At 42.3% G+C, this 144,179-nt stretch overlaps 1 protein-coding gene and 5 long non-coding RNA genes across 8 annotated transcripts in view; 4 read left to right on the forward strand and 2 right to left on the reverse strand.

Moving 5' to 3' along the window:
• The first annotated feature begins 774 nt into the window (after positions 1–774).
• LOC121694578 lies at positions 775–5,881 on the forward strand. The gene is made up of 5 exons (XR_006025823.1): positions 775–786; positions 977–988; positions 2,561–2,572; positions 2,758–2,817; positions 5,751–5,881. It is a non-coding gene; the product is annotated as an uncharacterized LOC121694578 (long non-coding RNA).
• Positions 5,882–7,112: 1,231 nt separating this feature from the next.
• Positions 7,113–56,734, reverse strand: LOC121694484. The gene is made up of 2 exons (XR_006025773.1): positions 56,485–56,734; positions 7,113–7,890 (listed from the first exon to the last, which is right to left on the reverse strand). It is a non-coding gene; the product is annotated as an uncharacterized LOC121694484 (long non-coding RNA).
• A 27,686-nt stretch (positions 56,735–84,420) lies between these two features.
• Positions 84,421–87,072, reverse strand: LOC121694509. Its single transcript, XR_006025785.1, has 5 exons — positions 86,970–87,072; positions 85,457–85,573; positions 85,233–85,333; positions 84,847–84,914; positions 84,421–84,726 (listed from the first exon to the last, which is right to left on the reverse strand). It is a non-coding gene; the product is annotated as an uncharacterized LOC121694509 (long non-coding RNA).
• Positions 87,073–105,455: 18,383 nt separating this feature from the next.
• LOC121693708 (transcription termination factor 2-like) lies at positions 105,456–120,153 on the forward strand. Of its 2 annotated transcripts, XM_042073342.1 has the most exons (24): positions 105,456–105,546; positions 106,157–106,268; positions 106,692–106,781; positions 106,987–107,056; positions 107,968–108,202; positions 108,365–109,140; positions 109,740–109,860; positions 110,211–110,396; positions 110,784–110,941; positions 111,107–111,188; positions 111,323–111,433; positions 111,731–111,881; positions 112,312–112,417; positions 112,679–112,863; positions 114,402–114,555; positions 114,737–114,828; positions 115,148–115,227; positions 115,625–115,767; positions 116,724–116,903; positions 117,302–117,354; positions 117,645–117,798; positions 118,022–118,104; positions 118,381–118,455; positions 118,939–120,153. In XM_042073342.1, the coding sequence occupies exons 1-24, from the start codon at positions 105,519–105,521 to the stop codon at positions 119,081–119,083; spliced, it is 3,570 nt and encodes a 1,189-aa protein (XP_041929276.1). In that variant the 5' UTR covers positions 105,456–105,518; the 3' UTR covers positions 119,084–120,153. The 2 variants fall into 2 exon arrangements, with proteins under 2 accessions (XP_041929276.1, XP_041929268.1); XM_042073334.1 differs by having other exon boundaries at positions 107,968–109,140.
• A 20,472-nt stretch (positions 120,154–140,625) lies between these two features.
• Positions 140,626–142,864, forward strand: LOC121694561. Of its 2 annotated transcripts, none has more exons than XR_006025812.1 (3): positions 140,626–141,034; positions 141,562–141,697; positions 142,608–142,864. It is a non-coding gene; the product is annotated as an uncharacterized LOC121694561 (long non-coding RNA). The 2 variants fall into 2 exon arrangements; XR_006025813.1 differs by having other exon boundaries at positions 141,664–141,697; positions 142,608–142,862.
• Positions 142,865–143,341: 477 nt separating this feature from the next.
• Positions 143,342–144,179, forward strand: part of LOC121694585 — a 5,081-nt gene continuing 4,243 nt past the window's right edge. The window contains exons 1-2 of the long non-coding RNA XR_006025830.1: positions 143,342–143,353; positions 143,487–143,498. This is a non-coding gene — a long non-coding RNA (uncharacterized LOC121694585). The remainder of the gene's footprint in view (positions 143,354–143,486; positions 143,499–144,179) is intronic.

The raw sequence follows: 144,179 nt of genomic DNA on the forward strand, positions 1-144,179 counted from the left end.
ACAAACAACTCTCTTGATCTTCTGTTCGCCAACAGATTTTAAACTGGTCATCCCTGATGATATTGTGGAGTTTTCTCCTGGCCAGGATGTCACTCTGCGCTGTTACCTCTCTCCTGCAACCAGTGCTGTTGCCATGGAGATCAGGTGGTTCAAGAAAACAGAGTGTATTTACCTATATAAGAATGGTGACATAACAGTACGGGAGGGTTATGAGGGCAGAGTGAGTGTGGACACTCAGAACCTGCAGAGAGGAGACGTGTCCCTGAGACTGAAAGAGGGCAGAAGAATAGATGAAGAAGTGTACACATGCCAGGTCATCAATGGAGGAAGAGAAGAAGGAAGAGTCGGGCTGTGGGTTAGAGGTAAGTCTCCTGTTTCTCTGATATCAAGCACTATACCAATTGTCTGCCTGGCTAGTTGGTAAGCAATGTGTTGTGCTGACTGGCTTTTCAGAAAGGCTGTATAAAAGGGCCAAAATTTGTACTCGTAACTTGAGTCTTGTACAGTATCTTCTGTGTCGCAAGCGTCTAACTTCATTATTGCACATGATAGTAGGAAGGGAGGAAATGTGTATGGATTTGCAAATCATATTACAAAACATTTTACCACAAAAACTGTACCACACATTTTGTTTACAATTTAAATCATATGTCTGAGCAGTGTTCAAGCTTAAGTTTAGGAGAAGTTATATGTCAGATATTTTGATGTAGTGTGTATGTAATGTGAAAATTATTCTAACCTGACTAATGATCCTGTCTTGTCTTTTTTTTTTAGATCGGCGTTTATGTAAGTATACAGTGGAACTGACTTGAATGAAGTCTTTCTTTGGACACACACACACACACACACACACACACACACACACATATACAGGGAAATGAGAGACGGTATGATTAGTACTTATATTGTATATCTTCATGTAATTAAGTGAAGTGAACTGTATTTCTACTGATTTTTTCTGTGCTTTTTTTTTTAGGTCGGTCAGTGGGTAAGTACCAGCATGTGTTACTGATAGTATGCAGTTGATTCTGTAAAATAAATTGTGTATTTTTTGAAAAATGAAATCACACATTCTAGATTAAATACACACACAAATGCACAAAAAGGTTAAAAAGACACAAAATCAAGTAATCTTCTTGCTAGAGTGCTTTCCCACATTTTTTGTCTTTCACCAAGCCAGCCACATACTTGAGATTCAAAATGCATACTGCACACACACACACACACTCGGGGATTAAAAATATTATTATTTTAGGGTGAGGATATTTGCACCCCTTGTACAATTAGCAGTGTATTTTAATGTGCAGTTAGAAGTCAATGCTATTCATACCCCGGTGCACACAGCAATGTGTTCTATTATTACCCCATCTGGTACAAATATCAATGTCAAAATATCAAACGTATTGTGAGTTGTAAGTGGTTCTCTTTTCTAAAACGAAATGCGTCACAATGTTTGGGCCCACTCACCGCATTGCAGCAGCCCGAAAAAAAAAAAAAAAACGAGCAACGTGTTTTTGTTGTTACGTTAATGTGAATAGCTCAGCTATGTGGCCTATGCTATTCGTACCAGAGATGCAAATATACACTCTGAATAAGGTATGCTGTTTTCATTACTGTTTAATTAGAATTGGATGCTATTCGTATCCTGGTGTATATAGTAATGTGTGCTATTTACACCATGGTGCGTGAAGTAGTAAATTGTTGCAATCAAAACTTCCGTTGGAGAACTGATTTCTTCTTCAAATTGTGGGCCTTCTCTGCAGAGACGTTGGGACAAATATGCACTTGCACTTCTACTTTTCTGTGCCAAAATGCTTTACAAGGGAATCAAACCCCGGTCTCCCACATATGAAACCATGATACTAACCACTGAACTATCTACTTCCACGCCCAGATGAGAGTTTGCAGGCACGCTTATAGTAGGCCTGAGCGTCATAATCACAAAATTTCTGTTAACTAACAAAATGACGGTTGTATGTCACTGAACAAAGATTATGAAAATAAAACACAACTTAATTTTAAGAGATATTAGTACTGAAACCTTTCAGAATTCTTCACTTTCTGCTGATGAAAAAACAAATGTCCACCATGTTTTTTGTCCATGTGCATGTTTTTGTTGTTACAGTACGTCACAGGGTGTGAATAGGTCAGCTGTGGGGTGCAAATAGACACTCCCAATTCTTTTCATATCAGGGGTGCAAATAGACACTCCCAATTCTTTTCATTTTGGTTTGTCCTAAGCAGAAACTTTATTTTTACATTCCCGTTCCCGTGTTCCAAAGTCTCTTCTCTAAATAGTAACCTTTTAGCCTTGGCACAGTAGCGTACAGTATACTTTTTTCACCCCTAAAATTCCTTAAAAATGATATGACCAGGACCTAAGTCTCATAGTACATACACACACACACAAACACACACACACACACACACACACACACACACACACACGGCTGTATAATCAGTATTTCTGCTTGCAATGTGTGATTGAAGATCATCTTAGTGTGAGTTTTTCTTCATTGGTACTCATTAATGATTTAATCTTTGCTTATGGTTCCTTTAGGTCTGCATTTTGGTAAGTACTAGAGAGAGAGAGAGAGAGAGAGAGAGAGAGAGAGAGAGAGAGAGAGAGAGAGAGAGACAGAAAGAGAGAGTGCTTGCATGTGTGCATGCATGATACTGTGACTTGTACTTCAGATATGTTTATGTCTGCTGATCTCCTGTTTCAAAAAAGCTCATCTCTTTTCTCTGATATTACAGGTAAAACTGAGATACGTGCTGAAGAGAGGAGAGAAATGGAGGAATCTTTCCAGTCTCTGGGTGAGTGTGAGAGTCGATTGATGGGGTTGGGTGAATGCTGAGAGAGAGGATGGAGGATAGTTTGGATGTGTTTCTAGAAAGGGTAGTTGTTAGCTAACCTGTCACAACCTTTAGAGTATAGAGCTATATTTGTCTCAATAATATTTGTATATGCACAACCAAAAATTTCATTTGTGAAATGTGATTCTGCATTTGTGGATCACCAGCACACGCATTCTTCGCAGTTATGTGTTTTTGAGATGTTCTTCGCATAAAAGTCGCACAAATCCACACGTGAAAAAATCATATTTGTAACTTGTAAATTCATTTTCACAATTGTAGTTGTGTATTTGTAAATTAAATGGCATTTGTAAAACTGAAAATTGCCTTTGTGAAATCTAATTTTGCATTGAAGAACGTCTCAAAAACACGTAACTTTGGAAAGCGAAGAATGCGTGTGCTGGTGATCCACAAATGCAGAATCACATTTCACAAATGGAACTTTCAAATGGCATTTTATTTACAAATGCACATCTATATTTGTAAAAATCAATATATGAGTTACAAATATTTTTTTTATTTGTAGGTATCAAAACACACATGCAAATCAAGAAATATTTGTGGATCCCCCCTCTGTGCTATACAAATATTATTGAGACAAATTTAGCTCTATATTGGAGTTAGTGCTGTCATTCATACCTGAAGACCCTACACTGGGAATTTCACTTATCATAACGTTTTAAAGTTACATTCCTCGATCTTAAGTGCAGGGGTGAAACGGCAGAGGTTGCCATGCTGGGTCCACAACATCCACTCATTCACGCCTGCGCGTAAGCAGAGGATGCAATTAAGACAAATTGGAACAAAACAGAAATATTTTCTTCCACTAATTATAAGTTGGTTGTTCATTCTCAATCATTTCTATATATGATGTAGCTCTATAGATGCTCTAGCAAATGTGCAGTATCAATTTATAGCCTGCCCTGTGGACAATGGTTTGAACTATGGAACTTGCTATTTTCGACCAAACATCACAACTTTCTAGACATAGGTGGTACAGTACATCCGTCGTTGTTTCTGTGAAAGTTATGTCTTATCAGTCGGTGGTTTAGCAACAACGCAGAACTTTTCTAGAAATGCACCCCACATGACTGATGAATGAGGAGCAGAGATGATTGGTTGAGATCTGATGACTGATTAATGAGGAGCAGAGACGATTAGTTTTTATCAGAGGACTGATGAATGAGGAGCAGAGATGATATGTTGAGAGGAAAGCAATCCAATAGAGTAAACCCATCTTAAGACTATACAGACAGGTGGACTGAGATAGATGCAGATAAAGTGATTTGTCCAAGTTGTAAAACTAACCAAATAAACCACTTAGTTGTATGCCATTTTATTTAGCATTTGGTCAAATTAAACTTTAATAACTATACTGCCAATGTATTTTACTGCAGAAACTAAATATTATGGGTTTAATTGTTGCCACTCTCAGGCTGAATAACATACTGTAATCTATGTGAAGAGCTCTTCTATTGCAGTGTGTGTGTGTGTGTGTGTGTGTGTGCAGGGCCGGAGTGGGGCCACTTTTCAGCCCGGGAGTTTCAGGCCCAAGACCGGTCCACTTTTTCCATGGTGGTGGAAATTGGATAAATGAAGCAACATTTCAGCTCTTACTATCCTGTAGTTTTTATTAGTACCATGGTTCAACAAATCTGTAAAGGTTATATAATAATTCACTTCTACTGAGAAGTTAACAAAAAATATTCCACTATTCCACAAGTTAACAAAAAATATTCCACTATTCCACAAGTTAACAAAGACAGAAAGAAAGAAAGCCTTTGAAATGTAGCCTATCCCACGCTTCCACAAAGAGGCATATTGAACTAATGTTTAGGCTACATGTTTTTTGCATGGGTAGGCTATATTGTTGTTTGGTGATTTAGCCTACTCCTTTACTACACCCTCTTCTAAGCAAACAAGGCATATAAGTTCATCATGTAGCATAAATATTTTGCTCTTTCTTGCATTAAATAACTTATCCTCTCTATTTGTCCCTGTAGTCATGGCCTCCTCATCAATAATTTCGAGCTCATCATTTTCAGTGGTCGACTGGTTGATCTGCTCCTCAGAAGCTACAATTTTTAGTGCATAGGCCTACACAGATCAAACTTCAGTTTTGTTATTAATATTTGCATACTGCAAAGTCTATGAATCGGATACAAAAGGCTAATATTTTAAGTAATTTAATATGTTACTTGCAAATAGCTTGACAACGCTGCAAACGTCCAATATTAGCCCAATAACTGCTAATAATCATTGCCTATAGGCTATCTCTCTTTACCAGTTGCCACTTTTGTCTAGAAGCTTGGCACATTTAGCAGCATCTACCTGGCCGTTTCAGTCCCTCAGTCCCTCCTGGCCTCTTTCTACCATCCATCTTTCCTGACGTTTATGGCTACTGAAGGGCTGGCCAGGCTATCCGTATCTGAGAAAACTTTTTGGAAAAGACGGGCTACAGTATATGGACCCAACCAACTCTTTTTGGGAGGGGAGAACTCCCTCACACGGTAGGCTACAACCCATGCAGAGGCACCGGTGCCATGCACAGAATGCGGAACGTGTATAGTCTACTTTAAGAGAAGTTAGACTAACGTGACAAATGTCAATATTTTTTTCCTCGACCGGCCCAAAAGTGAAGCGGCCCACCAGGAATTCTCCTGATTCTCCCGATTACCCACCCCGGGCCTGTGTGTGTGTGTGTGTGTGTGTGTGTGTGCTTTTCTACTACACCACTGTGTACTAAGTACAAAATAAGGCAGAAATAATATAATTTATTAGCTGCAAATTGCAAATGGACTGTACACTGTATTTTTACCAGATAACAAAATGGTCTTCTCATTAATAGTCAATACTACACAATTAAAAAAGTATTACAATATGCCTCTTCCCAGTTTCCCCTGCATTTGAGATTGAGTTAATGGAGGAACTTAAACAACAAGATGACAACAAGCAGGCAAAGGAGATGCAGATTAAAGATGGCAAAAGGAACCTCAAGGAGAAGGTAAAACTTTTGGAAGAGAGCAAAGAGAGACTCATGGAGATGGAGAAGCTAGGGGAGAAGACCAAAGAGATGGAGAAGATGACAGAACAATTAGAGCAGAAGAACAAAGTTATAGAGAAGATAATAGAACAACTGGAGAAGAAGATAAAACAGGTGGAGAAGATGAACCAGAAACTAGAGGAGGGAAATAAACTCCTCCAGCAAAAAGAGACAGAATTAATGGACATGACTAAACGAGAGATGGAGAGAGAGGGACTACTGGAGAAGATGAACAGAGAGGTGGAGACCAATAAAAGCCAGGTGCAGTCACTGGAAATGGAACTGCAGGAAAGGAACAGACAACTACAGGACCTGAGAACCCAACTGCAGGAAAAGGAGGGGGAGCTGGAGGAGAAAAACCAACAGCAGGAAGTAGAGGAAAGACATGGAGAAGGTGAGGATCAGATAAGACCATTTTAATTTTGCATCCCGAGAAAATTTTAACATTATAGCTGAGGAGACCTAGATGTGATCTCACTGTTGGTTTTATATCAATTTCCTAAAATTCCATAGCAGAACTAGTGTAGATAGTGTAGAGCAACTACATAGAAAGGTAGTTAAATGACAACTCAGTTTTCTTACAGTGATTTCATTGCTATAATTTATATACAGCTCTGGAAAAATTAATGAGTGGTTCCAATGAATTTGCAGTGGTCTCAAAATTAAGAGACCACTGCAAATTTGAAAATGACTGTCAACTCGTTCGAATGTCACTCAGCAACCATATGAAGACAACAGAAAAATGTCCAGTGGCCTTTTTTTCCAGAGCTGTATATAGCTGGGGTCTCCAAATACTTTCCCCTAATGGCCAAATGACGCCATGCATGCCAAGCCAATGGGCCAAAGCATCCAGGAATAAAATCTAGAAAATAATCATCCTAACACTCACACAAAATGTATGTAATGAAACACATTTTTATTTACTCTAAATGAGACCACACATGAGCAAAATTATGACTTCGATACCTGCCCAAAATATATTGATACTGATACTGAAATGATAGTATAGGACAAAAATAGTTTGTTTGGTTGCAGTAGATTCTACATTAAATTCTGCAATTCACCACATTGCTTGAGCCAAATAAAATTGTATAATTTACCTTGTTAAACTCTGATGGCAAATTTGTCATGCAGAGAGGTGCACACACACATACTGAACATTGACACAAGTGATAGGAAAATAAACAAAAAGACCACCTTAAACACAGTTTGCTTGGAGTGATATGATTGTTATAGTTCATTGTCTATATAGTGTGTATTGTGTTTGGGAGAAAGTAATCATCTGTGACTGAACTATGACTGCGTTTGCAGTGGAAGAAAACTGTCCTGATCCAGAATCTCCACAGCCTCCTGCTGGGTCTGAGTTGAGACTGGTGCTGATCGGGGGGAGTGCAGCTGAGAAGAAGGCAGCAGCAAACACCATCCTGGGCACATCCACACTTACAGAGACCCAGCACAGTGAGTGCAGATGGGGGGAGGTGGCTGGGAGATGGGTGACCCTGGTGGAGACTGCAGACTTGTTCTGCAGTGGACTCTCTGAGAAGGACATGAGACAGGATGTGAAGCTTTGTGTTCAACTGTCTGCTCCGGGACCTCATGCTTTCCTCCTGGTGATTCCAGAGGAGCTGTCTGAAAGGGCAGCGAGAGAAATGCTAGAGAAAATGGAGGATATTTTTGGGGAGGGCTGTTGGAGACACACACTGCTCCTCTTCACCAATACTAAGGGGTTGAGAGAGATGGGTATGGAGGAGTTGCTCCAGAAAGGGAGCCGGGAGCTTCAGCAGCTGGTAGAGAAATGTGGGAACAGGTATCACCTTCTCAATGTCAAAGACAGGCCTGATTACATTAGCATTGCACAACTGCTAGAAAAGATAGAGGAGATGTCAAGAAACAAAGTGAGATTCTACAGCATTGACACCTACCAGGAGCCCGAGAGCCTCAGAGAGGAGGAGATGTCAAGAGCTCAGCTTGATAAAAGTGGCCAGGAATTCCTGAAAAAGATGGAGGAAGAGATCAAGCAAAAGTATATTGAAAAATTGCACAAGAAAATACAAGAACTGGAGAGCAAAATAGGCATAGAGAACGATGAGAAAAAGAAACAAGAGATGGAGAGAAATTTGGAAAGGATACGAGAGGAGAGAGATAAAGAGAGGAAGGAGATGGAAGAGAAACATAGAGACGAGATGTGGGAGATGAGAGTGAGCTATGAGAGCAAGACCAGGGCTGAATCAGAGAGAAACCTCATAAAGGTCATCCTGGCTGAACAACAGAGAAAGATGGAGGCAGAGTTGAATAGGCAGAAAGAGGAAAATAAAAGAAAGACAGAGAGGAAGGAAAAAGAGATGGAAACACTGAAACAGAGTGTTCAGAATCTACAGGCCACTTTGGCAGAGCAGAGAGAGAAACAGAGACAGGGGACGTTTGTTCAGTACGCTCTTCTTGGAGTCGTCGTGTGTATGATGATTTATGCAACAGGTAGTTTAAAAATTCACTAAGAGACAGGGGACGTATGTTCAGTACGCTCTTCTTGGAGTCGTCGTGTGTATGATGATTTATGCAACAGGTAGTTTAAAAATTCACTAAGAGACAGGGGACGTTTGTTCAGTACGCTCTTCTTGGAGTCGTCGTGTGTATGATGATTTATGCAACAGGTAGTTTAAAAATTCACTAAGAGACAGGGGACGTTTGTTCAGTACGCTCTTCTTGGAGTCGTCGTGTGTATGATGATTTATGCAACAGGTAGTTTAAAAATTCACTAAGAGACAGGGGACGTTTGTTCAGTACGCTCTAATTGGAGTCGTCGTGTGTATGATTATTTATGCAACAGGTAGTTTAAAAATTCACTAAGAGACAGGGGACGTTTGTTCAGTACGCTCTTCTTGGAGTCGTCGTGTGTATGATGATTTATGCAACAGGTAGTTTAAAAATTCACTAAGAGGCATTCAACCTCATACAACCATAAGCTCTTCGCTCTTCCGCTAGTATCTCTGTGTTTGATAGACTGAGGCAATACTTAGGAATTATCAGCCCCACTAACAATCATCACATATTGTTTAAGTCTATTCTTCTCACTTGTATTGATCTTGTTGAAACTGTGTGAATAAAGGTGTGCTTGCATTTGGACTGGAGTATTTGAGGATTTCTGTTTTTCCTGACTGGTTAGTTGATTAGTTCCACTGTACAATAAGGCATGTTGTATGACATTTTTTGTTTATTTTCCTTTATTATTTTGTAAATTAGTTGTAACCCACAGCCGGTGAGAAGCATATTTGAAAGAAAAATGTTTGAGAATAACTAAATGAAACTGATTTTTCCCTCTAACTGACAAACCATATTTGTGCTGAAATGTGTTGCAGTGCTGTTGTAGTGCTGTTATATTTAGTGGAAATACAGTATTTAAAATCATTGTAATAGGTGTTTTTATATTGTTATGACCACCAAATCTCTTTGACTTACAAACACCTTATTTCTGTTTTTTAACCGCTGAGCTCAAAGTTGAGATTTGAATGTGTGCTGGATGGCTTTATCAAGGAAAAAATGTGTGATACAAGCAGGGATGGAATACTGCACGGGCCTACCGGGCCTAGGCCCAGGGGCCCAAGAGGTCAGGGGGCCCTGAAGCCCAAGCCTTTGCATGGAATCACTGCCTCAATATCAACAAATCAGGATGTAGGCTATGAATCTGATTGAATTTAGTATTGGCCATCCCCAAAATGCACCAGAATACAGGAAATCACATCAAACAAATTAAAAAAATTCTGGGGGAGGACCCCCAAACCCCCCATCCCACATATACGACAATAAGTGGGGGGCCCTTAATACATCTGGGCCCAGGGGCCCGAAAGTTCATAATCCGCCCATGTCAAAACCTATATACATCATTCAGAATTGATTGTGCTTTGCCAAATGTGCAAGGTGCCCATGCTGTAGGCACTAATGCTCCTCCACACGGTCATAGATGTTGGATTTCGAACTGAGCACTAAAACAAGTTGGACACTTGGATAAGCCCTCTCCTCTTGATGAGTTCATGATTTCCATTAAGGTCCATTTCAAACAAGCTCAGGCCCAGATAGGAGGGTGGTATTTTATGTATCATATCTCAATGCAATTTTAGCTGTTACAATTTTAGCTGCAGTTTTTGAATTGAGTATCAAACTGTGCACATAGACAATGTTTATCAGAGGTTTTCCTGAGCCCATACAATGACACGTCTAAACAGGTCTGGTATTGATGCAGTGCCATTTGAGGTCCAAAAGACCACGGACATCCAATTTGCTTTTCAGCTCTTTCCCTTGTTTGCAAAGATTTCTCAGGATTCTCTGAATGTTTTAATACTATTATGTCCTATAGATGATTAACTCCCCAAATATGTCATAATTTCATGTTAAGACGCCTTAAAATTACATTGTTTCATCATTTGTGCGCACAAGTTTACACATAGTGATGAATACCCCTACATATTTACTTCTAAGAGACCCTGCCTCTCTGGGATGCTCTTTTTCATACCCAATTGTACCCTAATTAGTTGTGAAAAAATCTTCCTTTTGTTTTCTTTATCATTACACAACTTTTCCAGCATTTTGTTACCCCGCCCCAACTTTTTTTGAAACATGTTGCGGGTATCAAATTCGAAATTGACATATATTTTCCATGAAATAGTCAAATTTTTCATTTGATATGTTGTCTATGTCCTTTTTGCAACTAAATAATAAAAAGAGTTTAAGAGATTTGCAGATTATTACATTCTGTTTTTATTCACATTTCACACAATGTCCCAACTTTTTCTGTTTTGGGGTTGTACAAAAAGAGTACGAACAAGAGGCAAAAATATTTGAAAGGACAGTTCACATCCTGACTGTGGAAAGTTCGAAGACCTCAAACTGAGCAGGCGTCAGGTCAGGCAGACGTCTCTGTTCTCACAGGGCTAAAATAGGAGTTTCTTTCCTTAAGCCATCCACACCTTGAATACATATAAAACACTCTAAAAACTTTTTACCCCCTTGTCTCTCAATCTACAGTATTTTTTTCCTATTTTTTTCTAAATCTTTCTTCTTTATTATTAAAAATAATTATTACACGGCTCTTCACAAGGCAAGTAGAACGCTCCATTGGCTTGAATGGGATTTCCCAAAGTTCTACGGTAAAATATTTTCATGTATGGGTTTTGTGCTTCTGATTCGTCTTTCATATCACTACGCAAGGACTGGAACTTCATTCAACAGTGAAAGCAGACGGTTGATCAGCTGTGTTATAAAGAATGTTTGATTCAAGTTCAGCGTGTGTTGTTGCGAACTATTTGTTTCTCAGCAAATGCCACGATGAACGGTAACAAATAGGCTAGGCTATGTAGGCTAAAGTCATATCGTGGGGAGTTTATTATTTAGTTTTGGCAAGTAGCCGTGTAATAAGCGGGATAATGTATAGAACGCGGGTCATTATTGGGAAAATAAGTCCCTTCAGGGCGGAGCAAGATCTGGTTCGCCCTGTCGATCTGGTTCGCCCTGTCGGGACTTATTATGATATAGGTTTAGTCAGATTTTTTTTTTCTTTTTTCTTTTTCGCATGGCCAATTTTCCGTCAAGGATTCCCGGGACACTGAAAGACCGGGGTACACGAAACTTGGTGGGCATGTAGCCCCACATGAATAGCATGGAACCATCGTTTTTCTTTTTGATCTGTAACCCCCCCGCTGGACTGGACCCCCCGAAAGGGTCATACAATAAATTAATTTATGTTACTGTACACCAACTGGCCTGTAGGTGGCCGGACACAGTTTTCTGTGAATATCTCGAGAACCATAGGGCCTAGCAGGACCACCTTTTTTTTGTATATTGGTCTTAAGGGGCCATGTCAACCCATCCCATTACCACTTATTTCTTGAATAGTACCACCTAGTTAAAAATTAAAAAGCAAAAAATTAAGTGTTGTAATCACATGGTCGATTAGGTGTTGCACAAAATTAAAAGTGTAGGATCATTATGACACCCTCCGAATGCATGCCAAGTTTTGTGGACTTTCGTTCATGAGGGGCCATACAATAAATTAATTTATGTGTACGTTTAGTAACCGTACACCAACAGAGTTTTCTGTGAATATCTTGAGAACTGTAGGGCCTAGGATGACCAATTTTTTGCGTATGTTTGCCTCCAGGGGTCATGTTAACCCATTCCATATGCACACATGTGCATAAACAGATATTCACACACACACACATACATTTGGTACTTGTTGTCTAGCAGATACCAGTGAGAATTGAGTGTGCATAATGCAATTCAGTGAGACAGTTAGAATCATATATGCCTTTCACCTTTTGTTTTTAGCCGGCAGCCAGACCAGCAGAGACCCTAACTTTGCTGAATTACTGAAGCTAAACAGGCTTAGTTAGTACTTGGATAAGAAACCTCCTTAGAAGAGTAGGTTCCTGCTGGAAGCGGTGTTGGTGGCTGGCCAATAGGTGGCACTCTTCCCTGTGGCCAAAAGCCACCAAACAAATATCAATCCCAATGTCCTATTGCAGTGACAGTGACACTGTACTGCAGGAGATGTTTTCCTTTGCATGAATGTTAAATTGAGGTCCTGACTCACCATGGTTGTTAAAGATCCCATGGCACTTATTGCAAAGAGTAGGTGGTTCCCTGATTCGCTTTATTTATGTACACATACATAAAGACACACACACATGCGCACACACACACACATACACAAAAACACACACACACGACACGCACAAACACGCACACAAACACACACACACATACCAGGGCTCTAGAACCGGTGCGACCAGCTATTCGAGAGAGGAAAAAGTGTCCGCATTGAAACTCATTTACAGACACATATTTGGCCAATATCGTGGTTTAAACAAATCACAGATAGTGAAGGACCTCCCCTCTGATTGGCCGTGGCCCAGTGCCTGTGTGTAAATTTGAAAATGCGTGTGCTGCAGAGAGAGAGAGAGAGAGAGAGAGATAGGTCAGAGACCCGTCAGATAAACAGAGTGGATGTACATGTAGTTGCATTACAATGTGGTCACATAGGCCGAGATAAATGTCCCCTCTCCCCACTGCCTTTCAGCGGCTGGCAGCAGCAAACCGATCAGACGAGCCCGAGATGATGATTAAGTTTATCGTTGCCTACGATAGGCCTAGTGAAACTTCCCTTCACCAAGTTCAGTCCGAAATAATTATTCACCAGAAAAATAGTTTGAACTTAAACGCGACGTACAGGAATGCCACTTGCGCCAAATTTATAGGAGTCATTGCAGATGGAAAAGACGTCTTAAAATTGCGAACAATGCATACAAGGCCTTCCTGAATGACAGAGATACAGATATCGCCGAAAAGGAGTGCGTCATTGACCGCAGTTACATGCAGGGAGTAACCCGGTTTTCAACAGCAATATTCGTTTTGCACACGAGTTGTCGCTCGAATATCGCTGCTACATAAAGCCCGAATATTCCCTGCATGTATAACTGTGATCATTGTGTACGGTGAATTGAATGGACACATTTAGATCGAGCATGGCAAGTCATTGCAACAGCCTATAATAATAGGCCTACCATTTCGTTACTGCATTAACCATAGTGATGTTCTTATTGAAAATTTTTAATAACTGATTTTAAAATACTAAAATTAAAAAGTAAATTGCATTGTGGGGCTGTCAAATGATTAGTGCAATCATCATTGCAAAATCACATAAAAATCTCCCAGGCTACTTGGAACATCTCTTTAAATTGTGCTCAAATACATTTCTATGGAAGATGCTAGCATGGCGAGCTGGTTTAGCCAAGGCCTAAAGATCATGAAGGATAGTCTATAAGACATTGAGCCATGAGGTGTGCAGTTTGAAGCCCTTAAAAGATGTGCACTGTTAATTTACTCACTGTTATTTTTATTTAATTCATCTTGAGATGTTTTAAGTTTAAATTTCAGCAGTGAAGCACTTAAAGCACCAACACTTCATTAAGTTACTTTTCTTGTAAATCATAAGTCATAGGACAACCTACAGTGGGGAAAATAAGTATTGAACACGTCAACATTTTTTTCAGTAAGTATACTTCCAATGAGGCTATTTGCATGAAATTTTCACCAGACATTAGTATTAACTCAGATAATCCACCCATATAAAAAAATCCAAACATTAAAGTCCATAGGTAGAGTTATGTGCAATAAAGTGGAATGACACAGGAAAAAAGTATTGAACACGCCTGCTGAAATTTCTTAAATACTTCGTGGAAAAGCCTTTATTCGTAATGACAGCTTCAAGGTATTTCCTGTATGATGAAACTAATCAGTCACAGTATTCTGGAGTGAGTTTGGCCCATTCTTTTAAACAGATAGTCCTTTAATATTGAAGATCTGTTTCGACCTCACTCTGACCGTCACTACAGTCTAAAAAAGGAATGATCACCTTCGTTCTGCCTATCACCGAGACCATATGTCAACAAAGTCATGCCCATGACCTCCGGAAGCAGAACGACTCGAGCTTGTAAATAGCGGAGATTGCTCCCGGTTCAGTCTCTCACCTTGATCGCCTCATCTGAGACCTGTGATACGTGAGTACGTACTTTCACTGCTTTCTTGCTTTGACTGTGTTTGTTAGTCTGCATGTGGCAGTAACCTGTGTTTTTTTCAGGAAACTTCGTTTAACTTTGTTTAACTTTGTTTAACTTTGTTTAACTTGTTGACGACTTTCCTGAGTTCACCCCATACCGCACGGCGGAGGGGCTATTGTGAGCCTGCTGCCTGCGTTCGCGCACTGCTGCGGGCCGCCATTTCAGTGTTATTTTCCTTTTGTGTGTGCCAGGTTTCCGGGTTGTTGTTTGTTAACTACTGTGTACCTTATCTGGCTGTTCGCGGCTAGTTGGGCTTGGTGTGAGCCTGCTGGGTGCGTTCGCGCACCGGCGTGGGCCACCGTTATTATTTCTGTTTACTGCTCTGGCAGCCGGAACCTGTGTGGGCCTGATCAGCGCGTATGTGCTCGGCTGCTTAGGCGCTAATGTTACTGTGTGCTTCTTGTTAGCTTTGTTGTTGTGTGCTAGGCTACTTGCAAAAGGTAAGTTTAGCTGTTTGTGTCTGCTAGGTGCAGTCTTGCACGAGGTGCGGGCTGCTGTGTGTCTTTTCTCCAGTTGTCCACTGGTGTACTTCGGCGCGTGCGTTCGCGCACTGGTGGCCGCCTTCTTTGTGTATCTGTTGTGTACCCCCGTCGCTGCTGTCCGCAGCTAGCTGGGCCAGTGTGAGCCTGCTAAGCGTGTCCGCACGCTGCTTCAGGCCACCCGTGTACTGTATTACACCACTGCTGTATCTCTTTACGGGCTGCTGCTTGCAGACCCAGTGCGTTGTACGGCCAAGGTAAGTGCCTTATTGTATTGTATTGCATTGTGTTTTTCTGTGGTAGGCTATGGCGGCACACTACTGCAGAGTCTGTAGGGCCACGATGGCCCCCAATGACGGGCATAGAGAGTGTCCCGCTTGCCTTGGGGCCGCCCACCTCCTGGAGGATGTCGACAGCCCCTGCAGCGCAGCCTGTGACCTTCCTAGGGAGGAACGGCTCCGCCGGGCTGACCAGGCATGTGGCCACGTGCGTGGATGGGACAGGCGGCGCTCACCCGACCGACCATCCCACTCTCATAGGCATGGCCGTAAGCATACGCACAAGCGTAAACGGCAACATGAGTCCCCTTCCAGGCATGATCAGGTGGAGGTCCCTGGACCTGCTAAGCGCTCGGCTCCAGCTGCCGTGACCGAGGGTAATGGCACGGAGTCGCTTCAGATTCTCTCAGCTCTCCAGGCTCTGGCTAGGAGGATGTCATCCCCTTCTCTGCCCCATGGCCAGGAAGGTCTCTCCCCATCCAGGCCTGAGAGCCATGGTGCGGATGTTGATCTGGGTGATGTGGATGTGCTGTCACTCCATGCCCCTCGTTCTACGATCGATGACGTAAGCGGGGACGGCCTCCTGGATGAGCTACATTCAGACATGCTGGAGCCAACTGATGAATCCACAGTGCCAGGGGAGGTCCCCGTCGGCTCCTTGATGTCACGGGTGTTGAGTGCCTCCAAGATCCTGGGTCTTCAGGCCCCTATGCCAGACATGGCTTCCCTTGGGGGCGTCTGGGAAGGCGTCTCGCACAGCAGCCCACCACCCTGTATACCCGTGGCAGTGGATTACACGAAGGTGCTGCGGACCACTTGTCCTTACATGGGGTAAGTCGCTACAGCGCCCCCAATTCAATCCAGGTTGCCGTCAGCTGGCAAAGGCTGCCTATCCGGCCGACTCAGGGCTAGGGGATATGCCACCGGTCGAGCAGTCCATCACCGCCTGGACTTCCCTGGGGCCTGCCAATGCATCTCCCAATCCACACTGCCCGTGTAAGGAGTGTGCCAAGACGGACCGTCTCATCAGTCACTGCTTTGACTCATCAGCACGGGCAGCCCGTATGGGCAACGCCCTGGCTATCACTCTGACGGCTCTGCGAAAAACGATGAGCCCGGAGGACCATGATGCAAGGGCCCTGGTGGATGCCGCACTGTCAGCCCACTCCCAGCTGACGCGTGATGTGGGGAGTGCTATGGCCTCTGCGGTGCTGTGCCGTAGACAGGTGTGGCTTGCCCAAACCTCTCTCCCTGATGCCATCAGGACAGACCTGTTAGGTTTCCCCGTGGTGCCTGGGCATGTGTTCCATCCAGACTCCCAGGGGGTGCTGGACAGAGTGGAACAGGCTGGCGCTTCTAGAGAAACTGGTCAGCGTGTGTGCCACAGGCGGGCTCCGGTTCCCCACAGGGCAGCATCAGGTAAGTATGGGTGGTGGCAGCCCGCCCGAACACCACAGGTAAGTATCAACTAGGCTGCCCCACGGGACCGGCGCTTTCGTGCACCAGACCAGAGCTCAGCCCCAACTCCCTGGCCCAGAGGACAGCAAAGACCTCGACGGGGCGCAGGCAGAGGTGCAGGCCGCGGTGGCGGTCCTGCCTAGGGATCCGGGGCTGCCCGTCGATTGCCCTTCATAGCTGTCCAGGACCTCCTGGGAAGGGATTGTGCCAGACTCTTGGGGTGTGGCTACGGTGACTCACGGTTACCGCCTACAGTTTCGACGGCGGCCCCCTACGTTTTCAGGGGTCAAGATGACGTCTGTGAAAGACCCCCTTTTAAATTCCGTGCTTGTCAAGGAGGTCCAGGAGTTGCTTCTGAAAGGGGCCATGTCAGAAGTACCGCTGCACGCACGGCACACTGGGTTTTATTCCAAATATTTTATTGTGCCCAAAAAAGACGGAGGTTACCGGCCGGTCCTCGACCTCAGGCCCTTGAACCAGTACCTCAAGGTGCTGCCATTCAAAATGGTCCACTTTGGAATAGTGATTCGTTCCATCCAGGAAGGGGAGTGGTTTACGTCTCTGGATCTAAAAGACGCGTACTTCCACGTCCCTATCTGCCCAGCACACAGGTCCTTCCTCCGCTTCACCTTCCAAGGCAGGGTGTTCCAGTTTCAGGTCCTCCCATTTGGCCTTTCACTGGCCCCCAGAATTTTTACTCGCGTGGTGGCAGCCGCGCTAGCCCCCCTGCAGGTCCAGGGCCTAAAGATCCTACCGTACCTGGACGACTGGCTAATTTGTGCCCCATCTCAGGTGCAGGTGGTGCACGACACCAACACGGTTCTGACCCATAGGCCCTGGGTTTCACGGTCAACTGGAAAAAGAGCAACTTGCAGCCCCGCCAGCAGGCGGATTTCCTTGGTGTCCTCCTCGACTCGGTCAGCATGACGGCGTCTCTCACTCCACGGAGGGCAGACAGCTTGACCGAGGCTCTGACAGGCTTTCGGCTGGGCAGACTGGTCACCGCCCACAAAGTCCAGAGGCTGTTGGGCTTAATGGCCGCGGCAGCTGCGGTACTGCCATTGGGCCTGCTGAAGGCACGCCCCCTGCAGTGTTGGTTCAATGCCTTTCAGCTCCACCCGAGAGACGACAGGCATGTGAAGTTGCGGGTGTCTCCTGCTTGCATCCGAGCCCTGCGTCCTTGGAGGGACAGGAGGTTCTTACTCCAGGGTGTTCCACTGGGGGGCCTTCCTCACAAGAGGCAAGTCATCTCGACAGACACTTCTCTGACAGGCTGGGGAGCTGTCTGGGAAGGGCTGTCAGCGAGGGGCGTGTGGCCTCCCTCCTGGACGTCAGAGCACATCAACGTCCTCGAGCTGAAGGCCATCCATCTCGCCCTGCAGAGGTTCCTGCCAGGGTTGCGAAGCCAACATGTTCTGGTGAGGTCAGACAGCACCTCGGTGGTGTATCATGTCAATCACCAAGGCAGCACGAGGTCCTGAGGTCCTCCTGGAGGAGTTGCTGTCATGGGCATGGCCGCTTCTGGCTTCAGTGAGGGCAGTACACGTTCCAAGCGTGGAGAACAGGGCGGCCGACATTCTCTCCAGGACCGGGCCACTCCCGGGGGAATGGAGATTGAACCCAGAGGTGGTCAGCCAGGTCTGGGCTCAGTATGGGACTGCACAAGTGGACCTGTTTGCGTCGGCAGAAACGACTCACTGCCCAGAGTGGTACTCTCTCGTGGGACAGGGAGGCAGTTTGGGCCTGGATGCTCTGTCACAAGACTGGCCGACAGGCTTGTTGTACGCTTTTCCTCCATCCCCTCTTGTACCTCAGGTCCTGCGGAGGATCAGGGAGGGCCAACACACAGTTCTGCTGGTTGCTCCACGGTGGCCGGCGAGGCCTTGGTTTCCAGACCTTCTCCGGCTCCTGCGGGGTCAGCCATGGCAGTTACCCTGCCGGGCGGATCTTCTGTCACAAGCAGACGGGCAGATCTGGCATCCGAACCCAGGTGCCCTGCGCCTGTGGGTTTGGCCCCTGCAGAGTCAGTCATTGAACAGCTAGCTGAGTCTGTGCAGGAGACTCTGAACAACGCCAGGGCTCCTTCTACTAGAGCTTGCTATGCACTCAGGTGGAGGATCTTTTCGGATTGGTGTGCCAGCTTGGGTCTTGAGCCAGCGGTTTGCCCTGTGCCACAAGTTTTGCGCTTCTTGCAGTCCTATTTGGATCAAGGCAAGGCGTCAGTACTGTGAAGGTTTATGCCTCGGCCATTTCAGCCTTTCACCAGGGTGCGGATAACAGGCCCTTGGGTAGGCATCCACTGATTGGTCAGTTTTTAAAAGGGGCCCGCCGGTTGCGTCCAGTTCGCACTTTGCGGGCACCAAACTGGGATTTGCCCACCGTTTTAATGTCTCTTACTGAAGGCCCGTATGAGCCCAATTTAGATGCAGATCTGCGATCTTTGTCTCTGAAAACTTGCTTTCTCCTGGCTCTTTGTTCGGCCAGGCACGTCGGGGAGCTGTGCGCCCTCTCCGTCAGCGAAGACTGCCTGAGGTGGCAGGCAGGGGGCACTGGCGTGTCACTTTGGCCTAATCCAGACTTCCTGCCTAAGGTTCTAAGTCAGCAGTCTATCAACCAGGTTCTGGAGCTGACCCAATTCCAGCCGTCTGCTGCCTCACAGGCAGAGTGCGACAAGTTGCTCACTCTGTGCCCAGTCAGGGCTTTGAGAGCTTATCTGGCCCGTACGCAGTCGTTGAGGAGGGAACACACTCAACTTTTTGTCTGTTATGGGGCGGCGAAGCAGGGACTACCGCTTTCCAAACAGCGGCTGTCGCATTGGCTGGTTGAGGCTCTGGGAATGCCGGTCCCTTCGGGTACAAGGGCTCACTCCACCAGGAGTATGGCTACGTCTTGGGCTGCCCTTAAGGGGGTACCAGCAAGCGATATCTGTGCAGCGGCTTCATGGGCGACGCCTTGCACTTTTACCAGGTTTTATAGGGTGGACGTCACTCGCCCAGCTCCGGTTGGCGACGCTGCCCTCATGTCATGACCGAGCGAGGTTTTAATGGTTAGCTTAGAGCTCCTCGCGACTTTTTTGGTATGTGTCATCCCTTTTTTAGACCGTAGTGACGGTCAGAGTGAGGTCGAAACAGATCGTAAGTTACGCATGTAACTATGGATCTGTGAGACCGAGGGATGACCGTCACTATCCTTGTCGCTCGGACCATCCTGAGGCGCTCAAGGTAGGAGACTGAACCGGGAGCAATCTCCGCTATTTACAAGCTCGAGTTGTTCTGCTTCTGGAGATCATGGGCATGACTTTGTTGACATATGGTCTCGGTGATAGGCAGAACGAAGGTGATCATTCCTTTTTTAGACCGTAGTGACGGTCATCCCTCGGTCTCACAGATCCATAGTTACATGTGTAACTTACGATTTCAGGGGTCCCTCTTGTGAATCCTAATCTTTAGTTAACTTCCAAAACTGTTCAATTGAATTGAAGTCAGGGCCTTGATTTCCTTTCTCTGAAACCAATTGAGAGTTTCCTTTGCTGAATGGTTTGGATCATTGTCCTGCTGGAAGGTCTAGCCATGTCTCATCCTCATCATCCTGGTGGATGTAAAGATTCTCCCAGAACAAAATGACTCTATTCATCATTCCTTCAACTGTATGAAGTCTGCTAGTACCATGAGATGAAAAACAGCCCACACCATGATGCCTCCACCTCCAAACCTCATTGTTGGTATGGTATTTTTAGGGTGATGCACAGTGCCATTTCTCCTCCAAATATGGTGTGTAGTATGACATCCGAAAAGTTAAATTTTTAACCAGAATACATTCTCTCAGTATTTCATAGGATTGTTCAAATGTTGTGTAACAAACTTTCAACGAGCTTCGACATGTTTTTCTTCAGCAATAGAATCATGCTGGATGAGCGTGCATAGAGGCCATGGCGGTGGAGTGCATTACCTATGATTTTCTCGGTAACAATTGTACCTGCTGCCTCCAAATCTTTCTGGAGCTTTCTCAGAGTGGTCCTTGGCTCTTGGGCTACTCTTCTGACTATCCTTCTGACTTCCTGGTCAGAAATCATGCAAGGAGATCCTGTGCATGGTCAGTTGATGATGTAGTGATGTTCCTTCCACTTGCAAATAATGGCTACAATACTGCTGGCTGGATGATTCTGAAGTTTTGAAGTGCATCTGTAACCAGTTCCATTAATATGTTTGGCAACAATAAGGTTGCAAAGATCTTGGGAGAGCTCTTTGCTTTTACCCATCATGAAATGTTTCTTGTGTGACACCTTGCTAACAAAAAACCTTTTTATAGCCCATCAGTATGTACTAACTGTAGAATTCTGGGGTATTCTTACTGTATTCTGATGTGTTCATATGTTACTTCTGTGTGTAGTATACAACAGGGAGAGGTCCATATTATTGTACATAACTGTGCCTTAGGCCTGTGTACCAGCAGGAAGGTCATACAGGCCAATGTTTAGGAACACCAGGGGAACATCAGTGATAACATGGGCCGAGGGAGACAGCATGTCTGCCTATTCGGGCTAGTATCTCCATCTGGCCAGGGCCGGGTTTTGTACACTGGCCACGTTGGCATGATTGACGTTTGTATGTTTTAGTATAACAGGCTTTGTCTTAGGTTTTGACTCGGAGACGGATCGAGGAAGCGACCCAAGGAGCATCTTCTGTCGGAAGGCTCAGCAGCCGCTTCTAATAACAACCACAACTGTTAGACTGCACAGTTTTACTGTTTGAGACTTAGCCTGTGTGCTGTTATTCATTGTTGTACCATCTACAATAAATCATCATCTAATCGCCGATCCTGATCCCGCCGTCAAGCTTTATTGACCATCTTCAATACAGACATTAGAATTAAAACACAACGCAACAACCAGAGAATCCAACATAACCCAGCTTATATCAATTTGCACAGATAGGAGGGATCATTTCTCTAACTACTTATAGATTCCAGTTTGTTCCTTGCCATTCCTTGCATTTGTGTACTGCTTTATCTTAGCGTGTTCAATACTTTTTCCCTGTGCCATTCCACTTTTTTACTCATAACACTACTTTTAGACATTAAGGTTTGGATTTTTATATATGTGTGGATTACATTATATGTGTGGAAGTTAATACTAATGTCCGGTGAAAATTTCATGCGAATAGCCTCACTGGAAGTATATTTACTGAAAAAATTGTTGATGTGTTCAATACTTATTTTCCCCGCTGTATATAGGACAGTAATTAAGGAAAAAAAGTGAACCTGCTGTGGTGTTAAATGCGTTGTGGTTGAACATTTGGGTGCACCTAACTTTTGTGCTGGTGCACCGAAGAAAAAAAGTTAGGCGCACCAGTGCAAAAAGTTAGTCTAGAGCCCTGCATACACACACACATACAAAACACACCTACATACACAAACACACGCACACACACACACACACACACTCAAACACAAAACACATATACACAAAAACAACCACACACTCTGCACACACTCAATTACAAACACACAAAAAACAAAGAAAGAACAAAGGAACAAAGTAGGAAATGAACACAATTTGACAAGCGTGACTTATTTTTCTGGAAAAAATGTGCTGGACTGGGCGACGGTCATATTTTATACCGCTCTGCGGTACATCTAGTTTTCCCAATAATGACTGGCGTTCTATACATTATCCCTTACTTAGTGTTACCTCTGCACAGGAACATTGAGCTGCTAAATGTCATTTCACTAAAGTACCACTGTGACAAAGTCATTGTATCATGTATTCTCTATTCCCCACATTCAATATGTTTGCCAAAAACCTGTTTGCTGTGCTGTTCATGATGAGGGAAGAGGGAAGATCATGGTAACACAGTAACGCATAATGCAGATGACGTGAACTGTGAACAGGACCTGAACTGTGACCTGATAGCAAGAGGACCTGACCTGTTGATCCACAACTAAGCCCTGATTGAAGCATAAACCATTATGGATAAAGGTAAAGATAGACTGACTTTAGTCCACCAAGGAGATTTCTCAGTCAACTATAATGCCCTGTCTGCAGATGCATAGCGCATGTTTTTGCACTCAGTTTCAGACAGGAAAATAAACAACAACCACCAAGTTTCACTTTGTAATCAAGTTGCCGAAGGAGAGCATATTTGTAATGCAGAGATATGTAAAAATAGACAAAAACTGTAAAATATTAATTAGCTGCCTCTGCCATCAAAGTCAAAGTCAAAGTCAGCTTTATTGTCAATTTCTTCACATGTTCCAGACATACAAAGAGATCGAAATTACGTTTCTCACTATCCCACGGTGAAGACAAGACATATTTTACCAATTTAGGTCCACAGACAAACATAACATTCAAGTAAACAAAAAAGTAAGTAAATAAGTAAATAAGAGGGCACATATAATAATGAAAAAAATAAGAGCAGCAAAATTTGGTTGAAATTGTGCATAGACAGTCAGTAAAATACTAGTGCAAAGTCAGGCCAATAAAAGGCTTGGGTAGTTCTGTTTGACCTAAGTAAGAAAGAAAGTGGCATAGTGGTGCAAGTTATGTAAGAGCAGCAGAAGTGTTGTGTTTTCAGGACAACAACAACAAGTTGTAAAGTGTACAACTGCCTGCCATGCCATGTCCAATAACATACTACCCACCCCCCGCCCTCATCATGTAGTTAGGCTTGTGATTTACTCTTTTGTCATCTCCATTGTCATAACGGGGGTGGTTGTTGTGCGGGTGGTTGCTAGGTGATGAAAAACTTCTTCTCACGTTTGTTACTGTGTTCAATAAAGCGCCAAAGTTGTGCCTGTTGAGAGAAGCATCATGGAATGGACATTACTTTAATAGTTGTTGAGGTTACCGTTACAACATCCATTTAATGTCATTGAGTTCTTGTTAATTTATTATGTGCTTAAAGTGTGATGGGTTCCTGTGTGGTCCCCATTCTTAACTCCCCCCCAGTTAGGGCTGGGCAGTATGGCTAAAAAATAATATCACAATATTTTTAGTCTATTTCTATAAATATCTTGATATTTTGACATTTTCTCAAAAGGACTTCATGAATTCTAACTTTAACCCTGTGATGTTTTAAATCATGCCAGTATGATGCAGTAGGTTAGGATAAATCATAACAGTCTAATCCCTGCAAATTATATCCACATTAAAACATTCTTGGTTATTCACAGGCGGTTTCTATTTTAAATTGGCATGTAAAAGCAGAGGTGAAAGTAGTTTTGAATTCTTGCCAGTAGCCTACTATGAAAGTTTATCATAGGGAAATGTGTGCATGCAAAAATTTCAACACACCTAAATAGGGTCAATCAATTGATTTATTTGATCCTATTTGCAGAGTTTTCATCAGCCTTTTATTGGGTCTTTATCATTCTCTTCTTCTTTAAAAGGCCCATCTGCCACTCCACTCTTCAGAAACCGTTAACTCACTTCTCTGTTTGCATGGTGTCAGGACCACTTGGCTCAAAGTAGAGCTGACCTACATGTAGGGGAAACCACACTGACCTTAATGTTTAAAGAGCATGTAGGGGAGACCACACTGACCTTAATGTTTAAAGAGCATGTAGGGGAGACCACACTGACCTTAATGTTTAAAGAGCATGTGGGTTTATTAACGAATGATTTGCAAAAGTCAGTAAGTGGGAAGCCAACCAAAAGTGTTGTGTAAAACCCAATCATCCCTAGGAAACTAATCACTTCCTTTTCGGTAGGTCTGAAAGTGTCTGCACGCATTCTGAAGAACCAACTACTGTAGTGGTATCTTAGGGCTAGACTAGACCAGAAAATAAAAAAGGGTTTCAGTTTCAAACTGCTTATCTTGCTTACTTGTGCCCCCTTGTGGTACTAATATGAAAATTAACCCTGAGAATGCAACCCTGTGAAGGTGACATGAATGTGACATGGGGGCCTAATTTAAAGTAGCTCTAGTTAGACTTTGCCAGGCCGCCATTTAACTAGATGTACCACAACGCAGTACAAAATATAACCGCCGCTCAATCCTGCACATTCTCTCCGCAAAAAATAAATCACGCTTGTCAATTTGTCTCCATGTCCTACTCCATACCCTTACTCAGCCCCGAGTCAGACTCCTGCTCAGGCTCCAGTTCTGGCTCTGGCTCCTGATCCAGCTCTGTCTCCATCTCCTACTGCATCCCCTACTCTTGCAACATTTGTGTATGTAAAGAGTGTGCATGTGTGCTTTTGTGTATGTGTGCTTCTTTGTGTGTGTGGGGGCGCAATGGGGTGTTTGTGAAGTTGGATGTCAAACCACGCCTTGTTTAAGAGACCTTTGGGGTTGCTGGTTTGTAGAGCAGCAGAGCTCCTAAGGATATGTGGGAAGCCTTTGGGGGAAATTGTGGCGTAATGAGATGACCTGCCGCCGCCGACGACAACTGATCCACTGAGGAGTGGTCAACAGACCATGAAGGTTTCCCTGAGCACCTCTCTGATCCTGATACCGCAGAGGCCATTTCTGCCTCTGGGTTTTCTGTCCCTGTTTCAGTGCCTTCCCAAGCCTTGTCTCCTCCAGTGGCCAGTTCTTTGTGTCCTTCAGTGCCAGCCCAACATTGCGCTCCTCCAGTGACACTTCCATGCTCTGTCCCGGCTCCTCGCCTCCCTCCTGTCCTGGCTCCCCGCTGCGCTCCAGTTCCGGCTCCGTGCGACTTCTGGTCCCTTCCTGTTCCTAAGCTCCCTGTTCCCATGACTCCAGTCCCTGCTCTAACTCCAGTCCCCAGTGCAGTCCCGATTCCGACTCCGGCTGCAGTCCCGACTCCGGTCCTGACTCCGGTCCCGACTCCGGTTCTGACTCCGGTTCCGGTCACAACTCCGGCTCTGGCTCCAGACCTGATTCCGGCTCCAGCTCTAGTCCTGATTCTGGCTCCGGCTCCAGTCCCGGCTCTAATTCCATCTCCGGCTCCAGCTCCGACTCAGGCTCCTGATCCAGCTCCGACGCAGGCTCCTGATCCAGCTCCGACGCAGGCTCCTGATCCAGCTCCGACGCAGGCTCCTGACCCTCCGTTCTTGTCCGGCCACCCGCCTGACCGTCCTGGAGCACGTCCTGGAGCACCGTCCCTTTGGCCCCTCCACCCACCTGCTTGGACTTCTCCTTTTTCTGTTGGGCCGTCTGGAATCCGGACCTTCTTTTTTTAAAATGTTTATTCCCTTTATTGTGTTTATTCCCTGCCCCATGTTCTATTGTTCCTGTGCTGCACTCTGTCAGTAAAGATTACTCAGGATTACTCTTTGTGTGTTGTCCTGCATTTGGTTCAAGTAAAGTAGCAGCCTGTGACAGCATCTTCATGGCCCACTGTTGTAATTCCTTCAATTCTGTTGTACAGAAAAGCAGGTAGGCTAGTCCAGTGGTCAAAATAACACAATAAAATAAATAAGCATGTGTGAGTAATAGAGTGATTTTTGTCGAGGGAGCGCCGCCTCATGTGATGTGTTTAGGGATTAAATATAAAAAAAATGTGTTTAGGGATTAAATATCAAAAACTGTTAGGCCCATTTGTAATGGAAATGGCTGACACATAGTAAACCAATATAAGTGATATTTAACCATAAGCAATGACCCAATGGTGAACCTACACACAAAACAACTTTAGGAAAAACTTTTGGTGAAGTTGAAAAAGAAAAACTATATATTGCACAATAATTAGGACTAGGATTGGTGCAGCTACTTTCATCCAAACAAAAACTTTTCAAAGACAGCAATAACTGACACTTGCCTGGCTAATGTATTTCTTTCTTCTAATTTTTTGTTTTGTTTAACATCTGCATGTTAATCATTAGCAATTATAATGATATGACGCCCCTTCAAATTGAGCTACACTGCCCACAGCGTATTGAATGCGTTTGTAAAGTTAGTGGATCCTGCGTGTGCTATTGTTATTGCCATGGTTTATGTGTGGTAATGAATGAAGCCATGGCAAATGTTATGCGTCAATGAGATTAGACTACGCTAGACTACATAGGCTAGGTTACTCTTCATTAAGGTTTGTCTGTTTATTGTATGATACAATAAAATGAAAAGCTGCAGAACCGATATTCATAAACTTTTGGTTAAGGTTGCAACTGGTGGCTCATGAACATGCCCCCAGAGTAGCGCCATAGCTGCCTGAAAGCTATAATTGTTGACTGCTGCAACTTGAGCTACTGTAGGTAAAATCGTTTGTTTTCAGTAGCCTACTCGGTGACTTCGAGAAACAGAGATCTATATGAAAAACTGGCAGATTTCTCCTTTAAGTAAGCTGTGGAACACATAGATGTAAGTAGAAAAGATTGAAATGGGCACAGAGAAACCGCAATTGAAGAAGCACTTTATCTTGTCTGGGCCATTAAAATATACAATGTGGTTGTGTACAATGGTGTATGTGAAAGTTATGTAATTCCAGTTTTAAAAATGTAATGATTATTTAAGATGAAGGACAACCCATATTGAGAAGTTCACTTAATTGTTTGTCCCATTGTCAAGGTGACACTATGCAGAAAAACAGACAGCAGAGCCTGGCATGCCATGACATCATCTGCACAGTGCCATGACATCATCTGCACAGTGCAGCCATGACATCATCTGCACAGTGCAGCCATGACATCATCTGCACAGTGCAGCCATGACATCATCTGCACAGTGCCATGACATCATCTGCACAGTGCCATGACATCATCTGCACAGTGCAGCCATGACATCATCTGCACAGTGCCATGACATCATCTGCACAGTGCCATGACATCATCTGCACAGTGCCATGACATCATCTGCACAGTGCAAAACCAAACCACAGACAGCAGAGCCTGGCATGCCATGACATCATCCTGGCATGCCATGACATCATCTGCACAGTGCCATGACATCATCTGCACAGTGCCATGACATCATCTGCACAGTGCAAAACCAAACCACAGACAGCAGAGCCTGGCATGCCATGACATCATCCTGGCATGCCATGACATCATCTGCACAGTGCCATGACATCATCTGCACAGTGCAGCCATGACATCATCTGCACAGTGCCATGACATCATCTGCACAGTGCCATGACATCATCTGCACAGTGCCATGACATCATCTGCACAGTGCCATGACATCATCTGCACAGTGCAAAACCAAACCACAGACAGCAGAGCCTGGCATGCCATGACATCATCTGCACAGTGCAAAACCAAACCACAGACAGCAGAGCCTGGCATGCCATGACATCATCTGCACAGTGCAAAACCAAACCACAGACAGCAGAGCCTGGCATGCCATGACATCATCTGCACAGTGCCATGACATCATCTGCACAGTGCCATGACATCATCTGCACAGTGCCATGACATCATCTGCACAGTGCCATGACATCATCTGCACAGTGCAAAACCAAACCACAGACAGCAGAGCCTGGCATGCCATGACATCATCTGCACAGTGCAAAACCAAACCACAGACAGCAGAGCCTGGCATGCCATGACATCATCTGCACAGTGCAAAACCAAACCACAGACAGCAGAGCCTGGCATGCCATGACATCATCTGCACAGTGCAAAACCAAACCACAGACAGCAGAGCCTGGCATGCCATGACATCATCTGCACAGTGCAAAACCAAACCACAGACAGCAGAGCCTGGCATGCCATGACATCATCTGCACAGTGCAAAACCAAACCACAGACAGCAGAGCCTGGCATGCCATGACATCATCTGCACAGTGCAAAACCAAACCACAGACAGCAGAGCCTGGCATGCCATGACATCATCTGCACAGTGCAAAACCAAACCACAGACAGCAGAGCCTGGCATGCCATGACATCATCTGCACAGTGCAAAACCAAACAACAGACAGCAGAGCCTGGCATGCCATGACATCATCTGCACAGTGCAAAACCAAACAACAGACAGCAGAGCCTGGCATGCCATGACATCATCTGCACAGTGCAAAACCAAACAACAGACAGCAGAGCATGGCATGCCATGACATCATCTGCACAGTGCAAAACCAAACCACAGACAGCAGAGCCTGGCATGCCATGACATCATCTGCACAGTGCAAAACCAAACCACAGACAGCAGAGCCTGGCATGCCATGACATCATCTGCACAGTGCAAAACCAAACCACAGACAGCAGAGCCTGGCATGCCATGACATCATCTGCACAGTGCAAAACCAAACCACAGACAGCAGAGCCTGGCATGCCATGACATCATCTGCACAGTGCAAAACCAAACCACAGACAGCAGAGCCTGGCATGCCATGACATCATCTGCACAGTGCAAAACCAAACAACAGACAGCAGAGCCTGGCATGCCATGACATCATCTGCACAGTGCAAAACCAAACCACAGACAGCAGAGCCTGGCATGCCATGACATCATCTGCACAGTGCAAAACCAAACCACAGACAGCAGAGCCTGGCATGCCATGACATCATCTGCACAGTGCAAAACCAAACCACAGACAGCAGAGCCTGGCATGCCATGACATCATCTGCACAGTGCAAAACCAAACCACAGACAGCAGAGCCTGGCATGCCATGACATCATCTGCACAGTGCAAAACCAAACAACAGACAGCAGAGCCTGGCATGCCATGACATCATCTGCACAGTGCAAAACCAAACCACAGACAGCAGAGCCTGGCATGCCATGACATCATCTGCACAGTGCAAAACCAAACCACAGACAGCAGAGCCTGGCATGCCATCATCTGCACAGTGCAAAACCAAACCACAGACAGCAGAGCCTGGCATGCCATGACATCATCTGCACAGTGCAAAACCAAACAACAGACAGCAGAGCCTGGCATGCCATCATCTGCACAGTGCAAAACCAAACCACAGACAGCAGAGCCTGGCATGCCATGACATCATCTGCACAGTGCAAAACCAAACAACAGACAGCAGAGCCTGGCATGCCATGACATCATCTGCACAGTGCAAAACCAAACAACAGACAGCAGAGCCTGGCATGCCATGACATCATCTGCACAGTGCAAAACCAAACCACAGACAGCAGAGCCTGGCATGCCATGACATCATCTGCACAGTGCAAAACCAAACAACAGACAGCAGAGCCTGGCATGCCATGACATCATCTGCACAGTGCAAAACCAAACCACAGACAGCAGAGCCTGGCATGCCATGACATCATCTGCACAGTGCAAAACCAAACAACAGACAGCAGAGCCTGGCATGCCATGACATCATCTGCACAGTGCAAAACCAAACAACAGACAGCAGAGCCTGGCATGCCATGACATCATCTGCACAGTGCAAAACCAAACAACAGACAGCAGAGCCTGGCATGCCATGACATAATCTGCACAGTGCAAAACCAAACCACAGACAGCAGAGCCTGGCATGCCATGACATCATCTGCACAGTGCAAAACCAAACAACAGACAGCAGAGCCTGGCATGCCATGACATCATCTGCACAGTGCAAAACCAAACAACAGACAGCAGAGCCTGGCATGCCATGACATCATCTGCACAGTGCAAAACCAAACCACAGACAGCAGAGCCTGGCATGCCATGACATCATCTGCACAGTGCAAAACCAAACCACAGACAGCAGAGCCTGGCATGCCATGACATCATCTGCACAGTGCAAAACCAAACCACAGACAGCAGAGCCTGGCATGCCATGACATCATCTGCACATTGCAAAACCAAACAACAGACAGCAGAGCCTGGCATGCCATGACATCATCTGCACAGTGCAAAACCAAACAACAGACAGCAGAGCCTGGCATGCCATGACATCATCTGCACAGTGCAAAACCAAACCACAGACAGCAGAGCCTGGCATGCCATGACATCATCTGCACAGTGCAAAACCAAACAACAGACAGCAGAGCCTGGCATGCCATCATCTGCACAGTGCAAAACCAAACCACAGACAGCAGAGCCTGGCATGCCATGACATCATCTGCACAGTGCAAAACCAAACAACAGACAGCAGAGCCTGGCATGCCATCATCTGCACAGTGCAAAACCAAACCACAGACAGCAGAGCCTGGCATGCCATGACATCATCTGCACAGTGCAAAACCAAACAACAGACAGCAGAGCCTGGCATGCCATGACATCATCTGCACAGTGCAAAACCAAACAACAGACAGCAGAGCCTGGCATGCCATGACATCATCTGCACAGTGCAAAACCAAACAACAGACAGCAGAGCCTGGCATGCCATGACATCATCTGCACAGTGCAAAACCAAACAACAGACAGCAGAGCCTGGCATGCCATGACATCATCTGCACAGTGCAAAACCAAACAACAGACAGCAGAGCCTGGCATGCCATGACATAATCTGCACAGTGCAAAACCAAACAACAGACAGCAGAGCCTGGCATGCCATGACATCATCTGCACAGTGCAAAACCAAACAACAGACAGCAGAGCCTGGCATGCCATGACATCATCTGCACAGTGCAAAACCAAACAACAGACAGCAGAGCCTGGCATGCCATGACATCATCTGCACAGTGCAAAACCAAACCACAGACAGCAGAGCCTGGCATGCCATGACATAATCTGCACAGTGCAAAACCAAACCACAGACAGCAGAGCCCGGCATGCCATGACATCATCTGCACAGTGCAAAACCAAACAACAGACAGCAGAGCCTGGCATGCCATGACATCATCTGCACAGTGCAAAACCAAACCACAGACAGCAGAGCCTGGCATGCCATGACATCATCCTGGCATGCCATGACATCATCTGCACAGTGCCATGACATCATCTGCACAGTGCCATGACATCATCTGCACAGTGCCATGACATCATCTGCACAGTGCAAAACCAAACCACAGACAGCAGAGCCTGGCATGCCATGACATCATCCTGGCATGCCATGACATCATCTGCACAGTGCCATGACATCATCTGCACAGTGCAGCCATGACATCATCTGCACAGTGCCATGACATCATCTGCACAGTGCCATGACATCATCTGCACAGTGCCATGACATCATCTGCACAGTGCCATGACATCATCTGCACAGTGCAAAACCAAACCACAGACAGCAGAGCCTGGCATGCCATGACATCATCTGCACAGTGCAAAACCAAACCACAGACAGCAGAGCCTGGCATGCCATGACATCATCTGCACAGTGCCATGACATCATCTGCACAGTGCCATGACATCATCTGCACAGTGCAAAACCAAACAACAGACAGCAGAGCCTGGCATGCCATGACATCATCTGCACAGTGCAAAACCAAACCACAGACAGCAGAGCCTGGCATGCCATGACATCATCTGCACAGTGCAAAACCAAACAACAGACAGCAGAGCCTGGCATGCCATCATCTGCACAGTGCAAAACCAAACCACAGACAGCAGAGCCTGGCATGCCATGACATCATCTGCACAGTGCAAAACCAAACAACAGACAGCAGAGCCTGGCATGCCATCATCTGCACAGTGCAAAACCAAACCACAGACAGCAGAGCCTGGCATGCCATGACATCATCTGCACAGTGCAAAACCAAACAACAGACAGCAGAGCCTGGCATGCCATGACATCATCTGCACAGTGCAAAACCAAACAACAGACAGCAGAGCCTGGCATGCCATGACATCATCTGCACAGTGCAAAACCAAACAACAGACAGCAGAGCCTGGCATGCCATGACATCATCTGCACAGTGCAAAACCAAACAACAGACAGCAGAGCCTGGCATGCCATGACATCATCTGCACAGTGCAAAACCAAACAACAGACAGCAGAGCCTGGCATGCCATGACATAATCTGCACAGTGCAAAACCAAACAACAGACAGCAGAGCCTGGCATGCCATGACATCATCTGCACAGTGCAAAACCAAACAACAGACAGCAGAGCCTGGCATGCCATGACATCATCTGCACAGTGCAAAACCAAACAACAGACAGCAGAGCCTGGCATGCCATGACATCATCTGCACAGTGCAAAACCAAACCACAGACAGCAGAGCCCGGCATGCCATGACATAATCTGCACAGTGCAAAACCAAACCACAGACAGCAGAGCCCGGCATGCCATGACATCATCTGCACAGTGCAAAACCAAACAACAGACAGCAGAGCCTGGCATGCCATGACATCATCTGCACAGTGCAAAACCAAACCACAGACAGCAGAGCCTGGCATGCCATGACATCATCCTGGCATGCCATGACATCATCTGCACAGTGCCATGACATCATCTGCACAGTGCCATGACATCATCTGCACAGTGCCATGACATCATCTGCACAGTGCAAAACCAAACCACAGACAGCAGAGCCTGGCATGCCATGACATCATCCTGGCATGCCATGACATCATCTGCACAGTGCCATGACATCATCTGCACAGTGCAGCCATGACATCATCTGCACAGTGCCATGACATCATCTGCACAGTGCCATGACATCATCTGCACAGTGCCATGACATCATCTGCACAGTGCCATGACATCATCTGCACAGTGCAAAACCAAACCACAGACAGCAGAGCCTGGCATGCCATGACATCATCTGCACAGTGCAAAACCAAACCACAGACAGCAGAGCCTGGCATGCCATGACATCATCTGCACAGTGCCATGACATCATCTGCACAGTGCCATGACATCATCTGCACAGTGCAAAACCAAACCACAGACAGCAGAGCCTGGCATGCCATGACATCATCTGCACAGTGCAAAACCAAACCACAGACAGCAGAGCCTGGCATGCCATGACATCATCTGCACAGTGCAAAAACAAACCACAGACAGCAGAGCCTGGCATGCCATGACATCATCTGCACAGTGCAAAACCAAACCACAGACAGCAGAGCCTGGCATGCCATGACATCATCTGCACAGTGCAAAACCAAACCACAGACAGCAGAGCCTGGCATGCCATGACATCATCTGCACAGTGCAAAACCAAACAACAGACAGCAGAGCCTGGCATGCCATGACATCATCTGCACAGTGCAAAACCAAACAACAGACAGCAGAGCCTGGCATGCCATGACATCATCTGCACAGTGCAAAACCAAACAACAGACAGCAGAGCATGGCATGCCATGACATCATCTGCACAGTGCAAAACCAAACCACAGACAGCAGAGCCTGGCATGCCATGACATCATCTGCACAGTGCAAAACCAAACCACAGACAGCAGAGCCTGGCATGCCATGACATCATCTGCACAGTGCAAAACCAAACCACAGACAGCAGAGCCTGGCATGCCATGACATCATCTGCACAGTGCAAAACCAAACCACAGACAGCAGAGCCTGGCATGCCATGACATCATCTGCACAGTGCAAAACCAAACCACAGACAGCAGAGCCTGGCATGCCATGACATCATCTGCACAGTGCAAAACCAAACAACAGACAGCAGAGCCTGGCATGCCATGACATCATCTGCACAGTGCAAAACCAAACCACAGACAGCAGAGCCTGGCATGCCATGACATCATCTGCACAGTGCAAAACCAAACCACAGACAGCAGAGCCTGGCATGCCATGACATCATCTGCACAGTGCAAAACCAAACCACAGACAGCAGAGCCTGGCATGCCATGACATCATCTGCACAGTGCAAAACCAAACCACAGACAGCAGAGCCTGGCATGCCATGACATCATCTGCACAGTGCAAAACCAAACAACAGACAGCAGAGCCTGGCATGCCATGACATCATCTGCACAGTGCAAAACCAAACCACAGACAGCAGAGCCTGGCATGCCATGACATCATCTGCACAGTGCAAAACCAAACCACAGACAGCAGAGCCTGGCATGCCATGACATCATCTGCACAGTGCAAAACCAAACAACAGACAGCAGAGCCTGGCATGCCATCATCTGCACAGTGCAAAACCAAACCACAGACAGCAGAGCCTGGCATGCCATGACATCATCTGCACAGTGCAAAACCAAACCACAGACAGCAGAGCCTGGCATGCCATGACATCATCTGCACAGTGCAAAACCAAACAACAGACAGCAGAGCCTGGCATGCCATGACATCATCTGCACAGTGCAAAACCAAACCACAGACAGCAGAGCCTGGCATGCCATGACATCATCTGCACAGTGCAAAACCAAACAACAGACAGCAGAGCCTGGCATGCCATGACATCATCTGCACAGTGCAAAACCAAACAACAGACAGCAGAGCCTGGCATGCCATGACATCATCTGCACAGTGCAAAACCAAACAACAGACAGCAGAGCCTGGCATGCCATGACATCATCTGCACAGTGCAAAACCAAACAACAGACAGCAGAGCCTGGCATGCCATGACATAATCTGCACAGTGCAAAACCAAACCACAGACAGCAGAGCCTGGCATGCCATGACATCATCTGCACAGTGCAAAACCAAACAACAGACAGCAGAGCCTGGCATGCCATGACATCATCTGCACAGTGCAAAACCAAACAACAGACAGCAGAGCCTGGCATGCCATGACATCATCTGCACAGTGCAAAACCAAACAACAGACAGCAGAGCCTGGCATGCCATGACATCATCTGCACAGTGCAAAACCAAACAACAGACAGCAGAGCCTGGCATGCCATGACATCATCTGCACAGTGCAAAACCAAACCACAGACAGCAGAGCCTGGCATGCCATGACATCATCTGCACAGTGCAAAACCAAACCACAGACAGCAGAGCCTGGCATGCCATGACATCATCTGCACAGTGCAAAACCAAACCACAGACAGCAGAGCCTGGCATGCCATGACATCATCTGCACATTGCAAAACCAAACAACAGACAGCAGAGCCTGGCATGCCATGACATCATCTGCACAGTGCAAAACCAAACAACAGACAGCAGAGCCTGGCATGCCATGACATCATCTGCACAGTGCAAAACCAAACCACAGACAGCAGAGCCTGGCATGCCATGACATCATCTGCACAGTGCAAAACCAAACAACAGACAGCAGAGCCTGGCATGCCATCATCTGCACAGTGCAAAACCAAACCACAGACAGCAGAGCCTGGCATGCCATGACATCATCTGCACAGTGCAAAACCAAACAACAGACAGCAGAGCCTGGCATGCCATCATCTGCACAGTGCAAAACCAAACCACAGACAGCAGAGCCTGGCATGCCATGACATCATCTGCACAGTGCAAAACCAAACAACAGACAGCAGAGCCTGGCATGCCATGACATCATCTGCACAGTGCAAAACCAAACAACAGACAGCAGAGCCTGGCATGCCATGACATCATCTGCACAGTGCAAAACCAAACCACAGACAGCAGAGCCTGGCATGCCATGACATCATCTGCACAGTGCAAAACCAAACAACAGACAGCAGAGCCTGGCATGCCATGACATCATCTGCACAGTGCAAAACCAAACAACAGACAGCAGAGCCTGGCATGCCATGACATAATCTGCACAGTGCAAAACCAAACCACAGACAGCAGAGCCTGGCATGCCATGACATAATCTGCACAGTGCAAAACCAAACAACAGACAGCAGAGCCTGGCATGCCATGACATCATCTGCACAGTGCAAAACCAAACAACAGACAGCAGAGCCTGGCATGCCATGACATCATCTGCACAGTGCAAAACCAAACCACAGACAGCAGAGCCTGGCATACCATGACATAATCTGCACAGTGCAAAACCAAACCACAGACAGCAGAGCCTGGCATGCCATGACATCATCTGCACAGTGCAAAACCAAACAACAGACAGCAGAGCCTGGCATGCCATGACATCATCTGCACAGTGCAAAACCAAACCACAGACAGCAGAGCCTGGCATGCCATGACATCATCTGCACAGTGCAAAACCAAACAACAGACAGCAGAGCCTGGCATGCCATGACATCATCTGCACAGTGCAAAACCAAACAACAGACAGCAGAGCCTGGCATGCCATGACATCATCTGCACAGTGCAAAACCAAACCACAGACAGCAGAGCCTGGCATGCCATGACATCATCTGCACAGTGCAAAACCAAACCACAGACAGCAGAGCCTGGCATGCCATGACATCATCTGCACAGTGCAAAACCAAACAACAGACAGCAGAGCCTGGCATGCCATGACATCATCTGCACAGTGCAAAACCAAACAACAGACAGCAGAGCCTGGCATGCCATGACATCATCTGCACAGTGCAAAACCAAACAACAGACAGCAGAGCCTGGCATGCCATGACATAATCTGCACAGTGCAAAACCAAACCACAGACAGCAGAGCCTGGCATGCCATGACATCATCTGCACAGTGCAAAACCAAACAACAGACAGCAGAGCCTGGCATGCCATGACATCATCTGCACAGTGCAAAACCAAACAACAGACAGCAGAGCCTGGCATGCCATGACATCATCTGCACATTGCAAAACCAAACAACAGACAGCAGAGCCTGGCATGCCATGACATCATCTGCACAGTGCAAAACCAAACAACAGACAGCAGAGCCTGGCATGCCATGACATCATCTGCACAGTGCAAAACCAAACCACAGACAGCAGAGCCTGGCATGCCATGACATCATCTGCACAGTGCAAAACCAAACAACAGACAGCAGAGCCTGGCATGCCATCATCTGCACAGTGCAAAACCAAACCACAGACAGCAGAGCCTGGCATGCCATGACATCATCTGCACAGTGCAAAACCAAACAACAGACAGCAGAGCCTGGCATGCCATCATCTGCACAGTGCAAAACCAAACCACAGACAGCAGAGCCTGGCATGCCATGACATCATCTGCACAGTGCAAAACCAAACAACAGACAGCAGAGCCTGGCATGCCATGACATCATCTGCACAGTGCAAAACCAAACAACAGACAGCAGAGCCTGGCATGCCATGACATCATCTGCACAGTGCAAAACCAAACCACAGACAGCAGAGCCTGGCATGCCATGACATCATCTGCACAGTGCAAAACCAAACAACAGACAGCAGAGCCTGGCATGCCATGACATCATCTGCACAGTGCAAAACCAAACAACAGACAGCAGAGCCTGGCATGCCATGACATAATCTGCACAGTGCAAAACCAAACCACAGACAGCAGAGCCTGGCATGCCATGACATAATCTGCACAGTGCAAAACCAAACAACAGACAGCAGAGCCTGGCATGCCATGACATCATCTGCACAGTGCAAAACCAAACAACAGACAGCAGAGCCTGGCATGCCATGACATCATCTGCACAGTGCAAAACCAAACCACAGACAGCAGAGCCTGGCATGCCATGACATAATCTGCACAGTGCAAAACCAAACCACAGACAGCAGAGCCTGGCATGCCATGACATCATCTGCACAGTGCAAAACCAAACAACAGACAGCAGAGCCTGGCATGCCATGACATCATCTGCACAGTGCAAAACCAAACCACAGACAGCAGAGCCTGGCATGCCATGACATCATCTGCACAGTGCAAAACCAAACAACAGACAGCAGAGCCTGGCATGCCATGACATCATCTGCACAGTGCAAAACCAAACAACAGACAGCAGAGCCTGGCATGCCATGACATCATCTGCACAGTGCAAAACCAAACCACAGACAGCAGAGCCTGGCATGCCATGACATCATCTGCACAGTGCAAAACCAAACCACAGACAGCAGAGCCTGGCATGCCATGACATCATCTGCACAGTGCAAAACCAAACAACAGACAGCAGAGCCTGGCATGCCATGACATCATCTGCACAGTGCAAAACCAAACAACAGACAGCAGAGCCTGGCATGCCATGACATCATCTGCACAGTGCAAAACCAAACAACAGACAGCAGAGCCTGGCATGCCATGACATCATCTGCACAGTGCAAAACCAAACAACAGACAGCAGAGCCTGGCATGCCATGACATCATCTGCACAGTGCAAAACCAAACAACAGACAGCAGAGCCTGGCATGCCATGACATCATCTGCACAGTGCAAAACCAAACCACAGACAGCAGAGCCTGGCATGCCATGACATCATCTGCACAGTGCAAAACCAAACAACAGACAGCAGAGCCTGGCATGCCATGACATCATCTGCACAGTGCAAAACCAAACAACAGACAGCAGAGCCTGGCATGCCATGACATCATCTGCACAGTGCAAAACCAAACAACAGACAGCAGAGCCTGGCATGCCATGACATCATCTGCACAGTGCAAAACCAAACAACAGACAGCAGAGCCTGGCATGCCATGACATCATCTGCACAGTGCAAAACCAAACAACAGACAGCAGAGCCTGGCATGCCATGACATCATCTGCACAGTGCAAAACCAAACAACAGACAGCAGAGCCTGGCATGCCATGACATAATCTGCACAGTGCAAAACCAAACCACAGACAGCAGAGCCTGGCATGCCATGACATAATCTGCACAGTGCAAAACCAAACAACAGGAAACTGAGGTAAGGTGGCATTTACCTAGTGCTTCTTGACTGCTCATTTTCCCACACTTTTTGAAATTGATAAAACTATATATTGCACACACATTCATTAGGACTTGCAATTTGACAGTGTACAATGTACTGTGTATTTGATAAACATGACAGTGAAGAGAGAGAGCAGGAATTAACTGGGAGTGATAGATGGGGAGTGTGTTCAGGTTAGATTCAAGCCTGTTTATGATACAAGAGAGATGATTTTCACGAAAGATATGTCTATAAATTTTAAAATGTTGTGTTTAAATTGAGAATTGTCTGCATGGAAATATGATGCTCATCACTAATATGTTGAATGGTTTTAGTTGAAGGGTACCAACATCACAACATTTTCTTGAATTTCCCCTGGGGATCAATAAAGTATCTATCTATCTATCTATCTATCTATCTATCTATCTATCTAGCTATCTATCTAGCTATCTATCTATAAAATACTACACATCTGTGTTGAGAGTTACTAAGCTTTTTACCTTACCATAACGTTCCCAAAATCACTTTGATAGCACTTAAACAATTGAATAAACAATTGTTAGTACCATCACTCTCAAGGCATATGTCAAGGCAACATATCCCAAGAATCTTTTGACCTTTAGCTTTGTAAAATCATTGACTTACTCCAAATGCAGTTTAACTGAGCTCAGGCATATGCTAAAATGTTGCTATACTCTTACTCCAAATGCAGTTTAACTGAGCTCAGGCATATGCTAAAATGTTGCTATGCTCTGAACGGTGAACTACATGCTAAGACATGCAAAGTGCCTGTAGGCCTATTTGTTTGGAACATGCTGATGTTTGGCATTACATTTGTGAAGTCTTCAACTCCTGATGTCACCTTTCAAAGTGGACTTGTGGTTATTTCCAGGCCCAATATGAAGCATACACATTGCTAAGGATATACACTATGGCTAGAAGGTAGGGAAGCACAAAAGGCGGAGGAGGGGTAGGGGAGCATTTTTGATTCAATTTAATTGAGACAGAAGGATTCATTTGACAATGTAAAGCACTGTACAGATTGTACATGGAAAGATTGTCGTGTATGGGCCACTCCACCACCACATCCCCCCCCCCCCCCCCCCCCCGTGCTGGGCCCCCCGAACCGCAAAAAAAGCAGTTTTTCCTAAATAACTACCTGAACCGTGGCACTGAGGATGAAGAATCTTTTATGGTATGTTGGTCTCAAGGGCCCACATCAATCTGGCCCATAATCACTCATTTGTGATTTGCACCCCCCCCCCCCCCCCCCCGGTAAAAAATGAAAATGCAATATTATTCTGCTTTAATCGCCCCTATCTTCAGTTAAGATGTTCAGAACCGCACCAAATTTTATGTGTATGATTGACCTGGCATTCTCTGGGGGTATGCCAATTTTCGTAGAATTTCATCCATGGGGGGGTCTAAAAAAAATTAAGTTATGTGTACATTTAGTGACACTCACTGGCCTGTAGATGGCGGTGCACACATATACACATGCACACACACACAGGCACCCACATACTATCGGTATTAGAACGGTCGATCCATAATTACAAATTCAGTAGGATTAAAAGAAAGCCAAAATAAATATTCATCATCATCATCATGGCTGCATTTCCAGTATTGGCGATAAGTAGTCGTTTGTCCACTAGATGGCGCGTCGTTGCAGTGAGACGTAATTTTGTTGGAAGTTAAAAGTGGGTTGGAAAAACAATGGACGCTTCATACAAGGAGTGTAGTTTACCGCAGAGAACGTCTAATAAGGATAGGATGATGTTCACATGAAGTGTAATGCCCATTTCTTCTTGAAGCCGAAATAAATCTGAGGATGTTTATCGGACATGCTTGGTTTTTACTGCAGGTACGTTAATCTTATAATATCAATAAGGACCTAGGTAATGTTACCGTTGGTTGAGTGATGGAGGCCAATTTGATTGATTGCATTTGTAGAAAACTATAAATGCGGTTATACCAAGCAAATGTATAGCATATACATTATGCTGTATATGCATATGTATATGCAGAATAATATTGCATTTTCATTTTTTACCGGGGGGGGTGCAAATCACAAATGAGTGATTATGGGCCAGATTGATGTGGGCCCTTGAGACCAACATACCATAAAAGATTCTTCATCCTCAGTGCCACGGTTCAGGTAGTTATTTAGGAAAAACTGCTTTTTTTGGGGGCCCAGCACGGGGGGGGGGGGGGGGGGGGAGTGGCCCATACACGACAATCTTTCCATGTACAATCTGTACAGTGCTTTACATTGTCAAATGAATCCTTCTATGTCTCAATTAAATTGAATCAAAAATGCTCCCCTACCCCTCCTCCGCCTTTTGTGCTTCCCTACCTTCTAGCCATAGTGTATATCCTTAGCAATGTGTATGCTTCATATTGGGCCTGGAAATAACCACAAGTCCACTTTGAAAGGTGACATCAGGAGTTGAAGACTTCACAAATGTAATGCCAAACATCAGCATGTTCCAAACAAATAGGCCTACAGGCACTTTGCATGTCTTAGCATGTAGTTCACCGTTCAGAGCATAGCAACATTTTAGCATATGCCTGAGCTCAGTTAAACTGCATTTGTTGTGTTGAGCAGCACTGTTTGTATCTTTCGACTGTCATTTATTGCACGTGCTACAAAAATCATTCTGTGCAATGGAAGATTTACCAACGTTACACCGGTCTGATACAGTTTTGCCTATACATGCGTGAGACTGAGACGCCTGTTTATTTTGTTTTAAGTGCGTGCAGGGTGTGAGAGGGGAATCGATGTGCTTTGATTCCAGCTTGGTAGTTGTAGTCTGTGAAATTAAAAAGCACGTGTGTGTGAAGTATCCAAACAATGACACCTTCATTTCATTATGGCTGCTTTAGCAACACACCTTAAGCTACTGTGTAGTGGGTCCCATTTAGAAGTGGCTACTGTACTTCATTCGCGCTTTCCTTGACTCATGGAGCTGCGTGAATTTTATTACAACTTTGCCACGATATGGCAGTTTAAGTCCGCTTGATACTGTAAGGCGTAAGCCATTGGTTTCCAAAGGAGATTTTATTTGTGTCGCCAGCATAGCCTATTGACAATTTATGTTGTAAATAGGCCTACATTATACCTGTACTGTAGCTTAGGGAAGCTAACAGCTTTCTATTAGGATCTAGTTTGTTAGTTACAGTTTTGTCATAACTCCCTGATGCATTTTTGCATTTAGAATAGCCAGAGCGTGTATATCTCAATCGGAAAATTAAACAATATCGGGTGCCTATGGACTAGGCTGGGTGAACCCAGCCTGATCTGCCCGCTATTTATTTTTTGATTTCTTAAAAGATTGAGCTTGGTCTGGTGAAAGCCTCAGTTACCTCAGTTACACAATGCAAGAGAACATGAATCAGCCTATATTTGCACGAACAATAACGGACAACAGCTCTTCAACTTTGGCCCGTTAAAATGTGTAAGTCTAGCGACACATTTCATCAAGGCCCATTTGGACATGTCAGTTATTTGCACCACTGGGTAGATGTAAAACAGCATTTCGTTTCAGACTACTGTTACTTAATTTGTGCATTAACACGTTTCAGACTACTGTTACTTAATTTGTGCATTGACAATAAAGTATTACATGAACTAAAGATGACTAAAATCTTATGTAGAAGAAGAAACATTCACAAAAAATCCATCCATCCAAAAATGACCTTTGTTTTTTGATAGCTGTTGAAAACGGCATGGAACTGACAGATGTTTTTGTTTATAAATAAATAAATAAATAAATAAATAAATACAATTATGCTGATACCTTTTGCTTTTCCCAAATACAATGTAGCCTACAGGTGTAAGTGACCTTTCATCAATCCAGTTGCAATGGATGAACTGTGATGAACTGCCCTACTTGTGATTGTTTAGAGATTTTAAAGGTTTTATAACAATGCTACATCTTCTTTGGCTATTCTACAATCTATTCACCTTTTCAGCACCAGTAGGCTACTTTCTGTGCAGCCGCACACACACACTCAGGCATGCCAAACAAGCATACACAAAAGTTTCAAGAGTGGGGGATGGAGTAAAATATGGAGACAAATTGAAGTGTGATTTATTTTCGCAGAACTGATGTACAGGACTGAGCGGCGGTCATATTTTGTACCGCTATGCGGTACATCTAGTATTACTATGCTATAGCAATATGGTGTATACAGTTGATTTATAATGTTGGGGAGAGGTGAGGAGGGGGGTAAGCGTTACGTGGGTGGTATGCTGTCTCAACAGGTAAGGAGCTTGGCGAATTGATATATAACTGTAGTGCGGCCAAAAAACCTGCATATATCTGAAGAATAATTAACATTCTAAATGGCCTATCACAATAAGAAATTCAGCCAAATAGTATTAGTTTTAAACTATGTTATGTCATCTTCTGAACATTCATGTGCTGCTTATTAAACATGTTATATTTAGGATAAAGGAAGAAACATATGTACACATTTACTACAGTTTTATTTGATGTTTTGATTTGTCAGTAGTTAAGTAGATCATGTGTATTTACTGTAATTCAAAGTGTTTCTTCAAAATGCCATGCAAGAGTTTCAGTTGCAAAGAAGTGGCATGTGAGTAGGAAACCACAGGGCAGAGTGGGTAGGCTGAGATGAGCGTGTGAGTTTCCACCATTAGGTTTAAACCAACAATGAATCTCTGAGCTGATGTATGGTTATAGTTTCCAGGTAATATTAAATAAATCTATGTCAAAATCAAAATATATAAATGTACTTATATTATTATCAGTACTATTTAGGAAAAAGGAAGAAGCTACTTGTAGCTCATAAGCCTGGTAATAGTGTTTAAGCAATCGAGAAACTAGCGAAATTCCTTTAACAAAATTTGAATGCCAGTGCTTTCTATATGAGAATGTTCATAATTTCTTCTCTCAAGTTGGTAACCCATATGCACCCCCCACAGGGAGCTACACAACAGCCTGCCCCCTCCATATCAGTGCCTCCCACACTACCCTCCAGTAGGCCCACCCACTGATGTACTGTAGGCTAGACAGTGCAGACACCTTCAAAAGAATGACAGTACTTGCATCACCTACTTGTATCACAGTACTTGCTAGGATCTACTTAAAGTGCAGATGAACAGCTAAACAAAGCCGCTGGAAATTCAAGGAGCTTACATCTATATTTCTCCATAAACCATAGAAGGATGTAATCAGAAGATGCTTTTAAGGAAGGAAGACTTCTGATTTTCAAGATATCAAATTTTGGATAATATTTCCTGACCTGAGAAAAAGGATTCCCAGAAACTTTGAACACAGAAACTGTGAATATAGACGATTTCTCTCGTGATTCAACTTCTCAAAATATCATTATTAGAGTTCAATTTAGAAGAGACATTCTTTTTTTTCCACTCATAATACACCTACATAAACATGACACACCTTGTGCATGACGTACCAGAAATCTTCTTGAGTCTGATAAAAGTGAAAAACATTTTTGTGCTCATTGCTATACTCTACTTGGTCAAGAGTTTATTTGAACTGGACTTTGTATGCTCATGTGAACCTGAAATAGCAAAGCATGAAGTTGGATTTATACTCTTGCCTATCCTCATAATATGTCTAGTCGTTTATCTATTTGAATCTAATATTCAAAATGTAACTAAATGTCAATTTTGCAACGTGTTACTATACATAATTAGTATCGCCTGCACTGCAGCATCATTCTGGTTCAGCGCTGTCCTCTTAGAGGGAGATTGGTGGTTGTGTTTTTTCACAAAGAATGTGACTGAACACCAGAGGATTTCCTGCAAGGATCCACGTAACTTCACCACAGAGGAGAAAATGATTAATGCACTCTATAAAAATGATTCATTTGTAAGTACCAATTCATCAGCTATAATAGTTGTTTGTAGTTATTCACCTTATTTGGTTGACAAAAATCTCAATCAACTATAAGACATTGCTTTATACAACATTGAGGAATCCGTTTTCTTTTAATGATAACTTTGATTTAGCCATAATTCACCCTAATGTGGGCATATACTGTAAACAGAGACTATTAGCGTGGTCTCAATGTTTTGACATATTTACTAAAGTAGTCCTCTTTTTTTCTCTTTTACACAGTTCTGGGGGTTGGTTGTCATCACAGCATCATTACTTCTGTGGTGTTTCATTCCTCGACTTGCTCGGTGCTGCAATAAGAAATGTTTCCCGCCCTTCTATGCAAAGTTTTATGAGGATTCACTACGGGAGGCAGTAGAGAAACATCTTAAAGAGGAGTTAACCAAAATAGCTGAAGAAAGCGCAAAACGGTTATGTCTGATCCCCCTTGAAATGATAAGAGGTGACCCAAGACTAATATTCAGAGACGGACAAAACCATGAAGATGAAATTGAAGAGGCTTGGAGGACAATCTCTTCACCAGATTTGTATGCACAGGCTGTGGCAGCAGGGGAGCTTCCTGAAGCAGCTACAGCTGGAAGAGGAGAAAGAAAAGAGGGAGGCAGAAGACGCACAGCAGGAGAGGAGGAGAGGAGGAGAGCAGGAGAGCAGGAGAGGCTGCTTCCGTGATGTAGATTGAAGATGAAAGTGGTCACCCTACTGAAAAAGAGAGCCCATCATAATTAGATGTTCTTGTATCTGACACTACTCCTGTTATTGCTGTGGTGGTCAACCCTGTACTTGACAGAAAGTAGAGATACAAAGATAAAATATTAGTCCAGTAAGTGTAACAGTATGTAGTAAAAACAAACAAAAAATGTTTTTTTTTCTTTATTTAGTGCAAAGTACCCAAACTTTTCTTTGATGACACTTTTGCACACTCTTGACATTCTCTCAGCCAGCCTCAGGAAGTCAGCTGGAGTTTTTTCAAGTTCAGCTTCTGTAAACTGTTTTTCTTTTACTCATGCTACATAATTCAAAAGCTTTCCTTGTGACTCATGAAACTGATATGATATTGCCAATAATGCAAAAAGGTCAAACAGTGGCTACTTTTAACATCTAAATATGGATCATAGAAATATTTTATTCATGGTCATCATTTTGTGTGTATTTCTCTCTCTCTCTCTCTCTCTCTCTCTCTGTATGTTCAGCTTAACAATAACTATCTCTCAAAGTATTCTCAGTTAATTCCTGTTCTCCTCCTTTGTTTATTGTTTTAGTCATTATATGAAAAGTGTTGAACCAGTTGTCAAATGTAATTTACCATTTATATTACACTTTTTTGAAAGTGTTCCTCTACTGTAAAATACTCTGATCTTTTTTTCCTGTATGATTTATATGATTTCTCAATCTCTGGATCTGAAACTAAGCATTTTGAGCAAAATACATGCTTTTGCAGGTAATTCAGTTTGCAAAATTATTGCTAGGTCCATCTTCTCTGGCTGTTGTAACAAGTAAATGTCCCCGGTGTGGGATCAAATAAAGTCTTATCTTACCTTATCTTATTACTAATCACTATTGCTGTTGACTAAAATAGGAAAATGGTTCTGTTATGAGGCTGAATCTATGCATGGTGAAATATGCAAACCAAAAGATCTACCGGTATTTCTTACCCTTGCTACACCAACCTCCAGAGGTGCAGTGCAGAGAAACAGAGACTTGATTGATACCCAGAGAAGGACTGGCATTAAAAAAAGCCCCTGGACTTTCCTCCAAATATGCCTACTACTATTCGCTCACACAGACACAGTCTATCATGATACAGTCTCACAAAATTACTATGCCAGTCAATCTATCACATTCAAAATCACTCAGTCAGATTTGACAAAAATGATCATTATTGATTAATGATTATTATTTTGCCTCATGCCTTCATTCATATATGTACTTTAAACCAACGCGCAAAGACAAAACAACTGAAGCGTTATTACCACCAATAGTGTTTCTCCACAATTACTGAGTTAATTGTGTTATGCCAACCTTTTTTCTTTTTTTTGTTCTTTTTGTCAGGCTAGAAAATATCATTCAACAATATATTTTGGCCCAGATGTCAAACAGTTTAGTTTACAGAGCCATACAAACAGAAAAAAAGACATAATCCTGACCATAATCAGTGATAAACTCCTCTTTCACCTACAGTTTAAACTACCTACCACCACACTAATGTGTGTGTGTGTGTGTGTGTGTGTTATCTGGGATGATACAATATGACTGTAGCATGGGAGAGACCAGTGACCCCACCCGGTCTTGAACCCAGGTCCCTGGGGCATTAAACCTGCAGCTTGACCGCAACGCCAGAGAGCCAGGCCCGCTGGTATGGAGTGATGAAGTCCACGGCGTCAGCCAAAATCCCTATGGTTTGATACTAGATGTACAAGCTGAGTAAATTAATTTGCCGCCGCTAGGGTGCGTCTACATTTCTAGGCTAGTGTCCCTCCAGATTATCTGTACATTGCACATTATGTACCAATTCCTCATTCCAATCATTCCTCTCATCATGTGTTTGCTTGTTCATGTTTACGTTGATATTTAAAATGATTAGCAGACACTTATGTCCAAAAATGTTGTCCTGACTCTTCAGTATTCGCAAAGAAACTCCATATAGTGTTTCGTTTTTGTTTGATGCACAGGCTGCCCCCACTTTGTTTACAGTTTTTGTCAGTGCCTGGGCTGCCTACAGGTGTTTTTTTTAGCAGATCGTGAAGAGATGATTGCTGAATGTGAAAAAAAATGTACAGGCTTGAAATTGCATAAGATCGATTCAGTAACAAGCAATACTTTGCTCAACTGGAGGAGAACACATGACTATTGAGAGTATATGTTAACACTTATTTTTTTATATTTTTTTTAAAGCCAAGAGTAGTGACAATGACTTATCAGCAAGGTACAGTAGCTATGTCATAGGGAGGAGATGTTGCTGTAACGTTATGAGATTTATGTTGCTTAGCGTAATGCCATGGTCATTTGATATGAGATGCTTGTACTCGTAACTTCGCCACTCGTAACTTTAGGACTCCTATTTCTTTTCCTAAGAGTAATTCAGGAAGCATTTTAGCCCTAAAAGTAGCGCCTGAGTCTGTGACAGCTTAAGCGAGGACTCCTAATAAGACCGATTCACAAACAATGTTTTGTGGTGGCATTTCACGTCGCGATTTTTTGAAATGCGTCTAACAATCACGAGGGAACAATTTTGCATTGTAGGCATAACTAAGGGATGCAGTAACACCACCAACAACAACCAAAACTAGCCTACTCATTGTTTACATGTACATTAAATGTAACGTTTCATTGTGAATCAAATTAAAAGATTCTCCTCTTTGCAAACGTTGGCACTCACTGTATGGAAGTAGGCTAAGTAAAATAGAGATGTTTAAAATAAGATAAAGTTAGGATATGCCCGCTTGACAACGGCAGAGATAACTGGCCTTTGGCCATAGCAACCATCCATTTAGAACGACCGGCCTTCATAGCAACCAAGGATCTTAGCTGTGATTCATGTAGCTACAGTATGCATGCAATGTGATGCAAAGTATAGAAAGGTGATGAAATATACAGAGACAGGTCAAGAAATATAGTGCAATGTAGACAGTAGTATACAGTTGATTTACAGAAGGTGGTTTAGAGTAATATGAATGAAATATAAATGTGCAGTGTATTAGCAGTTCTCATACAATAAGTAGAATAATGTATTTAGATGTAGCAGTAGGCTAACATTATAATAGTAGAAATAATAATATAGATATATGCAGTGTATTAACAGAATATAATAACACAGAATAAATATGGATATTCAATATGACAAATACAGATATGTACATAACATACAGCTATGTGCAGTGTGGAAACAGTGTCATTGTAGTGCAGAAACAACATTATAAGAGTAGTAAGAAAATAGTATGAAGATCAGTAGAATAACTATGTATAAATGTAATTACAGTAGGCCTATGTACATTTGTAAATAAATAAAAAACTATGGGTGAGAGGGATAAATTAATTTTATTTAATCGTAAAAGTAAATTCCATTCAATTAAATTGCAATTAAAAATCTTTCCAGTAGGCTTTAATGTCACGCGAAAACTACAACCAAAGCTGAGCTTGATCAACTAGAACGTCTAAAGAACCAGAACTTGAGTGTAGTTTTTTGCTGGGTCCCAGGCCATGTTGGTCTGAGGGGAAATGAGAAAGCGGACAGTGCTGCTAAGCAAGCCCTCAATGAAGAGGTCACAGAATGTCAAATCCCTGCCCCAGACCTTAAACCTATACTGAACTCTTACATAACAGATAAGTGGCAATCTGAATGGGATTAATGTACCAACAAGCAAGGAATGTGAATTTTGGCCCATTTTCATGATCCACTGGGTCGTTGGGCCACACAAAATACGGTGTTGCTAAAATTACTCCTATTGTGGCTATTAGAGACATGCGTTCAGGAGTATCCAGCTACATTCAATGAGTTAAGTAAAATACATTCACACACACAAAAAAAACATCACTAATGTTGTGGACATTCCTTTATTCTGAGATACATCAATAGGCTCTCAAAACAATCCCAAACAGACATAAGGTCTTTATAGAGCAAATCCATATAGATTATTTGTCAAATAAACCAGTAAAACAGAATTAGGGGATGGAATATATAACATTCAGAGGCGCACCTTGTCAACAGGCAAGGCAAGCAACTGCTTGGAGCCCCGAGCTGCTAGTGTATAACATTCACGCTCATATTTTTAAAATAAATCAGTGAAAAAGTATCCTGACAAACAAGCAGCATTTTAATGCCTTAGTCATATTTCATAATTTCAAAATTTTCTCTAGGTTACCTGATAGCCCAGTTTGAGAGGTGCAAGACGTGTGACATTATTTATTTTTGCAGCCAATCACTGCTGTTGTTTTATTTTATTGATTTGATTTTAGTAATAGAAGCTAAATTCGAAGGCAGGCCACAGGTAAAATCCAACGAACCGCATTCACCCCGCAAGGCAATAGTTGAATAGAGCTTTTGAGGTATTACCACTGCTCCAACACTGAAAGGCACTGTTAGAATGCTTGGATCAAGCCAGGTTCAGCATAGCGTATGTCACTGTTTGCTCACGTTGGTGACCGGAATAGGGCAAGCACACTTTCGCAATTCCCGCCGGAAATGCAGTCTAGTTGTAATGTGCAATGTTACATACATTAGTATGTAAGGGTGAAGTGTCTTTTCTGCAACTGTAGGACCATTGCTTACACAGTATGTAGGAGTTTTTGAACCTTTCAGTTATTAGTGGACTGATGGTGTGTGATGTTGATAGCGTGTTTTAATGTTATCACAGCTTCAAGGATTCGACACCATGAATGTAGCCTACATCTTGCCTATCGAAGTTAAACTACTGTATGACAGATGAATTATTCCAAACATACAATTTACCATTGGACCTTATTCTCAAAACATTTCCATCCCAATCATCTATATAATCGTGTTGTGATTGAAAATTCTTTCATCTAGATACCTCTTGTGGGAATGTATTTTTTATGCTGTGTGGGAAGAGCAGTGCTAACAGTTTAACGTTACGAAGATGTAATAGGCATATTGTGTATAGTGTGTCAGAGACCTGATTTTCACATGCAATGGGGTCTCAGGAAAAGGAGGCCCATCTGTCTGTAAACACTTCGAGCTCAATGTAACGACAGTCTACGATTGTCCACGGTTGTCTCATACTGTATTTCTTAATTTTTTAACTCAATCTCAACTTCAGATTTTCTCTTTTCATGTTAAGTAGGTGGAATCATAAAAAAGGATGATAGTAATCCAGCCACAACTAGGTGTCGGAGTTTGGAACCTGAATTCAGTTCGTGGTTACAGTTTCAGTTATCAGTAAAAAATGTAGTCCCTATTGGTATGTAATAATACAGTGGATATTTGACATGTGGCTCGTGTCGGAACTAATGCAAGAATACTGCACACATCTGTGTGTCATTCATCATTCAGATGCTTTAGAATGACAATAACCAAGACCACACAACAACATTTGCAGTTGAGAAAGTGCGGATCCAGTGGATTAACTTTCAACTGCAATGTGGTATCTGTACAGCTGGGTTTTGTTACCCTGGAAAATCCAGAGTTCTCGCAAGAGCACAATTTTAATTGCAATCTTACCCCTGCTGTGCCAACCTCCGGAGTAGTCAAGGTGCAGTAGAGAGAAACAAAGACTTGGCTGATACCAGAGAGGAGGGAGTCATACCGTACGTGAGGGGTGAGGTGAGTTCTACATGTCTAGAAAAACACTGAAATAACATCCTCCCTTCTACATTTTCATTGTCTGAAATACATATTCATACTCACCACAATAACACTTATCAGCCTTAATAAGCTGCAGCATATGACAGTGGAGAGGATTAAAATGGGTGACATTATAGTGATAATATAGCATCATATAATACTCAAGTGACAGAGAAACCACTGTCGAAGAAGCACATTCCAGAATTCCCTGCCTATTAACCCAAGATTTATACACTGATTTTGCAAAATTCCTTTAGCTAGATAGATAGATAGATAGATAGATAGATAGATACTTTATTGATCCCCAGGGGAAATTCAAGGTCTCAGCTATGCTATGAGGTTAATTAACTGGGACAGACTATACATGGGAATGATTTTTTTGTTTAGTTCAATCATCTTTCTGAATAACTCAGTGATCTGATTTTGATTCACTGGGCTATTGGGCACTTAACACAGGTGCGGTCAGTATAAGTTTTGTTGTTGTTGTTGTTGCATACAACACCGTGATGTGGTTTAGACACAATGTGGCAAGTGTGCAGGAATCTGTGAACTATGAACACAAATGTGGTTGTCGGTTGCACAGTGTGACTTTTGCAACAGCTGTATTATAAATAAAATATAACCAGGTTTGAAGATATAGGACCATTCATGTTGAATGTCAGTAGTTGTCTACCCCATTGTCAAGGTGATGCAGAAAGACACAGACAGCAGAACCTCTCATGCCATGACACAATCTGCACAGTACAAAAGCAAACAACAGGAAACACAACAGGAAACTGAGGTAAGGTGGCATTTACCTACTGCTGTAACTCATTTCCCATGCTTGGCAAAAGTAATGTATGTTTATTTATTTATTTATATATATATATATATATATATATACTGTGATCATTGATCATAAAATGTGATCTTTCTGATAGAGGTGATACTAATATTGAGAAGGACAAAGCCAGACAGAATGACTGTGCTCCCAACCATTTCAGATTTAGTTGGTCCTCTCTCTCACTAAAACACACACACTGCCATTATTCATTATTAGACAGGACAGAGAAGAGAGGACAGGGAACAACTGGGAGAGAGAGATGGGGAGTGGGGTCAAGAGATGACCTCAGGTCAGACCCTTCCACACACCCCATTACCCCCACCCCATACCCCCCCCCCACACACACACATTTTAATTACTTCTTTTCACTTATTATTTAAAGTTGAGCTGGCTCTTGTCTTGAGCATAAGGAATTACATTACTTATAATTCATTTTTATTTAATTTCACAATAAACTACTTGAACTTGAACCTGGTAGGGCACCGAGCCTTACCAGGCTTACAACCTTTTGACTAAAATGACTAAATATGTACAAATTAGGATTACCTAATATGATTTGAAAAAACAGGAAAAGCAATGCCTTTTTTAGTTTGGTAGATAATTCACACAAGAGTACACTAGTTTTCCGTTTCCTCATTAGGGAATAGACATGTCAGGTAAAAGTTGGGTTCAGATATTTGAATCCATGGGTCAGTGAGAGCGATTGAAATGGCTGTTTGTCTGCCAATGTCTGCAAATGGGCCAGTGTTTGTACCGCAGCATCTTCTTGCTTCTCTTGTTTTTTCTTTTGCTTCTTTAGCTACTCCTTCTTAGCCTAGAAATCTAGACGCGCCCCTAGCGGCAGCGAATTACATTTGCTGCCAGGGCTAGTCTAGCAACCCTCCGTTGGCTTGTGAGCTCCAGAAATCGAAACTTAATCAGGCCAATGAAATCGTGTATAGAGTCGTTAGGTGGGCTTAACATAATGATTGATGGCAGAGTTGCAACGGTTTGGCTTGAATTCCCTGCTACTTGAAAACAAATAAGATGGATATTGCTGCTGGTGAACAGTGTGACACGAGTTAAGCTTTTATTAAGTTGGCAAACGTTTGAACTAGCCAACTAGCTCCGCTGGTGGGAAACGCATGGGACTCATAGCGCTGCCCAGGGGCGTCGCTAGCTATTTAAAACATTCGGGGCTAGAGCCCAGAAGTTAGAGTTCTTTTTGTCCGGGGGTTCGGGGGTTTCTCCCCCGAGAGATTTTGAAAATCGTGCTGATGAACATGCAATTTTAACCTACTTTGAGAATGAAAAGGAAGGCCAATCGTAATGACTCACGTCACGGCATTCTGAATATTTTGATGTTTAAAGACCGTGTAAGGAGAACCAGGCGCACCTGCAGGTGTACGTCCGTACACACTGTGCGTACCATCAGGCTACTCAACAGCGAGAGAAAATTTCCCTTGTGTGTGTGTGTGTATTCACACCAAATCGGCCTACCATACCTTCCCAACTATGTACAGTATCCCATTAGCTGCATGCCATCAGGGTATTTACCATTTTCTATTACGTAAAGTTAGTGAACACATTATGTTTTGAGCAGGAGAGAGAATACGCATGCAGCCACGCAATAGGCTACTTGTTGTTTTCTTTTACTCGGCTATCTATATGGTTATCAGCACACAATGTTGAGCTAATTCACTCAATACTCATCATGGATATCACAAGTTTTAAACAACGAAAACAGAAAGGATGGAGGCAGCAACGCTAGGAGTTATACAAGAACAAGGTAGGCAATTGGTGTGCTTGTCAGAACGTTAGACTGCACTAAAGCCAGACGTCACGTTACGCTAGAACAAAACTAAAGGTAACTTTAGCCTGTATAGGGCTGTATCAAGTTGTCCAAATGAATAGGTCATTGTAGACGTTGTCGTTGTATTATTGCATGTGGATGTTGTTATGCTATGTAGGCTACTTTTTTGCTGACTGACCAATGCACGGACCTAAAACGGACAAATATTGTTCACGAGTGAATTATTTCTTTTGCGGGGGGGTGGGTGTGCGTACCATAGCATTAATTCCTGCAGGCGACCCTGAGGAGAACGTCTCTTCTGCCAAAGTGCACCACATACAACATCCCAAATATCACATTAAAATAGCCTGTAGAATAAACATCGTCATGCACCTCTGTCGTGCACTTGACAGGTGTGAGCGTTCGTCTCGGGATAAACATTTCGGACGTCATCCCCTTCAATTAATGGGCTATGGGTGCCTTGAAAGCAATGCATTTGGGTTGTATATCACGAACTTTTGCCCAAAGAAAAAGTTCCATTCTGTCAAAATCAAGCCCAACATGCATTGCTTGGAAGCCCCCTCAAACGAGGTCAGGTTTATTTACTGCGCATGTGATTCAATAGTAAATCACGATATATTGAAACTGAGCTGATGGAAATGTCCTCCTGGGTTGCGGGAGATGATGACACACTGTGAGTTTCCACTTCTTGTCCCTGCTCTGCCCTTTTTTTTCTCTAAAGAAACTTCTAATATCCATTTGTCCTTCTGTACACTTATTTCGCTAAGGCTAGTTAGTCTAAGCACGAAACTGCAATGCGTAATAGCGTAGAGGAGAATTGAAATTGCAACATTTTGCAACAAATGATTCTAAACCTGCCCAGATCACGTCAGATTGTCTTGCGCTGCTGTTAATGCACACAATGGACACAAAACACAAAAGTCTCTTCTACGGGGCTATTTATTTCAGTCACGATTAGAGTTTTTGTTGTTGTTGACGGCCCATAGATCCGGGGCTATCCCCAGAGGATCCGGAGCTATAGCCCCGAATGCCCAGGTCTAACGACGCCACTGGCGCTGCCGCGGTCCTATTGCGTGCAGAGGGAATTTGAAAGACAACTGATTATCCCGCCCCTCGGACTGAGCACTGCGAACGGTGAGTGTCCAGACCCTACATTTTAATGTGGGTCTGGCTCGTCAGGCTAACTCCTTCTGCTTCTTCTGCTTCTCGTTCTGTTTTTGCAGCTTTTGCTGCCACTGCTGCTGTTGCTGCCGCCTTTATTTTTTTTTTTTGCTGCTTCTGCTGCTTTTTTTGCTGCTTCTGCTTCACAAACACAGGCACATACGCAGGCACACACACACACACACACACATAAACATATACACGCACACAATTCAAGAATTTCTCAGAATTATGAACAGGCAAGATCGGGGTGGGGTTGTATACAATGAATTTTACACGTGAAATCTATGAACTAATCGTGTTTTGGTACTTGTTGTCTAGAAGATACCAGTGAGAATTAAGTGTGGATAATGCAATTTAGTGCGACAGTTAGAATCATATAGGCCTTTCAGCGTGATTTATTTTTGTGGAAAAAATGTGCTGGACTGGGCGGCGGTCATATTTTGTACCGCTCTGTGATACATCTAGTTTATACATAGATATATAGACTTTATTCTTGCACTGTTGCCCTGTTTGACTTACTCATTTGCACCATCACCATGACACTCATTCACAAAGAGCACCTTACCTTAGATAGATAGATAGATAGATAGATAGATAGATACTTTATTGATACCCAGGGGAAATTCAAGGTCTCAGCAGCATACAGACAACACAAACACATTCTTTAACCCTCTAACCGCCCATGTCGCAATATTGCGACAAGCGTCATTACTGAATAAAACAGACGATAGACGCGAGTACAGTGTAAAATCTCATTTGTACTCTTGACCACTAGTTGGCAGACACCTAGAGCTTCGATTCAAGCTCAACCTTTTTTTTCAAAGTGTAGCCCTTTTGTCGAGATTACCGCCACGACAAGGCATAAACCGGAGTTCTATAGTTGCCACCTGGATAATTGACTAATCTACTATTCAAAGTGAGTGGAGATCACAACCCATGTTACAGTATAATTTAAAGCAATTTATTTTCCCTAGCAAGGGTAAATGCAGGTAAGTTTTTCAGAGTTAGAACATAGACTAATGTTAGGCCTCTTTGTAAGGAAATAATCACATTGCTTTAAAGTAATGCTGTTCCGCCAGTGAATAATTAGCAACAACTAAAAATATACAGCACATCTCCCCTATGGGCAATCACTGAAACTAGCAATACTGGTACATACTAGCAAAGCAAAAGATCGTTACAGGAATCCTCCCAAAAAAACACAGGCTCTCCTAAGGATCCTATTTACTGTCGTCAAACACAAATAGTTTTCTCTCCCTCCCTAGTTTCAGTTATACCCTCACAAAGAGCACAGGCACATAATATACAACAAATAAAATTACAACAGCCGGCATGTAAAACAAACAAAAAAGGCAGACATAACCCCCGTTGCAGGCCTGATAAAGTTCACTAGTCCACTCAATGAGTGTTACTCACGAACACAGCGACATTGGTGTGCACCCCATGGCGTCGGTGTAGCGTTCAGCAACTGTAGTTTCCAATCCCTCGTGGCTGAATGGAACTGCTAACCTACCGGTAGTTAGCAGCGCTATTCAGTGGTGTGGCTCCCACGTTGGCCAACTCAAAGGAATCACGAGTGCTCTGGTGCATAGCTGCCAACTCTCACGCATTTGATTAGTTTCACACACTCACACGCCACACCCACGATTTCTCACGCTGAAGTGTCAACCCGGTCGGTCAGATGCCTGAAAAATGAGTTTAGCCTATAGATCTACTGTACCTGTTGAGCCACGGTTATGCTTTCAGAGACGGTGAGAGGGTTCAAGAGCACCCCCTGTCTGTGGAATTTTCAAAATTTTCTCTCATTTGCGATGCTACTTCAAAAGCCATCCCAGGCGCATTCCCCCGGCTTCAGGTAGGCCTATGCTTTGAGTATTTTTCACGCTGAAGTGTCAACGTGGTAGGTAAAATACCTGGCAGATGAGGTTCAACTAAACTAAACCTATACATGATATCACACACATCATGTGAACGAGCGGAATCTAAGCTTTCCAATGATATTAGCGCCAAGTTGCTGTGATAAATGGTTCGCGAGAAAATTATCATTGAACCGACGTGCAATTTAGGCTAATCATATTTGCATTTTGCACACAGTGCACACCCATTACTCTCGGTTGTAATATCTCACTAACCCTTCACACAACATGTGGCAAACCTAATATCACAATAAACAGCAAACAGTACCGAATACGAGGATATAAAGCATGCCTCTGTTATTGAAATTGCAACACATTTCTACATAGCCTCATTGGGGCGAAATTATAATGTATTCTAATGTAAACTATTTGTCAGTAGGCCTACATACATTTTTGTAAATTGCTCAGTAGATTATCCCACTATCATGGTTCTTATATTGTCAGGTTCCAGCCAATCCCACTTACACAGATAAATGAATATATTTATATTGCCATGCTTTCTAGTGACATTAATGCAAAAATATAAAGAAAATCAAATAAGGAGACACAAATATTGATATAAAGCCTGACATAAGCCATATGCAAACATTCACATCATGCAGATATGGGTACATCCTGAAAAAGGAATAGCCTGTAGGCTATGGCCATTACAATGACCAATATATTATCTTAAATGAACTAGCTGAAAAACACAGGTGACCACTTCTGCATAATTTCATGGAGTGCTGAACATTTCTGAACTGTGAAATGGACCATATGTTTTTGTGATTGTGAACTTATTGCAATATCACCATAACTATTCCACCTGTGTATGCATGGTTATAATTCTGAAGTGCAAAATAGCTTAGGCTACAGCACAAATATTTCCATAAAAATAAGCAAGTCTGACCTCTGAATTTATTTTTAAAAGTGCACCAGATTGATGCATTTAAAAGTTAAAATATACAAACATTTCTTAAATTCTTACAAAACACCCACCCACTTTTTAAAATTGTTAATTTGGACCCCCCCCCCCCCCCCCCCCCACTATTGCCGTGCGAAATACCAGTGCTGTTTGTACGCCAAATAAATAATAACCTATAGGTTTATGTAAAACTCCCCATTAACAGCATCACGTCACTAACCACAGCTAGACTGCACAATGGTAGGCCTTCAAAAGCATGACATTTTCGCTTTAGTTTGATATTTAATTTACTTTATCCGCTTTCATGCGTTCATTGAACGTCTGCGGTGCTGTAATGGAAACCTTATTGCGTAGCCAAGTAGCCTATATATTGAGTTATTTTTAAATTATGCCTGATTTACTTTTTATTAATTTCGTAGGCTGGCTTTATTTTGTTATATAGAAGTATGTAAATAACCTGTTAAAATGTACCAGAATTCAGGAAATTGCATCTAGTCCAAAAAAACTATTTCTGGGGGAGGACCCCCATACCCCCCACTGAAATGTCCCACCCACTTTCAGAATGCCTCCAACGCCCATGGTCCTAGCATTAGGCTAGATCCCTTTGATACCAATATTAATTTAACTCTGGGACCCTGGTCCCTACATCTGAGAACCAATGTACTTTTTTTTTACTGTACGGTATAATGCTGAACGAGCCAAACAAAAATTTCCGCAGCAAAATTTTGGTTGGCCGCACCAAATCTCACTCCAAGGTTTTTTGAAAAGTTGGCAGCCCTGTGGTGACTCGTGGCGCTATTTGAGCAGCGATGTTTCCCGTCTACACTACTTGTTGTAAACCAATAAACATACACAAACAGCTAATTTCTGGGTAAGCTGTAGGCTAAGTGATCTACCTAGCAAGCTACTACCTGAACAACATTACTGGCGGTATGTACAGTGGGGAAAAAATAACGTTACCGTCCTTAACTATTAAAGGTCACATTCACTGAGAAACCGTTTAATACTTGTTACTTTCGAAATACTATAGCTCACTCCAAGTTGCATATGCATGCTGCACGTGAAAATGATCTTCTACCCCCATTGCCCGCATTAGCCAATGAAAGAAAATACACGTAAAAACAAGCGAATCAGAAAGAGCCCTTCCCAATGACGCCGAAGGGAAACTGACTATTCATGGCCTCGCCCACCTTGGCTTGTGACCGCCTACAGGAAGACTGGAAGATTTTGCGGCTAGGGGATTGTCTCTCTGCAGCTAGTAGGTACGACGGAGTATTAGGGCCACACATGAAGAAAAAGATATTTTTGCCATGACGAGATTAAACTCAACATGTCAACATTAAACTCGACATTTCGAGAATAAAGTTGAAATGTAATATCGACTTTAATCTTGACGTATAGACTTTAATGTCGCCATGTCGACATTAAACTCAACATTTCGAGAATAAAGTTGAAATATCATGTCGACTTTAATCTCGACGTGTCGACTTTAAACTCAACATTTTGAGAATAAAGTTAGTTTGGAGAGAGAACGACCGCTCGGGATGATTGAAAGGGTGGACGAATGAAACAATGCAACAAGTGCAACAATGATTCAGAGTGTTCGAGTGCAACAATGATTAGACATAGGCCTATATCATGTGGACAGAACATATTAACCTACGTTGCTCAGCCAAATACTTTGCTGTTAGGTCCTTATCACGGAGTTACAGGCGATAAATGCGATGGTCAAAAGTAGCCTAAACGTCATAGCGGTTTATTTATTTATAGGCCTATTATTAAAGTGTTGTTCTAAACATTTAGTTGTTGCATCTAAATGTTCAACTTCATGCTTATGCACTAGAGGCATACTAGGCGCTCTCCCCAATCCTAGACTTTCACGTTGCTTGTTTGTAATGGATGCAAAACAGCCCATTGCTGAATGTCTATGGAGGGACGAATGAAGCTGTCCTCCCGACCACCCCATGTAGGCTAGTAGCCTACTTGCACATATGCACACAAAGTGCATAAATGAAGTGCATGCACACATATTCTCTCACAGGATCAAAATAGTATATATGCTTAGGCTATACCTGTGTTTCTAGCCTCCTATAGGCTACGTATTGCAGGTGAGACATGGAAAAGCAGTTTTAGAAAAATGAGTTTTGCCATGTTATCCTATGGAGAGTGACGCCCGTGGGTCATGAAGGGCAGTTATTTGGATGTGCAGTAGCCTTAACCACGTAAAACAGAGTGAAATAACATTTTGTATAGAAACATTATATCATTGGATACATATATTTTTCTAGCTATTTAGCCTAAACGGCATAGTATTTCCATAACCGCGAGACAGCACTTCACGATGACGGCAATGATAGTTAACAGACAAGACGCAATCTATCTGAATATCTGCAATCTATCTGAAATAACACCTATTTGAAGCCCATTTTTCATGTAACATATTGTGTATTAGTGTAGGCTACATAGCTTAAACTGATGTTTAAACAGTAGGGCCTATTGCGAGTTTAATGTCAGCATGTCGACTTTAAAGTCGACACGTCGAGATTAAAGTAGATATGATATTTCAACTTTATTCTCGAAATGTCGAGTTTAATGTCGACATGGCGACTTTAAAGTCAACATGTCGAGTTTAATCTCGCCATGGCAAAAATATTTGTTCTCTTCATGTGTGGCCCTAATACTCCGTCGTAAGTAGGAGTTAACAGCAAGTTGCTAACATGGTGGAAAAAAATCGTGCCTGTGTTATTTGTGGCAATAACACATCAATGTTGCACGTCTTGCCTTAGAAACATGAGTTGAGGGAGAAATGGTTCGGATTTATCGTTGGAACACCACCACCGAAGTAGTGCAACATTAGTTCTGTGTTCCAATCATTTCGACCACACTCACTGCCTACAGTTAGAAAGTGGTTTTGCATCGATGTTCTGAAAACCTGGTTCTGTACCGTCATGACGATCGACCACCAGCTCACAGGCTGTAAGTACAAACAAACTTTTCCACCTAACGTCTGTTACAAAATAGCATGTTCATATTCTTCACGTTAGCATGCATGAAAAGGGTACAAGCTAGGCTTAGGCTAGCCTATATTACAGGAAGCTACACCAGGCACGTAACTGAAGTGTTCTGTTCGCGACGTGTAAAATCAGAGAATGCCTAATAGTTAGGGCTCTGGTAAAATCCATTAGAGGAATGGTCTATTTTCCCGAACGTAGCCTACAGGCCACTAACACGCCAGGTGTAGCTATACTTCCATTGATTAGGCCTATTGGAAGCTAATTGTTGCAGTACATAACGCGAACGGAATGCTTCAGTTACGTACCTGGTGTAGCTACACTCATAAGAAACTGACCACACTACCCAGAGATTTAGCTTGTTGAACCTATAATCTAACCTAAGTGTTAAACCACAAATAATAATATTAGCAACAATATCTTATGCTCAACTAAGTACGGGTATTGTTCTAGTCTAAACAGGGAAAATCAAAAACACAATACCCGTGCACTATTAGGCTAAGTTGCTATCACTAGAGCTCAGGTATTTACACTTCAGTCTAATTTATGTCTTCTTGCCATTATTACATTGACCTTTGTAGGCCTACAATGATGTTTTGTTTGATTGCTTGCTGTTTACTTAGTGTTTTGTATGTCTTCCAGAGCACATCCTCATGTCAGGCTACACAGCTTTCTAGCCTACATTAGGTCATCATGTTAGAAGCAAAGGTTTGTGATCTAACTTTTATTGTCTTTTTTTATAAGTAACTTTTATAAGTCTTTTTCTAGTAGGCTAATTGGGAAAGTCAATTCATGGATTTCTTCAGGTCATTTTCCACAGGTGTATAAAATCAAGCACCTCGATTATGAATGTAGACTGCATGGTGCTTGATTAATACACCTGTGTAAATGGACCTGATGAAACCCATGAATTGCATAACAGATAGAATTGATATTACCAAATGTCTTCTTGTGGGTGTGCTACTTAGTACATCATACACCTTACCACAGTGACTAAAATGTTTTTGTTTCCATTGTGCCAGTACAGTTTTGTGTGAGATAGTGAATGTCCTGTGTACTATTAGTATCTTGTAACTTGACAGTAATACACATTTATTTACTTTAGGTACCCAAACAGAATACTTTATGAAAAGTATGAGTATTGATACAAGCACTTCGCATACACCATGGGCATGGGGGCCTGCTACCTCTACTGCCATCAAGCCTGTTCATCCAAGGCCAGCTAGAAGACCTCGGGTTGATCAAGAGGAGGAGGATGAAAGCGACATCTCCACAATAACACCTGATGGCTCCACCTATGGCCCAGCGCAATCAAAGAGCAATGTAATAGAATCATCACAGCCAACGAATGTGTTTTGTGTGTTGTCCCTTCAGATCCCCAGGACAATACAAGCCGAAACAGCAACTCAGACCTTTTTCCCTAAATAATCCCAGCACCATCTTACAAAGGATCTGTAGGCCAGATGTCTGCATCGTCTGGCAAAAAGAGGACATTGTTAATTCTGTGCATAGTTTGGATGTTCTTGTTTTGTGTTTGCATTATTTTAATAGACTGCAATATTACTGCAATATTACTACACTGCAATATTTGTCAGTGTTTCACGGACCACCTAGCAAAAAAAAAAACAGTAGACCTACTTCAACAGTATATTACACAATAGGCCTTCTCACTGAACCATCTTGCTTGTTGTCTTTGCACCTTGCTTATGGTGTCAGAGGATTCATATGATTTAAACTGGCATAGGTTACATCAGTGTTGCAGAACTGTTTGGATTTACATACAAGTTGGTTCAATATTGCAAACAACTCATCTATTATATTTTACCACATCTACTTGTGGAACACTTGAGATTGAGTACCACTGCTGTATGTAAATATAATAAAGTTATTTATTGAAAATTGACCTGTTTTGTATATTTGTTTTAGGAGTTTCATCAGTTTTTGTCCCTTTTAAGCTAAAGGTTTCTTACATTTCATATCTTCTGTCTCACTGAGGGCCATAGTCGTCATAGTCGAATGTTTAGTGCATTTTGAAGGGAGTACATTATGTTAAGGCAGACTGGTTCTAATCCTGGGTACAGGGTCATACAGACAACAGGGGTACTGGTGTTGCCCATTTTTCTAACCACATGAGCAATCCCCTTATGAAAAAGTAGTATAGGAATCTTTTAGTATTTTGGGACAAAATATTATAGTAATCTTATAGGAATATGTATTTTGGGACATACTGTAGAAGTTATAACTCTATAATATCCTATAACTGCTATAGTTTTTCTATAGTAGTCTTATACTATAAGATTCCTATAGTACTTTTTCCTAAGGGTCATACGTGACAGAAAACAACTTGAGTAGGCTAACCTCTGCCAATGTAGGCTATCAAAGCCATAGTTTATACTCATTACTGGAGAAGTCTTGCAGCACACGTTCACTGCCGGTGCAATTCCAGCGAAATATAGCTAGGAGTAGGTAAGTGTGTTTGCATTTAGATCTATATATATATTGAGCTATAACCAAGTGGTCTTTCAATGATAGTATCATGGAATTCAAACCATAACTATCTAGCTATTCCGATAGCATTAGCAGGCTAGGTCAGTGGCTGAACTGCATTTAGGGTGCTTATAACCTGTGTTGTGAAGTAAAATATCTACTAGGAAGATTGCAAAGACTTTTGACTGTGTAAAGAAATAGGTCTTTATTTTAATACGTTTCCAACTGTTTATTACTTGAATGCAAGATGACTATTGCCACAAACGTTTACCTCTTTTAGGAGAAATTTTAAGCGGACATGCAATTGTTACCATTCTATTAAACCAACGTTCACCGACAAACGATCAGGAAGCGGCGCTTCTTCCTACTCGGATCAAACACATGAAGTTGTATCTCTGAAGACATTTTGTGCAACAGTTTTCACTCGAGTTTTAGCCAGGTTTTAGCACTGTAAAGTTGAATATGTAGCATAGCACAGGCAGAATCGGATGAGGACGCACTGGAGGAAGCGTCACAGTACTGTTAGCCAATCAGAGGTGAATTCATTAGCTTGTCATTAATATTCATGACTAAAGGCAAAATCCAGTCGTTCCTCCCCGTCCACCTTCCCCACCAAACTAGAACAGCATGAAACAGACGCAGGACAGCATTTCTTTCACCAGAACCGGCTCACAGGGCATTCATCAACACTACAGACCACTGCAAAATTAATGAAAAAACGATGAGATGAGACCTTTAAAAAACAAAGCACCTAGGAGGCTATGCAAAATCAAAATGCTTCTATCTTAAACGACTCACCCCTGGCGTAGCCTATTACTCAATTATCCTGATATTGGTAAACAAATAAGGTGCTCAAGCACACATAGCCATCTTCATCCTCCGTTATTCTCAACGAGGCTAGATAATCTCTCTCCTTCCATTTCTAAGACCCTCCCCTAAAACCAATGAGAATTTGCCATGACTGATTGATAGATTTGTCCACCAATTAAGCACTATTCCACCTTACTAACAAGTTAGGTTGCTTTCCTACATAATGTAACCGTCAACTATTTTAAATGATGACTATTTAAATGATCCTATGAAAATGTTCATGCAAAACCTGTGGCTTAACTGTTTGATTTAGTTATACATTTGAACATGTCCCCTCTCTGTATTTATCTCCTGTATAATAAAGCAATGTTTTTTGATTACTTTTTATCTGTGCAAATTATTTAATTATCTGTGTGTATTTACCCATTGAACCTAAGAATATAAAATATATGTCTTAGCTTGATATAGCCTTCGAAACCTCAGGGTATACCCGGGCTTCAAAAGTTTTCAGGAAGTTCGCGAAAACACGCGAGAAACACGCGAAGAAGACGTGCATTTCCTCCATAACGCGGAAGCGATGCGGGCCTTAGTTTTGCACAAATTGAAGCAGAACTACACCAAATGTTGAAAAAAAAATTCACGTGTGATGAAGTCTTGGGTCTGTTATTCACCTATTCTGATTCTGAAGGAGAATATCTGCCTTTTGGAGAATATGATCGATCGTCTATTGACTGATAGTCACAGAGCGTCTGTGAATGGAGGTGCGTCGTTTTCGACAGTGTCCACTAAGCATACCATGCTTATTTCAACCCTCTGCCCAACATAGCTGGAGGTGCCAGTGACAGTAGTGATGATAGTGTCCGTAATCGAAGTGGTATAGACAGCAGGGGTTGTAAAAATAGGGCTCTGAAGAACTTCAAAGTCACCCGCGATATGGAACTGATTTGACCAGGCTACTGTGGTGTTATGTATGTTAACGAGAGCTGCATGATGACATCATCGGCAGGGTCAGAGGTGAGGGGAGTTACCGCCAGAGTTGGGGAAGGTTCACAATAAAGAGACACGTTAACTTACAGTCGGACTCACGGGTTATTTCATAACACGACATGGTGTCAGAAGTCCTGTGAGTACGCGGAGAGAATAGACACTGTTTTGGACGTTTGGGCATCACGAGTTTTCGGTCTGAAAGTTTTCTTTATCGCGTTAAAGTGTCGAAAAAATCACCGGAATGGAGGATGAGCAGGATGTGCAGGATGTTGGCAATAGAGCGGCGGCGGCGGTTGCACAGAGAACAGTTTGGCCGAGTGCAACATTCAACATACAACCACCGGAGAGTTTCGACTGCATACTGTACTGGAGAGGATCCAGAGGGCAGGTATCACATTGAACATCGATAAATGCGACCTGTCGAAGCAAGTGGTGACCTTTTTGGGCCATACAATCTCCAGCAGCGGCATCAGCCCAGATCCGAGGAAGACAGAGGCTGTAATGAAAATGGAGCAGCCCACAAACGTGAGTGAGCTGAGGAGTTTTCTCGGCATCGTCAACCAACTGGGGAAGTTCATCCCACAGCTGGCAGAGAGAGACAAACCTCTGCGAGATCTCCTCTCAAAGAAGAACTGCTGGGTGTGGGGAGTTGATCAAGCCCATGCTTTTCAGAATTTGAAAGAGGCACTCACTAGCCCACCAGTGTTGGCGATTTATGACCCCAACAGGGAGGTTAAAGTTTCGGCAGACGCTTCTTCCTATGGCCTGGGAGGAGTTCTCCTTCAACTGTGGGAGGATATGTGGAAGCCAGTAGCCTACAGTGGGTCCCCGTTAAGTTTGGACGGGTTCCTTCAGGAATCACGATCCCCATTTTCTCAGCAGAAATGGCACAAACTGCAGTTGACACAAACAACCACAAGGTGTCACTTTGGAGTTCTGCCACTACTGTTTTTGATGCGACTTGACTTACTGCTTCCATGATGCAGTTTCCAAGTCAGTAGAACAATCAGAGAAAGCTGAGCCATTACCAAACATATATGATAATACAATAGCGTGAGTTTATATATCTTATACCCTATTTGTCACGGTTACTTATAGATTTGATAGTGTAACGATAAGCGCATAAGAGCATAAGAGACTTTCAGCGGGGGCACGGAAACTTAATTTGATCACGGTAGTCTAAGCTTACACTTGACAAAACATTCTAATATGAAAATGTAGATGCAATTGTTGTAAGATGGTGCAGCTCCTTTAAGAAAGCACCGTGCAAAAAAGTAGACGTGCTGGAGCGAGTCATATTCAAAATGCAAAAAATAACACCGCAGATAAAACCAATTATCCTCATTCATTGCAACCGCAGCATGCCTGCTTGCCGACGTTTAAACAAAAAAGATATCAAAGCACCTTTTGCGTTTGAATGTAACACGAAAAAATGTTTAAACAGCTGGACAAATGATTTAGCTAATTGATTATAGCCTGTACACCAGCAATTGTTGAACATTTGGAAAAAGATCGCTCAGCTGTTGCCACAGTCACAGGCAATGTAGAAACAACATGAGAGCAGTACACACTTCCCCGAATGTGGATGTTACACTGTCATAATCTACCACCAGCCTTTTGGCAAGTTGAAAAATAGATGACTTCTGTGAAATCTCTGCTTTAAAGCAAGACCTAAATGAGAGGAGTTGTGTTGGGAATGTCGGTGCAATGTCCATGCTATAATGGTCTGACAAACGTACTGCCTTTTCAAGCAGTTCATCATCACCTGCGAGTTGAAGGATCATAGGACGTAAAGACTCAACCACATAACAAGTTTTCCGCATGCTTGCACATCTTTGGGAGAGCTGACTGATTATGATGTCCAGAGTTGCTTTAAATACCTGCACTTTGAAGTATCTCTCTGCATCGGTTAAGCGTTCATCTTCCGATAGTTCGTCAAAGTGACGCTTCACTCTCCGCGCTCTAACATTTTCAAATGTACTCTGAACCGACATTTATTGGCGAGTGTCTGCGCTGTAGCCTTGGCCTGGCCAAAGGCACGCAGGTAGTCAGAAAGGACCGGTATAGAATTTTCCAGCAATTGCATTGCGGGGGTAGCGACGGAGGTCACAGGCCCTGGTGCGACTGCACTTGCTGCACCTACTAGGCCTAGTTACGCCACTGCGTGGAGCGCTAATGTGTCTACTGTAAATCATTCATGTGTGAAAGTCATTAGGCTGGAAGCGCTAATGTGTCTAAGCTCATTAGTCTACTTTCAATAGGCCTACTGTACAGCCTGAGAGGGGGAACATAACCTATAGCCTAGGCTACTGTAGAGTAGGCCTACAGTAGGCTACTGTATAGGCTAAACAATCAGTTGTGAAAGTCTGCAACGAAAGTTTCCTAATGGAAGCGCTAACGTGTCTATTGAGCTCATTAGCCTACTTTCAATAGGCCTATTGTACAGCCTGAGAGGGGGGACATGGCCTACTGTAGTGTGAACAATCAGTTTACTTAGTTACATTTGTTTAGTTAAATCCAGTTTTCTACTCTATCTCCATGATATGCTTAGCCTATAGAAAGACGAAGTCGGGAAAGTGCTTCAGAGAAAACGTATTTATTGAAATAACGAAGTCTACATTCTACATTCTACAGTCTAAATTTAAAGCACGTTGAATCCCTGGGAAGATCTGCGTGTTGTGCGGAGGAATTCGTTGATCTTATTGATGCAGTCCTTCAGTTCACTCCTCCCCATAGCAGGGAACTTTCGTTGTAGTGTTGAGACCACAAAGTTTTTCACATTTTGCGGCAGTGCTCGCTTGCCCTTCGCTCCATCCCAGTTGGTGGTTTTGCTCCAGGCTTTATAGTGTTCCTCTGTGACGATGGACCTGAAGAGCAGGCATCCGTATCTGCCCACTTGGCCGTAGCGCTGTTGGTGAATCTTAGCGTGGTCTTCGGGACCAACATCACGCAAGGTCACGTCTGCGTGTTGACTAGGAACTTGGATGCTGTCGTTGAGTGTGACGGAGAGGGCCAATGGAGACATCTGCAAGGAGGACGTTTCTGGAGCTGGTGTCGAGGTGCACCTGGGGATTGGTCTCTCAGGCGTCGAATAACTTCTCTGCTCACGTAGCGTCGCCTGAAGTTCTCCGATTCCAACTCTCATCTCCTGTAAAATGTCTCTGGCTCTCCAAGTGGCTGCCTCTCGGAGTTGTTGAAGCTCTCGTTTGAGGTTTTTGACCTCCGCTTTCAACCGATCATTCTCGGCGTCTCTCTCGGCTACTCGAGCTTTCTCTGCTCTCTCGGCTACTCGAGCTTTCTCTGCAAAATGTGTGAAAGTCATTAGGCTGGAAGCGTGTCTACTGTCAGTGACTAGTGCGAGAAGCGGGTTCTGTTGGCTGAAAGCTCCCCTCCCCCACCCCTTTCTTTCACAAGCAGTGCAGCTTTCTGAAGCGGTGCCTTTTGAAGCTAATGTAACAAATACCACCAATATTGTTGTGTGGCAATAAAAGTATCCAGGGTTTGCGCAAGTAGCCTAAATATATAAATAAATTAAGGACATACAATCCTTAACGTGAAAAAGCTTAACGTAGCTTAATGTCCCAAACAACAAGTCGTTTTATGCGCTCATTATAAAGAAAGTTTAACGTGTCCCAAAACAGCTGTCAATTAATCACCAAACGTCAAGAGGGTTGAGTCTGAATGACACCGAGTTTTAGACACTGTGTTTTTGAAGTTAAGAAATATTTTCGTAATAAAAATGGTCATTTAACCAATAAAGGCTGAAAAAATGTACAGTAAAACTAGGCTATACAGTACATGCAACCCAGCAGAAGACTATTATAGGCTATTGGCAAATCATTGAGCATCATTCACACATTGTATTCTGCACAGTCTCTACACGTGGAGCGCTAATGTATAGGCATACTGTAAATCATTCAAAATGTGTGAAAGTCATTAGGCTGGAAGCGTGTCTACTGTCAGTGACTAATGCGAGAGTTCTGTGTTGTAGGCTATGCATTTTTCCGACACTTGGCTGCAAGCTCCCCTCCCCCACCCCCTTCTTTCACAAGCAGTGCAGCTTTCTGAAGCGGTGCCTTTTGAAGCTAATGTAACAAATACCACCAATATTGTTGTGTGGCAATAAAAGTATCCAGGGTTTGCGCAAGTAGCCTAAATAGGCCTATATAAATAAATTAAGGACATACAATCCTTAAAGCTTAACGTAGCCTACATGTAGATTAATGTCCCAAAACGTCAACAAGTCGTTTTATGCGCTCATTATATATGGATTTCTATGAAACGTCACGAAATCATGCGTGCGCAACCAAGAGGCAGAAAGCACCAAATCTTTGGAAAGCACCATAGAACAGCATAGAGCAATGCAAAAGAGCAAAAGAATAAAATGATTTTTTGTGCTGACAACTGCACCAATTCGAAATCACGATGGTTAGAGAATGTTAAATATGTTCAATATCCCTAACGGAATGCATGTCTTCGCCAAAAATGACAAAATACGATGTTATGTTAATAATGCAAATGAACGGCACACTTTGAAATATAGTCGGAAATGAGATGTTATCATCATTGAGACAACAGGGGTATACAATAAAATCCGATTGTAGCTTACAGCAGCCGGCTATTTAGGTTAAGTTTATAACGTTGTGGACGGCCACCAAGCGTCTTCTGCCCCACGGCTGCGGCACAGTCTTGAGTGACCGGATTCGTTTTCCTTTGTCATATGAATGCTGTCATTTTGTTAACATTACTGTTAAGGAGATGCTGTAGGCAAATGCTATATTTCAACCTCGTTAGTGTCAGAACTATTCACAAGGTTTCTGGGCAGCATTATTATGTTCTGTTAGCAAGCGAACTTCTCATGACTACCGACAAAGTAGCCTACTGCCAGCTGACGAAGCTCTCATTTTAAAACATTACTGAGAGACAGGCACTATACAATCAAGAAATCTTGCCACTGAATCCAAAACTATGTTTAACATTATGTACAAAGCTTAGGCTACAGTGGATTAGCATGTTGCAGGGGCTGCTAAAAACAGAGAAACGCACTGAAAACTCGGCCAATCACAGGCCTTGCTGTCGAATGCGCCGTCCGGTTCGACCGTTGAACGCCACAGCGGACTATGCTGCCCCCAAGCGGCTGCAGTTGTCCTTATATGTCACCCAGCTGTGTGAATCACCATTATCGTGAATGAAGTGTCAATTTTTAACGGGGACCCTCTGTATGTGTCACGATCGCTCACACAGACTGAGCAGAGATACGCGCAGGTGGAAAAGGAGGCATTGGGACTGACCTGGGCCTGTGAGAGGTTCAGAAATTTCCTCATTGGCAAACACTTCACGCTAGAAACTGACCACAAACCATTGCTGAGCCTTTTGGGGTCACAAGCATTAGATGCCCTCCCCCCGCGAATCCAGCGATTTTGCATGCGGCTGATGCACTACTCCTATTCCATTGCTCATGTGCCAGGGAAGTGTCTGGGGACAGCCGACGCACTGTCAAGGGCTCCAGTCAAGAGGGGTGCGACACCAGAGGAAAGAGATTTCCTAGAGGACTCTAACATATATGCTGATTCCATCACCGAGAACTTACCTGCAAGGTCGGAGTATCTGGACGAATTGAGAGAGCAGCTGAGGACAGACAGTGTATGTGCAAAGGTGATGCGGCTGTGTGAAGAAGGCTGGCCAGAGCACAGCATTAAGGAATCTCTACTCAAAGCATACTGGGCGGAACGTGCATTTCTTACCATTCATAAGGGACTCTTATTGAAGGGAACCAGGCTGGTAATCCCCTCAGCTATGAGAAATGATGTTCTGGCCAGACTGCATGTAGGCCACCAGGGCGTGGAAAAGTGCAGAGAGCGTGCTAGACAGTCAGTGTGGTGGCCTGGCCTGAGCCAGCAGCTGAAGGAGCTGGTCCTCAACTGCCATGCATGCTGCAAAGAAAGGCAGAACAGCAAAGAGCCACTAATTCCATCAAGCTATCCTGACAGACCGTGGCAGAAGCTGGGAGCTGATCTTTTCATGCTGGGAAGCAAGACCTACCTGCTTGTGGTGGATTACGCATCCAGGTTTGTGGAGATTGCTCAGCTCACCCCTTCCAGATCGACGGATGTCATTGTCCATCTAAAGTCTATCTTCGCACGTCACGGCATTCCCGAGACGCTGGTGACCGACAACGGGCCGCAGTTCTCAGGTATGGCTTTTGCAGCATTTGCAGAGTCATATGGCTTCTGCCATATCACCAGTAGTCCAAAATTCCCACAGAGTAACGGTGAAGCTGAGCGGGCGGTCAAGACCATCAAGGAGCTTCTCAAAAAGGCAGCAGACCCCTACCTTGCTCTGCTGTCATACAGGGCCACGCCACTGCAGAACGGGTACAGCCCAGCCCAACTCTTGATGGGGAGGCGCCTTCGCACAACTGTGCCAACACTTCCGGCATTGCTTGACCCTGCTCTTCCCGACAGCGGAACTGTGGCAGTGAGAGAAAGGGTGAAAAGAACAATAGACGCTCAACACTACAACAGGCGTCATCGCACGCGCAACCTCAATGATCTCCCACCAGGACAAGAGGTGTGGGTAACAGACCAAAGAACACCTGGAATAGTGATCAGCAGCCACAACACCCCACGTTCCTACCTTGTGGATGCACCTCACGGAACAGTGAGACACAATCGCCATCACCTGATTCCCATGGGGGCATCTCCAGAGCAGAACAGCGGAGCAACGCAACAGCCGCCACCATCAGATGGCATTCCTGAGCAGACACCTGCAGAATCACAGACTGTTCGTAATCTGCCATCTACTCCTAGAACAAGGTCTGGGAGAGCTGTGGTGAAACCAACAAGGTTGGACTTGTAAAGACATAGGTTTCTGAAAAGAAAACACACATGCATGTTCTCAATGATCTGTGTTTATAAAAAACAATGGGAAAGATTTTTCAGTTATGTCTACTTGTTAATAGGGTAAATGCATATTTTGATATTTTGGTATTTGTGTTCAGAAACTGAAATATACCATGTGGAAAAAGGAAAATACAGTTTACAGTATGAGGTTACAGCAGTGATAAGTTTACATAAAGTAAGACAGAGATATAGGTTGAATGTATTTGTGATGTTCAAGGAAAAAAAAAAGGGAACTGGTTGGTGTTCAGCTAGGAACAGACCTTCCAACAAAAGAGGCAGAATAATCCTCTAAGGTCTGAGGAATCAACTGGTAGTCCACCCAGTGATTCTAGAAAGGGAGGTGTGGTGTTATGTATGTTAACGAGAGCTGCATGATGACATCATCGGCAGGGTCAGAGGTGAGGGGAGTTACCGCCAGAGTTGGGGAAGGTTCACAATAAAGAGACACGTTAACTTACAGTCGGACTCACGGGTTATTTCATAACACGACAGCTACTTTATTGTATAGTAGCATAGGGTTTGTGATTATAGTAATAGTTTACTATTGTTGGTTTACATGTGACTGTTTTCCTGTTCCTTTGTTATGTCGGTGAAATCACAAAAAAAGAAAGTAAAACTGCTCAAATATGTTCAACATCTAGTATTTACTGAAATGTGCATAATTCACGGTGGTTGCCAGTGACGTCATAATATGCAAATTAGATGAGTAAATTTACCCCCTTCATAAACTTCTGGTCATACTTTTTCACATTTACAGTAGGACTTTATCTCTGACCACTTGCAAGCCATGGCCTTTTGAAATTTTGATGTAAAAATCCAATTTATATTTTTTAAACCCTGGCAGCTAAAGGGTTTTAACAGCAGAAAGAGTAATTAAAGTATATACTATAAAAACACAACTAAGCAATAAGGACAGTAGAAGATAAAGAATGTGCTAAATATACTAAAATACAAATTATACTAACTAACACTTAATCTAAATCAATTCTAAAAACAGTATCCACATAGTTGTGATTAATCAATCAGAGGCGCTTGCAATGACAAGCCTGTGATTCTCTGTGCATAGTAAGATATGGTAAGGTGCTCTAAGGTGCTCTGTGTGAATGAGTGTCATGGTGGTAGTGCAATGGTGATAGTGGTCATGGTGATAGTGCAAATGAGTAAGTCAACAGTGCAACAATGCAGAAATAAAGTAAAGTAAAGTCTATGGCTTGGGGGGGGGGGGTTATGCATATGTGCTAATATAGCACGCAAACAGTGAGGCATAAAGACAGTGGTAAAAGTGGCTAGTGGACAGACAGTATCCAAACATGGAGGGGGTGAAGAGGCAGACAGACTATGCAGATAAGTCTATCTCTCCTCTTCCCTTAAGTGAGGCATTGAACAGTTCAATGGCCCTGGGGACAAATTACTTTCTTAGTCTGTCAGTTGTGCAAGGCAGTGAGCGAAGTCTCCAGCTGATCAGGCTCTTCTGCTGTGGAGTGGGTGACACTCATTGTCCAAGATGTTGATCAGTTTGTTCAGGGTCCTTTTGTCAGATAGTGAAGTGATGCACTCCAGTTCAGCTCCCACTACAGAGCCAGCTTTCCTTACCAGCCTGTCAAGTCGCCCCGCATCCTTCTTCCTTGTGCTTCCTCCCCAACATACTACTGCATAGAAGAGGACGCTGGCAACAACAGACTGGTAGAACATCCTGAGGAGCCTACTGCACACATTGAAGGACCGCAGCCTCCTCAGGAAGTACAGCCTGCTCTGCCCTTTCTTGTAGAGTGCATCAGTGTTGGCTGACCAGTCCAGTTTATTGTCCAGGTGGAGACCCAGATACTTGTAGGTGCTAACCACCTCCACATTGACCCCATCAATGTGAACTGGTAGCAGAGTGGGCTTAGACCTGCGGAAATCCACCACCATCTCCTTGGTCTTTGAAGTGTTAAGTTGAAGATGATTGAGTTTGCACCATTGCACAAAGTCCTCCACCAGGCTCCTGTACTCCTCCTCATGCCCGTTCCTGATACACCCCGCAATTGCAGTATCATCAGAAAACTTCTGCATGTGGCATGACTCGGTGTTGTAGCAGAAGTCCGATGTGTATCTCTTATGCACAGAGGACCACAGGCTCAGTCCCTGCTTCAGTCATTGCAAGCGCACCTGATTGATTAATCACCCACTATGTGGATACTGTTTTTTAGAATTGATTTAGATTAAGTTTTATTTAGTATAATTTGTATTTTAGTACATTTAGTATATTCTTTATGTTCTACAGTCCTTATTGCTTAGTTGTGTTTTTTCATATCATATACTTTTAATTACTTTTTCTGCTGTTAGTGAATGTGTGTGTGTGTATGTCTGTATGCTACTGTGACCTTGAATTTCTCCTAGGGATCAATAAAGTATCTATCTATCTATCTATCTATCTATCTACTTTTGCTCTAGCTGATGCTGCCCTAATTGCTGCCACTGCAGGGTTCTCAAGTCTCACGCAATGGGCGTGAGACACACGCGATTCAACAAGTTCACACGCCACACCTTGCATTCCTCACGCAGAAATATTACTAGGGATGTCAAGGTATCTGTATATTTATTAGATTCAGAACTAGCGCACCACTCACCAGCAAAATCAAAAACATAAATAGCCACCGACATCCAATCAAAAAATAGTGTTCGTTGTATCCGGTGTTATACAGTAACTGGCTTTCATGTTAACTGGCTGGACTGTTTACTTTGCCTCTGTGGGGTATACTATGAAGCACGTTAGACATATCTAGGCTATGTAGACATAGCGAGGCTTGACAAAGCCTTGACTCAGGGGTATACGTTAAGTGATACTACGATAGCAGTTATATGATATATTTGTCAAACTAGGCTTTCAGCTCAGATCCGTGCGCGTTCTCGGTGTTGGGATGACGTTGGCCAATCGTGAAACGTGGAGACGCACAAGACCGCCTCTATTTAAAAACAATTACTTCCGCATTCATGAGCGATAGCTTAATCTACACTGCGGTCATTTTTTGTGTCTAACCTATGACATCAAATAAATCAATTGTCATCAGTTGTTGTATGGTATGAACATCCATAGTGGGATATTTGCACGCACCGCCCTATTAAAGCGCATTCGAGATCCAAAATGTTAGTAGAGGCAGAGCTCCACCTGTAAGATATATGACAGAATCCTACACGTGAGATAACTTCGTTTTTAAGACAATTGATTGGTCAGCGGGTGGTAGATTACACGATATGAGCTATAACTTAGCACATAACCTCCTCCCGACCAGGTTTGGTTGACAGCATAAGATACCATGGTGATATAGCGACACTAAAACAGATCCACTTTCGTGTCACAGCATACCCTGGCTTTGAGTGCAACATACCTCGCTAACCCACTAATCGAGATTCGTAGTACACCCCACTGGAGTTAACGTAACCGCCCCCTTCTTTTGCAGATGTGTTCAGATGATTGAACACATGATTGAATGATGATTTAGCCTCCGATACCTGAGGGGTATTTCACAAAACCTAGATAAGGGATTAAGCTGGGATTTTTAGGTTATCCTGGATGAATTTAGCCTTGACTTGGTTTCACAAAAGAGATGGCACATAAGTTACCATGGGGATTTATTCTCTGCACCTAGCCTGGTCCCGACCAGGCTAACAGCCAAGCTAAGTTAATTCTAATGGTAATTATGTTGTCTTATTGGTTCAGCTAGCTGTCATTCACATCAGACCTCCGTGCTAATTTTTAAGGAGCTTCATTACATTTATAAACTATTTGATAAATGTATTTGTTCGCAAAATTGTTGGAGATTGTCTGCCTACTACCATATGGTTATTATTTTAATTGTGATAGCCTTATAATTATTAACATAGGCCTAGGTAGCCTGTGTGCATTAGGTTAATATGCAGATTATTGTTTTGTCATTCGAGCAGAGTATATACTTTGCTCGAATGACAAAACAATAATCTGCATATTAAGTACTTCTATACTCTTTGATTCGAGTTCGAATCTCATAGTTGAACATTTTTATTCGATTTATTTGCTGGCATTGATAATCCTGTGTTAGAGACACTTCAAGTAGAGGAGGCCACAGCCTGGCAGCAATCAGTGAAACATTTGTAAACTTAACCATGTTAGGCTACTTTGAAGGCCTAAGTAAACGGCTTGGGCAACGTTGCAAGATAACACAGTAGCCAGTTACCATAATCCGCTGTGTTAACCTGCTAAACACAATAACATACTAGGTGACCACTAGTAACCTAAACCTAGTAGATATGGCCAATTTCCCCACAGAGTGTCAGCTGGTTAGTGGCGCAAGCAGGTTGGTGTCAGGTTATCATACACGTAGTTTAATTTAGTAGCGGTTCGAGACCCACGTGGAGTTTATTTCGTTTTATTTATTTGGTGGCATATTCATGGTCCAGCACATGTAGCCTAGCCTACTACAGACAACCTGGCACCTCCAACGCCGACACATCGTGTTGTAAAGCTTTATTAAACAACAAAGTGGAGCATCACAAACATTTATTTGAACTTGAGTTAAACAGACGAATCTGCGACCAGGGGCCTGTACTACGAAGGGAGCTTAACCTACCCAGATGTAACCCAGGGTTACTTTGTTAAACCGGGGTTGACAAAACCTGGTTATCTTAAGTGGTGTTAATCGGTACTACGACGCTGATTATGAAGGGGTTAACCTAATTGGAGTTTGTGCGCGTTCACATAAAAGGGGCGGGTTGCAGCGCAAGTCACCACTTTCAATGATGACGTGATCACCTTATTTTACGAATGAGGAATGCACAATTATTATGCCAAGTTATGAGGAATTAAAACCCACTCTACGACAAAAATCAAATACGTCGGCAGTGAACAAAGCAAGGCAAGGCTGTTGGCAACATATTGCAGACCGGGTAGGCTAAATGCCTAAAAGTAAAGTTTTATTTCCACATGTTCTTCAAATATGTGTTACGGAGGATTAATAGCTTGCGGAATGTCTGAAATTAGTTGAAATAATTAAATTGCCTATTTTGAGTTCATAGAAATGCCTACAGATGCAACACAATTTAGAAGTGGGCATATAGATTACAGTAATAGGATAATTGAACGTTTAAGTAGCCCCCATTGACTGATTTAGTGTATGCCTAGTCCTGTGAACATTTTAGATGCAACACCATTGCCAAACGCACATGGCAGCAGGTGAAAATGAAACACAAACACATTATTCAGAATAGTAGGTTTATATAGTTATAGCTTGCATTAATATTTCTTAATTATGAAAACATGTAGGCCTAGTATGTTTATAGCCTTCACTTGGCCTCTGTTTTACAGCTAACAAGAAAAAGGTGTCTTTGAAAACTAGGCTACTGTAAGGAGTGTTTACAGTAGCAGAGGAGTTGGCCATCGCAAATAATAGTGGAAGGCCGATTGTGGAAGAGGTTGAGGGAGGCATTCGGTCGAATTCTGGTGCTGTGGAAATGTGTAGCCTTTATGTGCAGGGTACAGTAATATGACATTCAATTCATCAAGTTTGTTAAAATGGTGATTTTAATTTATTAGGCCTAGGCTATGTCCGATTTATTTTAGGCTATTCTTGCTCAGATGTTCAGCATACTGTAGGCTAGGCTAGGCCTATGTCCAATTTATTTTCGGACATACAGTATTCTTGCTCAGATGTTCAGCATCATCGATTAGGTGGAAAACATGAATGTCCACGTAAGGGCATTGCTATGACGGGTGACATTAGAGACTTCTGCCTAGATCATCTGACAAAGATAACGAATTCCCTCGACTGACCATCTATATCTTCATAGAGAATATATATATATATATATATATGGCGGTCTCTAAAACCCCTCGAAGAGAGCACCTCACGATTTGCGCTCCGATGTCGTATGGATCATCCAGGTACGCCGACATAGTCTCGAATTGTTAGTGGAGGGGTGGTACTTATAAAGGGTGTGGTTAACGGAAACCTCGGGTTAACCAAGAACATAACCTGCTCGGAGCAGGTTTGAGATGCAGCGTAAATTGCCATGGCAGCATACCTCGGTTAAAACCTATCCACCTTTCGTAGTACGGGTTAATCGGGAACTTACGCCACACGGGATCAAGTTACTCTCGAAGTTACCCAGATAAGCGAGTAACCCCGCTTCGTAGTACAGGCCCCAGGTATCGGAGGCTAAATCACCAGCTTAACACACCTGCAAAAGAAGGGGGCGGTTACGTTAACTCCAGAGGCAAAGTGAACAGTCCAGCCAGTTAACATGAAAGCCAGTTACCGTATAACACCTGGTAAAATTCCAAAATAGGACATCCCCTCCCTGAAACCACGTTATGTTTGTGCGCTTATGTGGGGTTACACGTTTAAGATTATTTTTATTCAGAAATTCAACTGTTTCATTTTGGTAAACCAGCCTACTTATGGTACTTTAACAGTGTGTGTAAATCAGGCAGGCCTTTCTACGAACACTTGTAACGCTGTAGGCCTAGCTTACTTTATGGCAAAATTAGCCTATTTTCCAATTTATAAACTAAACTAAACTGTCGGACATTAAGAAAACATAATGAAGTGTCGTTGTAGTTTGTGTACCCAGACATCAGCAACGTTCATTTTATACGACCTATCACTCTCGTGGCTGCCTGCATTTTCCCTGTCGTCACGGCTGCAACTTTCACACTCGTTTGTGCTTTTTAGCGGCATGTTCATCAGGTCCCGGGACACCCGTCTGAGCCTCGATGGACCATGTTAACAATGAATGAAATTAGCTTATTATCAATGAGTGTTATCAATAGCGAGTATACTACACATATATTTTTTCTCTAAAGATACAGGGCTGCTGCAGACAATGAGCTGCCAACCACCATAATGTAATAGCAACAAAAAATAATGAACTTGCTGTCCTTTTCAAATATAATAATCTTGACGGTGGGATATTCTATGGCTCACCAATTACGAGATATATGTACTGAGTGACTAAATATCAAAAGTTATTTCTAGTGACATGCTTCCTGGTGACATAAAAACACAAATGGTTTCCCCTTGATATAAAGGCTGAAATAAGAGACATAAACTATGCAAGATGGGTACAAATCCCAGACTGTCCTGGAAAATAAACAAAAACAAGATATAGAATGTATATAATGACAAATTCAAGGTCTCAAAGTGTTAATGCTTCTTAACAAAAATCTCACCAGAAGTTGTTATTTAAGGGGTTATTTTTTAAAAAATTCTTCTGGGGGAGCATGCCCCCAGACCCAGACCTAACTAAGCTGAGTTACCAACCTTTTGAATTTCACATCTGTGCCTGGGGGGCCCATTTCACATCTGATAATCTGCCCATGTGTGCACACCTTTTACATAGTGCGCAAGTTTTAATAAATGGTGCACTCATCTTAGTAAATAATGCACTTACTTTATTCAATTCTACACACAAGCGAAACATTTTAGTGAGTGAGTGCCCCCCCCCACACACACAAATCTCACTCCAAGCTGAGCTCAAAACTTGAGAACCCTGCCACTGTTATTTCTGCCATTGCTTTTTTTGCACCAGCCACTTCAGCTGCTGCTTCACTTGCTTTTGTCGTTTGAGCTTCTTTTCTTGCAGCTTCTGAGGCATTACTTGCTTCTTGTCTTGTTTCAGCAGCAGCAAGAGCCAATGTAGTGACAGAAGTATCTAAAGAGTCATTTATTAGTAGTGTTCTGTCTGTTGCTGCATCAGCTGCTGGGGCATTTCTTACTGCTTTTGCTTTCTTTGTTGCTCCTGCTTCGGCTTGGTTGATCCTGGTCTTTGTGCTGGTCCTGCTGCCAAGACTTCAAGTTAAAGACTGGATCAGATATTTCAATCCATGCATCATTTAAATCCCCGGCCCTCGGCTGTTGCTGGTGGTCTCCCTGTTGTTGCCCCAGCAGTGGCTGATGTTCCTCTCCCCTCTTCCTCTTCCTCTTCCCCTCCCCTCGCAGCTATGCCATTGGCCATGGCTAACTGCTGGTCTTGCTGTTGTTGCTCCTGCAGTGGCTGGATAGTTCTGAAGGGTTCATGGTGGCTTTCTTTTTGGCCAAGTTTCCTAATAGATTTTTCACATGCACATGTGTCTCCTGTTCTTGAAATGTTTCATACTCTTGTTTGTAGAATGGATCTCTGGTGCAAAGACGGGAAAGCAACCAGAGAGGCAAAAGTCCACAGAGGCAGCCAAAACCACATATCTACAATAGAAAACGAATAAACAAAACCAGCAATAGAGTACCAGAGGTAATCTCATCATGTAAAACGTAAATCACACAGAGACATTAATATTGTAACTTATTCCACCATATTTTGAATGACTTAAAAATGATGAATGGGATGTGGAAGAATTACAGAATGATCACAAAGTGCAAAAGTTCCAAATGAGTAAAGTGTGTGTTCCAGGTGGTTACCATTAGGGCTGTCACTTTACGTTCGAAAATCGATTGCACAATCGATTGGACCAAACAACACAAGTTTCGAAAACTGAAATAGGGAATCGATATTGACCAAATATGTACACTATTCATTTTAAACGAATTAAACAAATAAAAAGGATAGATGTAACAAAATTCACAAACAAGAATATAAGAATATACAAGAATTTCGAAGTGCAGTAAGCATTGCGAAAGCTAAAAAGAAAATTCCCATATTATATTTGGCGTTGAAAAATCATAGACATGAAAAATCGATTTTACAATCGATTCAATGAACACTTATGTCTCAAAAATCGAACAGGATTTTTTCACAAAAGTGACAGCCCTAGTTACCATGGGTAAAAAGTCTTGGAATTTGGCACACACATCTGGTATGACAATGGCTACACATGCATGAAGGCTTGGCCCCGGGCGTGGCCCAGGGACTCAGTAGCGCCCCCTTAGGTGATTGATCCAGTGGTTAGCATATACTTTCAGCTAGACACACCAAATTTGGTAGGTGTGTGTATATCCCCAAGATGAACAACTTTCGTATGTACAATGCATTAGCCACGCCCAACAGGAAGTGAGGTATTTGGGATTTTGTGCGGACCAAAATGTGATGAATTGTGATGCCAAAAGAGGTGCTTCCCATTGGTGAAAACGCATGAAATTTTGGCGAGAGGTACCGTGAATACACAGGGGAAAAAGCCTTGGCACCGGGCGTTGCCCAGGAACTCCATAGCGCCCCCTTATGTCACTGTGACTTGTGGTTGGCATAAAGTTTTAGACACACACACCAAATTTGGTGGTTGTATGTAACTCCCAAAAACAATCGACTTTTGTATTAACATGCCATTAGCCACGCCCACAGGAAGTGAGGTAATTGAGATTTTTCTGTGTTGTGGACATGATCAATTTTAACATACTCCTCCTAGACAGTTCATGTGAAAGTTGGTATACATATGCTTCTATTCTAAATATGCTAAATAGGCCAATATGCTTCTGATTCTAAATGGAGATGTTGTAATTTTACGAAATGGCGAAACTATGAATTTTAATACCCTTCCACAAAAACAATAAATGTGTCTTAATTCACCATGCATGGCTTGCAATGTTTTAAATTTCACAGGTTATTGAATACCATGGTAATGACAATATTCACAAGCCCATAATCCATATTTGGCATAGTGCCACCCACTGGCAACAGACGGTTTGTCAGATTCATGTGAAATTTGGCAAATATGATGGCAAGATGACGCTGATGTTAAATCACGAAGGGATTTTTGATATGTTGTCATATGTTATGATTTTAATATCTTGCACATAAACAGGAAATGTGCCATAAAGTCAAAGTGCATTGAATGAACAGTCTGAAACTAGATATTATGATTAAGAGAATATCCAGAAACCCTATTGGCCTGCCTGGCATAGCGCCACCACCTGGCCAAACAGGAAATGTGTCAGAAATGGGCAATGCCTTAACTGATTTATTTGAATCTTGGTAGGTATAAAATATTGGAAATCATTATTGTGATGATATTCATTCATGTGTAATTCAGATACCTAGCACAGCGCCACCATCTGGCTAAGCATGAAATGTGCCAGAAATGCTCTATGCTTTGAATAAATGGTCTGAAACTTCTCAGGTTAATAGATATTATGATTATGAGGATATTGTCTGAAACTTCTCAGGTTAATAGATATTATGATTATGAGGATATTGTCTGAAACTTCTCAGGTTAATAGATATTATGATTATGATGATATTGTCAGGACCACTGGGCTCGTACAGCGGTAGTGACATGAAGGGAGACCACACCGATGCTACAATTTAACAATAAAGGTTTATTAAATAAATAAAGGAAAATCAGTGAATGTAATGATTAACAAAATGTGTAGTGTTCATCAGTATATGAAGTGTAGTGTAAGCAAAAGGTATGTGCGGAGCGAGACTGTAGCCAGCCGCGCAGACGGACGGCCGGAACAGGAGAGAGAGAGTGAGCAGACAGGAAGGCCTCTTTTAATAGGCCTCGTAGCCATCAATTACTCTGCACGGCCAGGTAACAGCTCCACCTGTAGGTCTGGGACAGACAGACAGACAAAAGGGCGGGCCGCACCACAGCACGGCAAAGCCGGGCGTGACAATATATAGACACCCAATGGGCCTGCCTGGCATAGCGCCACCACCTGGCCAAGCAGGAAATGAGCCAGAAATTGTAACGCTTCAACTGATTAATCTGAAACTTTACAAAATGTAAGATATCATTATTGTGATGATATTCACCTCATCTGCTACTGTAAAACACTCTGGTGCCTTTCCTCCTACAGTAACCTAGTGTTCAAAGACACCTTTTTTCTTGTTAGCTGTAAAACAGAGGCCAAGTGAAGGCTACAGTCCTAAGAATAGCCTACAACATATTTTCATAATTAAGAAATATGAATGCAAGCTATAACTATATAAACCTACAATTCTGATATGTTTTTGTGTTTCATTTTCACCTGCCGCCATGTGCGTTTGGCACTGGTGTTGCATCTGAAATGTTCACAGGATTAGGCATACAGTAAATCAGTCAATGGGGGCTACTTAAACATTCAATTATCCTTATGAATTGATATGCCTGCTTCTGAATTGTGTTGCATCTGTAGGCCTTTTCTCAAAATAAGCACTTTAAGTACAGTATTTCAACTCATTTCAGACATTCCGCTAGCTATTAATCCTCCGTAACACATATTTGAACATGTGGAAATAAAACTTTACTTTTAGGCATTTTAGGCTACCCGATCTGCAATACGTTGCCAACAGCCTTGCCTTGCTTTGTTCACTGCCGACGTATTTGATTTTTGTCGTAGAGTGGGGTTTAATTCCTCATAACTTGTCATAATAATTGTGCATTCCTCATCCGTAAAATAAGGTGATCGCGTCATTGAAAGTGGACTTGCGCTGCAACCCGCCCCTTTTATGTGAACTCCAATTAGGTTAACCTCGGTTCAACAAATCAACTTCCTAATCAGCGTCGTAGTACCGATTAACACCACTTAAGATAACCAGGTTTTGTCAACCCCGGTTTAACAAAGTAACCCTGGGTTACATCTGGGTAGGTTAAGCTCCCTTCGTAGTACAGGCCCCTGGTCTAGTCTGGACCATGAAACATAACAAGCTGTTCCAGCTGTTCTGTTGAACATCAACAGAAGTGACATTACCCAACATCTCTTGGAGCACCTTTAATGCAAACTACTCAGCTTGTGTGACAAATAAAAGCAAACCTACACTAGCAGCCTTGAAGTCAGGTGCAATAGTTATGGTTATGGTTATGGATTTAGCAGACGCCTTTGTCCAAAGCGACACATAAATACAAAACAACATAATAATATTTAAAATTGAACAGGGAACAGATTAAAATGTAGGTCAAATATAGTAAGGAGAATAGTTGTAGTACACAATAATATCAATTCAAGCAATAGCCTAATAAAAAGCAATGTAAAAAAGGGGAAAGGCAATAATAAAACAATAATGTCAATTCAATCAATAATATAAAAACAATGACATGCTAAGACTACATTAAGGAGAATATCAATAATAAACAATAATGTCAAATTAATTAACAGCCCAATTAAAATAAAACAACATTATATAAACCATAACACATAAGCGCTTAAACAACTAAGTATATGTTGAATAGGAATGTCTTTAGACCCCTCTTAAACGACCCAAAACTACCACAGGAACGGAGAGCACTGGGCAGTTCATTCCACCAACATGGAACCACTGAAGAAAAGAGTCTGGAATTAGACCCAGTTTTCATGACTGGTCGACACAACATACGCTCACCAGAAGACCGCAGTGGGTGGTTGGGGATGTAAGGCTTGATTATTGAATTAAAATAACAAGGAGCAGATCTAGTTAGTGTCCTATAGGCCAAAGTGAGAGATTTAAATTTAATTCTGGCTACTATAGGGAGCCAATAGTTAGAAGTAAAGCAGATGTGTATACACCAACATTATAAAGTTTGGGGTACACTTAGAAATGTCCGGTGCATTTCTTTTGATAAAGAGGACCTTTTTTTAAAGTGACCCAACACGTCTAAGCAGCAGTATGTCTGTGTGATATCATACCTAATTGCAACATTGCCTGCAGCAGCTCTTGCCTTCTTGCCTACACCACCTTTCCTCCCCCATCTGACTTGCAATAGCAGCTTCTGGCTCCAGGCTGGGACTGCTGGATAGCACCTAAAAAAATAAAACAGCAATTGCCATACATTTTGTTATTGTTGATAAAGGTAAAAATCATAGCATCAAAACAATAAGTAAGGTAAGTCAATCAGGTGTACAAACAAAAATGATAATTACCTTCTGAAGGCACCCTCACCACCATCACCATCTATGTAAGTCTTGATATCAGTTTACTTGTGAGGGCTCTGCCAGTAAAAGATGAGTAAAAGATAAGATTAAACAAAATGATGCATCCTGTACAATAAATTGAATTGCTGTACAATTACTAAAATAATGATTATGATCAGTTTGGCAGATATTCACAACACTACTAACATTACCACCAACACAATGGTAAAATGGCTAAATTCAAGACTATTTTAAGTAGCTGCAATAATCCTGATTAGTTTCTGTATTAATGCATTACATAGCACATGTCAAGCAAATTAGAGCATGCACAATAACATAACCCATAGCCCTCACCATGGAACAAAAAAAAAACCATTCAAAACACAAACACTTACACCATTTTGAAGGCAGCAGCCATGGCTTTTTAGACATCATCAAGTAGCAGGTAGTGCCATCCAGACGGACTGACATTGCCCTGGATAGTTGATGGAGCCCACTACACAGTCATAACAACAAACACATGAAAAGAGGGGATAAACTAAACACAGTTACAGACACAAATACATGCTTACACATTATAATGCTATATGCGATTCTACGTGTGTGTGTGTGTGTCTACCTGGTGAGTGAACTCTCTTGCGGGCTTAGAACTTCTTCAGTATGGAAGTGGCACACATTTGGAATATTCCAGAATGCACTCAGCGTTCTCAGGGCAGCAGTCCTCACAACACACCGACTGCAAACAGAGGGAACACATGGAGACTAAGATTAATAAGTTCCAAAACACACAGAACATGAAAAGACCATCACTGAAGCACTACTTCACTCACATGCATCTTAAATAAACACATGCCTCAGTGCAAGTCAGGTACATCAAACAAGGGCCAAATAAGGGCTAAGAAATGAAAAACATGTAGCCTAACACTACCCTTCACAAACTAAAGATCCTTTTACTTGTCGGCATATCCACCCATCATACTTGCCCCCATTCACATCCATTATATGACAGGTCTGTTAATGACCATGGCTATACTAAACTGCAGTTCCTTAGTTCCTTAAATCAGTGAGTATAGTGGGTATAGATATAACTTATGAATGACTTTATTGATTGTTTTACAGGTCATCTTTCCAGTTAACACGTTATAGCAACACTACATGTATATTATGTATGTATAATAATGTAATAATGTAAAAATAATGTTACCTACCTATGTCCCATGGAAGTTCACAAGGTAACCGTTATTACTGCTACTTAAAGTTAACAACCTCCATATGTGTCTGTAACGTTAGCCTGCATGGCAACAGCCACTTTAAATGTAGCTGTTAGCTATCGTAACACCCCCAATTATCACTTTTGTTCAGAAATTCTAAAACAACGATGTTTTTTAACACTTCAAAATAACATTTACTAAATGAACCTTACATTTTTCAGCAGCCATAGTTGTGTAGATTTGAACAAAATCTGGTTTGGTTCTTAACGGGAGCATTTACTGCCTGAAATATCCGATTTTGTTTACCACGCTCGGAGTTATAGTGCTGGCCTGATGGGTCGCCTATTTACACCGTTTCAACGGCACATGGACGGTTAGACCGATAATTCTCGTCGTGAAATTAAAATTCGACTGGAGCTCCAAGCGGTTGTGTACACGCAGCCTTACAACACTGTTTACAGCTCCTCGAGTCACGGTAAAATGTCATTTTTGGTACATAGCTAATTTAGATACACCTATGTTGTGGGTGGTTGCGTTTCTATAGGAGTCCGCTGTCTTGGTTTGTATAGAAATGGATATTAAGTGACACATACACGCAAGACGGTGGAAATACGGGACCGGTGGAAATAGGGGGAGTTACGATAAGTTAGCTATATAACTTACTTGCGCCTGATATTTCATTCAAACTAAAACTCTAGAATACATTTATAGCGACATCACAGACAGATAGATATGATGTATGATATAAACTATCATTCCAGATATTCCACACAATAATGAAGTTAGTTAGTAGCTGGGAAAGTTAGCTTGCTAGCTAATTCTAACATGACTAACAGCTTTGGTTAACATTCGATTATGAAACAGTATAATTCGAATAAATTCCCGTTTTCAATAGCCATACAAAAGTACTGTAATTCTTACCTTGGATATGATAACGGTAGAGTTTCTACAGCTTACACATGCAGTCAGATGCATGACAGTAACGGTTGAAGTCACTTGTGGGCTGGAGTTCAAAAAAGTCAGTCAGGGGACTTCCGGTATGAGGTGTGCGGAGTAGACGCATAGGCAACTGGCTCCCACGACTTAACTTTCAGTTTACCTTTAAAACCTCTCTTTTTCTAAAAATTGTAGTTTGCAAAAGGCTAGTGTAACTATACCGACTATTTTTTACGTCTTGACTATGTCTAAAACTAAGGGCAAGCAAGATAAAGATGCCTCTTCTTCGTCTGCTGGCGTCACGCTAGCAGAACTTAGCTCTCTGTTAGAAGAGCACAGGAAAGCATTATCTGCAGACTTTAAGTCATCTTTTGAAGCTTTGACAACCACACTGGACGGATTGCACTCGACTGTTGCAGACCATGGGCAGCGGATCAGTTCTTTGGAAGACAACTCTAATGAGGTGGTCGATCGTCTCCAGCAGTTAGAGGAAGCCTCTGCAGCCCTCCAACAAGACAACATGTCGCTTAGAACGAAGCTAGCCGACCTGGAGGGACGCAGTAGGCGCCAAAACATCAGGATTATTGGCCTACCTGAGTCGCTGGAGGGGCCACGGCCAACCACGTTCTTTTCCCAACTACTTGTCTTTGGCACTGAAGTCCTCTCTTCACCCCCTGAGCTCGATCGGGCCCACCGAAGCCTCGCACCCAAGCCTGCTACAGGAGATAAGCCACGACCTGTCATCATACGCCTCCATCGCTTCCAAGTTAAGGACCTGCTCGCCCGGGAGGCTCGTAGACGAGGTGACCTGTTCTACAAGGAGCACAAGATTCGACTCTACGAAGACTACAGCCCCGACGTACTGAAGCAACGAGCCGAGTACAAAAACTCCATGGCGGAACTTTACAGACGCGGGTTCAAACCGGCTCTCCTGTACCCAGCCAAGCTCCGTATCACCCTCCCCAGCGGCGAGAAGACATGGATCCGGTCTGTTCTGGAGGCTAACAAGTTTGTCCAGGACTTGAACCAAAAATCGTAAGCCAGTGAATTCACGTAGCAAACCTATGCAAACTAAATGGTATCGTTATGGCCTTTAATGTGTGGCGAGATGTGCTCTTTCCAGTTTAGTCATGTTCTCTGGCTTGTTGTTAAATGTGCGTTAGCGTTGGCTGCAGCTAAGCGTGATGCTAGCAATTTGGGTTTGTTTGCAGACACCTTCCAAAATGTTATCTGCGGTAGCCGATGGTAAAACGTTCCTGTTTCACTGTTTAATCATATTTTCGACAGGTTTTCAATAGCGTGTTCAATATAATATCTGCACTTGCTTATTGCACTAGTTTATGTTTTTTAATGAGGTTTTTAAGATGCAATGTTTTCACTGATTAAGTCGTGGAATCAGCGCGATAGATTTGTGGAAGTGGGTGGATGACGTACCATAGAATTCTAAGTGTCCATGGTGTCACATACTAATATAAATTGATATTTTTAAAAATATATATATATAAATGTTGTTCCTCTGATGGGATATAGTACAATCATACTAAAGTTGTTGTTTGTGTATTAAGATCTCTACTTAGAATTTTGATCTGAACATCAAAAATGTCATATGGTGTGACTGTCCGGCCTATGTGAGACCTTAATAATATGAGTATATATCCAAATAAAGTATACATAATTGACAGCTATATAGTGCAAGTGAATTAATTAGGTGTTTTTAATGCCCACATAAAGTTTTGATGTCTATGCATAATGTCCAAGCAAGTTATGACCAAATACATTTTGTCCGTAAAATGAGCGTCATACGGTGTGACACTGTAATGCATATTTTGAACGGGCAATAATTTGGACATCTTAATGATGAAGAGGCCCCCACTCAACCAGGAAGTTGTGATAACATCTCTGGAGTGGTTTGCAAGGTCAAGAGGTGAGTTCTGCTTTACTTATTTTTAGTTAAAAAGCTCTGTATCTGACATCATCAATAGTGGTCAATGTTTTGTGTCTTATGGTGTGACAGCATTTACATAAAAATGTAAAATTTTTCACAAATTGTACTTATTAATTCTTAAAAAGCATTACTGCCATGTGGCAGATTACATGTTGAGTAAAAGCTATCGGTTTTTAGTTAGCTAAAAGATTAGCATAACTGATGAAAATGTCATATGGTGTGACGCTGTGTCATATGGTGTGACAGTTTTTCAAGTCACACCATATGACACATCAGTCACACCATATGACATACACTTTATTTTACATGATTATTTATATAAATAAATATTAAATATATATATATTTAAAAACATTAATGGAATAATATTATATTTTTGTAAAATGTAATGTAAAAATTATCTATACATTTAATGTTTCTCTTTTCCATTTTTATATTTTACGTAACCATGTTTTACCATGTTGACTATTCTGTGCATGTTAAAATATCGTATTCCTACGTTTCCTGTCAGTGTGAGGCAGACATGTCCAGCAAGGAGAGGACACGCCAGTACAGAGCAAGACTGAATAATGATCCTGCAAGGAGAGAGGAAATCCTAAGGGAAAGGAGGAAAAAGTAAATAGATCAAGCCAGTTCACACAAGACAGACTATCCTAAAGGCTAACTTTACTATAGGAAAGGTTGAGGTCTAGGTCGCAATCTGCATAGTGAAACTTAAACACAGTACAGGGTCATATTATCAAGATGGTGAATCTGAAATGAAAAGTAAAAAAATTGTAGTCATTATATTATTTATTTTTTTTACAGGTATGAAGAGAAGAAACAAAAAGGACAAATTAAATCCTTCAGTATGCATTCGCTTCCTCCGTCTAAACAAGGCAAATTGACAGAGAAATGGAGAAATGCACACAAAAAACACAGAAAAAGAAAACAGGAAGTTGATGCCATTATGAACCTGACCCCTCCATCTCTTGAAGGTTCAATAAATGAATGTGATGCTGCAACCCCAACAAACTGCAGCACACCATCAGAGCCTTCTGTCCCTTCACATCCTTCCACCAATTCTCCACCTGTGAGGCACTCTGAAAAAATGCGGTCCCTCCAAAACAAGTACAAGGTTCAGAATGACAATCTAAGGAAAGAACTGAAGAAAATGAAAAAGCAGAATCTGGAACTTATGAATAAACTGACAAAAAGAACATCTGAAATCAGAAAAATATAGAAAGAAAATACAGCGGACAACACAGGGAAAGCCTGGTGGTACTGTCAGTGAAGCTTTTCAGCCCAGAGCTCCCAAAAAAATGGCCAGTGAGAGGAAAAAAAGGGTTGAATCTTTCCTGCTTTTAGACGAGAACAGCATTTTGCTTCCAGGAAAAAAGGACACAATTGGGAGAGGAGAGAAGAAACAAAGAAGGATCCTCACAAGTACACTTCAAGACCTTCACACACAGTACAATGAGAACAGTGATGAAATGCACAGAATGTCTTACAGGCAATTCACCAGATATAAGCCGTTTTACATCACTGAACCAAAGCCATGTGATCGCAACACCTGTGCATGCCATCAACATGAAAATATGAGGCTTCTGATCACCACTATCTCAAAAAGAGGACTAATCACAACAACAAGTCTTTCCACACTGTTGTCATCAATATGCTGAAGCACAAATAATGACTTGTGCATGAGGCGACAGTGCACCGAATGCTGTTTTGAACTGGTCAAAGTCAGAGCACATGATCCTGCTGAGAGTGTCACATGGGAACAGTGGCAGAAAGAGGATGTTACAGTTGGAGAAAAAACCTACAAGAACTGGGTAAAAAGAACAAAAAGGGGATCAGTTGGCAATCTTCTGGAAGTGTTCCAGAAAGATCTAGAAGAGCTGGCTGAACACCATTACAACTGGATTCACCAGGTTAGGCAGTTTCAACATCTCAAAGAGAACTTGCAGAGCAACGAGATGGTTCTTCATATTGATTTCAGTGAAAACTATGCTTGCAAGCTTAATACTGAAATTCAAGCCTTTCACTTTGGGGGAAACCGGCAGCAAGCAACTCTGCATACCGGGATGGCCTATGGTACTAGGGGGGTCCCTGAGCTATGCAACAGTATCACAGTCTCTGAGACATGATGAAAGGGCGGTGTGGGCTCACATCAAGCCAGTCCTAGAGGATTTCAAGGGCAAAAGTGACCATGATATTGACACACTCCATATCTTAAGTGATGGTCCAGCAACGCAGTACCGAAATCGTACCAACTGTTTTCTACTCAGCACGGTTCCATATACTTTGGGTTTTACAAAGATAACCTGGAACTTTTCAGAGAGGTCCCATGGAAAGGGGGCTCCTGACGGAGTTGGTGGAGCCCTGAAGCGCTGTGCTGACAAATATGTTCATGGAGGTGGAGATCTACAGACACCCAAATATCTCTTTAATTACCTTCAAGATAACACAGAAAAGGTGAATATCAGATGGGTGGAAGATTACGAGATTGTTGGAATAGATGGCTTGCTTCCTCCGACAGTGTGCCCTGTGGTTGGAATCAGCAACACACATCAAGTGCTGTCCTTTTCACCTGGGGAAATATTCTACAGACGCCTTAGCTGTTTTTGCCAGTACCCAGAGATGTGCCCCTGCTTTCAGCCCAAGAAACTGCAGCTCACTGCTTCTAATGTGGAAAGTACCTCTCAAGATTTCACCTGGCAGCCAAATGAAACAACCCACCCAGAGTATAACTCTGATTCTGATGATGACACCAGCTACACTGTGGGGAAGTTTGTTATTGTGACCTATGATGCCAGGCCATATGTGGGCCAAATCATGAATATATGTGGTAATGAGGCTGAAATTAATTGCATGATACAGGTTGGTGGCAAGAACAGCTTCATCTGGCCAAATAAAACAGACTGTATATTCTATAGTTGCAGTCAAATTGCATGTTCAATATCTGAACCAGAACCACTTAACAGGTCTGCCAAACTCTCTGACATTGACTGGAGGAGCTTTAATATGGTCTGAAGGTTTCAGTGTCCACTGAATTTTATATTATTGATCAGTTCATATGTGAATGATTTGTACCGTTTTACTGTTTGCTGAAAATAAGCCATTGTTGTAACACAACTAATATGTGAATGATTTTTTACTGTTTGTTGAAAATAAGCCATTGTTGTTGTAACACAACTAATATGTGAATGATTTTTAACTGTTTTTTGAAAATGTACCATTGTTGTTATTACCCAGTTATGTGAATGATTTTTACTGTTTACTGAAAATGTGCCATTGTTGTTACAGTGCAACTAATATGTGAATGATTTCTAAAGTTTTCTGAAAATGTAGGCCTACCATTGTTGATATAACCCAATTAATATGTGAATGATTTTTACTGTTTGCTGAAATTGTTATAACCCAATTAGTTTGTGTGAACTGTTTTTACTTGAATGTTTAATGTATAAAACACTTTTTTGCCTTGACAAATTGTGTTGTGGTGCAGTTCATCATATGGTGTGACGCCATGTCATTTGGTGTGACATTCACATTTGTGAGAAAAAAAAGGCTTTGTTACTGATAAATCATGAAAATGTCAATAGAGCACAAAGGAAATAGTGCTAGCAAAAGTCTTAAGCATTTTCATAAGATTATTACAAGGTTTATCAGAATTAATCTAAAATACATTGAAAGATTGAGGAGATATGCTGTATTCCGCATGATGATTTAGAAGAATAATGTAAAATATACCAGATTTTAACAAGGAAATGTTAAATATCAAAGCAGTCATAATAAAAATATATGGTGAAGTGAATAAATTAAGAAAGAAAATACTAATTTTCATTTTATATAAAATAGCTTTCACGTCACACCATATGACAATTTTGGGTACTGATACAGCAAATTGTTGAATATATAGAGATTTCGTAAAAAATTCTAAAAAACCACATATATATTTGCAAATCACAAAGTCAAAGCAACACAAATAAAACAATTTCAGGGATAATATGACAAGTTTTTTAAAAATACTTTTTTGGGGCTTATATGTCAACCACCCAAGTATCAAAATATGCTGATCAATGAATCAGTGAGTTTCATGCTGCTGCTGTTTCTTGCAGCAGCAGCAACAGGGTTTGGGGTGGGAGGGGGGTGGGTTGTGTGGTGGGAGAGGGTGGGAGGGGTGTGTTTTTGTCACTGTTTTGTAAGTTTTCTTTTATTGTGCGTTTTGTTAGTGTATTTTCCTATTATTTTTATGCTACTGCTATCCACAATGTTAGACTCAGTCAGGTGCTTTATTCCCTCTCTCTGGCGCTTAGTTGTGGGCGGGACTTGGCGGGGACATTCATAGAAGCTACATTTCCACTCATGCAGTCAATCACATTATATGATGGCTAGTACAGTCTCCTTGTCTGCACCAAGTGGTGCTGTTCGATTTACTAGTTGGAATGTTAAAGGCCTGAACTCTCCTGTCAAGCGTAACAAAGTGATGAACCATCTTAAAACCCTTAACACTAAAATAGCCTTTTTACAAGAGACTCACCTCTTGCCATTAGACCATGTTAAACTTCATAGAGGTTGGGTGGGCCAACTTTATCACTCCTCATTTTCAAGCAAGGCACGGGGGACGGCAATTCTGATTCATAAATCAATTCCCTTCTCAGCGTCCACTGTCATTTCAGACCCTAATGGACGTTTTGTAATTGTTACAGGTAGAATTGGAGCCAATAACCTGGTGTTGGCAAATGTGTATGGCCCAAATTGGGATAATGAGAACTTTTTTAAGAACTTTTTTTTCTCTCTCTCTGATCTAAACTCTCACCAGCTTATCCTTGGTGGTGACTTCAACTGCTGTCTTGACCCCTCGCTTGATCGCTCATCTAATAAGCCTTGTGTTCCATCTAAGTCGTCTAAAGCTATCCAGCTATTCATGGAACAGTACGCCATCTCAGACGCCTGGCGCTTTTTTAACCCTAGCACCAAGCAGTTCTCATTCTTCTCTCCTGTCCATGGCACGTTCTCATGAATAGATTTCTTTCTCATTGATAATAAGCTCCTCTCCTCTGTCACGTCTTATTCCTACAATCCCATTGTAATTTCAGACCATGCAACTGTTGTCATGGATGTCTCCTTCCCAGGCAGATCTCTCTCCCGCTCTCCCTGGCGCTTTAATTCGTTGTTACTCTCTGACACCAACTTTATTAGCACAATTAGTAGTCGTATTGATCTTTTTATATCTACTAATGTCAACCCAGATGTATCTGCAGGTGCTATATGGGAGTCATGTAAAGCTTACTTAAGAGGTGAAATAATATCTTACTCTGCCTATCAGAAAAAGATTGCTAGGGGAAAAAAAAGTCTCTCTCTCCAACGATATAGCAGAGCTGCAGTCAAAGTGTGTAGACACACCTGATGCTGACGTTTTCAAAGAACTACTCACAAAGAAGGCAGAATATGACATTCTGGCCTCCAATGAAACGGCAGAGTCCCTTTTAAAAACACGTCATAATTATTATGAGTTTGGAGATAAACCAAGTAAATTGCTTGCTCACCAAATTCGGCAGTCCTCCTCAGCAATGCACATCAACCAGATTAACACAAATATTGGAACAACTATTAACCCTCAATCCATTAACAATCAGTTCAAAGACTTTTATGCTTCATTATACTCCTCTGAGTGCCTTAATAGTGAAACACAATATGAACACTTTTTTAGTTCCTTAGATATTCCTTCTATCAACTCTGACGTGGCATCTAGCCTGGACGCACCATTTACAATAAATGAACTTAGGAGTGCTTTAATGCTTATGCAGAATGGGAAATGCCCTGGCCCTGATGGTTTCCCTGCCGAATTTTTTAAAACATTTGCAGATACACTGTCCCCACTGCTACTTAACATGTTTAATGAATCGCTGAAAAGTGGCTCTCTTTCTCTCACATTACGTCAGGCTACGATCTCTCTTATATTGAAAAAGGATAAAGACCCCCTGTCCTGTAGTAATTATCGCCCCATCTCTCTGCTCTGTGCAGATGGCAAAATGCTGGCTAGACGTCTAGAGTGTGTCCTTCCAAATATCATCGCCGCAGACCAAACATGGTTTGTAAAAAACAGACATTCCTTTCATAATATCAGACGACTGTTCGACATTCTGTATTCACCCACAACCTCTGACAAACCTGAGCTGGTCATTTCAATGGATGCCGAAAAGGCATTTGACCGTGTGGAGTGGCCCTACCTGTTTTACACATTAAAACGTTTTGGCTTTGGCAATATATTTATATCATGGATTAGGCTTTTGTATACATCCCCTCTTGCTTGTGTCCGCACAAATAATGACTTTTCTGACTATTTCTCCCTCAAACGTGGTACCCGTCAGGGCTGCCCACTCTCTCCGTTGCTGTTCGCCATTGCCATTGAACCTCTAGCAGTAGCCCTCAGGTCCAGTCAGATGCAGGGCATCTCAAGAGGCGGCATAGAACATAAGGTATCCCTGTACGCCGATGACCTCTTGGTCTTTCTTTCTTGTCCAGACAAATCTATTCCCCTTGTACTAACTGTGTTGAAAGACTTTGGGCATATTTCAGGTTATAAATTAAATCTGCATAAAAGCGAACTTATGCCAGTTAATGCGGCGGCCTCATCCTATCCCCTCTCAAAGTTACCATTCAGAACGTCTCTGGAGCACTTTAAATATCTGGGTATCTGTGTAACAAAAAACTATTCAGAACTATTTAAATGTAACTTCTCCCCTCTTTTAGCCAGGCTATCCCAAGACGTCCACCGGTGGTCACTCTTGCCTCTGTCTCTCGCTGGTCGGATAAATTGTATTAAAATGAATGTACTGCCCAAGTTCTTGTATCTTTTCCAGTGCGTACCTATTTTCCTCCCTAAACCCTTCTTCCATTCTCTTGATAGCTTAATCTCACAATTTATTTGGAACAAAAGCACCCCTAGACTCAAAAAAGAAATTCTACAAAAACCTAAACAGTTGGGCGGCCTGGCTCTACCCAATTTTTTGCTTTACTATTGGGCTGCAAACATTAGAACACTATTGCATTGGTGCCACACCAACAGCCAGTCTCCACCATGGCTGCAGGTTGAGGAAGCCTCATGTAGTCCCTCCTCTCTGATGTCCCTGTTGTGCCTCCCCCCGACTTCGTCACCAACTGCACACTCTAGTAGTGTTGTAGTGAAAAACTGCCTTAGAATCTGGAATCAGTTTAGGCGGCACTTTAGGCTACAGGTAATACCTGTCTTAGCCCCAGTACATTCTAACCCTCTGTTCACCCCATCAGTTATTGACAAGGCTTTTCTGATCTGGAAAGACCTAGGTATTGTGTCAATAAAACAGCTTTACATTAGTGGCATATTTGCTTCCTTCAGCCAGCTAACTCAGGTTTTCAATTTGCAGCCCACTCATTTCTTTAGATACTTGCAAGTCAGAGATTTTGTTCGCAGTCATTTTCCTGGCTTCCCTGCCCTCCCTTCTCCTACTCTCACTGATACCATACTTGGTGTTAACCCCAATCTCAAAGGTTCCATTTCAATACTGTACAATACTCTTCTCAAAAGTCAGACAACAACCTCTGATGCTTTACGCAATGCTTGGTCTGCAGAGCTTGGTGAAGATATAGGTCCTGCCGCCTGGGAGCATGCCCTGAATTGGGTCCATTCCTCGTCTGTCTGTGCTCGCCATGGAGTTTTACAGTGCAAAGTGATTCACAGAGTACACTGGTCTAAAAGTAAGCTTGCTCGTATCTACCCTGACATTGATCCAAACTGTGACAAATGTCACCAAGGACCAGCCAATCTCAGTCACATGTTCTGGTCTTGCCCCTCCCCTGCCCCTCCTGCCCCTCCCCTGCCCCTCCCCTGCCCCTCTCAGCCATCACATCTGCCAACATCCAACCCTCACCCTTACTCGCCCTGTTTGGTGTCCTACCCTCACCCTTACTCGCCCTGTTTGGTGTCCAACCCTCACCCTTACTCGCCCTGTTTGGTGTCCAACCCTCACCCTTACTCGCCCTGTTTGGTGTCCAACCCTCACCCTTACTCGCCCTGTTTGGTGTCCAACCCTCACCCTTACTCGCCCTGTTTGGTGTCCAACCCTCACCCTTACTCGCCCTGTTTGGTGTCCTACCCTCACCCTTACTCGCCCTGTTTGGTGTCCAACCCTCACCCTTACTCGCCCTGTTTGGTGTCCAACCCTCACCCTTACTCGCCCTGTTTGGTGTCCAACCCTCACCCTTACTCGCCCTGTTTGGTGTCCAACCCTCACCCTTACTCGCCCTGTTTGGTGTCCTACCCATTGGCCTCTCACTGCCGTCCTATTTTGCTGAGCTTGTTGCCTTTCTCACACTGCTAGCAAGACGTGCCATTCTCTTGCGGTGGAAAAGCCCTTGCTCCCCTTCTCACTCTCAATGGATAAAGGATGCGCTTCATTTTATGAGATTGGAGAAAATTAAATACTCCCTTCGTTTCTCAGAACGGAAATTCCATAAAATCTGGCAACCCTTCCTTGATCATGTCAGGTCTCTCCATATAGACATTGACCCTGATGTCTAGACAACTAGTTATACCCCACCCCCAACAAAAAAAAAAAAAGCAGTAGCACAGTAGCTGGTTTGTTTTGTTTGGTTGTGTGTGTTTTTATTATTATTTATTTATTTTTATGTATTATTATTATTATTTTATTATTGGTATTGTTTTTGTGTTATTTGTTTGTCCTTGTGAGTGATGAGCATTTAGGTACTGTTTGTCTATGTACTGATATGTGAAGGCATGTATGGCCTATATTAGATTATCACTACCAAGATTACCTGTATCAAAACCCATTATACCCTATTTCATTAATACTTTTCTGTAAGGGAGGGAAGGGGGCGGGGGGTGGGAGTTGGGGGTAAACTGTTTCATTGTTAGTACCTTGTTTCACAAAATTAATCTTTGTATTAATTTCACTTCAGGGATGAGGTGTAATATGTATATGTTATACTCAAAATCCCACAAATAAATCATACAAAAAAAAAACAAACAAAAAAAACTCAAACGATGGAGTCGTCAGGGGTGGGGATGGGAGTTGCTGTGTGTGCGCATGCGCTTATGAAGAAGCGATAAGCATCCGTTAAAAACAATCGTTGCATTTTAGACCAAAGAGAATCTTTGTTTTACTGTTACATTGAAATGGCTACCAAACTGATTAGAAGTGTCAAAACAATAATAACATTAGCCTAGTAGGCTATGCTATTATTACTAGCCTACTATTATGATTATTAACATGATTGTTCTCATGGTGTGACATAAATTTCATATCAATTTGATGCCTTTTCTTGATATCAAATCAATTTGGTTTAACATCCATGCTGATTTTGTTGATTTTTTATTTTACAACCATTTGTCAACATTTTACAAGTATTTAGCATTAAAACAGTGTTTCAACATTGACACATCAACTGACATTATTTCACCTATAATTCAACATTGATTTTCTTGACCTTTTTACAACCATTTAACATTGAACGTTGTTTCAATGTTTGTCTACATACCCTTTTACAACCATTTAGCATTGTTTCAACCTTGTTTCAACATTGACACAACAACTGACGTTATTTCACCTATATTTCAACGTTGAAGGTCGGTCGTGTGCCGACTGGGATAACTGCTAGCAAACATTAGAGCCATTCCAACTTTCAGTTATCGTCAAATATCTACCTATACACAGCCATTAAACTATTTGAATATCAACATTCATTCAACTTCCAGTCTGTCAACAACTTTTAAACTATTTACCTTCAACTTTTAAACGGTCTACTTTTAAACTATCATTAAACTATCTATTAAACTAGCTGTCTATCAACAACTTTTAAACTATCTACTGTCTATCAACAACTTTTAAACTATCTACATTCAGCTTTTAAACAGTCTACTTTTAAACTATCAACTTTTATTAAGCTATGCAACCACCATGTCTATCCTAGCATCACCGTAGTAACCATCTCTGTATTATCTGTTTTAACTATACATGATATTTTACATCACAACTTTAGCATTTTCATGCACTGGTAATTCCTTGGAATTGCATTTCTAGTTTACTTTAGGTACCCAAACAGAATACTTCATGAAAAGTATGAGTATTGATACAAGCACTTCGGATACACCATGGGCATGGGGGCCTGCTACCTCCTACTGCCATCAAGCCTGTTCATCCAAGGCCAGCTAGAAGACCTCGGGTTGATCAAGAGGAGGAGGAGGATGAAAGCGACATCTCCACAATAACACCTGATGGCTCCACCTATGGCCCAGCGCAATCAAAGAGCAATGTAATAAAATCATCACAGCCAACGAATGTGTTTTGTGTGTTGTCCCTTCGGATCCCCAGGACAATACAAGCCGAAACAACAACTCAGACCTTTTTCCCTAAATAATCCCAGCACCATCTTACAAAGGATCTGTAGGCCAGATGTCTGCATCGTCTGGCAAAAAGAGGACATTGTTAATTCTGTGCATAGTTTGGATGTTCTTGTTTTGTGTTTGCATTATTTTAATAGACTGCAATATTACTATTTGTCAGTGTTTCACGGACCACCTAGCAAAAAAAAAAAACAGTAGACCTACTTCAACAGTATATTACACAATAGGCCTTCTTACTGAACCACCTTGCTTATTGTCTTTGCACCTTGCTTATGGTGTCAGAGGATTCATATGATTTAAACTGGCATAGGTTACATCAGTGTTGCAGAACTGTTTGGATTTACATACAAGTTGGTTCAATATTGCAAACAACTCATCTATTATATTTTACCACATCTACTTGTGGAACACTTGAGATAGCTTGTGGACCACACTTTGAGTACCACTGCTGTATGTAAATATAATAAAGTTGTTTATAGAAAATTGACCTGTTTTGTATATTTGTTTTAGGAGTTTCATCAGTGTTTGTCCCTTTTAAGCTAAAGTTTTATCTTACCTTTCATATCTTCTGTCTCACAGAGGGCCATAGTCGTCATAGTCAAATGTTTAGTGCATTTTGAAGGGAGTACATTATGCTAAGGCAGACTGGTTCTAATCCTGGGTACAGGGTCATACAGACAACAGGGGTACTGGTGTTGCCCATTTTTCTAACCACATGAGCAATCCCCTTACGGAAAAGTAGTATAGGAATCTTATAGTATTTGGGACAAAATATTATAGTAATCTTACAGGAATAATTGGGACATACTGTAGAAGTACTACTAATAACTATAATATCTTGTAACCGCTATAGTTTTTCTATAGTAGTCTTATAGTACCTATAGTATGTCCAAATACTATAGTATTCCTATAAGATTATTGTAATATTTAGTCCCAAAATACTATAAGATTCCTATAGTAGGCTACTTTTTCTGTCATACGTGACAGAAAACAACTTGAGTAGGCTAACCTCTGCCAATGTCAGGCTATCATAGTTCTCATTACCGGAGAAGTCTTGCAGCACACATTCTCTGCTTCTGTAGGCATTCTGGTGCAATTCCAGCAAAATATAGCTAGGTAGGTGTGTTTGCATTTAGATCTATATATTGGGCTATGACCAAGTGGTCTTTCAATGATAGTATCATGGAATTCAAACCATAACTATCTAGCTATTCCGATAGCATTAGCAGGCTAGGTCAGTGGCTGAACTGCATTTAGGGTGCTTACCTGTGTTGTGAAGTAAAATATCTACTAGGAAGATTGCAAAGACTTTTGACTGTGTAAAGAAACAGGTCTTTATTTTAAAACGTTTCCAACTGTTTATTACTTGAAAGCAAGATGACAATTGTCACAAACGTTTACCTCTTTTAGGAGAAATTTTAAGCTGACAGGCAATTGTTACCATTCTATTAAACCAACGTTCACCGACAAATGATCAGGAAGCGGTTCTTCTTCCTACTCGAATACTAGGATCAAACACATGAAGTTGTATCTCCGAAGACATTTTGTGCAACAGTTTTGACTCGAGTTTTAGCCAGGTTTTAGCACTGTAAAGTTGAATATGGAGCATAGCACAGGCAGAATCGGATGAGGACGCACTGGAGGAAGCGTCACAGTACTGTTAGCCAATCAGAGGTGAATTCATTAGCATGTCATTAATATTCATGACTAGAGGCGAAATCCAGTCGTTCCTCCCCGCCCACCTTCCCCACCAAACTAGAACAGCATGAAACAGACGCAGGACAGCATTTTTTTCACCAAAACCGGCTCACAGGGCATTCATCAATACTACAGACCACTGCAACATTAATGAAAAAACGATGAGATGAGACCTTTAAGCACCACCGTCATCATCTTTTGAAATGCTGAGGGCGCAGATGCAAGCCCATAGCACACTCTCTTGTATCTGAACAGCCCCTCATGGGTTATGAAGGCCGTCAGGTCCCTGCTATCCTCATGCAGAGGAACCTGGTGGTAAGCATTAGCAAGGTCAATGGTTGAGAACAAGGTCGCTCCTCTGAGCTCAGAAAAGAGCTCATCAATGTGTGGGATGGGGTAGCAATCAGTCACCACGGCCTTGTTAGGCTCCCTGAGGTCAGTACACATCCGGATTCTTGTGGAGTTCTTTCGTTGTGTCACCACGATTGGCGACACCCAGGGGGACGCGTCATCTTCTCGATTACGTCTGCGTCCAACAGGCGTTTCAGTTCCGCAGAAACAGCATCTCTGACGGAGAAAGGCAGCCTCCTTAGTTTCTGCTGCACCGGTTTCACGTCATCTCTCACTTTCACTTTGTGTATAAAGTTCTTTGCACAGCCGATGGTAGCTAGGGGTGGTGCCGTAGTTGTAGCAGGTGTAGGTAGAGGTGTCACTGTCATTTCCCTCACTATCTGGTCTGACTTAAAGGTGCCATGTGTAATGTCTGCCAAAAATCAATTCATACTTCACATTCCATAAAAGATGGGGGCAGTATACCTCCAGAAAGTGAGTTGGTCTACCCTAGAGTAACAACCAAGAAACGTGTATTGCAGTTTGGCTGGCGGTTATGTTGCCCGCATGCCGCCTCCCATGGCCGAAACTGGTATTATGACACCACCATCATCACCCTTATTGGATATTCTTACCTCAATTCTTACACATGGCACCTTTAAGTTGCACTCTGTTTCCCACTATAACCATTTCTAAAGCCTGAATTAAATCTAACCCCAACAAAGCTGAACCTGACTCCACTATGAAAAAGGATGCTGGGGCTGAACACCCATTAAGGTGTGCATGAATATCCAGTGTACCTAAAACTGGAATTCTCTCCCTTGAATATGTCACTAAGGGAATCTCTCTATGTTTCAGTTTAATGTCACTAAATGACTTCTCATAAATCCCTACTGGAAGCAATAAAACAGAAGATCCTGTATCTACTATCATCTGAACTGACACAATGTTAGGAGATGTGCCTAATTCTACAGTGCACCTTATTTTTCTCTCTACTTGGGCAGTATCATTAATAAGAAGAGTGGTTAATTCTGGAATCACTACTACCTTCACATGTTCTTTTCTCTCTCCTGAACGGCACACTTTTGCAAAGTGCCCAGTCTTTGAACAAGATTTGCATGTTTTATTTGCAGCAGGACATTTTGGAGAATTTGCCATATGCTGATCTGAGTCACATCTGTAACATTTACGTCACTTTCTGTTACTTTCTTCACCCCTTGCAGACATGTGACCTAAGTCACGTGACGGCTCCATGCTGGACGGCAAAAAGATGGGAGACGGACGGCAAATTACATTATGTCATAAAGATTATGATGAACTGAACACCATTACTATTACATCTTTGTAGTTCAATGTATTGCTGTTTGGGGTCTGATAGTCAAAGAAGATGCCAGTGGTGTTGTTAGATGAAATGGGTCATGATCGCAAATGTAAAGTTATTAAAACTGGTGGTAACAGCAAGGGGAGATAACGTTACGTTAGGCTACTGTAATTAACATTATGGTAAATGAACACCCATAAGTATTTCTGGACTAAAATATTGCAAAGCGATTTGGTTACTTTATTTGTCTTGCTTTTATCAGTTGTAACATAGTCAAAACGTTAAGAATGTCATATCAGAACATGAAATAATAACTAGCTGCCACACTTAGAAGCTAGCTATTCTAGCTAACGTTTATCGTAGCTCATAGTGCTAGGGCTAATGTAACTCGTCAGTTTGTACGTTGCCCAGCGAATAAACTTACTTCTTACATGTTTTAAGTTAAAGAATTGAAAGAAATAGGAAATTAAAAAAAAACTTGAACGGTATTATCTGTTTACATTCAGATCTTGCCAAAGACTTTGCCTAAGTGCTATCTGCCGTCCTGTTCAGAGTCTATGGTTGCTATAGCAACCGCTGCTGTGCTTCATACACTGAGGAGATAAGCATGCAATTGTGGTTGAAATACTCCCGAAACACAAAGAAAACAAACCAAAATATATCTATGCAAGAACATGGGATGTTGTTGTATTCCAAACAATAAGCCAACAGTCGTGGAAGGGCATTACTATGGTTAAATCAAACTATAATCTCCTAGCTGTGCGATATGTCCCATTTACAACCCATTGATTTGATTCGTGTTCTTGCCGTCCACTAGGCTATTTTGCTGTGGCGCGAACAAAACGTGACGTCACTTGCAAGGGGTGATCCGTTTCACCTTGTCTTTGTTTCCCTATAACCTGACCCTAGTCAGATGAATGTCGTTCCGCTTAGCTCCGCCTAGCTTCACTCACATCCATCTGGGACCTCTTCCATTGAGAGTGATTTCTCCAACCAACTTTATGGTTTAGCCAATCAGGACGCAGGGCGGGAGTTTCATAGATGTGACATAGCGTAGAAGCGACTGTGAGTCTGTTATTAGCGTCACGGGTTGGCTTCGATGTGAGTGGTTGAAGTAGCACGTCAATAGATGACGGACAAGTGGCTTATTCAATCATATGCAAGCATTTTTTGATTAGGCCCAGCCTTCTGAAGCAACACTTCAATGGATCGGTTCCAGATGGATGAGTGGAGCTAGGCGGAGCGAAATTCATCTGGCTATTGCCAGGTTAGTTTCCCTACGCTGTCATAGCGTTTCTTTCCTCTCTTCGAAAATGAAAGTGCGTTCACCTCACGCACTGGCACGTCATCGCCAGTGAGCGTGCTGGCATCACGCAAAGCAGATTCAATTTGGCCTGCGAGCTGAATCGCCCTATTCAGGGTCAGTCCCGTTTCAAGTAGTAAACGTTCACGGATGCGACTACTGTACGCTTTCTCCACCAGTTGGTCGCGCAGCATATCTTGCTCTGCAGCACCAAATTCACACAGCCTCGTTTTTACCCTACACTCAATGACCACATCTGAATTAAACTTCACAAACAATTCCCAAGGCTATTTAAAGAGTAGATTTAGTAATTGTGTTTCTTTTGTCTTTGTGTGTATGTTGTCCATTTTAGATGCTGTGAGAAGAAATTCTGTTTGCTCTGCCAACAGTCGACCCGTTTACAGTAATAAGTATGCTGATATGACTTAATAAATACAAATCACAATGAAATGCATTTAATCTTTGTGTTTTTTTTTTGTTGTAAAAATATCTATTGACAGATAGATACAGGCTAATACAGTATGAGCCTAGTGCACTAGGACATAGCAATTAATGTATAAAACTAAGACATATTGCAAAATGCAAAATTAAATAAATGTAAAGATTTTCAAGTGGAGTTTCAATGTAGATGCAATCATTTGGCATACTTATGGCCTCACTTTGGGTCAGTTTTGGCTACTTTTTGGCTGGATTTTGGGCTCTCTTTGGGATGGTTATGGCCAGGGTAGGAATTTCACGGCGGCCACGAGGGCCATGGCCGTCGTAGCTGCGTTGGCCGTGACGCCCCTTTGAAAATCAGAGGTTTAAAGGCCACGGTGGCCTTGGTGCCCCCTTCTTTAAATATTCTGCTTTGCGTCCTACTAATAGCGATATATATTTAGCCTATGGCCTGTCAAAACAATCTCATTCACAGCGCAAATTACGCAGTGGAGAAAGTGACAGCGCAAGAAAGAAAGTGCGTCCAAATTCACCCATCTTCTCAGTTGAACTACTCGCAAAGTAGCCTAGCCTACTCATCACACAGACATAACAAGTAGCCTATCACATGAAAGAGCACTTTCTCAGCTTTTAAACGATGTTAGCCGCTAATTGCTGTGGTGAACGGTTCGCGAGAAAAGTGAATTTTGGGCCAAAATGAATGTGCTATCTGGGTTAAAGGCACCTAATCCTAACCCTAACCTTAACCCATGTCTAACCCTGTAGCGCCTTCCAGACAGCGCTGCCTTGAAGACAACTTTGGTGGCTTAAAATACCAAGAAACCCTTTGCACCTCTGCTCTCGACTCATTCATTATTATTAATTTATTCACTCTTAAAACAAATGTGTTGTCCCCATCTGGACTACTGTATCTGCACCAAGTGTCGAAAAAGATTCCTGTTGTAGTTACGCTTTGAGTTTGAAACAGTAGATGGCAGCACAAGAAAAATCTCTCCAACCTTATTTCAAAAACAGAGAAGAAGTTAAGTGCGCGCGCGCATTGAATTGACGTAGGAAGGAAGATCTAGCAGTAAACGAAAGCTCAACTTTGTACATCTGAAACAATTGTAATTATGGAAATTGTGCGTTGTGACACACATGGTAAGATGTGTGGCAGATCAAAACTGTGGCAATTGTTCTGTTGTGTTTTGGTAAGATGACTCGGCGCAACATTTATCCCTATTTACAGCAACTAACTTAGATGGAGTTGCTTACCGGTAGTTTGTTCAGATTATAGCCTAGCCCCGTTATCAAACATAACACTTGACTTGACTTTTGTAAACTTCTTGCTGTGATGTTGGAGATTCAGTCTCACATTTCTTACCAGTGCTTTTTCTGCTGTTAACCGAATTGTTTTCCTAGAACGTGTGCAACTACCGGTACGTTAGTCGGTAGGCTAGTAGCCTAGACTAAAGCAGGCCTACAGTTCCCCACAATTTCAGTTACCTTCAGTTAACGTTGCCCGTATGTGGGACATTTTTTGCTTTGCTGACTTCAGTAGTAGGCCTAGACTATAGTAGGCTACAATGTGGGGACAATATGATAAATCCACATCCAATTTTGATGACAGGAAACCTATAGCTTTGGCTTTCCCTAGTTTCACTGGCTTTCATTACTTTGGAGAAGAGCCACTCCCACGAGGCAGTGTCCCACGTTAGGACAATTTAGTACAGCTTCTACCTCACTGGTGGTAACATTGACTTTCTTTAAGGAACTACTTGTCTATTGAAAACTGGTACCAGAGATGGGCCAAACAAGGGCAAATCGTTCTACATCTGTGCAGCTCGTCAGGATCCTCCTTGTGATTTCACCCACCCAGCAGAGTAAGTTAAGTCTATTCCAGCCTTTAGTTTGTCATGCTTACAGTGGCTTTTACTAAATCTTTCCACCACCTAGACTTGTAGTATGATTATGGTATTGTATGCATTTGATAGGTTGGCTTCTCCTGTCTTAAAAACAGAAACATCATTACATGTCTACATACAGTAATTGTAGAGGACAAACAGTCTTCATGTTTCAAGTCTGAAGTCATAATCAGTTCATAGTGTGATTACGGCCACGTGACCATTAAAAAGTACCAATGAGAGCTGTCCTTGATTCAAAACTCCTTATCAGGCCACCTGTGACATTTTAGTGATTTATGATTTATGTATTGAACAAGTTACTTGGCATGTGATAGTGATGATGATGATGATACTGATTCTGATTCTTTTACTGATTCTGATACTGATACTCCTCTTCCTCAGCATCCCACCCTCTCACTGTTTACACCATGAAGACTCTGTAGTTGAACTCCAGGCTCTCATTAAGTCTGTTGACAAATCTCAGCGGTACAGGTGTGTGTGTGTGTGTGTGTCTGTGTAGGGTGGGCAATATGTTCACCTATCTTTGTACTTGCATTTTATTATTATCAATAAAATGTAATACGTTTTTAAATTAAATAGTATTTTTTCAGTGAGTAGCAATGTCTCTGTGTGTGTGTGTGAAGCAATGTCTATGCACAAATGTATACACACACAATCTCTCTCTATCTTATCCCAGGTTGTACTTCCGCTGTGCGCTGGGAAAGAAGGAAGGGCAGAAGTGGTGCGATAGTGTTCCCTGGAGTTCTGTAAGATTCCTCTTTATTTGGCTTCTTTATTCCAGCTCTGTGTCATAGTGTTCCCTGGAGTTCTGTAAGATTCCTCTTTATTTGGCTTCTTTATTCCAGCTCTGTGTCATAGTGTTCCCTGGAGTTCTGTAAGATTCCTCTTTATTTGGCTTCTTTATTCCAGCTCTGTGTCATAGTGTTCCCTGGAGTTCTGTAAGATTCCTCTTTATTTGGCTTCTTTATTCCAGCTCTGTGTCATAGTGTTCCCTGGAGTTCTGTAAGATTCCTCTTTATTTGGTTCCTTATTCCAGCTCTGTGCTCAAATGCTCTGTCAGTGTCTCATGTCCCCTATCTGTGTCATACATTCTGACTGGTGTGTGTATGAGAAGTTATTGTCTCCACTCCAAAAAGATTTTCTACTAATTCTGATTTTTCTGTGTGAAAAGTACATGTCTATGTACATATAATTGATACCTTTGGTACCAATGATGAGGGAGTCCTCATAAGGCACTATCATGGTCTGTATATTTGACATGTAGCATCTTTTCAAATAATTAAAATTAAGTATTTTTTATTTTGTTGCTCTTTTTGTTATAGACCCACATAAGGGCAATTCCACGCAAAATTGTCACGTCTATAACGCCAACTAAAGGCCATAGTATTTGTATGATGCGAATGATTATGTGAAAAGTTTTTCATGTAAGTTCTACAACCAAGAAGAGTGAATGCTCAAATTTCAAGTAATCATCATTCACATCATACCATACCATGGCATTGTGTTGGCGTTATGGACGTGACAGTTTTGCGTTGAATTGGTAATAACAATAAAGCAGCAGTTGCAGTTACAGGAATACTAATAGTGGCAATAGTAGTAGACAAAGTAGTAATCATGAGTAGGATGTTAAGTCTGTTTTTTTTTTTCTCAATGACAGAAAGAACCAGAGAAAAGGAGTCCTCTGACAGACAAACAGCTACAGGCCTCCAGCCTTCCTCCCGTTAGGAACCCCTTCAAAGCCCCCAGCAAAACGGACCAGACATCCGAGTGGAGGAAGCTGCAGCAGCCGGAGGGGAAGGAGGGGGACGCAAGGAGCCAAGAGCAGGAGAACCAAGTCCGAGAGAAGAACCAAGATGGAGAACGCCACGGCAGCAGCGGAGAAGGGGGTGGTGGTTGCCATCGCGAGAGGGAACAAGAGCGAGGCTGTGGAGGTGGAAGGGAGGAATCTGGGGGGGCGGCTGAGAAAGAGGGGCTCAGCAATGGAGAGACCTGGAGGGCCAAACCACTGCCTGCAGGGATGAAGATAAAGAAGAGCATGTGTGGAGAGGAGGAAGAGAAGAAGAAGAAGAACGACAGCAACAGAACCACCGGAGGAGGAGAAGGAGTAGAGGAAGAAGAGGGCAGTCTGGAGAGAAGTAAAACTGCCCCCACCAACAAGAGAAGCACTACAGAAGGGAAGAAGTCTGCGAAAGCATTCAGTCCCAGCCCTAAACCTGCCAGTGAGCAGACCACAGAGGATCGGTCTGGAGCAGTCTCACCTCACGAATCTGGCCTACACAGAGACAAAGACAAGAAGTGGCATGCTGGGAAATGTCGCACCTCAGACTCAGACAGCCAACACAGGACGTGCAGCAGCGTGGACACGGCCACTGAAGCACCCAGACATCCTCACTCGGCCAGCAGCAGCAGCAGCAGCAGCAGCAGTGGCGGCTCTAGTGTGGAGGAGACTCCGAAGGCGTCCAGCGGGACACCAGACAGTTTTGCCTCCATCGCCGCTCTAGCAGCCCAGAACAATCCCAGCTCAGCAGCAGAGAGGCACCAGGAGGCCCACAAGACTCCACGGGACCAATCTCAGAGACGGAGCCCAGTAGAGCTGAACGGTGATGACGATGATGATGATGACGATGATGATGAAGAGGAGGAGGAAAGGGAGGATGGCAGTGGTGATGACGATGATGATGTCCAGTTGGTTTCGGTGCAGCCCGGGCCAAAGAAGACCTCCCCTGTCCCCCCAGGCGCTCCCATGCAGAAGACTCTCACCTCGTACTTCCTGTCCGGCTCCAAGCTGAAGCTGCACAGCCAGCTCAGTGCCCAGCTCAAGCAGAAGAAGGTACAGCCGTGTGTGTGACTGTATTTGTGTGTAGTTTTGTAGGAGTACAGTTCTGACTAAAGTGTGACAAGAGGGTTCTATGTGTGTTGTGTGTGATTTATAAATGACATTTAGCATAGATTTTGGCCCAACTGTATATAGTGGGAGGCACATAAAAACATTTTGTGAATTTTCCATAGGCCTCAAAAGTAGTTATGTGGGTTAAAAAATAGTGTTTTGTTTAGTGTACCTTTCTGCAACAAGGGTCGGCAAGTAAGTTTTGCCGCAGACCTATTTTTTTATTTTTTTATTTTTTTTATTTACGACTGGTCAAAATAATCTGGTGGGTGTTGGCCCATGGGCCACCTGTTACCAACCCCAGTTCAAGAAGGTATTTGGATTGGACTTCTGTGGATTGTGGTTTTACAACTGTCCTTCTCTGTTCCCCTCTTTCTTATATTATATTGTTGTTCTCTCTCTCTCTCTCTCTCTCTCTCTCTCTCTCTCTCTCTCTCTCACACACACACACACACACACACACACACACACACACACACACACACACACACACACACACACACACACACACACACTCTCCCCATTATCGTGTCCTATGGCAGGCCACCCTGTCCATGGTGAACGTGTCGGCGCTGCCTGATAAGGGCCAGAGGCTGAGGAGTCAGGTGAAGGAGCTAGAGGACACGCTGACCTCGCTGAGTCTCACTCCTCTCACAGAGTCTGGTAAGAGAGAGTCCTCCCTGCACTGAATTACCCATCTTATTGATCCATCTGAGGGATTGATTATATTTCATGTTGTTTATTTGGTGTAAGTTGACTTGCATATACATTTATTGATTGCATTAAACATTTGTCATGATGAACCAAGGTAACATAATGCAATGCAGTATGGAAGGAAGTATTGTAACATTATAAGACACTTTTTCAGAGAAAATTATACCTATTGTCTTTTGTAAATAATCAATTATTAAAATAATGTTCAATATATGTTTACCATTCATTTTCTTTAATCTGTGCTTCTTAATGATAAAAAAAGCCTTTGATCAGAGTTCATGTGATGGGTCTGGTTTCAGAGTCCCAGGAGGAGACTAAGGAGGAGCAGAAGCCGTCTCCCGTGCCTAGCCCGTCCAACCCCTTCAGCCGCCCGGGCGGAACCATCCTGCTCCCCGACGTCCCGGCCCCGACCCTCTACGAGGCCCCACAGTCGGCCAGCTCTCTGTCGATGGGGCTCAGCCAGGGCTACACTCAGATGTTCGGAGGTATGAACTCACCTGCTCTCTCTTGAACTATCACCTGGTCACGGATTATCTGTCTGTCTCTCTCTCTCTTCCATTCATTCACTGTAGTGCTCTCTGTTGCTCTCTATTTTCCTCTTACATACTTTCGTACATACCTGCTCAGTTGAATTATCCTAGTGTTGTATTCTCTCATGTCTTGTAATCACTCCAGGTGTGCTCTCCCCCTCCCCCCATGGTCTCCATTCAGTTCACTTCTTTCTGTGTACTTTTTTCATTGGACCTCAACCAATTTAATTCAGCTATAGCAAAGGTGATTTTCTGGACCGGTTGCTTACAGTACTGTACTTCTTCTGTACCCCCCCCCCCCCCCCCCCCCCACACACACACACACACACCCTCTCCGGTCAGTGGACCCCCAGAGTCACACCTTCTACGGGGGTAGGATGACCGACAGTCGTCTGATGGCCATCCGCAACGCCACCACCGAGACCATCGACCACCTGCACAAGTCCCTGGAGACCTGCCCCGGCCCAGACACAGAGGCCAAAGACCCCAAAGGCATCAAGGCAGGACCACGCGCACACACACACACACAAAACACACACACACACACACACAGTACACATACACACACACACAGTACACATACACACACACAAATATAGTCATGCATATAGTCTTGATTGACAGGGTTTCCGTTTTAAATTAGTGTCTGGTCTTCTTGTGTTCAGGTGCAGTTACTTCCTCATCAGAGACGGGCTCTTGCCTGGCTGCTGTGGAGAGAAGACCAGAAGCCATGCGGAGGAATTCTGGGTAATATTTACATCTACTGTTTGGGCGGGGGGGGATATGACGTATTGTCCATTGTTGTTGCACACCAGCCTATGTTGCTGCTTTGGTTGTAGCATTCACTTTTCTGCTTAACATCTTATTGATGTGCACTCCAGCGGATGACATGGGTCTGGGAAAGACGCTCACCATGATCGCTCTAATCCTGGCTCAGAAGAAGCCAAAGGACGAGAAGGACCCAAAACTGGAGGGGTGGATCTCCAAACATGGTAATAGGGCAAACATACTCTCAAACTATATACTGTATGTCACCTGAAGAAGCAACACAATGGTGTTTTTGTCATTTATTTTATTTTTTTTGTTTGGTTAATTGGTATTGTTAATTGTGCACATTATAGGTTCTTGTGTCCCATCTGTATGTCCACCTGTCATGCATATGTTTTTTACAGGCTTTTTGTCAACAAGCATTCAGTATAGGGCATACTCATGCTTTTAGTGTGCACAAATATTTGTGTGTGTGTGTGTGTGCGTATGCGTGTGTGTGTGTGATATTGCGGTCCCATCAGACTCCTCTCTGGTGGTGTCCCAGGGCACTCTGATCATCTGCCCCGCCTCGCTGGTGCACCACTGGAAGAATGAGGTGGAGAGGCACATCAAGAGCAGCCGCCTCAGCGTCTACCTCTACCACGGGCCCAACCGCCAGAGAAACGCCAAACTGTACGAGACAAGCACGCACATACACACATGCACAAGCCAGTGTCCCAACCATCAGAGGAATCCCAGACAGTGCCACACACACACACACACACACACACACACACACACCACTGTCCCAGTGATCAGAGAAACTGCAGACACATATAAGCACACACACACACACACACGTACGTACCACTGAGAGCTAAAACGTACACACATTTCCATTACATTGATTAATTGAACACACTTACATGAAGTCTATTGTGATCGTAGCATCGCTTGATGGTTAAATGAGTCTGTTATGCTGATGTTATAATAATAATAATGATACATTTTGTGTGTAGTTCACTTTACATTCACAGTGAAACTCAAGAGTGCTAAATAGTGTCTGGTAATAATAGAATATACATGCAAGTTAAAGTGTTGTGTTATGTTTTCACCCCTCCAGACTGGCAGACTATGATGTGGTGGTCACCACCTACAATCTGGTCTCCAAGGAGATCCCCGTGCAGAAGGAAGAAGCTGAGAGGCCAAGTCAGGACGCTGACCATACAGTACGACTTCCATTCATATGTTACATTTTCCTGACTTGGCCTTTATAACTATTTTTATGGGGTTTTTTTATATGTGAAGGAGTTTAGTTTCTGTGCAGAGACTATATTAATTACTTTACATATCATGGGTAAATTTAATGACGTCTCAGGCAGTGTAAATCACTTTCCTGCATGTGTCACCTAGATGTATTTTCACAGAGGCATAAGAATTTCATGTTGTCTTCCACACTGCCCTCTGATTGATTGGTTGTGTCCAATCAGGGAGCGAACTTGCCTCCACTGCTGCGCGTGGCCTGGGCCCGAGTGATCCTGGACGAGGCCCACAACATCAAGAACCCCAAGGTGCAGACCTCCATGGCCGTGTGCAAGCTGAGGGCGCGGGCCCGCTGGGCCGTCACCGGAACTCCCATCCAGAACAACCTGCTGGACATGTACTCACTGCTCAAGTACGACCCAGCATGCCGCATCTTCTGGAGATGACCGCGCTGCATACACTGATTGCATTTTGCTATGAGATGTTTTATCCCCGTCCCGCCTTATTGTCTGTGTGTGTGTGGTGGTTGTTTTTGGTGTGTGTTTGTGTGTGTGGCAATCCTCTGTTGGTTGTGTGTGTCTGTGTGTGTGTGTGTGTGTGTGTGTGTGTGTGTGTGTGTGTGTGTGTGTGTGTTAGGGCTGTCACTTTACGTTCGAAAATCGATTGCACAATTGATTGGACCAAACAACACAAGTTTCGAAAACTAAAATAGGGAATCGATTTTAACCAAATATGTACACTATTAATTTTAAACTAATTAAACAAATAAAAAGGATAGATGTAACAAAATTCACAAACAAGAATATAAGAATATAAAAGAATTCCGAAGTGCAGTAAGCATTGCGAAAGCTAAAAAGAAAATTCCCACCAATTTTACGGAAACCGCTGTTTCAATCAGCTGCTGTGCTGCTTGTGTTTTGCCAAAAAATGGAGGACAACGCGATCAACCTGTGCGACATGAGAGAGTGATGGGCCCTAATAACTTGGAGTTCAATGTGGAAGTACTTCGGATTTTTGGTATATCAAACTATGGAGAAGAACAAAGCGGTAGGCTATGCAAACTGTGCAATCGAGTTCTATGTACAGTAGGCGAAATTTGTTTGACATTTCTAATCGTAAACACAGACACAGATACGTTTAAGACTGCAGTAATGTTTGTCACTGTAATGGCAGTCCACTTGGCTTATTGTTTTTCGAGAATGTTGCACTCCTGTTTGTCATTGTGCGCGAAACTTCACGCCAATAAATCATCAGAAATATTGCTGGCTTGCGTCTACAAGCGCCCTCTTTACGTTCGTCCTAATGCCTGTTAGTTGTTTGTGGATTGGCCTTTATTTGGCGTTGAAAATGGAAACGTCTTTAGACATGAAAAATCGATTTTACAATCGATTCAATGAACATTTATGTCTCAAAAATCGAACAGGATTTTTTCACAAAAGTGACAGCCCTAGTATGTATGTGTGTGTGTGTGTATGTACATTGTGTGTGTGTGTTGCAGTGATGACTGAGTTTAACTCCCAGCAGAGGGCGCTATCCCCATCCCTGCACATTGTTCTGTTGTATAGAGTCTGAGATTCAGTTGATCAGTAAAAGTTATCTGATTTGTACATTTTAAATTGCATTCAGATCCTATCATTTTAATACACAGTGGCTATACTCGATACTACAGATTCTGTTGAATTGCTATTCAGTAATTTAGCCATAAGCTTTTTGATTTTATGTTATAACCACATAGCAAAATGAATTTAAAAATGATACATCAAGTAGATTCGAGGTGCATTATTATTTGGTTTTCACTGCTTTGGATGTCATTTCCATGTCTGAAAGTGACTGGGCAGTAATATTAAGAGTAGTGTGTGTCTGATGCTGTGTCCTTGTCTGAGCGAGAGAGTGTAACTCTGTCTAAGTGTGTGTTGTGTCTGATTAGTGTGTTTGTGTGTGTGTTGTCAGGTTCATGAGATGTTCTCCCTTTGACGAGTACAAGCTGTGGAAGGCTCAGGTAGATAATGGCTCCAAGAGGGGTGGGGAGAGGCTCAACATCCTGACCCAGGCCCTGCTGCTGCGCCGGACCAAAGACCAGCAGGACTCCACCGGCAAACCACTGGTGTGTACACACTGCATACTATACACACACACAAACATTCACACTCCGACATACAGAGCAGGTACAGTGTACATACGCACAGCATAGAGCAGCAGGTACAGTGTGCACACACACACACACACACACACATACACACGTGTTTATATTCTTGAGCTGATTCCTGTGTCTCTGCTCTGTCCAGGTGGATCTGCCTGACCGCAGCTGTGAGGTGCACCGCGTGAAGCTGTCTGAGGATGAGCAGTCTGTTTACGACGTGGTGTTCGCCCGATCCAAGTACGTCATCTCACTTTCACTGACCCTATTAATTTCGCACAACTGACTCACAAACACAGAGAGAAATGTATATGTGTAGTATAACTACAGTACAAGCTGTTATAGATTTTTAGGATTATGCTGATAATCAAGCATGTATTTGAATTTTGCCTCTAAAGCAAATTTAAAAGTGTGTGCGTCTGTGCGTGTGTGCATCTGTGCGTGCGTGCGTGTGCGTGCGTGCGTGCGTGCGTGCGTGCGTGCGTGCGTGCGTGCGTGCGTGCGTGCGTGCGTGCGTGCGTGTGTGTGTGTGTGTGCGCGTGTGTGTGTGTTTTCTCAGGTCCACTCTTCAGTCCTACCTGAGGAGACATGAAGGAAAAGAGGGCCACAAGGGAGATGGCAGCAACCCCTTTGAGAAAGGTAAAGCCCTGCCCTAGCGCTTCTGTTCTTTAGAGCCCTAGCGCTTCTGTTCTTTAGAGCCCTAGCGCTTCTGTTCTTTAGAGCCCTGCCCTAGCGCTTCTGTTCTTTAGAGCGCTAGCGCTTCTGTTCTTTAGAGCGCTAGCGCTTCTGTTCTTTAGAGCCCTAGCGCTTCTGGTCTTTAGAGCCCTGCCCTAGCGCTTCTGTTCACCTCCTCTCTTTGACAAAGGTCTTTAGAGCGCTAGCGCTTCTGTTCACCTCCTCTGTTTAAGCTCCAGACTGCACTGATGGATTGATTGCACCTCAGTATGAAATGTTTTATTCCTGCCCCACCTCACTGGTTGGTTGGTTGGTTGTGTGTGTGCGTGTGCGCGTGCATCTGTGTGTGTGTGTGTTGCAGTGGCAAATGAGTTTGGCGTGTCCCAGCAGGGGGCGCTATCCTCGTCCCAGCAGCAGCAGCCCCAGGCCTCCAGTGCCGTCCACATCCTCTCCCTGCTGCTCAGACTCAGACAGTGCTGCTGCCACCTGTCCCTGCTCAAAAAGGTGAACGCACACACTCGCCCCCGACATGTGACTTAGTTTCTGTTGTGACCACATCCAGACTTCTGTCACATGGCAGACTTCGGTCACTGTCATGCTCAACAGACCGGTAGAAGAGGTCCTTTGTCCTCAGGCCCATCCAACTCTTCAACACCACACAAAAGAGGAGGGGAGAAATGGACTGTTCAGCATGAGCCTCTCTCGGCCCCTCTACCTTTATAGCACTTGGATCAGGTGTCTGCTGTACACCTGACTTTCTTACAGGCTATATTTGCCCTCCTACACAATCTGGACTGTGGTCACAACATCTACATCTACATCTTAGAACCTATTCCCTGTAATATATTGTGATTAAAATATATTATTTTGTTTTCTTGTTTGTCAAGCAATTCTTTTATGTTTACATTGTTGTCTTTTCATAGTCATAGTCATAGTAGTCATAGTAGTCATAGTCATAGTCATAGTAGTCATAGTAGTCATAGTATCATATTCACTGTTCACTCCCTGCACTGTTCACTTTTGCACTACCACTATTGCACACACTACCATAGCACCTTGTCATGGCCATTGCATCACATGGTCAGCCCATCACTTCACAAAGTTTTGTGTTAATTATTAGAATTAACTCTGTGAGATCTGTGTTTGTTGTGTTATGGATGCTGAACATTTCCCTCTATCTACCTATGTATCTCACATACTCACACATACACTATGTTATAACACATTGTGCTAACATTAAATCAAACCTATGCACAAATGTACACACACACACAACATGTATATATACACATACACACACACACACACACACAATCTCTCTCTCTCTCTCTCTCTCTCTCTCTCTCTCTCTCTCTCTCTCTCTCTCTCTCTCTCTCTCTCTCTCTCCCCTCATCCTAACACACAAATACACACACACGCACACAATCTCTCTCTCTCTCTGGATGCCCCTCCTCCTATAGACTCTGGACCAATCAGAGCTGCAGGGCGACGGCGTCACCCTGTCCTTGGAGGAGCAGCTGAATGCCCTGTCCCTCGGCGGCGAGCCGCCTGACCCCAGCGCCGACCTCAAGGACACCGTCTGCCTCAACGGCTCCCGATTCCGCTCCGAGCTCTTCGAGGACACCCGCGGGAGCACCAAGGTGACCCCCCGATCTTACCACGTCATGTTCCCATGACGACACAACCCTGTCCAGTCTTGTAGGTTCCCCATTAGGGTTAATGTAAGAAGTGGGAATCGGATCCATATGCTTAAGGCCTTGGTTGAACTGGAGTAGTTATGCCTTTTTCCAAGTTGCTGATAATGTGAAACTGTTGGTTCAATAAAGGTACTTTAAATATCAGAATTTCCCACTTGCACAGGATGGAGGTTTGCAACCCTTAAGCTTTGTTCGCCCACTTGGAGAATGCTGTATTGAACACCCATTGTCTGAAAAAGCTGTAACCTAACACAGCCCATCACTGCCTGTGCCTGAACACATTGATGCCTTTTCAGCGTCATGTGTGTTGTTGTAGTTTACTTTCTGCTTCCCTCCCTCAGCTCTCTGCTGTCCTCACTGAACTCAAGGAGATCAGGAGGAAAGATCAGAAAAGGTGCAGACTTGTTTGCATTCGCTATATTTACATAGGTAGAATTAAATCAGGTACAATTTTAGCTATGAAAACACAATTTTAATATGCATGCAAATTTTCCTGTGTGGGTAAAATGATAATTGCGTGGTGTTGTGTATGTTAGTGTGTGTGTGTGTGTGTGTGTGTGTGTGTGTGTGGGTAAAATGATAATTGCGTTGTGTGTGTGTGTGTGTGTGTGGGTAAAATGATAATTGCGTTGTGTGTGTGTGTGTGTGGGTAAACTGGTCATTGCGTGGTGTTGTGTGTGTTAGTGTGATAGTGTCTCAGTGGACTAGCATGCTGCGCATCGTTGCGGTGCACCTGAAGAGCATGGGGCTGACGTTCGGTGTGATCGACGGAACAGTCAACATTAAACATCGCATGGACCTGGTGGAGGAGTTTAACACCAACCCCAAGGGACCACAGGTGTGTCCGCACACTGCTGTTTCATATTGGGAATACACACACACACACACACACCGTAATTTGTATTTAGTGATCCACAAATGCTGTCCTGGAAAACATGGCAACACAAAAACACACACTTTGCAATCAGGTGCTTTCAACTCAAATCAAGGTGTGTGTGTGTGTGTGTGTGTGCGTGCGTGCGTGCGTGCGTGCGTGTGCGTGCGCGCACTGTCTCTATCAGGTGATGCTGGTGTCCCTATGTGCTGGTGGGGTAGGCCTTAACCTGGTTGGTGGGAATCATCTCTTTCTCATCGATATGCACTGGTGAGCAACCCCATATCTTCCCTTACTGATCACCATAACAAGCTTTAAATGGATAATATCATTTGAAATACCATAAACCTTGGTCTAGGTTTGGAGCACCAGTGTTTGTTTTGAAAGCATGACGTATAATATGCTTAACAAAATAATGGAAAAAAAAATATACTGTATGCGTATGCCATTCAACATTTCTCTTAATAACACGGTTGAACTTGAAATGAGTTTGGTGGAGTGATTGTGTGTGTGTGTGTGTGTGTGTGTGTGTGTGTGTGTGTGTAGGAACCCTGCCTTAGAGGACCAGGCCTGTGACCGCATCTACAGGGTGGGCCAACATCGCGACGTCACCATTCACAAGTGAGAAGACCCTAAATGTAACATGTGGAAGATAATGTGTGTAGAACTACATCGCATGATTACCTGATGTTATGTTATTTGTATTATATTATTATAATGTTTTGCAAAATGCATAGACCTTCTATCTTTCAGTCTAAATGAACACGGTTAGTGTGCAAACTTTTTGAGAAGGCAACTAAAGCTGAAGGCTTTTGGATACGCTTTACTCTATGACTTCCAGTAGTATGCATGTATGAGTGCTAATTGAGTGCTGTGTTGACTCGAGTAGTGTAGAGTGGAGTCTGGCTGTGCTGTTGCAGTAGTATGCATGGATGAGTGCTAATTGAGGGCTGTGTTGACTCGAGTAGTGTAGAGTGGAGTCTGGCTGTGCTGTTGCGTTCAGCTTTGTTGCTAATTGAGTGCTGTGTTGACTCGAGTAGTGTAGGGTGGAGTCTGGCTGTGCTGTTGCGTTCAGCTTTGTTGATCTGCTCTTTCCTCTCACAGGTTCATCTGTGAGGGCACAGTGGAGGACAAGATCTCCTCCCTCCAGGAGAAGAAGAAGGAGCTGGCTCAGAAGGTGCTGACGGGCACTGGGTCCACCTTTACCAAGCTCTCCCTTGCTGACCTCAGGGTCATCTTCGGTGTCTAGGCACCAGCAAGATGCTAAAGCAGCCACTGCACCAGGCTTTAGGTGGCCATATTGGATTTACTTGGAAGTGTTCAGCAACCTATACAAATGTCATGTGGGTGTGGGCAGTCATAAATATATAAATATATTACTATTACTAATATTGCTTCCACTTGAAAACCAACACAATATACACAATTATCAATCAATCTATCGTGCCTCTGGTTGGCTCGCCAGAAAGTGGTCTATGCTGCCATATATCAGTGAAACAGGATATTGTGCTGAATCTTTAGGTATTTATTTTATGGTCAAAACTACAAGTTTAAGCAACATGTATGTATGACCTTAACTGTGTCTACAAGGGTAGTTACCATGGTAGTTACTTGAACGGTTGAGAAATGCTACTAGTTAAAAAAACTTGATTGTATGCTAGGCTTGAGTCATTGTAACCAGTTATTTTATTTCCACAAAATGTCACACACATGCAAGGGAAATCACTCCTCATACAACACTAATTGACAATATAGTGATATTTTTTAACTCTGCAAGGCAATAACTATTGATGGCTTTTTTATTCCTTTACTGTAAGATGTAGCTTTCTGTAGAGTCACTATTCTATTGTATGGGACAGACAAAGGTTGATATAACTGTTACAAAATCAGGGCAAAATGCTGAAGTTGAATGTGTTCAGACAGTAGCGGTGGCTGGGATGGGTAAATGGGCCTTTGCCTTAAGGGGATTTTTGTTTTTAGCATTATGTTCCCATTTGTGTTGTGTTGTCCCATATGTCATGTAACAACATTTGAGTCTGGTCATGTCAGAGTAAGTTCTTGGCATCACATTATGTATGATCAGATTATCAGCACTTCTATTTGTCAACGACCTGAATTGCCTTTCTGTTTTATTGCTTGTTTATATGTTTTCTTTGTGGTGTTCATGTATATGTTTGTCTCTGGAAGTTAACTTGCTTTGTCTTTTATTTTGTCAACAATAAAATATTGTACATGTCCTCAGAATCCACATAAATGCATAAACTCCACTGTTATTAAGGCATAATGCATAGACTAAACAAACAAAAAAGTTTGAGTAACCATTTCGGGCATAATTTCTGGGTATTGACAGTTATGTGTACATTTCATGTGGTACAGGTCAAATTTGGTAGTCAGAAAAACCTGAAAGACTGTCTAATATCTGAACGTGCAGGTCAAGTTTCAGTTTGGGAATTTAGAATATCAGTCACTCTTAAACTTACATTCCTAAAATGGTAAAATTCCGCTCCGCTAGTTATCTCTGCAGTGCACCCTAATAAGGGAGCTAGCAAGCTAGCTGAGTGAGCGCCAGCTCACACACCAAGAAGGCCATCAGTGAGCATGTACTTCCTCTGGCCCACCTTTATCCCAGCATTACAGTTTGACATAATATTGTATCTTACATTTGCAATAATGGTCATAGATGATGTGCTATTTTTTTAATAAGCTATAGGAATCAGTATTTTAGTTTATTCTTTTTTGTGCTACACTCACTACAACAGGGCTGAGCTCAACTTACTGATCACAAGACATGCCGTTGTCTCAGTAGCCACTGAGATTTGTGCTTCCTTATCAGCTGTGGGAATAACAGAAGTATGCTTTCTCACATACCACTGCCACGCAAATATCCATGTAGCAGCATGCATTATAAAAATTAAATAGGCACAAAGTCAAATGACGTAAACATCCATCAAGCTTTTCTTATCAACATCAATAATAACACTAATATTAACAATCTTAATAAAATATGAATACATGTTTGATTAAATAACAAATGACTCATAATAGAAAAAATGTGTTTAATAGACACTATGAGTTGAATCTAATCTGAGGACACCAGTATAAGGCCCTATTTGTTATTCATAATCATTACCATTTGTAATTTTCTCCTAATCTAGTGTTCTGTATGAGCCCTCCAAATGACCAGCAGAGCAGTGGAAATCTTTCTCAGTTGTAAATGTCACCTAGAATCATGACCAACTAGTCTTGGTCCTTTAGAATCATGACCAACTAGTCTTGGTCCTTATGGCACAATAGTATCATACTAATGTAACCTTTCCACATAGCTAAACTAAAAAGCCAGGGTCAGTTAATTAAACATTGCAATGTAGTTATTATATTGTCAGCCTGTTAGGTAACTCTGATTCCTGGACGTTCGTCCATTGGGGTGAGAAAGATCTCAGTACACAGAAGTCAGGACTGATTATATTGTTGTTGGGAAAACAGAAGCATTTACAAAAATGTTATGTTGAGACAAGTTATCCATCCTTTCCTGATTATCTATTTAATGATTATTTCTGGAAAATGTCCACCTTTTTTGTAAGACATTACATAATACTGTCTTGGTGTTCCATATTGCATAGGCTTAAAAAATGTCTGACTCCTCCATTAATATAATTCATTCAATAATCATAACACATTATCTTATATCCGTTGCCCCTTCTCTTGATTTCTGTTTTGCTTCATCAGCTATCAGTTGTCTGAAAATTTCTTCAGCCTCTTCCTCCAGTTGCTGGTCAAACAGATGTTGTCTATATGACGTGCGTCGGCAGGATCCTCCAACCCACAGTAGCAAAACTACTAAAATCAAACCTAAGCCTATAGACTAAAAGAGAAAAAAAATATTTAAAATGTCACAATTATCAATTGTGAATACTTCATTAGTTGCAAGTGAATGTCATTCTATTGACTCCATGACATATTTACTAAAAACCCTAATTGTGTGTGACCAGACTGAATTAGATGCACATTGGTATTAAGAGAAAGTGCATGCAGTAAATACATAGTAATTGATAGCAGTTTAGCTACTTACCCTAGATACATTGGTGTAATACTTGACTTCAAACTTTTCAGGTTTTGTCATGTCTCCCTCATCCTTGCAGGCAAGCTGTTCCTCGGCTGTACCATTGCTATGTGTCCTTAAGCACACATACCAGTCTCCATTGACGAGAGCTATTATTACCCAAACCAGGCCTATGGACAGCGCCCTCAGAAACACAGTGCAGCACTTGGTGGAGGGCCGGGGGAAATCCTCTCTGGTCCAGCCGCAGATCTCCATACGCTTGTTGTCCATCAAGAGGCAGGCGTAAAATAAGATGCATGCAGGGAGCAGCATGTACAGAATGCAGAAACAAACATGTCTGCCATAGTTTGGATCACAGGGACACAAGAAAACAAACGTAAACAAAAGCTCGAGAAATAGGAACAGGACAACGAGGGCAAGCGCTGTGGCGGCCGGTGACCCCATCTTCTTCAGGGGTGGCACTGGCAGGAGCTGGTGTGCCATGGTGACTGAGGGTTGTGCGAATTCGGTTTAGAGAGGCTGTGCGTTAGTCTACTGGGACCCCATATGCGCTCCAAAGTAATAATGCATGGCATAGCATCAGTGAATGCACTTCCCCTTCGTATGTGTGCTGTTGCTACAAGACAAACTAACCGCAGGGAAACCTGACATGATGGAAAGTCTGAGCTGGTATGAGCTGGCACTGAGGGAGGAACTGAAATGAAGTCAGTCATATGACAAACTACAATTCAGTCCAAAAAAAAGGGAAACATGATGTCACACTTTAGTACTCTATTGGGTATTGAAATATTCATAGGAATCATTATTCCATATTTTGTGTAGTCATTCTATATCAGAACATCTGACATACAATCCAAAATAGTCTACAAAAACCTCCGTGTTACCTTTAATTTGAGACCAGGATTATGCTTCTACACCAAGAGGTTGCAACACAGTAAGGCTTTGTCAGTATGCATTTTGAGTAATCAAAAGTCCTATGGTGAGTTTCCATAGGGAATTTTACCAAACGCATGAGCGTATCTTGGCAAATAATGGTCTAAAGTACTCATTTTTCATTCTATATTGATCTACCTTTGCTCACAGCTTCACAAGACCTCATCAAGTCATATCAAGTGACCTAGAGGGCTGAAATGTGGTCAGTTCAGAGATGCTTGTTATCCGGCAGACAGTGGCGCCAGCAGAAAATGTTGATCTATAATTTGTAAACTCTGACTATTGCCCTTCTTTTATTAGCTACTGCACACACACACACAGTGCAATGCAACACTTAAACTAAGTTAGAAAGGAGGTATAGAATACATAATCAAAATGCAATGCATTATTTATATATATATATATATATATATATATATATATATATATATATATATATATATATATATATAGTGGAAGGTCATGAGCTAATGGATTCATTATAATGGATTTCATCTGGAGGTTTTACCACTTTGACACTTACACTTTTGGTCATGTGCGCCCCCTAGTGGTTATAAGACGAATCCCCACTATGTCAAGAAAGAGCAGCATGCAGATTTTACTGCTCATGTAAAATTTTAATTGCTATGTCAAGTAGGAGTATGACAAATAAAGAGAGGGCTCCCCTATAACCCTAACCCTATAACCCTAACCCTAACCCTATAACACTGCCATCTCACCATGTCAGAGAGATTGTAGCCTCTATTTAAAAAAAACACACATAATGTAATTCCATGTAATTTCTCCTTCTCAATCTATACCTAAATCATCTAATAAATAATATAATATTTATGCATGCATTGTTGTGGCATACATCCAAATCATTCAAGACCACTCTCTCTGTCTTGGCCCCAGTTCGGTGGTGATATAGGTAGCGGGAAGCTACGTCAAGGCGGGGACTCTAAAATGGGCGACACCTCTCCAGTGAAGTGATATTGAATAAATCAATCATATGCAACCAGTGTTAAATTCTGATCCACTGTATCTATCTATCTATCTTTTATTAATTAACTTCGGCCTTATTCAGCCCACTTTGTGCATCTGTCTTCCCTGTGGCCACAGTCCGCATGCGCTGTCTGCAAAAAACACTGTCAAACTCGCACCCCTAGTCTATCTTACTCCTCTGCATTTCTGTCCTGAAGTGACCTGTGTTTGCACATGTACTCGTCAGGGCCACTGGGCTATATGGGCTGCAGCCCAGGGTCTCGACCACTAGGGGTCCTCATATTGTAGTGTCAAGTTTAGTGTTGTTGTCGTTCTCACAGTACCTGCCAAATGTGTAGCCATAGGAGGCATGAACATTTAGAAAAACAAGAGAAAGCTTCAGAGCTGCTAAAAAAAGACACCAAAATTAACAAATGTAAAGACGTCAGCCTGCTGTTGTGGCTAGTAGGCTAGTACAAGCGCTGCCACGAATAAGTGCAGGCCAAGGGCTGGCATCATTGGTAAGTCTGATTTTACAATGTCTTGTAATTAGGCTACCATGTTAATAATGGTTATGGATTTCAACATTTATTTCTAATACAAAGTGGGATGTCATTTTGCAGTGTTGGAGACAGAAATGTGCTGTTATTTCAAAGCCAGGTTACTTGAAAATGCCTAGCTGCTTCAATTGTTTAGATATTTCACATTTCAAACACATCTCAAAGTGTTACAGATGCTATTATTTATTTGGCACAAACTTAGCAACAATCATATAAGAGCAGAATGGTTGTCATTTTTATTCGTGCATGTCAGTGTGGGGACAATCTGGTGTATTTGATGGGGGTTCGGAGACAGTTGAGGTGAAATGTTGGTTTTGATCCACATTTGATCATCATTTGATCCTTGTTGAAAGATTTCTTTTAATGGACCTTCACATATTGTGTGTGCTTGCTTTTTTTGCGTTTTCACGCAATTGCTCTTTAAGAAATGCATGTGTCTGCATCCGGGCATACTTTGCATACTTTAGTTTGTAAAAAGGTTTACGCAGACAAGGAATAGGTGAACATATCATCCACAGAAGTGCCAGTGCAAAAAGACAGCCAAAGCCATAGACCTGAAAATGAAATTGTCAAAGACATGTGATCATTGACTTGTTGCACATGATAAAAGGTTATTCAAAAAGGAGAACAAAATGCCAGTTCCATGCAGACATTTTCTCATAACATTATATTGTGCTTTACGGAGTTGGCACTTTGAGAGCAATATCGTCTGTATCAATATATCTCATAGCCTTATGTTTTTCATTTTTTCTTTAAAAATTAGATTTGTTTCACGTTGTTCTTTATTGGAAAGTCAGTCTGACATTCCGATAAAGACAACTGTGTTGAATATGATAACATACTGTATAAGGGTTTAGTCTAGCCTGGTTAGCATGTAGACCTTTTCAATTATAATTGAGAGTGGGTCTGGAAAAGGTTCATTGACTTATGACTTCCAGCAGGGTCGTAACTAGCAGTAAAATTAAATTGGTGCATTAAACCAAATTGTTTCAGAAGTGCAGCATTCTTGTAAATGAAGGTTATAAATGCAGTTGTTTTCTCAATTCCAAAGAAATACACATCCATTCCGGAGTAGCGATTGTATTTGTGTGCCTGTGTTTTAGGGACATTGGAAATGGGCTTCAATGGCCTCTTGACCTGCAGAGCAAATCCCAAATTTGCCAAAGGTTCATATGGATATTCCCAGGCTAGGTTTAGTCTTGACACATGCAAATATTGGCATGGACATTGTACATTCTTAACAACCACGGGAGGAGGAACAGTGAGCTAGGAGGAGATAGTAGGACAACATAGTGTTGGGTGAAGTGGAAACAGCCACTGGAGTAGGAGGATCACCTGGCAGGACACCTGACTGGAACCCCAAGAGGATTAAGCAAAGTCCTTTTAGACAAGTCTCTCCACTCGGCGGCCATATTACAACGCTTTTTGTGCACTTATCGGGCATCAACTTCGACAGACATGCTCGTGCGCAAGGCACAATGTATTCACAACACACCACGTGATTGACTTCTTTGCCGCGGAAGGGACGGGATGTGTGTAGACAACTGCCCTATTGCGTTACAAACTAACCCCATGCATTTCTATGGGAAATGTTTTGAGTGCTGTGTCTCCTCATTAGAAAGTCTTCTTGATCCTGGGTGTTTATGATGTCCTTACCAACCCATCCAACCTGTTCACATGCATGCCCCCTTTGGGGTGAGGGAGGGAAGCTATTGCTGGTGGCACGATCATGTCCTGAAGACCGTAGCTCATGCAAAAAACAAGGGGCTCAGCAACAGCACAGGTATCCACACCGCAGCCAGGACGATGAAACACGGGGCATGTTGTGGTGGTTTGCTTGAGACTGGGTCACAGCAGTTGTCCTGGAGAGGCAGCTGAACATTCCATCACGTATCACCCAGACTGCATTGAGCTGAATGAGTGCCAGTAGGGGATCAGCCTCGGCCGGGTCACAAGTGTGTTATGAGGCTCTGTTCTGAAAAGTTTAACATACAAATAGTATTGATGAATATTACCATTCTTTGCTAAATCTAAATCTGGTCTGTGATGAAAAATACTGTGATTGATGATGCACTCTGTGACTACTGACACCCCTTTTCAGGAGGTTAATTATTGAAAGACCATAAACCTGATCTTAACCTTCCTCTATGGTCAGAGTCTGCTTACCATAGACTGACTTCAATGTGCGGTTCTGTTGGATCTGTTTGTATGTAAAGAATTTGTGCTGTTTTGGTTGATCAACCTGAGCTAAACTAGTAATAATAGTAACAACTGGTGAGGACTAAGGGGAAAGGACTGATTAGGATAGGACTGATAAGGGGATCCAGGGACTGATCCAGGGACTCAGCCATCACGATTGCGCTGCAGAGAAAGGAAGTGAATTCAGTAGATCAGCGACTCCAAACGAGACTCTTTCTGGGAGAAAAAATGGCCTCCGTCTCTCTCTGAGGAGGAGCTCTTCGGTTTGCGGTGAAACACTCAGTCACAGTTTGTGTTAAGCCTAGCTATCTACCACAAGAGTGTTTAGTAGGCAAGATGCAGCGCCTGTTTGCCGTGTTTTTGCCTTGTTGAGATTCAGAAGAATCAGAAGAAACACAACTTCGCTGAACCACTAGACTGAGGTAAGACCATATATATATATATATATAAATGATGTATGTAGAGTCAAAAAAAAGAGGTGCAGTAAAGTCAGATTGAAATAGGGGCAGGAAAGGAACGAAAGCTAGACAGAGGTGGGGGAGGGAAGTACAGTAGATTGAAGATGTTTGGTTAATGATTATCTTCTTGGAGGTCAAAGTTACTGCAGGATGTCTAATAGAAGTATACATACAGTATATGAAAGACCTAATATACAGTAATTAATTAACTATGTCATAATCCTTCTGAGAACCAATGTACCACAGAAAACAAGGGTAGAATTGAAGATTGATTGATATTTGAGAGCCACAGTGATCTGTCTGTTTCAGGAGCACAAAATGGCAGCTGGAGGCACAGAAAAAGGTAAGACATACTGACCATAACTTACAATTGTTGGTAGAACTCCAAATTTCTAATTGACACTCCCCAAAAACTTGAGTTGGCAGAACTCAAAAATCTTTGTAAAGTAAGGAAAACTCAAAAAACCAAATGCATCACGTTGCCGAGAAAATCTGAGTTATGTCAACCTTTATTTTCTTTATAGGGAAGATGGCATTACAAAACAAGTTGAGATAGCATTTTTTTCTTTCTAGTTTACCATGTATTTCTGATTATTTGAATTATATTTATTTACAAATCTTATTTGGCAGAAAAAAAGGCACTCTAACTGGGTGCCAACTACAACTTCAAAATAAAATCAACTCAAAATCAAATCAAATTTATAAAGATGAACTGTCCATCAGAAACTTCTGAAAGTGAGTTCAAGTAGCTCACAACAGACAGTTCACTACAGTTACAACTAGCAATTTTATTTTTCATTTATACAGTGTGTATCTCATCTTGGTGTGTGTGTGTGTGTGTGTGTTTGTGTTAGAGAGCGAGAGAGAGAGAGAGATAGATAGAGTGTATGTTTGAGAAAGTCATTAACACAGCTCTTTGTTCGCCAACAGATTTTAAACTGGTCAAGCATCATGATATTGAGGAGTTTTCTCCTGGCCAGGATGTCACTCTGCGCTGTTACCTCTCTCCTGCAACCAGTGCTGTTGCCATGGAGATCAGGTGGTTCAAGAAAACAGAGTGTATTTACCTATATAAGAATGGTGACATAACAGTACGGGAGGGTTATGAGGGCAGAGTGAGTGTGGACACTCAGAAGCTGCAGATAGGAGACGTGTCCCTGAGACTGCAAGAGGGCAGAAGAATGGATGAAGAAGTGTACACATGCCAGGTCATCAATGGAGGAAGAGAAGAAGGAAGAGTCGGGCTGTGGGTTAGAGGTAAGTCTCCTGTTTCTCTGATATCAGCCCAGCTGACAATGCACAACACACTTAAGGGACGTTCACACCAGCAACGAAAACTAACTATACTGTAACGGTGAAAGAGACCACACTGACCAACGACAAGGAAAGTCTCTCCTTGTGTTGATGAATGTGAAGTCTGAAATGTGTTGGGATCTGATTGGCTGTCAGCTTTTTATCTTTCTCAAAATCCCTCTGAAAGTGATCTCCAACAATAGTTCTTTGTGTCATTATCATTATATTGTCACGTGTGGAAGTTGTCATTCATATTAAGTAGAACCATAGATTTTTGACATATGAATGCAGAAATTGCAGGGCCATTCATATTTTGAGATGTTCACATAACGTTTTGAAGACATTTTGGACTAGCAGAAATATGTTGTGCATGTGTGAAAAACATTGTGCGCAGACATACTGTATGATTTACATGTTGAAATATGTTCATGAGTGATATAATTTGCAAATGAACGCAAATGTACGCCCTTCCTACTTTCCTGTGTGATGCTTTCCTGTGCAGCTCTGTATCTGTTTGAGGTGCTTATTGCTCTCTCTCCCTGCCAATCTAGAGTAAATTTGTGGTAGCGAAGGTGTATTCAACATGTAGTTTCATATAAAGATGATTACTGGCTCATAAACGTAATTGTATAATGACACAATGACACAGTACAGTTTTAAAAATGAATTAGAAGAGTATTTGTAGCTTGAGACAACTTTTTATGTGTGTTTCAAGTAGTGTGTTACTACCCACCCTCAAAATCTATGTTTTAATGTTGATATCCTGTAGGCTGTGCAGTGAAAACAGAACAGCTGAAAGGGCTGATTTTAGGCGGTTATTCCTCCTGTAAGGGGCTCAGCAACCTGGGTACTGCTCTGCTCTGATGCTAGAGCGATATGGGCTTTGATAAATCGGTCGCTGGCTGTGGGCACTGTAGGTCTACTAATTGTCTGTCTGGCTGGCTAGTCAGTAAGCTATGTGCTAATAGTCTCTTCAGAGAGGCTGTGAAACAAGGACCAAAATGTATAATCTTGTACATGTATCTTCAGTTTCACAAGCTTGTAACTTCAGCATTGAACAGGAAAATAGAGGAAGAAAAATATGTTTTATATTATAATATTAAAATATATTATTACACAGCTTTTCAGAGTGCAGCAGAAAGTTCTATTCACATGTTAGGGCCTTCCCAACATTCGGAGGTCTGTTACAACTATATAATGACCGCTGCAAAGTAGATAATGACCGCTGCAAAGTAGATAATGACCACTGCAAAGTAGATAATGACCGCTGCTGTCACTTGCAAAAGGTTTTGTGCTTTTGATACACGTCGTTCATATCTTTCTGCAAGTAGTCATTTCGCTTATTGCAATGGGGTTTCATTGTAGGTGAAATTCAGCAAGTAACACGTTGCTAGCAACACCTGAAACTGTCAAGTTCTATTTGTGTGGGGAACTATTTATTTTGGCAGCGGAAGCCACAAAACAGTAACAAAATAATTTTAAAAGATACATTGTGTCAAGTTATTTTTCTTGTTTTTGCGAGTAGCCGTACAATACGTGGGATAATGTATTTTCCGTAGCGGTCTGGGGTCCTGCATTGGGGTCCTGTCAGGACTTATTTTCCGATAATGACCGGCGGACATAATAGCTGTATAAAACTTATTTACAATATGGGCACATTTTATTTATGTTTAGATGCAGATATATGGCAGATGTATTAATGTAACGTGAAAACCATTCTAATCTGACTAATGATCTTGTCTCTGCTTTTTTTAGATCGCCGATTACGTAAGTACTAAAGTGGAGCTCATTTGTTTGGGTTTCTCTGGAGGGTTGGGGGGGGCGATGAGTTCCTGACAATCTGGAGTAGTGCGTGCACACACACACAGAAGACAGAACAACGACAACTTGATTGACAACTTGACAAAGTGATTACAAATACTTCACAACTTGTCTAGTAAAGTGACATCCCATGTAGACATAAGATATTCATGAAATATTTATAAAAACGGCAATGCTGCTTTGCAATTGATGGACTTTCATTTTGACAAGTCAACTTTTAATAGAAAAAAGACACAACGTTTCGATCTTACGATCTTCTTCAGGCATCTTAATGAATAGAAAAGCACTGCCCGTATAAAAGCACAAAATGGCCTGTACAGATAATTAGGACAAGTGAGGTCAATCAGGTATATTAGGCTATTAAGCAATTGGCATGAGTACGCCCATTTGAGGGCAGGGCAACACCAACATTGGCATACAGAGTACACCTACAGGTGAAGTTGATAATAATAGATTCCCGCCTCTGAACACCAATAGACTAGGCATTACAATCAAAAACAAAGACAACAAATGTATACAAATGCAAAGTAAATACAAAGAAGACAAAAAGAATTACAAAAAAGGTTTTAGGTCAAAATCTAGATTAAGGCGCTTAGGTGATAAGGTGTTGAGAGAAAAGATATAAAATGTGTCTCTTCTCAAAAGGATGTTATTAATGTCCCCTCCCCTTCTAGGGGCTTTTACATGTTCAATTCTAAAATATCGCAGTGTGGATAGATTATGTTTCACAGAATTAAAATGTACAGCTACAGGATTTTTTATATCATTTGTGCGTATACTACTTCTGTGTTCAGAAATTAGAGTTTTCAGACAACGTGTTGTTTTGCCTATGTATGCCAATCCACAAGGACATTTAATCATGTAGATTACATTTGCTTTTATACGGGCAGTGCTTTTCTATTCATTAAGATGCCTGAAGAAGATCGTAAGATCGAAACGTTGTGTCTTTTTTCTATTAAAAGTTGAGTCGTTCAAAGGCAGTGTGCAAGTCTTTTTCACTTTTTCACATGTCTCATGAAACAGTCATGAATGCTTTATGTGCAGTTTATGACAGCTGCTATGAATGTGTTATGAACTCACCCGTCAAGTAAAGTGTTACCGTTAAATTAATTCATGGTGTGATTGATGATGCATTTTGTGTGACTTTGTCTCTATTGGGCCCCATTACTTATTTCTTCTCTGCTTCTGATTTCTTTAGTTCGGCAAATAGGTAAGTACCAGAAAGGAGTTGGTTTGTTTGGGATTTTTGAGTCATAAATAGTCATAGTCATCAAGCCTCTGAGTTTATTTGATACAAGTAGCATGGAATTGACTCTGATAAAGAAAGGGTGTCTTTTTCAAAAGATGAAATTACACATCCTAGAATCTAGGTGTTTATAATAACGGCCTTTTGAATATAATTTAAAGGAAAAAGAATTGGCATAAGTACCATTATTATCCATTTATCTAAGATTTAAAATGATGTTTTCACTCTGGAACAAGTGAAATTGGTTTTGTTCCCATTTTCACTTCACTTACATTTTTGTCAGTTTTGTTTTTATTCTTTGAATAGTTTCTAATCTTGAAATTCCTGAAATCCTAATCCTAAATCGTTGCTTTTTGTTCATTTAGGCCTGGAATTTGGTAAGTACTAGAGGGAGTGAGAATGATAATATGGACACTTGTGAATCGTGCTTCAGATGTGTTCATGTCTGTCGACCTGCTTCACAAAAGCTCATCTCCCCACTCTGATATTACAGTTGTACCTGAGATACATGCTGAAGAGAGGAGGAAAATGGAGGAATCTGTCCAGTCTCTGGGTGAGTGTGAGTGTGAGTGTGAGTAAGTATAAGTGTATACATATAACCAAACTCCACTGTACAATAGAGACAGTAGGAGATAAGACTACATTAACTAAATTAAACTAAATACTAAATATACTATATAAATTAAATAAAACATTCCACAGTGTTATTGAGGGTGATCAAGCATGAGACGCTTGCAGTGACAGGGCCGGGACTGGGCCTGTAGTTCTGTGTGCATGGTGAGGTGCTCAAGAGAGTGAGTGTCATGGTGAAGGTGCAAAAAGTAGTCCAACAGTCGTCCTGTAGGTATGTGTGCATGCGGTGCTCAAGAGAGTGAGTGTCATGGTGAAGGTGCAAAAAGTAGTCCAACAGTCGTCCTGTAGGTATGCATGCGGTGCTCAAGAGAGTGAGTGTCGTGGTGAAGGTGCAAAAAGTAGTCCAGTGATTGGTTGAGATCTGATGACTGGTAAATGAGGACTACAAATAATTGGTTGAGAGGACAACAGTTCATCACAGATTAAGCCCAGCTCCTGACAATACAGAAAACATGCTCATTGTGGGCACATTGAGGAATCTCAAGTACACTATAATGGGATGCAAATCAGCAGTGTTCCAGTTGTAGGACAACTAAACCACTTACCTACACAGTACTTTATTCAGTTTTTGTCATTTGGTTTAATTAATTAAACTATACTGCCAATGTCATGTATGGGCTTTGATGACTTTTAGTAGTGTTTTATTGCATAAACAGAATACTGTGGGTTTTTATTTATAGTCACTTACTGCCAGGCTGAATAACCCTTCATCTAAATAAGACAAAATATAAAACACTATTATTTAGTTATGCAAATGGACTATACACTGTACTTATAACAGATAATGACATGGTCTTCTCATAAAATAGTCAACAGCACAAAACTAAAATATAACAATATGTCTCTTCCCAGTTTCCCCTGCTTTGCAGACTGAGTTCATGGAGGAATCCACACAACCAGGGAAGAGGGACAAGGAGGCAAAGGAGATGCAGATTAAAGATGGAGAGATGAAGAAGCTAGAGGATGAGATGGTAAAGACAACACAGGAACTGGAGGGGATGAAGGAAAAGTTGGAGAAGATGACAGAACAATTAGAGCAGAAGACCAAAGTTATAGAGAAGATAACAGAACAACTGGAGGAGAAGATAAAACAGGTGGAGAAGATGAACCAGAAACTAGAGGAGGGAAATAAACTCCTCCAGCAAAAAGAGACAGAACTAATGACCATGACTAAACGAGAGATGGAGAGAGAGGGACTACTGGAGAAGATGACCAGAGAGGTGGAGACCAATAAAAGCCAGGTGCAGTCACTGGAAATGGAACTGCAGGAAAGGAACAGACAACTACAGGAGATGGACAAGATACTGGAGGACAAGAACAAAGAGATGGAGAAGACAAAGCAACACATAGAACTGAAGAGCAAAGAGATGGATCAGACAAAACAGCAACTAGAGTTGACGAAGGAAGAGATGGAGAAAATGAAACAACTCCTAGAGGAGAAGAACAAAGAGTTAGAGAAGATAACAGAACACCTGGAGGAAAAGATAAAAGAGATTACCCAGAAACTAGAGGAGGGAAATAAACTCCTCCAGCAAAAAGAGACAGAACTAATGAATATGACTAAACGAGAGATGGAGAGAGAGGGACTACTGGAGAAGATGACCAGAGAGGTGGAGACCAATAAAACTGAAGTACAGGACCTGAAAACCCAACTGCAGGAAAAGGAGGGGGAGCTGGAGGAGAAAAACCAACAGCTGGAGAGAGAAAAACAGCAGGAAGGACATGACCGACATCAAGAAGGTGAGGATCAGATAAGACCTTCATTTTAATTGTGTATACCCACAGATTGTATTGGATCTCACCTTTTATGTATACATTTCATCACTGCCATTTCTCTTAATATTCCATAGCAGAAAGAGTGTAAGACATAAATGAGATGTGGGTGCGTGAGGTTGGGTGCTTTAAGTTAGGCTAGTTAAATACACTTTATTGGGAAAAGTGGTTCCTCACCCTCAAACACCAAGGTTGTTTTTAGACTTGAGATTGAATGAAAAGTGAACCTGTTTTTCTCTTTTCTGTAACACCATAGGGGAATGTAATACATGTTTTGTCTGTGGTGTAAGAGCAACTAGAGTGGTAGTGAGATATTTTCTTAGATTTTCTTTCCTTGGTACACTTGGATGTAGATATCATCACATCATACCATAAACATTTCTGTGAATAAAAATAAGTAAGGGATAATGGACGACACGGTGGTCTGTTCACAGAAGTTAATGCACGGTCGAGGTTGTAAAACGGCCCCGACGCGAAGCGGAAGTAAGTGCATTAACTTCTGTGAACAGACCACGGAGTCCATTATCCCACTTATTCCACTGTTGCCACTTGCGTTGTGTTCATTTTCTGTTACAATTTAAACGTTTTAATCGCTAAAACTGTCTTGTTTGTAGAACTAATTTCTTCCGACACATATCAACTAATTTCTCAACTTGCAGGACAAACTGCCGTTACTAGTTCTAAATGGATGGTTGCTACGGCCAAAGGCCAGTCGTTAGTTCTATCTCTCCCGTTGTCAAGCGGCGTATCCCAAGATTCCGATGAACTTTAGCTTTGAAACATCGCTATTTTACTTAGCCTGCTGTCATCCATCTAGCTAAAAGCCACCTCCGTCATATGCTACAATGTTGCAATGTTCTGAACGTCTGCATTTTACAGCTCGGATGCAACGTGACAGTTCATTTAAATTCACAACGAGTTTGGCGAATTAATATACAAGTGTGATACGGCCAAACAATGGATCTACTTCATAGGTGTGCAGATAACATACGGTTAATGGTCGTTCTAAATTACGTAGGACAATGGGAAATTCAACCAAGCAGTGGAATAATAACTCACAATCCAGTTTGGGGAAAAATACCTTATACGTTTAAATACCTTATGCTGTATATATAAACATACATTTCTAATCCAGACATTTTGTGTGTTGGGCTCTCAGATCCTAGTCCTCCTCTCAGGAGAAAGAGAAGAAAAAGCATTAACAGGCCTCCATCCTGTAAGTCAACAGCTCTCAGCTCAGCTATATAGTGTAGTTTGATTGTTAAAATGTAATTGTCTGTGTCGGTGTCTGACTGTACTTTGTTTGCAGTGGCAGAGAACTGTCCTGATCCAGAACCTCTACAGTCTTCTGCTGGGTCTGAGTTGAGACTGGTGCTGATCGGGGGGAGTGCAGCTGGGCAGAAGGCAGCAGCAAACACCATCCTGGGTACACACACATCCACAGAGACCCAGCACAGTGAGTGCAGACGGGGGAAGGTGGCTGGGAGATGGGTGACCCTGGTGGAAACTGCAGACTGGTTCTGCAGTGGACTCTCTGAGAAGGACATGAGACAGGATGTGAAGCTTTGTGTTCAACTGTCTGCTCCGGGACCTCATGCTTTCCTCCTGGTGATTCCAGAGGAGCTGTCTGAAAGGGCAGCGAGAGAAATGCTAGAGAAAATGGAGGATATTTTTGGGGAGGGCTGTTGGAGACACACACTGATCCTCTTCACCAATACTAAGGGGTTGAGAGAGATGGGTATGGAGGAGTTGCTCCAGAAAGGGAGCCGGGAGCTTCAGCAGCTGGTAGAGAAATGTGGGAACAGGTATCACCTTCTCAATGTCAAAGACAGGCCTGATTACATAAACATAACACAACTTCTAGAAAAGATAGAGGAGATGTCAAGAAACAAAGAGAGATTCTACAGCAGTGAGATCTACCAGGAGGCAGAGAGACATAGAGAGGAGGAGATGTCAAGAGCTCTGCTTGACAGAAGTGGCATGGAATTCCTGAAAAAGATGGAGGAAGAGATCAAGCAAAAAGAAATATCAAAATTGCACGAGAAAATAGAAGAACTAGAGAGGAAGATGAACGCAGAGAGAGATGAGCAAAAGAAACGAGAGATGGAGAGAAATTTGGAAAGGATACGAGAGGAGAGAGATAAAGAGAGGAAAGAGATGGAAGAGAGACATAGAGACGAGATATGGGAGATGAGAGAGAACTATGAGAGCAAGACCAGGGCTGAATCAGAGAGAAACCTCATAAAGGTCATCCTGGCTGAACAACAGAGAAAGATGGAGGCAGAGTTGAATAGGCAGAAAGAGGAAACTAAAAGAAAGACAGAGTGGACAGAGAGAAAGGAAAGAGAGACAGAAACACTGAAACAGAATGTTCAGCGTCTACAGGCCACTTTGGCAGGGGAGAGAGAGAGACAGAGACAGCACCTCATTCAGTATCCTCTCCTTGTAGCCGTGGGAATGGTGATGTCATACAGTATGCAAAGGTTAGGTAGATGACCAATTCATTAGTATTGCTGGAGGATATTTGTGTTTTAAATGCTCCATGTGTTTGTCTGTTTAGACTTTTATTGTCTATTCTGTATTATGTTGTAAATTAATTGCAATCACTTCTCAGTCTGTGTGAAGCTCAAGCCTCTGTGAAAGAGAAATATTTGTGAAGAACTAAATGAAACTGATTTGATCCTCTCACACTAAATATGTTTAAAGTAAAATGTCTATGCAGTAAAATGTACTGCTGCTCAGTAAATGCTGTTGGAATTTATTGACAGTAGATCATGACTTTACTGAGCAGAAAATGTTTGTAAAAAAACATCAACATTCTACACACCACATACCAGTTCCCTGTACATGGACTAAACCTAGTCTAGGTCTGAAAAGTTCTCTATCTTGGAGTAGCCTAGGCTTAATCCAGGACACTGACCCAACATGAGATGAGCTGAAGCTAAACATCCTGTAATTTCCTCATCCGAATATTCTATTAAAACATTATATCTGTGGTCGTGATCATGCTGCATCTGCAGTTTACATCAACATATTAACTAGTTTCCTATACACTGTCAGTAGTTGCATTTTGCATTTATATTTTGGTTTAGTATAATTGATCATGAAATTCCATCATTGACCTCTTCCTAAGACATGGCTATCTTTGGCATGCCGTCGCTGTACAGTGTTGGACGCCAGAGTGCTGCAAGAGGAAGAGCCACAACAGGAGGAGTGACAGACATCTAAATCCAGAACTGATCACAATAGCTCAAATGAGAGCCGCAGTTTTAACCTTTCACCACGTTATTAGGACCAGGCACTAACATTTGAGTGAGGAGAGAATTAGCCTCGGGACACTTGAAGAGACATGAAGGATGATCTCTTCATCTGATTTGTATGTCTGAAGAAACTTACAGGGAAGCTACACCAGGCGCATTTTAGAAGACTGGTCTATTTTTTTTAATGTACGCGCCGTTATCACGTCTGGTGTAGCTACTTTCATTGATTATAGTGGCAGCTAATTGTTGCAGCAGACGCAACGCCAACAGAATGCTTCAGTATCGTGCCTGGTGTAGCTCAGCCCTTAGGGCCCTATCTGTCTGACTGTGGGCAATGTGCAGGGCACAATGTAACTTTCTTTGCTTGTTTGTGGCCTAGGCAGTTATAATTATCCCACCAGGTGCGCACATTGTCTGAATAGCAAATGTATTTGCACCCATGGCCGTGTCAGTGAAAAAATGAGGTGTGGTCAGGCACATGATCACAAATTGCTATTTTGATGCCACTCTGATTGATGAGTATATGTATTTATTCTTTCAATGTATAACATTGTATATAAACACATACAAGCTGAATTTTGAGTGTGCCAAATGGTGAAGATATATTAAACACAATGTTATATCTAGTTAATTACATTGGTATACTGCATATATCAATAATAGGGTTTTATATGGTGTAATCCAAAACTATGTATACATAATTTCATCAATAAAACCTGAATGTAACAAAACCATGGTTATACATGTACATGCACCTTTATTAGATAGAATTTCACTGAGATTGTAGTGCCTCCTTGGGTATTATAATGAGTAAAACCTATACCTAAATTGCATTTAACTCATTGAATGCCAAGCTGTTTTCGGAAGCTTTGTCCTAGAGTGCCAGCAATCTAGACCATTGTTGATGATTTTTGTACAGCCACAGCATATTCTGTGTTATAGCTATGAACACATACAATGGCTCGTTTAAAAGGTGACACTTTAAGCTCTCGGTGGGTGCAAACCGTGTATTGCTACACGCCTCTGTTCCTGAGAAATCCCAAGCTAAACAGTGGCTAGTTTTCATCAAAATCGCTGTTTTTTTTCTAGAAATGGAGATATAACGTCTTTCATGAAATATGAAGTGTTGCCTGTAAACTTTCCGGGAAGTGATCATAGACAGTAAAGGACGTGATCAGCGAGACCTGGCGAGACTGCCACCTAGTGATAGACCCACGAAAATGGCCTGGTTTTGAGCTGATGTGCATGAGTCACTGATTCGGCCCAAAACGGCAACCAAGTTATGATAAAATGTCCAGATAAAATGTCCGTTTGCATGAGTTTTCGATCGTCATATATTTCATTTCCATTCATCACAGAGTTCCCAAAATCACATATAAGGTGTGTTAGAGTGTCTAGTTTAATATTACGTTTTTGGCACTCAACGCATGGGAAGGAAAAACGTAATATTACGTTTTTGGCACTCAATGAGTTAATGTATAATACACTCTCATGACCGTAGTTACCCCTGTTACCCCTCATGACCTCTGACCTTAGTTACCAATGTATGCCAACTAATGTAGATGCATGTTATAGAGCAGAGTATTTTCTGCAGAAGTGTACATGACTTATATTTGTGCTATTTTTAATGCTAGCTAAAGGCCCTGAAACCAGGGGGAATTCCCTCAGTCTGTAAGTATAGCAGTCATTATTACTGCTGTAATTGTAGTTTTACTGCCATCTACTGTTAAAATTGTGTGGAGGGGAAACAGTTTTGGTTTGTCATCATATATACACACTGAGATGATGAAGTGAGGAACTAAAATGCCATGAACTCTAATGCCACTTCCAATCCTCTGCTGTCTGAGGAATGAGTTGGATTTTCTGTCGGTTTCCTCAATCTTCTCTCTGGACTCTCTAGTCCTCTTTCAAATCTCTCCATCCCTCAAAATGTGCTTTGTGGTCCACAAATGCCTGATACATATTGAAAATGGCCAAACAAAATAATAAAACTCTCCCATTTAAAGTCTCCATGGTCCGTATTTTAAAGGTAAATGTCAGCACTGCAGAAAGGTTGCTATATGAAATATGCAATATCTCCCTATGGAGGTGTGAAGTGCCATGTAGGCCTACTACACAGAGCCACGTCATAGGCCTAAGCAGCGGCTCTAACCACTGCCATACCAGCATGCTGAAAAACATGTCGTAACACAATAGTGTGTCTTTCTTTCTGATGTCATATGAACAGTGAGTCATTGTTACAGCACTGTATGATAGCTTTATCTCAATCAAAATCTCCAACTACCACACAATCACCATCAACCACCATGTGACCAACACCAGTTTGAAAGGAGACTTGGTATATCATAGCATTTTGATTGAGATTGACCAGATGAACCCCTTCTTGATGCAGTGGACCGAAACGTATATGTAATCCATGATGTAATTTCACCTATAAGATATAAACCACACACTTTGAAGCATCTGTATCTACAGTAACACCATTAGGTGTATTCGACTGAATATCACTGACTGTCAGATGGAGACATGATGCCTCATGACTACTTTGTTAGACCAATACAAACCACTGAACACATTTTAAAATATTTACTCTTCCTGACTAATATTGGCCTTACGCCAAATGGCTTTTTTGTGATTATTAATGTCAGAAAAAAATCCCAAGAATTTTGCTAAAGTTGTTGTGGCATTATCTGGATCATTTAGGTGGTCTTAAAGTCAGTCTGTTTCTTTTGTTGGCGTTCCTATTTAGTCAACTGCTTAATATATAATATAATATATATCATAATATAATATTAGAGATTATCATTCTTTGTAAAATCATGGGGTAGGACTAAGTTCTACAGAGAAGATTCATAGTCACACATCCCATTCATAACTAGCTAACCAATCAAAGCTCAGAAGAAGTCATTTACTAGCAAGTCAAGTTTATTTATACAGCGCATTTCATACACAGAGGTCATAGCCTGGGAAAAACCCAGACGTACTTCCGGTCTGGTTTCAACCGGGCTACAGAGGTCATTCAATGTGCTTTACATAAACAAAAGCATCATTCATTCACTTTCTCCTAGCCAAACATGTGACCCACAGTCACACTGCCTATACCTCCCATTCATTCACCTCCCATTCAATTAGTCTACTACGAACCCAATAGAAAGTGCATGCACTTCTTAAAAACCTCTCACCTCCTTGCTACTTTCAGTAAGCTGACTTCGACTTCTCCACCACCAACCCACTGCCACCAGTTAGTCCCTGTCTCAAGCATATGCGCTCCTCGCTCCAGCCTCACTATCAGCAGGATCTGATATTCCCCCCATTTCTTGCTGGTTTACGGACTGGGGCCTTCGCCAAAGACTGTTTAAATATTCAGCTGTTATTTATCTCACATATATTGTTTCTGATATCCTATTCAGGATTAAAATCTCTTCATTATATTTTGTCTCCTGGGTCTTTTTGGTAGAACTGTGATTAATGACACTCTGAAACTACTGACACACCTGTCTTCAGGAATGAGGTTAATCATTGAATGACATGAAGACTTTATATGCTTTATATGGTCTATGGTCAGAGTCTACTTTCTATGGTCTGAGTTTAATGTGCGGTTTTGTTTGATCTGTGTGTAGCTTATGTGAAGAATATGCACTTTTTTGGTTGATCAACCTGAGCTGAACTAATAATAACGGTAGGAGCTGCTAAGGACTAAGAGAAAAGGACTGATCCAGAGACTCAGCCATCAGAATTCCTGCACTACACAGAGAGAAGGCATTCAGTAGATCAGCCATTCCAGATGAGGAATTGTTTCTGGGAGACATAATGGTCTCTGTATCTCTCTGAATAGTTTTCCGGTTTGCAATGCAACACTCCGTCAGTTTGTGTAAAGCCTAGTTGTCTACAATAAGACAGGTATTCAGTCAGCAAGATGCAGCACCTGTTTGCTGTTTGCCTTGTTGATACTCAAAAGAAGAAGAAAGAGAAACACAACTTCACAGTACAAGTACTATCAGGTAAGACCTACTAAAGCAGGTATCACTGGACAGCTGAACAGGTTTCACTTTGTGAATAGCAGGAATTCATTATAAGATAATAGTCACGGTATTATCAATCTATTCACCTTATATGCATATCCCTCAATTCAACACAATAAAAACACACACAGGGTTATATTACAGGACTAAAGTAACATATTCCTTCTTTATCGCAGTAGCCTATATATATATATATATATATATATATATATATATATATATATATACACAGTATATACAGTATATATACACATCATGCCATTTTATATTATCTTTAAAAACGCACAATTAGTTCTGTGTAGAGTCAAAAATAACAGGTGTGGTGACAAAGAATAGGGATGAGAAAGAAAGCTAGAAAGAGATGCGGAAGGTAGCTTGAAGATGTTGAGTTAATGATTAGCTTCAGAGCTAATGGAGGTAAAGGTCACTGCAGTATGTTTTATAGCATTAGCATAAAACTATGAGACCTGATAAACACTCATTAATTTACTCTGAATCTTTCCGAGTACATGTACCATAGAAGACAGGAATACAAAGAAGTAGGTACTGGACAACTCACTGGAGATTGATGTTTGAGAGCCTGACACAGTAATCTGTCTCTGCTTCAGGAGCAAAACATGGCTGCTGGAGGCACAGACAAAGGTAAGAGATAGCCTAGCCTACTACCGGTATATCTCATGCCGTATGTGTGTGTGTGGGGATATGTATGTATGAGAACTAGTGCTGTCAAACGAATAAAATGTTTCATCACGATTAATCGCTGAATTCCTATAGTTAATCACGATTAATCACATATTTTATCATATGATTAAAATTCTATTATTTTGCCTTTCTGAACTTTCCAGGAGTCCATATTAACAATAAAGCAATTATTGTGTATCTTGATTGGGATTCAAATGAAAGCAAAGCAAGTTACTTTATTAACTGAACTTTAAGACGTAGGTCTATTTGATTATTTCAAATCAAATTTCAAAAGATGTGCAGCAGACCTGAGGCAACACAATATATTCTTCAGAAATATAGCTGATATAAACTGAAATAAATGCTACCGCAGAAGTGCAAACCATAGGAACATGGTCACATTAATCCCATAAACACACAGATAACTCTTACACCAACCTTATTTTGTGCCTTTTATTCATGTTTGTTTCAAGATTTAGTAAGTTTACTATAAGCACGTTTCACTCTCCACTTTGATGCAGCATAGATTTCCATTATATCAGTTTCCATTACATCTTCCCCCTAACAGGGGGCGTGTATGCAGCACATACAACGTTCCATTCCATTCGTCAGTGTGTAGGCTATTGTTTAGTTTCCGGTCTGGCTAGATCGGTGTGGTGTTGCAGTTGTTCTAACGTTAGGCCTACTAGTTGTTGCAACAGTATGTGAAAAAACTACAAAGTTTGTTACACCAAAATGAAAGTTAATCTCGCGATAAAAAATGTATGCCGTTAAAATAGGTTTACGTTAACGCCGTTAATAATGCGTTTAACTGACAGCACTAATGAGAACATAACACAAACAACTCTCTTGATCTTCTGTTCGCCAACAGATTTTAAACTGGTCATCCCTGATGATATTGTGGAGTTTTCTCCTGGCCAGGATGTCACTCTGCGCTGTTACCTCTCTCCTGCAACCAGTGCTGTTGCCATGGAGATCAGGTGGTTCAAGAAAACAGAGTGTATTTACCTATATAAGAATGGTGACATAACAGTACGGGAGGGTTATGAGGGCAGAGTGAGTGTGGACACTCAGAACCTGCAGAGAGGAGACGTGTCCCTGAGACTGCAAGAGGGCAGAAGAATGGATGAAGAAGTGTACACATGCCAGGTCATCAATGGAGGAAGAGAAGAAGGAAGAGTCGGGCTGTGGGTTAGAGGTAAGTCTCCTGTTTCTCTGATATCAAGCACTATACCAATTGTCTGCCTGGCTAGTTGGTAAGCAATGTGTTGTGCTGACTGGCTTTTCAGAAAGGCTGTATAAAAGGGCCAAAATTTGTACTCGTAACTTGAGTCTTGTACAGTATCTTCTGTGTCGCAAGCGTCTAACTTCATTATTGCACATGATAGTAGGAAGGGAGGAAATGTGTATGGATTTGCAATGTACAAAACATTTTACCACAAAAACTGTACCACACATTTTGTTTACAATTTAAATCATATGTCTGAGCAGTGTTCAAGCTTAAGTTTAGGAGAAGTTATATGTCAGATATTTTGATGTAGTGTGTATGTAATGTGAAAATTATTCTAACCTGACTAATGATCCTGTCTTGTCTTTTTTTTTTAGATCGGCGTTTATGTAAGTATACAGTGGAACTGACTTGAATGAAGTCTTTCTTTGGACACACACACACACATATACAGGGAAATGTAATGTAATTAAGTGAAGTGAACTGTATTTCTACTGATTTTTTCTGTGTTTTTTTTTTTAGGTCGGTCAGTGGGTAAGTACCAGCATGTGTTACTGATAGTATGCAGTTGATTCTGTAAAATAAATTGTGTATTTTTTGAAAAATGAAATCACACATTCTAGATTAAATACACACACAAATGCACAAAAAGGTTAAAAAGACACAAAATCAAGTAATCTTCTTGCTAGAGTGCTTTCCCACATTTTTTGTCTTTCACCAAGCCAGCCACATACTTGAGATTCAAAATGCATACTGCACACACCCACACACACACACTCGGGGATTAAAAATATTATTATTTTAGGGTGAGGATATTTGCACCCCTTGTACAATTAGCAGTGTATTTTAATGTGCAGTTAGAAGTCAATGCTATTCATACCCCGGTGCACACAGCAATGTGTTCTATTATTACCCCATCTGGTACAAATATCAATGTCAAAATATCAAACGTATTGTGAGTTGTAAGTGGTTCTCTTTTCTAAAACGAAATGCGTCACAATGTTTGGGCCCACTCACCGCATTGCAGCAGCCCGAAAAAAAAAAAAAAAACGAGCAACGTGTTTTTGTTGTTACGTTAATGTGAATAGCTCAGCTATGTGGCCTATGCTATTCGTACCAGAGATGCAAATATACACTCTGAATAAGGTATGCTGTTTTCATTACTGTTTAATTAGAATTGGATGCTATTCGTATCCTGGTGTATATAGTAATGTG

The sequence above is a fragment of the Alosa sapidissima genome, chromosome 2 (genome assembly GCF_018492685.1).
Source record: "Alosa sapidissima isolate fAloSap1 chromosome 2, fAloSap1.pri, whole genome shotgun sequence".
Lineage (NCBI taxonomy): Eukaryota > Metazoa > Chordata > Actinopteri > Clupeiformes > Clupeidae > Alosa > Alosa sapidissima.

Excerpts from the sequence above, each read along its gene's own strand:
- LOC121693708 (XM_042073334.1), top strand. The coding sequence starts at position 105,519 with ATGGAAATTGTGCGTTGTGACACACATG. Across the intron at positions 106,269-106,691 it reads GATTTCACCCACCCAGCAGA|CATCCCACCCTCTCACTGTT; the intron begins GTAAGTTAAGTC and ends CCTCTTCCTCAG. Across the intron at positions 115,228-115,624 it reads CAGCAACCCCTTTGAGAAAG|TGGCAAATGAGTTTGGCGTG; the intron begins GTAAAGCCCTGC and ends TGTGTGTTGCAG.